At 42.7% G+C, this 144,179-nt stretch overlaps 2 protein-coding genes across 2 annotated transcripts; both read left to right on the top strand.

Annotated features, from left to right (window-relative positions):
- Positions 1 to 33,301: 33,301 nt before the first annotated feature.
- LRRC8B (leucine rich repeat containing 8 VRAC subunit B) lies at positions 33,302 to 70,212 on the top strand. Its single transcript, XM_054980706.1, has 5 exons — positions 33,302 to 33,464; positions 49,571 to 49,646; positions 59,848 to 59,950; positions 62,010 to 64,168; positions 66,461 to 70,212. Exons 4-5 carry the CDS (start codon positions 62,033 to 62,035, stop codon positions 66,731 to 66,733), a joined length of 2,409 nt encoding a protein of 802 aa, XP_054836681.1. The 5' UTR covers positions 33,302 to 33,464; positions 49,571 to 49,646; positions 59,848 to 59,950; positions 62,010 to 62,032; the 3' UTR covers positions 66,734 to 70,212.
- Positions 70,213 to 86,698: 16,486 nt separating this feature from the next.
- On the top strand, positions 86,699 to 133,013 carry LRRC8C (leucine rich repeat containing 8 VRAC subunit C). Its single transcript, XM_054979264.1, has 4 exons — positions 86,699 to 86,766; positions 116,668 to 116,764; positions 122,811 to 122,952; positions 130,642 to 133,013. Exons 3-4 carry the CDS (start codon positions 122,815 to 122,817, stop codon positions 132,910 to 132,912), a joined length of 2,409 nt encoding a protein of 802 aa, XP_054835239.1. The 5' UTR covers positions 86,699 to 86,766; positions 116,668 to 116,764; positions 122,811 to 122,814; the 3' UTR covers positions 132,913 to 133,013.
- The last annotated feature ends 11,166 nt before the right edge of the window (positions 133,014 to 144,179 follow it).

Below are 144,179 nucleotides of genomic sequence, written 5' to 3'. Positions count from 1 at the left end.
ACTTTTGTGGCTTTCACAGCCTAAAAAGATTCTCCTCTCCTTGGCTTCACGCCTGAGGAGTATTTATATCATAGAAGGGAAGTAAGGCTTGATTTGGAGCCTTCAAGGCTGAATACGTAGATTATTACGTTAAAAAGTTGAGGTCTTCTGGTGGATTCATGCTGGAGAAGATTTCCTTTTCTGAAAAAGAAAGAAGTCTATTGTGGCATCCTAAGGAGAGATCCTATCCTGTTGCTTCTTCCAGAAAAGAATCCTGTGCTGCCTTCATGGCTGACAACCTTTCAAAGCAACTAACAGAAGCAAGACTTTAGTGGCTTACACAGCCTAATAAGATTCTCCTCTCCTTGGCTTCAGGCCTGAGGAGTATTTATTTCATAGAAGGGAAGTAAGACTTGATTTGGAGCCTTCAAGGCTGGCTACATAGATTATTACGTTAAAAAGTTGTGGTCTTCTGGTGGCTTCATGCTGGAGAAGATTTCCTTTTCTTTAAAAGAAAGTCTATTGTGGCACCTAAGAAGAGATCCTATCCTGTTGCTTCTTCCAGAAAAGAAACCTGTGCAGCCTTCATGGCTGACAACATTTCAAAGCAACTAACAGAAGCAAGACTTTTCTGGCTTTCACAGCCTAAAAAGATTCTCCTCTCCTTGGCTTCACGCCTGAGGAGTATTTATTTCATAGAAGGGAAGTAAGGCTTGATTTGGAGCCTTCAAGTCTGACTACGTAGATTATTACGTTAAAAAGTTGAGGTCTTCTGGTGGCTTCATGCTGGAGAAGATTTCCTTTCCTGAAAAAGAAAGAAGTCTATTGTGGCATCCTAAGGAGAGATCCTATCCTGTTGCTTCTTCCAGAAAAGAATCCTGTGCTGCCTTCATGGCTGACAACCTTTCAAAGCAACTAACAGAAGCAAGACTTTTGTGGCTTACACAGCCTAATAAGATTCTCCTCTCCTTGGCTTCACACCTCAGGAGTATTTATTTCATAGAAGGGAAGTAAGACTTGATTTGGAGCCTTTAAGGCTGACTACATAGATTATTACGTTAAAAAGTTGTGGTCTTCTGTTGGCTTCATGCTGGAGAAGATTTCCTTTTCTGAAAAAGAAAGAAGTCTATTGTGGCACCCTAAGGAGAGATCCTATCCTGTTGGTTCTTCCAGGAAAGAATCCTGTGCAGCCTTCATGGCTGACAACCTTTCAAAGCAACTAACAGAAGAAAGACTTTTGTGGCTTACACAGCCTAATAAGATTCTCCTCTCCTTGGCTTCAGGCCTGAGGAGTATTTATTTCATAGAAGGGAACTAAGACTTGATTGGGAGCCTTCAAGGCTGACTACATAGATTATTACATAAAAAGTTGTGGTCTTCTGGTGGCTTCATGCTGTAGAAGATTTCCTTTTCTGTAAAAGAAAGTCTATTGTGGCACCTAAGAAGAGATCCTATCCTGTTGCTTCTTCCAGAAAAGAATCCTGTGCAGCCTTCATTGCTGACAACCTTTCAAAGTAACTAACAGAAGAAAGACTTTTGTGGCTTACACAGCCTAATAAGATTCTCCTCTCCTTGGCTTCAGGCCTGAGGAGTATTTATTTCATAGAAGGGAACTAAGACTTGATTGGGAGCCTTCAAGGCTGACTACATAGATTATTACATTAAAAAGTTGTGGTCTTCTGGTGGCTTCATGCTGTAGAAGATTTCCTTTTCTGTAAAAGAAAGTCTATTGTGGCACCTAAGAAGAGATCCTATCCTGTTGCTTCTTCCAGAAAAGAAACCTGTGCAGCCTTCATGGCTGACAACATTTCAAATCAACTAACAGAAGCAAGACTTTTCTGGCTTTCACAGCCTAAAAAGATTCTCCTCTCCTTGGTTTCACGCCTGAGAAGTATTTATTTCATAGAAGGGAAGTAAGGCTTCATTTGGAGCCTTCAAGGCTGACTACGTAGATTATTACGTTAAAAAGTTGAGGTCTTCTGGTGGCTTCATGCTGGAGAAGATTTCCTTTTCTGAAAAAGAAAGAAGTCTATTGTGGCATCCTAAGGAGAGATCCTATCCTGTTGCTTCTTCCAGGAAAGAATCCTGTGCAGCCTTCATGGCTGACAACATTTCAAAGCAACTAACAGAAGCAAGACTTTAGTGGCTTTCACAGCCGAAAAAGATTCTCCTCTCCTTGGCTTCAGGCCTGAGGAGCATTTATTTTATAGAAGGGAAGTAAGACTTGATTTGGAGCCTTCAAGGCTGATTACATAGATTATTACGTTAAAAAGTTGAGGTCTTCTGGTGGCTTCATGCTAGAGAAGATTTCCTTTTCTGAAAAAGAAAGAAGTCTATTGTGGCACCCTAAGGAGAGATCCTATCCTGTTGCTTCTTCCAGGAAAGAATCCTGTGCAGCCTTCATGGCTGACAACCTTTCAAAGCAACTAACAGAAGCAAGACTTTTGTGGCTTTCACAGCCTAAAAAGATTCTCCTCTCCTTGGCTTCACGCCTGAGGAGTATTTATATCATAGAAGGGAAGTAAGGCTTGATTTGGAGCCTTCAAGGCTGAATACGTAGATTATTACGTTAAAAAGTTGAGGTCTTCTGGTGGCTTCATGCTGGAGAAGATTTCCTTTTCTGAAAAAGAAAGAAGTCGATTGTGGCACCCTAAGGAGAGATCCTATCCTGTTGCTTCTTCCAGGAAAGAATCCTGTGCAGCCTTCATGGCTGACAACATTTCAAAGCAACTAGCAGAAGCAAGACTTTAGTGGCTTACACAGCCTAATAAGCTTCTCCTCTCCTTGGCTTCAGGCCTGAGGAGTATTTATTTCATAGAAGGGAAGTAAGACTTGATTTGGAGCCTTCAAGGCTGACTACATAGATTATTACGTTAAAAAGTTGTGGTCTTCTGGTGGCTTCATGCTGGAGAAGGTTTCCTTTTCTGAAAAAGGAAGAAGTCTATTGTGGCACCCTAAGGAGAGATCCTATCCTGTTGCTTCTTCCAGGAAAGAATCCTGTGCAGCCTTCATGGCTGACAATATTTCAAAGCAACTAACAGAAGCAAGACTTTAGTGGCTTTCTCAGCCTAATAAGATTCTCCTCTCCTTGGCTTCACGCCTCAGGAGTATTTATTTCATAGAAGGGAAGTAAGACTTGATTTGGAGCCTTCAAGGCTGACTACATAGATTATTACGTTAAAAAGTTGTGGTCTTCTGGTGGCTTCATGCTGGAGAAGATTTCCTTTTCTGTAAAAGAAAGAAGTCTATTGTGGCATCCTAAGGAGAGATCCTATCCTGTTGCTTCTTCCAGAAAAGAATCCTGTGCAGCCTTCATGGCTGACAACATTACAAAGCAACTAACAGAAGCAAAACTTTTGTGGCTTTCACAGCCTAATAAGATTCTCCTCTCCATGGCTTCAGGCCTGAGGAGTATTTGTTTCATAGAAGGGAAGTAAGACTTGATTTGGAGCCTTCAAGGCTGACTACATAGATTGTTACGTTAAAAAGTTGAGGTCTTCTGGTGGCTTCATGCTGGAGAAGATGTCCTTTTCTGAAAAAGAAAGAAATCTTTTGTGGCACCCTAAGGAGAGATCCTATCCTGTTGCTTCTTCCAGAAAAGAATCCTGTGCAGCCTTCATGGCTGACAATATTTCAAAGCAACTAACAGAAGCAAGACTTTAGTGGCTTACACAGCCTAATAAGATTCTCCTCTCCTTGGATTCAGTCCTCAGGAGTATTTATTTTATAGGATGGAAGTAAGACTTGATTTGGAGCCTTGGAGGCTGACTAAATAGACTGTTACGTTAAAAAGTTGTGGTCTTCTGGTGGCTTCATGCTGGAGAAGATTTCCTTTTCTGAAAAAGGAAGAAGTCTATTGTGGCATCCTAAGGAGAGATCCTATCCTGTTGCTTCTTCCAGGAAAGAATCCTGTGCAGCCTTGATGGCTGACAACCTTTCAAAGCAACTAACAGAAGCAAGACTTTAGTGGCTTACATGGCCTAATAAGATTCTCCTCTCCTTGGCTTCAGGCCTGAGGAGTATTTATTTCATAAAAGGGAAGTAAGACTTGATTTGGAGCCTTCAAGGCTGACTACATAGATTATTACGTTAAAAAGTTGTGGTCTTCTGGTGGCTTCATGCTGGAGAAGGTTTCCTTTTCTGAAAAAGGAAGAAGTCTATTGTGGCACCCTAAGGAGAGATCCTATCCTGTTGGTTCTTCCAGGAAAGAATCCTGTGCAGCCTTCATGGCTGACAACCTTTCAAAGCAACTAACAGAAGCAAGACTTTAGTGGCTTTCACAGCCTAATGAGATTCTCCTCTTTTTAGCTTCAGGCCTGAGGAATATATACTTTTCATACAGGAAAAGTAAGACTTGATTTGGAGCCTTCAAGGCTGATTACATAGATTATTACGTTAAAAAGTTGAGGTCTTCTGGTGGCTTCATGCTGGAGAAGATTTCCTTTCCTGAAAAAGAAAGAAGTCTATTGTGGCACCCTAAGGAGAGATCCTATCCTGTTGCTTCTTCCAGAAAAGAATCCTGTGCAGCCTTCATGGCTGACAACATTACAAAGCAACTAACAGAAGCAAAACCTTTGTGGCTTTCACAGCCTAATATGATTCTCCTCTCCTTGGCTTCAGGCCTGAGGAGTATTTATTTCATAGAAGGGAAGTAGGACTTGATTTGGAGCCTTCAAGGCTGACTATATAGATTATTACGTTAAAAAGTTGAGGTCTTCTGGTGGCTTCATGCTAGAGATGACTTTCTTTTCTGTAAAAGAAAGAAGTCTATTGTGGCACCCTAAGGAGAGATCCTATCCTGTTGCTTCTTCCAGGAAAGAATCCTGTGCAGCCTTGATGGCTGACAACCTTTCAAAGCAACTAACAGAAGCAAGACTTTAGTGGCTTACATGGCCTAATAAGATTCTCCTCTCCTTGGCTTCAGGCCTGAGGAGTATTTATTTCATAAAAGGGAAGTAAGACTTGATTTGGAGCCTTCAAGGCTGACTACATAGATTATTACGTTAAAAAGTTGTGGTCTTCTGGTGGCTTCATGCTGGAGAAGGTTTCCTTTTCTGAAAAAGGAAGAAGTCTATTGTGGCACCCTAAGGAGAGATCCTATCCTGTTGCTTCTTCCAGAAAAGAATCCTGTGCTGCCTTCATGGCTGACAACCTTTCAAAGCAACTAACAGAAGCAAGACTTTAGTGGCTTTCACAGCCTAATGAGATTCTCCTCTTTTTAGCTTCAGGCCTGAGGAATATATATTTTTCATACAGGAAAAGTAAGACTTGATTTGGAGTCTTCAAGGCTCACTACATAAATAATTATCTAAAAAAGTTGAGGTCTTCCAGTGGCTTCAGTCAGACTGGAGAAGATTTCCATATGTGTTCAAAAAAGAAGTCTGTTGTGGCTCCCGAAAGAAAGATCCTATATAATCAGTTCTAAAGCCAGAAAGGAGGCCTCAATCATCTTCATGGCTTACAACGTTTCTATCAGTTGAGCAGGAGTAGGAATCTTGGAGTGGCTTTCACTGCCTAACGAGGTTTTCCATTATGGAACATTGTGTCCTTCTGGCTTAAGGTCCGAAATGGTCTTACTGCATAGAATGGAAAAAGGAGTCTATTGGAGCCTATAAGGCTAGCCATTTTATGAGACCCGTTTCTGTCTACCATTGGTCCTCTCATGCTGTGTTTGGGGAAGATGTCATTGAATATAAATGACACTGGATGCTTGTACCAGCTCTAACCAGGAAAAGATGTATTCATTATTAATCCTACTGTTGCTTCATGGTGGACGCACATTTATTAAATAATGAATGAGCCAGGGTCTTCTGTGTGCTTTATGCTGAAGAAGAGTTCCTTATCGGTAAAGAACGAATGAGTCTCATTCTGGCTTAAGCCCAAAGAAGGTTTTGATGTGTAGAAGGGAAGCAGGAGTCTATTGTGGCCTTCAAGTCTACCACATTGTATGAATTTTTCTTAGTCTTTGTGTGAGTCACACGAACGGACATTGCTCTTGCTCACAGCCGTAGTTTGGAAACTTCTGGAGGAAGGTATTAGGTGGGAAAGTTTCCTCTCCTTCAGAATTTTATTTCTGCAGGCCTTGCTTTTTGTGACAGGGCAGTGCTGTGCCATAGGCCTCAACAGCCATATCAGCCACATACAAGACAGGTGCTCTTAACGGAAAGGGAGAAAGGTACCTAATAATATTTTAAATATGTAAATAAAGTAAGAAGCTTTTTCAATAAAAATAAAATAATAAATGTCTTAAGTATAATTAAGCTAAAGTTAATGAATGGTTAAATAAATAACTATAATCATCGTTAATAACTTTTTATAATTAAATAATTTACTTAATAAATGACTAATATTCTAGAAGTAACTCAGAAACCCACACCAGGGACCTTTTGAGGTTACGCTCTCCCAGCCAGCACATCTGGAGGGGAGCAGTCTTTCCCACCTGAGTTCCAGCTCCAGAAGTTTCCAAATCATGACTGAAGCAGGGGTGAAATCCATCAGGGTGACCTCTGGGAGAACAACAGCTAATAGCTGAGCGACTTGTTGTTTCCTGTAAAAATAAGCAGGTGTCTGTCCGCTGGCTGCTTGAAGCCTGCTACTCTCTGCTTTGATAGAAAGCCAGTGAGATGGTTTCTGTGCCTGACCACTTTTTTCCTAAATGAAAGAGCAGCAATAAATGCTGTGGTGGTGTAAAACCTCACATGCATTAATGAACAATAACTAGGCAGGGATTCTCTTTGGGGCTACAGTCGGGCCAGTTCCTCCCATAGTCTGCGCACGATCTCCAAAGGATTCCTCTGTTCCTGTGACCTGCTGTCAGCATTTGAACCTGGTGCAGAGTGATTCGCATTGGGAGGAACTCCATTCTAGTAGGGTAAGCTGGTCTTCTGTCCGTATTCTGCAGAGAAGGACTTCATATTTTTATTAGAATGAATGTCCAGAATATTTTAAAATCATTAAGCCACTTAAAAAAAAAAGAGGTCATTGTTAATTTTGTTCACAATAATGTATTTTCTTGCCAAACGTGGTTTGGAACTGACATTAGTAGAGGACTGCTTTTGGCCTGTCAACCCACCCTCCCACTGCAATCATCTTCGGTGGCCTTGTTTTTGGGTTTCCTGCTTTCTGAAATTAGGAGGGTGGCAACCTGGGAGAGGGCCTTCACAGTAGGGGCATCGAAACTGTAGAACTGCCTCCCCAGGGAGATTTGTCTGCCCTGTCTATTACATTCTTCCATGAACAGGTGGAGACGTTTTGCTTTGCTTTGTTTTGCTTAACATTCTTTCTGTGATCCCTCCTCTATACCCAATATTTTAATTGTTGTTTTTAGCTTGGGTATGTGTTTTAATGCATTAATATTTTTTCAGTGTTTCTGTCTAAATAGAGAATGTTGTCCTGCTTGTCTGTGAGGTTCACGGGCACCTGTGAGGGGAGGTTGGAGGCTGCATAGTTCCAGCTTCAAGGAATGTCTTGCAAAAAGGTAAGGTTATGTCTCTTGTTCTCCAGTACAAATATATCTGAATGTTTATGAAATTTGAATACTTTTTTGGCGTGCTTATGTTTGTGGATGTATAGTTTGTAATATAGTCAAAGAAGGGGAACCATCTTTCCATGAAACTTGATTGATAGTCTGGATTGTCATTTGTCTGCCCCTTCTATTACACTCTTCCACAAGCAGGTGGAGATGTCTTTGTTTTGCTTAATATTCTTTTTGTGAGGCCTCCTCCATGCCCAATGTTTTAATTGCTCTTTTTAGCTTATGTATGTAATTTAATGAATTAATATTTTTCAATGTTTCTGTCTAACTAGAGATTGTCATCCTGCTGTGTCCATGAGTTTCAGGGGCAGCTGTGAGAGGAGGTTGGAGGCTGCATAGTTCCTGTTTCAAGGAACATCTGCAAAAAGGTAAGCTTGTGTCTATTGTTGTCCAGTGTGAATATGTCAGTACGTATTTATATTTATTTTGCAGGAAGGACTTCATGGCTGAGAAATATGTTGATGGGTACTGAATAGAGAGAATGAGAATAGTATTTTTATAATGTTTCTGAGTACTCAAAATATAATTTCATGCACCATGATTGAAGTAGCAGCAGGAACTTCAGGTCCAGAAGCACCTGAAAGACCAACTCGATTTCCAGGGTATGAGCTGTCAAGAGTAAAAAATCCCTTCCTCCAAAGCTGGCCCCTTCCTCCCCTGGCCCCTTAGCATTAAAAAATGTGAATCGTGTACAAGAGGGGCACCTTAACCATAGACTGAACTAGCTAACTCACTAAGACTGAACAAGCTGAGTGGTTTTTTGTGTGTGGATAATTTTAGAGAAGATCTGGGAACAGCAACATCCCATGGCATGCGTGAAGAAGAATTTCTTGCATTTAAAGGAACCAGGAGGCTTGGACTGGCTTTAACCTTTAAAGACTTACTCCATATTAACAAAGTGGGGTTGTAGCAATGGCTTCCTGCTGGACCTATGTATATTAGATAAAGAAGTTGAGGTCTTCTGGTGGCTACATGCTGGAGAAGATTTCCTTACCTGTAAAAGAACGAAGTCTGTTGTGGCACCCTAAAGAGAGATCTTATATAATTGCATCTAAAACCAGAAAGGAGTCATGTTTAGTCCTCACGGCTGAAAACATTTTAATACACTAAGCAGGAGCAGAAATCTTGGTGAGGCTTTCACAGCCTAACAAGGTTTTCCATCATGGAAAGGAGTGTCCTTCTGGCTTAAGGCCCAAAGTGGTTTCATTGTCTAGAAGGGGGAAAGGAGTCTATTGGAGCCTACAAGGCAAACCATGTTATGAGACTTGTTTCTGTCTACCATGGGTCCTCTTGTGTTGTGCATGGAGAAAATGTCAACACATGTAAATGACACTGGATGCTTGTACTAGCTTTAACCATGAAAAGATATATTCCTTATTAATGCTACTGTGGCTTCATGCTGGTTCCACGTTTATTAAATAAAGAACAAGCCAAGGTTTTCTGTGTGCTTCATGCGAAAGAAGAGTTCCTTATGGGTAAATTAACAAATGAGTCTCCTTCTGACTTAAGACCGAAGAAGGTTTTAATGTGTAGAAGGGAAGCAGGAGTCTATTGTGGCCTGAATTTTTCATATTCTCTGTGAGGGTCACATGGACAGACGTTGCTCTTGCTCACAGCCACAGTTTGGAAACTTCTGGAGGAAGGTGTTAGGTGGGAAAAATTTCTTCTCCTTCAGAATTTTATTCCTGCTGCCTTGCTTTTTGTGATGGGGAGCAGTGCTGTGCCGTAGGCAGCCAGCCTCAACAGTCATATCAGCCACACACAAGACAGGTCCTCTTAACAGAAAGGGAGAAAGGTGCCTAATAACTTTTTAAATAGAGTTAGAAAGGTTTTCAATAAAAAATAAAAAGATGTTTTAAATAATAATTAATTTAGCTAAAATTAATGAATGGTTAAATAAATAACTATAATCATCATTAATAACTTTTTATAATTCAATAATTTGCTTAATAAATGACTAACCTAGAAGTAACTCAGAAACCCACAGAACCATGTATTGTTGTTGACTCAGTCTCTTTTTTTTCTTTTCAGGTGGTATAGTACTTTCCAAAGTGGGCAGATTCTCCAAGGTGATAACAGCAGTCTAGAAAATCATGTTGAGAATGGATTTGAAGCTGAAGAGCCTAACGGGTTTTGCCAGCATATCACACATCCCGTTTTGCAATAAACTTTTTCAAAGGCTCATATTCAACAAAGCATTCACCGTAATAAAAATATGAATATCAATAAATTCAAAAGCTTCCGTCTCTTAAAGATCCTGTTCTTATTCGTACTAAAGCCACAGTTATTTATTTACAGCCTGTAGGCACATTCTGTTGCAACATCAACTTGGTCTACAGCTGGCCAGCAAAGCCCTATGAGGAAACATTTGCAATTCTCATTTCGGCGGCCATCAGTTTGCTAACTCCTGACATTTTAAAGAAACAGACACAATCTCATAAAATACACAAATACTCAGTTTCATTATTTAGTTCATATGGGAAAAGAGAATTTAATCTTAAAATCCATTCCAACTCTGTTTGTAATAATTTTTGTTGTATATCATAATTAAGAGAAGCTTTTATAACACATAGTACTGAGATCTTAAAAGTCTCTGCAGTCCTGATGGCACTGTATAAAATGAGAAACTAGGGGGGGGGCTTCTATGTTCTTATTCTTAATTCTTGGTATGTTCTTGAATTCTAATATTTAATGGACAGGAAGTGCTTCCTACACATAACAAAAGGGCAACTACACTGTATCACATAAACCACATTGGGGGTCTTACATGTAGAGAAAGCAGAATTATATAAGGGTTTGTTTGTCTTGGGGTTTGTGATAAGTGAAACCTTAATGGAACAACTGCACATATTACAATTTCTACAAGGGAAATGTCCTTTTGGCTATTGCACTGTGTTTGGAGAATCCTGGAAATTAGAATGTACAAAGATATCCCTCCTTGTTCTCCTGTATCCAATAGTGGGTGAGCCAGCTATGTCCCTCACAATATGCCAGTGTTTGCATGTAGTTCTACTGATGCCTGACGACAATGGGGTGTAGTTGACTGCCCATCTAATTCTGCTGTCCAGTTCTCTATTTTTAGGGGTAAGCAACAAGCTCTGGGATATATGAGCTGCTTTTCTATTAGCTTCTTGAATGATCCTTATAAGGTAATCCTATGCCAAGAAAGAGCTCTCTAGAGTTTTGCTTCTGCTCACAAAATCCATGTTTCTAGATGAGTTGCTTTCTGTCTTAAGGTATTGCCTTTCAGTATATTCCTTCTCAGATGTCCTGGGTGGAAGGATGAGAAAGGGATGTACAGCTAATTTACAGTGACGTCCAAAAAACTGTTGCATTGTATGTTGCCTTCCCATGTGAAATGGATATTGGTGTCAACAGTGTTTAGCCATTCAACTAGTGCCCCAGCATGGTCTGAATTATTCATAATCAAGAAAATGTCATCTAGGTACCGTTTAAAGAAACAAATCTCTTTATAGTAAGGATTAATTCCCCATTCAATACAGGGCTCTATTTGAGATGTAACATATATCAGTTAGTTATGGAGGGAACAGCGGAACAAACTATTGCCACCCTCTTTGTCTGGTAGCAATACTGTTCACAAAAACTGAAATACTTCTTTTCCAAAACGATATCAAGGAGATCGGGGGGGGGGGGATAATTCTTCCAAGCATACAAAGCTGTTTCTATCACTCTTCTGGCTCTTTGTGTGTGTGTGGGGAGGGGGGTTCGAGGTATATAAAATTTAACATCTAGTGCAGTTTTGAGGACTTCCAATATAAGCAGGGGTTCTTTGCACAAAAAATGGGAGAAAACTGTCAAGATAACAAGCCATTAAAAATTAGAAAACAAGAACAACTATCAAGAATGAAGAATAGTAATGTAGAAGCCCCCTTATTTTCTCATTTTATACAGTGCCATCTGGACTGCAGAGACTTTGTCTGGCTTGGAAGGGGGGGAGTTCTACAGTCAGGGTGCAAATTTCAGCCTTTCCCCCGCCCCTGGCCAAGTCTATGCAAGACAGGCTGCTTATTGCTTTGGGGGGAGGGGGAAGTGTAGCTACTGTCTGTTCCTTCCTCCTGTTTCTGGATCCCTGGTTATCAGTCAATTAGTTCAAGTGAAATGTTTATCTCAGGTGAATGCTGCCTGCCTATTGCACAGTGCAAGGACTGAAACCACTGCCCCATTTCAGCCTGCCTTGCCTGGCTTTCAGTGGGTCCAGCCACTATGTTTCCCCTACCTTAGCATGTGGTCCTGGGAGCCACATTTACATTCAATCAGAAAGTTGTTGCAGAGTCAGGAAGACTGCACAGCGCTCCGCACAAATGTGCCATTCAGAATCATCCAGTATGGGGGCAAGTGGCATGCACCTGGCTGTGGGTGCGGAGTCACTCTCTGCTCCAGCCTCTCCTGCCACCCAGACAATTAAAACCTGACACTGAGTTGCCAGAAAAACAGGCTGAAATTCTTCTGCCTGGCCAAAAATATTGGAAGCCATGCTCTTAGGAGTCAGAGCACTTATATTTCAGATTGAGACGTAGTTCAGGTCAGATTGTGGCCCAGACTGAGGCTCCTGTAATTCTCCTTCTCCTGTAATTCCTTCGGTGGTGCCTCCTTTCACAAGGGGAGTGAGACCTGGACATGCAATCAAGCCTGATATGTTTAAGATTCCAGCAGGGTGTAGAAACTCATGTTAAAAGAGTTCATTTAACAGAAAAGCAAGAAGTTAAGTTCTCCAAAGAATAAATTGCTTGCTGATGCTTTGGTCAATGAAAAATATCTTCCTGGGCTAGTAGAGCAGAGGCGAGAAAAGGATCAGGGGTCCCTCATGTAGCTTTAGCTGAACTGATCCCTAGTTCACCTGTAGATTTCTTTATCCAAATCTGGGCCAATCAATAGACTTGTGCTCTTTGCCTTTGGGGACACCTTCCCATCCACAACAGCTGCCTTGCTGAACAACTACAGGAAGTGGAGAAGAATCTAATGAGTTTTCCAGAGTCCCTGCACCTTGCTGGAGGCTGGCTGCAGCCCCCCTTCCCCACCAGAATGAGTAAAAAGGGCCCATCTAGAGGCTTGAATTTCATAAGGATTAAATTCTCCCCAGAGAGTGAGAAGCTGCTTCTACCAAATCTTATTCTTCCTAAGATAAATAAATAAATCAATACAGAGCTTATTGGCATCTGAAAGACCCGTTCTCTGGCCACGACATCCAAGTGACTGGCTAGGGAAGATTGATTGGTTGGTTGGTTGGTTGGTTGGTTGGTTGGTTGGTTGGTTGGTTGGTTGGCCGGCCGGCCGGCCGGCCGGCCGGCCGGGCTTGGCTGGCTGGGCTGGGCTGGGCTGGGCTGGGCTGGGCTGGGCTGGGCTGGGCTGGCTGGCTGGCTGGCTGGCTGGCTGGCTGGCTGGCTGGCTGGCTGGCTGGCTGGCTGGCTGGCTGGCTGGCTGGCTGGCTTGTTTGTTTGTTTGTTTGTTTGTTTGTTTGTTTGTTTGTTTGTTTGTTTGTTTGTTTGTTTGTTTGTTTGTTTGTTTGTTTGTTTGTTTGTTTGTTTGTTTGTTTGTTTGTTTGTTTGTTTGTTTGTTTGTTTGTTTGTTTGTTTGTTTGTTTCTGGCCCGCCCTCCCCACAGGTAGGCTCAGGGCGGGTTTACAATCATAGATAAATTACAACTAATAAAACCAGTAAAATACAACTCAGTACCAACATGGATTTCAACATTCCAGGTAGTGCACCCTTCCCCCTTTCCCTGCCCACCATACACAAGGGAAGAAAATGATGGAGGTGTGGGTTGGTGAACCTCTAACTCCTCAAGCATGGGGAGGCAGATGGACCATATGCTCCCCCCCCCACTGGCAGGAGACCAGCAGGGAGGCTAATTAGATGGATCCAGTGCTGGCCTCAACCATATGTCTGTCAGAACATCTCTGTCTTACAGGCCTGCCAAAAAGATACAAGATCGTGGTGGGCCCGAGTGTCTTCCAACAGAGAGTTCCACGAGGTTGGGGCCAGGACAGAAAATGCCCTGGCCCTGGTCGAGGCCAGCCAAGCCTCCCTGGGGCCAGGGACCACCAGTAGGTGTTTACTTGCAGATCTAAGAGCTCTCCAAGGTACATATGGGGAGAAGTGGTTGTCAGGTATGCTGGTCCCAGTCGGTTTAGGGCTTTATAGGTCAGAACCAGAACCTTGAACCTGATCCGGAATTCCATGGGGAGCCAATGCAGCTGCTGCAAAGTTGGAGTCACATGTGCCCTGAATGAAATTCCTGTCAGGACATGAGCAGCAGAATTTTGGACCTGCTGCAGTTTCCAGGTCAGGACCAAGGGAAGCCCTGCATACAGCAAATTACAGTAATCTAATCTGGAGGTGACCGTTGCATGGATCACTGTCGTTAGGTTGTGGGTTGAGAGATAGGGATGAAACAGGCACAAGTGGTGCCCCCCTCAAAGGCCGGGAGCTGAATCCCCATATCTCTCCCCCCACGGCCCAGGTACAGGACCTCCCATTGGAAGCCCAACAAAGAGAGTGCTGGGGAAACCAGGTCTCCCTCTTCTCTGCCCCTCAACACTTGATAGAGCAGTGGGGGGGGGGATAGCCAAAAAAGGCATGATGTCACTTCTAACATATACCTGGAAGTAATGTCACATTGCCCCAACTGTATGGTTTGACCCCAACTGTATGGTTTAATGCAGCATTTTAGCAAATCCCATAGCGGCATATTGTGTGATATCACTTCTGGATACTTGCCAGCAATGACATTGCACCATTGGCATAATGTCATCACTCCTCGTCCCCACATCCTCCCTCTGCCACTGTGCCAGCTGATACACCACAGGAGGCAACCGGCATCCTTTTCTGGGCCTGCTAGGTCCCTCTCCCCACAAAGCTTTGCCTTCCAAGGCACTACTCCCAAATCTCCAGGAATTTCCCAAGCCAGAGTTGGCAACTGTAGGGCCCCTAGTACCATTGGCTGGGTCCAAGCCAAGTCCTTGTGCTGTTGCTGCAGGGGCTTGGGTTGGACTGGGTCAGTTGTAGCAAGGGCCCAGGAAAGGATGGTATACTTGGAAGCAAGTCATTTATCTCTCTACCATCTGCACGGGATCATTCTCTAGTAGTTCTATCTAGAGAATAGTAGTTCTATCTGCGCGGGAACTACTCTTATGAAACTGATACGCTTCTTGAAAAAATAAGAGTTTACTTTGTTTTTGTTATATCTGTCATTGCTAAATCCCATTCCTATCCTCAGGGCCACATAGAACCACGAAGGAGCCTGACGCTTGGGCACATTACTAAAAGGGAAATGTAAGTAAAATATTTTGGAATATAATATTCCTGGTGGCAGCAGTCTACCCAGAGGGTGTAAGGGAAAGATTAAAGGAAACATCTACCCTACAGAAAGAAAGGGTCGTAACACTTGCTAACAAAATTCAACAGAAATATTATTAAAACTAATGCCTGTTTTTGTGCCGGTGATGTGTAACGGGCATAAAAAGGAACTAATCAGGATAGCAGCAATGAACATGAGTGGAAAGGGGAAAGTAATTTCAATGACAACATATGAAAATGCAAAAGAAAAGGACATTTTTTGTGACATGGTCACTGCAAGCAGACTGACGGTGGCTGCAGAAGGCTTTCTTGTATGGGAAATAAGCAGCTCTGGACTTGGGAATAGTTTCCAGTTCTTTTCACTAGATGGCACTGAAGCACCAGGATTGTTTGGAGGGGCTGCTGTTCTTGTGCTGTGTTGGAAGAACAGCCGGATGTGCAGGTGAGCAGAGACAGGTGTGCTAGCAGGCTGGGATGATGAAGCACCCCAAGAATTACTGATAGTGATGCCTGTCCTAATTTCTGCAAGGAGCAATAAATTTGGACCTGCACTGCACCCAGTTTCCTTTTGGCCCTGGGTGCTCTTCACCTGTATCTAAACTCTTATGACCTGGAAAAGGCTTATTTAAGGATAAGAAAACTGGGAATCAAGGATGATAGAGCAGTGTGACTGGAAATGAAAAGCCATTACAAGGGTTTTTAAAATTTTTATTTATTTTTTATTTATATCCCATCTCACTCTCCAATGGGGACCCAAGGTGGCTTACATCATTCTCCTCTCCTCCTGTGAGGTAGGTTAGGCCAAGAGTGTGTGACTGGCCCAAGGTCACCCAGCGAGCTTTCATGGAAGAGTGGGGATCTGAACCTGGACCTCCCAGATCTTAGTCCAGCACTCTAACCATTACACAAACTGCCCTTTCAAGAAATGGCAAAACAGCTGACAAGCCTATTGCAAGACCTCTGTTGTAATCCCATGCCCTCTTATTCAGGAGTTAGGCCCATTATGCTAGACTTTCTTCTGAGTAAACACATCCAGATTACACTGAACAGAAAGGAATGGCAGGAGATGAACCTAGCAAGAAAAGCTGGTGCTCAGAGCTATTATGTTGTGATGGCCCCAAAGGTAGGCCTGACTTCCACAAACTTCCTGAACATGCCTATGCTTTTGTTTCCACAAGGAAAAAGCACTACAAAGCAAACCACCACCATATTGCAAAAGGAAACTAGAGTCTGAAGTCACAGACAAAAACATTTTTTAGCATTACAAGAATAACAAAGCTAAATGTGGTGCAGCTAAAAGTTTCTTAAAAGCAAATACTTCCATTAATGCAGCCTTTATAGGCAGGGCCGGTGCGGCCATGGAGGCCAGGTAGGCGGTGGCCTCGGGCGCGAGGGCACTGGAGGGGCGCCGGAGGACGTGTTGGGGGTGGAGGCACGCGCAGCGAAGCTGGCGTGACTGGGCTGCAGCTACTGCTGCAGACAGACAGCCCCGTGCCGCCGCCGCCGCCGCCGCCACACGCCCCAGCCAGGCGCAGCCTCCATGCGCTGCCCCAGCAGCGGCTCGCAGCTTCTGTGCCCAGCTGGGGCGCGTGGCGGCGGCAGCAGCGGCACAGAGCTGGCTGGATGGCTGCAGCAGCAGCTGCAGCCAGCCATGGCAGCTCCGCTGTGCGCTCCTCCACCCCCACATGCCCCGGGCGGTCGCAGAAGCCCCGAGCCGCCCAGCAGCGGCTCGCAGCTTCTGCGCCCAGCTGGGGTGTGTAGCAGCAGCGGCAGCCTGGGGCTGGCTTGCGCGCTCCTCCGCTCCCACACGCCCCGGCCGGGCGCAGAAGCTGCGAGCTGCTGCTGGGGCGGTGCGCGGAGCAGCCTCCGTGCGCTGCCCCAGCAGTGGCTCGGGGCTTCTGCGCCCAGCTGGGGCATGTGGCAGTGGCAGTGGCATGGGGCTGGCTGGCTGCAGCTACTGCTGCAGCCAGCCACGCCAGCTCTGCTGCATGCTCCTCCACCCCCACATACCCCAGCCGGGCGCAGAAGCTGCGAGCAGCTGCTGGGGCGGCGTGCAGAGCACGGAGAAGCTTCTGCGTGCCGCCCCATCCATCTTGCGCTGCGTGATGATGTTAAGTCATCACGCAGTCAGAGGTGTGCACGCACACAGTGCGCACGCTCGTGGCCGCAGGCGCCAGAGACTCTGGCGCCGGCCCTGTTTATAGGGATAGAGAAGACCCGGAAATACAGTGGGGCAACAGAGCTTTTAAGGGCTAGAATCCACTTTATTTTCTCATCCTCAAAGTTGTTCTCTGGGATTCAGCAAAAGCTTGTGGGTATCTCCTAATATCATCTATTGAAAAGCCACATTTCCTTTATATTTGTAGCTGTATGCCAAAAGCACATTTGATCCAGGCTGACCCAAAAGCATAGGCAATGCTTTTGGTAATCACCCTGTTGCTGTGGAACTCCCCCATGAAGTTCCTCTTATGCCTGTCTCCTTTCCTTGATTCTTCCTGGAGGCAGGCTGAAGTTGAGTTTTCTCACAATTTATGATGTGAAGACAATTCACTGCTGATCTTTGGGCTTTTGATGGTTGTAATAGTGTTTTGCATCCCTTCTTCTCTGTTTCTTCCTTTAAGGATTTAAAGGGGTCCTGCTCTGCCTTCATTATTCCTTGGCTTCATTTCCACTGTAACAAGAAGGCACAAATTAACTCTTGCAGGATAGCAGAGAAGCTCATTTTATTCACTTTGTTTAAAATGGTGGTATCTTTTATTCCTAGTTTTCAGGAATATAAAACTTTACTACGCTTGCAGCCAAACTTCATACTTTGCTTTGTCTTTTATGGCTCCCTCTGCAGATATTTCTTACACATAAATAAGACTACACTTGCCTAAGAAGCCACAGCCACTCAGAGCAGTTTCATTAATGAGTCTTTGCCTATGAATCTTCCTTTCATTCATATCAAGTCCTGAGATTGGCCTGGTTCTGCAGCATCCATGAAGCTTCTCAGCAGGAGAGGAGGAGGAGCAGCTCAAGAACTAACAGAGCATAGTGGCAAAGAGAAGGAATTGTGATCAGGATCCATGGTTCACCTCTTTGCCACAGCACGGGGTGATTACACATGTGACAGAAATGTCTCCAGCTCTCTTCCTGATCCAACCATCTCTCAACCCCTCTCTAGCTCTTCTAGTGCTCCTGTCATGTGCAAGAGGAACCAGCAGTTCTAAAAGATGAGCAGATTTGCTAAGAATTCTGGGAAGCCCAAATCTTGCCAGGAAACAGACCTCATGAAGAGTTTGGTGATGCCTTAAAGATGAACACATTCATTGTGGAAGAAGCTGCCATGAGCTAGTGCCCACTTACTGGGTTAGTCTTTCAGGCATCGCACACTGCAGGGTGGCTCCTCTAGAATTGATCTGGGCAGAGGGAAAGCAGCTCTGCCGCCTGCTGCTCTCCCTTGGACTTTCGTGGAATAAACTGGCTTTTCCCGATGTAACACTTCCAGAAATATAGGTCCTAAGACCAACGGGAAAACAATTATTTATCAATCATATATTACATATACATAATCATTATTTTAATATAGCATATTACAATATTGCAGCCAATTTTTATCTTCGTTTTACAAGTTTCAGCATATAATTTATATTACATATATCATTCAAGAATCCTCCCCAGGAGGATCGAGGGGTGCAGCGGCAAATTAATGACTTGTACTATATCAAAGTCCTTTCAGTAGCTGGTTAAACAAGTTCATGGTTTGTTCCAAGATGAAAAGTGGAACCTTCAATGGTGCCCGGAACTAAGGCCGGCAATTTCCAACTAGTTCTTCATCCCCACGGACTTCCTCAGGAGCAACCATTTACAACTACATAAAAATGAATAAATATTACATAAATTCATTTTAGCTCATTTATATATTCTCTAATAGTACATTGATTGATTATTTTATATATTACACATTACCAATAGTCTTGCTAAAACATCTACATGTGCTCACCCATCCAAAGTCATTTAACAGGCACACCGTCAGTTCCCCCAATGACGTGGAAAACTCCTACGTGATGCAGTTCCTAGCGTTCACATTTTTGTACAAAAAAAGATTTACAATACAGGGAGGTACCAATAACATCCATGATCTCATCACAAATCGGTGACACCTGCAAGTTACAACCTCAATTTCTCAGTATATCCTGAAATAACTTACAACCTGTAACGACAAAATGCCTATACGGGTTACTAAAGACAATGTGGATTCCATTCTACAAAGGCACTACACTCAAACCAGAAAGCTTTTCAGTGGTAATTCATTATTAAGTCCCCGTGGTGATAAGGTTTTTAGCATATGAATCCACCTCGCCTCCTTTCTCAATAGAGTTAGTTGCGAGTCAGATTCTTTGGTGGTAGTAAAGAGTCCTGCTACTTTTATCTCCTCTGCCTTATGTTTCTCATCTAAAAAATGTTGTGTTAAAGGGGCTTCCTTCACCCCATTACGTATTCTGGATACGTGTTCCAGAATACGCACTCTCAGAGGTCGGGTTGTGCTGCCCACATATAATTTTGGGCAAGGGCATATTATTAAGTACACCACTCCCACAGTTTGACACGTTATGAATTGTTTCAAATTAATTACCATCCTTTTACTTGGTAAATCCACTGTCTCCCCCTGCAGCATGAATTTACAAGCTGCACAATGAGCGCAGTTAAAAGTTCCCCGAGGGGGTGGTAGCCTACCCAACGAATAATCCTCACTTTCAATCTCCTGTAACCCAGAGTGGACCAACATATCCTTAATGTTTTTTGTACGTCTGTATCCAATGTTTGGTGTCATTTCACATCCTGGGATGTCATTAATGATGGGCCAATGTTTATTAATTATTCTCCTGATTTGCCTTGACAGCACGGGGTGATTACACATGTGACAGAAATGTCTCCAGCTCTCTTCCTGATCCAACCATCTCTCAACCCCTCTCTAGCTCTTCTAGTGCTCCTGTCATGTGCAAGAGGAACCAGCAGTTCTAAAAGATGAGCAGATTTGCTAAGAATTCTGGGAAGCCCAAATCTTGCCAGGAAACAGACCTCATGAAGAGTTTGGTGATGCCTTAAAGATGAACACATTCATTGTGGAAGAAGCTGCCATGAGCTAGTGCCCACTTACTGGGTTAGTCTTTCAGGCATCGCACACTGCAGGGTGGCTCCTCTAGAATTGATCTGGGCAGAGGGAAAGCAGCTCTGCCGCCTGCTGCTCTCCCTTGGACTTTGGCAGCCTCCCTCTCACTCCCAAGCACAGATGGTCCTTGTAGTACTGAGGAAAAGGCATTCACTATCACAAAGATCTTTATGATATGTCTTCATAAAACTGTGTCCTGGCATCAGGGAAAAGCCTGATTCAGTTCAAGTCCAGCATTAATAGGAGTCAGGGATATATAAGAGTTTAAAATCTTCCTTTATGCAATCATAACCCATGAAGGAGATAAAGCACCACTTATAGAAATAGGAAGACTGCTGGGGTTGGATCAGATCAAAACAGTCTTCCCCCGTGGTTTGTCTTCAACAGCTTGTGTTCAGAGATACACTGCCTCTGAACATGGAAGCTCCATTCAGGCATCATGGAGAATAACCACTAATAGACATGAATTTGACTAATCCTCCTTTAAAGCCAACTAAGGGAGTTTCCAGAAGGAGAGATTTGAATGGAGTTTGCTACTTCAAGATGGGGAATATAGTTTTGCAATTCTCCTCTGTCTAAAAATAAATAAATCTCCAAGTGGAAAATTAGCATAGTACAGAGAGAGTTAGGCTAGAGAGTTTCTCCCTGAAACTGAAAACGGAGGTGCCAGTTTTCTGTTTGCAGGGAGTTTTCTCATGGAAGACTACTCAAAAACATAACCGCCTCTCGACGGTCACAGACATGAGCCTAGAAAGTTTATCCGACTATTCTGAATCTACCAAGGCCAGCCTTGTCTCCCCTGACTGGCAACTGCTCTCCAGGCGGAGGCCTTTCCCATTACCTGTGACCTAATCCTTGTAACTGGAGACGCTGCAAGGGATTGACCCTAAGACCGTCTCAAGATAGGTAGCCATGTTAGTCTGTCTGTAGCAGTAGAAAACAGCAAGAATCCAGTAGTGCCTATAAGACTAACAAAATTTGTGGTAGGGTGTGAGCTTTTGTGAGTCACAGTTCACCACTTCAGATACCAAATCTGAAGAGGTGAGCAGTGACTCACGAAAGCTTATACAAGTTGTACACCTGCCCTTTTTACATAAGGCCTTGTGACACAGCCTTGCTGAAGACATTCCAACATGCTTTTGGCTTTGTTTACTGAGATGGAGTCTGGCTGCTCTCTTATCAGCATAAGATGTCTGTCCGTCAGAATCTACAGGGCTGCCTGATCACCAGATACCGTGGAGAGCTTTAGTGCAGCAGCAGTAGCCAGGAGTCTCAAGAGCTCTGAAGGTGAACGGCACATGTTTGTCTCCTAACTGCCCACTGCAAAAAAGGCAACAAGACCATCTTTGGGGTATGATGAACAGGGGAGAGTCTTGCAGTAGCTGCAGCAGACGTCATCAGAGGAATCAGAGCTAGGGTTACCAAACTCAAGGTGGGGTCTGGAGTTCTCACAGAATTAATAATAATAATAATAACCTTGTGCTTAACAAGTCAGTGTCAATATTATCCTCACAACAATCACCTTGTGAGGTGGGTGGGGCTGAGAGATCTCCTAGAAGCTGTGACTGACCCATTGTCCCCCAGCTGGCTTTAAGCGGAGGAGTGAGGAATCAAACCCGGTTCTCCAGATTAAGAGTCCCACACTCTTAACCACTACACCAAACTGGCTCTTCACTGGTCTCTAGTCTACAGAGGGCAGTTCCGCTGGAGAAAAGGCAGCTTCAGAGACCAAACTTTTGTTATATCATAAAGTCTAAGAGAAAGGCAAGTCCTAGAGTGACATCATATCCTCCCCTCCTCAGCTCCTCCTACCCGTAAGCATCCCAGAATTGCTTAAATCAGAGCTAATCAGCACAGCCTCAGCTGTGTTTAATGCTGGAGCTGAACCATGTCTTGAGGGCCTGACATTGACACCAGTCCACAGAGGATAATGGTGTTGGTGCTAAGGCAAACTTTGAATCCACTGGGAGGAATGCAAGCCAGGGCTTTTGCCAATGGAAGTGTCACCCGCATCCCTCCCTGAGGACCAGCTGTGCTTGGCCTGGCCTCTCTGGGGCAATCTCCCACTTACAGCTGGAACTGGCATCTGCAAGAGAGAGTGGGCATGGGCACTTAGGGGAGTGCCCAAGAATGGGATGGAATTTGTGCAAGATCTCTGGATGATGGATCCTTCACTGCATGCTGGGCTAGAAGGCCCACAGGTCTCATCCAGCAGAGCTTTTCTGACATCGATGGGGGGGAAGAAGCTTTTCCTCAGGCCAAAAGCATTAGCAGTCCTATCTACATAAATTGTGCCCCTCCCCAGGCATGGTGGTCCATGCTATGTTTCTGACCTATCGTAGATGCACTGCATGGTGGGATCTTGACAAAAGAAGCTTCAGCGGACCCAACATGCAGCCACTCATCCCTTGGCAGTACTGGGGAGCGTGCACAAATCCAGCCTGTCTGGAAACTACTGCACTGACTTCCCCTGTGCTTGCAGGCTCAGTTACTGGTGCTGGCAGTCTTACTTCCAAAGCCCTTCTTGAGCTGAGATTCACATCCCCTTATAGGAGCATAGGTGTGCTCTGCAGGCCTGGATAGCTTTTCCCTTTCTCTTATGAGAGGGGACATTCTCTACAATAATTTGTGCTTCTTTAAGAGGTAGCACCAATTCACTGAATGGGCTGCTGGAAGAAATCTGGAAGGCGCATTCACCACCATGGCATTTCTGCAGAGCATTCACTGATCTAGTGTGATTCATTTGTTACTGGTTATAATCTTGACATTTGAATTCTTTTGAAATATGTTGTATATTAATTGTTGCATTGTTGACTTCTTCCTTGTGGATTGTAAACCATTGTGAACTTCTGGATAAGGCAGTGTGTGTACATTTTTAAAAAAAGAAATAAAACGGGCACGGGGAGAGGGAAAGCTGGCGTGTTTTGCCTTGGCTTGTTCACATTTGTTGAAAGTTCCTGTGAGCAGTGAATCAATTATGATGGCAACCAGCTCCAATGGAACTCCAGACTTCAAGAGCAGGACTGCAAGGGCTGAGAGGGAAGGCATCTTTGCAAACAGCCTCAGTTCTGATCAGAAGCAAGCCACAAAACAGGCCTGTGAAATAAAACTTTCTAAGTGCAGGATGCTGCCACCAGGCCAAATGATCCCGCGCAGATGGTAGAGAGATAAATGATGCCATCTTTTTACTGTAGTTCTTGGGCCATAATTTGTACTAGATGCATAATTTGTACTAGATGTACTAGATGATTTATTAGATGCAGTCTTCCCTTTTTTGTGGGGCTCTGTGGCTGCAGACAACTGCAGCAGGCAAGGTAGGAAGTGGAACCCGGCATTAATAATGTGGCCGGCTCTTCAGCCTCTCTACATTTCTCTCCTCCAATTTTCTCCTGTGATAATTTATAGGTTAGTTTGATGCTTGAATAGCTGTCTCTCTCTAGTAATATGTATTATCCGTAAGTATTCTCTGCTGTGGAGTATCCTAAGAGAACTCCATCAAATAATTATCTTCTCTTTTTGTATTCACAGCCTTTTCACTCAATCTGCATCACTACAAAATATTCCAATGGTTTTTCTCTTAGCACACAGCCTTTCTGTGATTGTAAAGTGTATTTATGTACAATATTAAATACACCCAATGCAGTTCTCTATCTTGGCATTTTCCTCTTTGGACGCTCCAACCGGCATTAGCCCATCTCAGCTGCCTTCTGCCTTGGCAACAATACCCAACATCATTAATAAAGGGCAGAAATCGGCTCTGGCCACACAGAGATGGAAGCCTTGGGTTTAGAATTTTCGGAGAGGGCCCAGTGCAAATGTTTCAAATGGTCTAATTCCACTGGCCACTCCTGTGCAAGGTGAAAAGTGGGTAGAGGCCTTGGCAATGGGGCCATGGACCCAGAACTTCCGACTGGTCCAGCAGCAATGAAATCTGGTTCCATCCAGATTACAATCCACTTTGGTGGGCCTCAAAATGGATAGGAAAGGAGGTTTTCCAGAAGCCCTCCATGGATCAGGCACATGCTGCTCTATGCCTTGGTGCAGCATGGAGCAATGGCAATGGACCAATGGCACTGCACGATGCACCACCAGAGCCCTTTGTTAATCAGAAGAATCTGGACCTCAAAATCTGGGCACTTGATCATAGGCACTTTTAAAGTATTCTCACTTCACAGTGGGAGTGTTTAACTTAAAAGCAGAGATAACACACTGAACTCCAAATAACAGACATTGAATGGTACACCGAACTCTCCATAGTGTCAGAGGATTAATAAGTAGCACATGACATGTACTGCAGACAGGTATTCATGACATACTGCCCCCTCCAAAATCAATCTCCCCCCTCACATTGGCCCCAGTTTGTGAGGGTAAGCTTTATGGGATTTGTGAATCAGTTTTGGGGTGTTTACATCAGAGGCTTTCACCCACTCCCTCTGCCCCTCATCAAAATGCATCCAACGTATCAGGTAAAAGAACATTCCTTGCTTTAGCTTGGAGTCCAGAATTTCTTTGACTTTGTAGTGCTGTTGTCCATCCACGAGAAAGGGTGGGGGGACTCCGCAGTCTGGATGCCACTTTCTTCAGAAGGCTGAAATGGAACACTGGGTGGATATTTTTTAAGTTCTTTGGCAGTTTTACTTCCACTGCTACTTTGTTTATGATCCTGGTGATCTGGAAGGGGCCCAGGAATTTCCAGCATAGCTTCCTGCTGGGTTGTTCCCCCCGTAAGTGCTTAGTGGAGATATATACGTAGTCTCCCACTTGTAACTCCCAAGGAGCTGATCTCTTTTTATCAGCAGATTTTTTTTGTAGTTCTCTTTTGCCTTCTCAAGAGTCTTTTTGATTATGTCCCATTGTTTTGTCAGTGTAGTCCACCACTCCCCCAAGTCACCTAGTTGCTTTGTTTCTGGCATCTGGGTAAATGGCATCACTGTGCCTTCATATTCTTGAGCTACCATGAAGGGGGAGGCGTCCATGGATATGTGTATTGTATTATTATAACAATATTCAGCAAACACCAAAAATTCAGTCCAATTATCCTGTTGATAATTGATATAAAATCTTAAGAAATGCTCCAGCACTTGATTAACCCTTTCGGTTTGACCATCTTTCCTGGGATGATAGGCGGAGCTGAGTCCCTGCTTAATCCCACCACTTTCAATAGCTCCCGCCAGAAGTTGGCAACAAACTGTACTCCGCAATCCAAAATTACCTTACCAATGCAGCCTTACCAGGTGTTGCATGAATAGGGTGGCTAGTCTCTTCATGGAGGGGATCTTGGAGCAAGGGGCTTTTGGAAAATAAGTCCACCACCTCTAGAATCACAGTTTTCCCCTTAGAGGAGAGGAGGTCGGTAATAAAGTCCATTGAGACCACTGACCAGGGTCGAGAGGGGGGTCTCCAGGGGCCAGAGCAGTCCGGGCAGCTTTCCCCCTCTAGTTTTCCCCATTAAGCATACTTGGCAGGCAGAAACGTATTGGGAAACAGCTTTTCTCATACCCAGCTACCAGAATTGTCTCTGTACTAGGTGCAGTGTTTTTAAGCAGCCAAAATGCCCAGCTAATTTGGAGTTGTGACATTGTTTTAATACTTCCCCCCGTAAGCTGGCTGGAATGTACAATTTCCCTTGTTTGTACCAGTCTCCCGATTTGCCTTTTTTCAGCACATCTTTGGGTAAGGCATCCCCCTCCTTTTCGGTCTCCTTGGAGACTCTCTCCTCCCAACCTGTGTTTCATTGACTGGGTTTGGCTTCTAGTGATTATGGCCCCTCCCAGCTGGGTTGGTGAAAATGTAGTGTCTACTACTTCCTCCCTTTGGCTTTCATGATGGGGCATGTGTGATGAGGCATCTGCCAGGAAATTAGACTTGCTGGGGAGGTGCTTCAATGTAAAATTGAACTTGGAGAAGAACTCCGCCCACCTCAAGTGTTTGATGCCGAGCTTGCACAGTGTTTTTAATGCTTCCAGATTTTTATGATCAGTCTGTACTTCAAAAAGTACCTTGGCTCCCTCTAGCCAATGCCTCCAGGTAGACAGTGCCAATTTAATCGCGCTGGCCTCTTTGTCCCAGATTGCCCAGTTTCAGAAAACTTTTTGGACACATACGCACAGGGGTGCAGCTTCCCCCCATCATTGTCTTGCAACAAGACCCCTCCCATGGCAACGTCACTCATGTCCACCTGCACAATGAACTTACGGTTTTCATCTGGGTGCTGTAGGGCTGGTTCTGAGGTGAACAACTTTTTCAATTGCTCAAAAGCCTCTTGGCATTCTTGAGACCAGGCTAATTTTACACTTGGCTTAGCCCCTTGTGGCCCCTTGCCTTTTATTTTTAATAAGTTGGTGACGGGCAAAGATATCTGAGCAAAGTTCTTTATGAAGGGTCTGTAAAAGTTGGTGAAGCCCAGGAACAATTGTAACTGTCTCCTGGTTTGGGGGGATTCCCACCCAACCACTGCTTGTACTTTTGCAGGGTCCATTTTTAGCCCATGCCCTGAAACTCTATAGCCAAGAAAGTCCAGTTCCTCCTTGTGAAATTCACAGACAGTTTTACAGGCAGGTGGTTATCATGTAGGGCTTTCAGTACCTGCCGGATCATCTGGACATGTGACTCATAATCCTTTGAATAAATCAAGACATCATTCATATAAACAACATGGGGGGTGCATCATGCGATCATGGCAGATGCCTGAGAGCATTGTTCTGAGTCCCTAATCCCTATGCTGGCCAAAAGCAAGCAGCAGAAACAGCTTGACAGCCAAAGAATAATGGGAAAAGTCGGGGGAGGCAAGTGTAAACCTCCTGGTTTGGCTTCACAGCCCATGAAAGCTTTCCTGACATCTCCTGAGGTGAGCAAACAATCAATCACAAGGACAAAGCAGACACAGGCTAAAATGGCTGCCGATTAACCCCCTGACGACAAGGAAGGAAAACCTGCACTAGAAATCAAATGAAAAGCCTCTATAGATAAAATGGAGAAGAAAATAGAAACACTAGAAGAAAAGATTGTCTCCAGGATTGAAAGCTTACTTAAACCCAGGGCTTTTTTTCAGCAGGAACTCAGTGGAATGGAGTTCCGGAACCTCTTGAAAATGGTCACATGACTGGTGGCCCCGCCCCCTGATCTCCAGACAGAGGGGAGTTGAGATTGCTCTCTGTGCTGCAGCACGGAGGGCAATCTCAACTCCCCTCTGTCTGGAGATCAGGGGGCGGGGCCACCAGTCATGTGACCATTTTCTCCTAGGGCAACCCGCTGAGTTCCACCACCTCTTTTCCCAGAAAAAAAGCCCTGCTTAAACCTATCACTGATCAACTCAAAGACATTAATGAAACATTACACCAAGTAACACAGACAGCAGACCCAGCGTTTGAGTTGGGGAAAACACTGCAAGACGAGGTGCATACATTACAAATAAATGAAAGTGAAATTCAGGAAAAGCTTATGGAACTAGACAACAAAATGAGATATAATAATGTTAAGCTTCGTGGTTTTGAGGAATCTGATGGGGCCACGACTGACCTGGTAGTCTTTTTGGCAAGGTGGTTTGCCCATGAGCTACAATTAGAAGAGGGCATAGCCCCTATCATAGACAAAGCATACAGACTGGGCCCTATTGCAAACCCACAAACAAAGAGACACAGAGACATAGTTGTGAGATTTGCAGACAGCAGAACAAAAGAAAAAATAATGTATGAAGCAAGAAAAAAAGGCTCCCTTTCATACTAGGGAAAAAAGATCTTAGTCTTTCAGGACTTACAAGCGAAACCCTGGCCAAGCGGATAAAATGAAAACCCATCATTGAAAAACTAAATGAAGCCAACATACATTATCGTTGGGTGGCATCAGGGCTCATTTCAAGGGGGAACACACAGGAACGCAGTTCCAGCAGTTCCCCAAAGAGGTCACGTCAGGTGGCCCCACCCACCTGACCCTCAGCCATTTGGGGCCCATTTCAGCCTGGATTGGGGTTGAAACGGCCCAGATTGGGACTCTGACGGGTGGTGGATCACTCTCCTGCTCAGCAGCGGCCTGATCCTGACCGTTTTGGGCCCCTTTTCAAGCATTTTCAGCCCCTTTTTGCCATTTTGGGCCCAATTTTGGCCCTGAACGGCCAGGATTGCATCCAAAACAGCCAGGATAGGTGATGTCAGGGGGTGTGGCATATGCAAATCAGTTATGCCAATGACGCATTTCTGGTGATGTCAAGGGGCGTATCATATGCTAATGAGTTATGCTAATGAGTTCCTCCATCTCTTTTTCTACGAAATGACCCCTGGTTAGCATGTGCAAAAGTGATTATGAGATCACAAGGCAAGACCTACCAAGCTACAGATGTAGATACTGGAATTAGGCTACTGCAAGATCTGAATGTGGAACTTCAACTGGATGCCTGACACAGGTTGGACACTTGTCAGCTTCCCTCAAGTTTTGGTGGGAAATGTAGGCATCCTGGTCTTACAGCTGTAATGGAGAGCCAGGCTGTAAAACCCAGACGCCTACATTTCCCATCAAAACTTGAGGTAAGCTGACAAGTGTCCAACCTATGTAAGGCGTCACTTGTAGCTTGGCTCTGTTCAGTGTTTTCACTTCTAAAATATTTTTTTCTGCAGTGTCTGTATTGCTTCTCACTGTTTTTTGTGGTACTGGCATTTCTTTAGTGCCTGTTCTGGCCTGTTTTGTGCTGTTCTAGGAGCATTTTGGCAGGGAAAGGGTTAATAAAAGCAAGAGACTACAGTGTTATAGCTTTTCTTTAGTGCCTGTTTCAGCCCGTTCTGTAGTGTTCCAGGACCCTTTTGGCAGGGAAATGGTTAATAAAAGCATGCCAGTTCACCGTTTTCATGTCTAAAATTTTGTTCTGCTTTGTCTGTAATACTTCCCACTGTTTTTTGTGGTACTGGCATTTCTTTAGTCCCGTTCCAGCCCATTCTGTGGTGTTCCGGGAGCATTTTGGCAGGGAAAGGGCTAATAAACACGTGCCAGTTCTGAGTTTTCATTTATAAAATACTGCTCTGGAGTGTCTTTAACACATCCCACTGTTTTTTGTTGTCCTGCTATTTGTTTAATGCCCATTCCAGCCTGTTCCGGCTTTTACCCTGTCCCAGGCCCCTGAGTGGAATGACAGCCCGTGGGCATGACAGAAGGGCTCTGGGACTGGAATGACAGGCCCCTGAGTGGAATGATGGCCCCTAGGAGTATCAGAAAGGGTCTGGGGCTGGAATGATGGGCCCTTCAGTGGAATGACAGCCCCTGGGTGTGACAGAAGGGCTCTGAGACTGGGATTACTGGCTCTTGAGTGGAATGACGGCTCCTGGGTGTGAGAGAAAGGCTCTGGGACTGGAATTGCAGGCCCCTGAATGGAATGAAAGCCCCCGAGTCTGACAGAAGGGCTCTGGGACTGGAATGACAGGCCCATGAGTGTAATGAAAGCCCCTGGGTGTAGAGGAAGCATTCTGGAACTTGAATGACACATCCCTGAATGGGATGATGCTCCCTGAATATTGCAGAAGAGCTCTGTGTCTGGAATGACATGTCCCTGAGTGGAATGATGGTCCCTGGGAGTTGAGATAGTGGTCTGCAACTGGAGTCACCATGACTGGATTCAAATTCTTTACATTATAATTGATATTTCTGGGAGATGTGTCGCTATCACCATATCAGATCCACTTGTATATTTATCCTTCCTATCACTGGCTCAGTTTCATTACACTTTCATGAGGTTTATATCGGCCATGTCCTCTATTTTCAAGCATAAATCCTTCCATTGTCTCCCTTCCTGTTCTCCTGGTCTATTCCACAGCCTTCCAGACCTCCATGTTCCCCTTAAGTGTCACATCCTGCATGAGTTCCTTGCTCACTTTTGCTCACTCTGTTGACCACTGACCCAGAACATTTCTCCATAGTCTCTCTGTGAAAAATCCCATCTCATACTCTAGTTAACAAACAGTTAACAAACTAATGGTTTAATGATGGTTTAACTAATGATGGTTTAACTAATGGTTTTATCTTGTTTTATGCTATTACTGTTTTATCTCTTTATTTACTTAGTTTGTTGTTATCCACTTTTAGCCCAGTTGCAGGGATAATGAACTATAAATCCAATAAAGGAAACAAATAGTTCCGAGATCGCCAAACTTGCAACCTTTTGGAGCCTGCAGGCACGTTTGTAATTCTGACACACCAGGCTGGGTGCAGACACAAACTGACTGCTGCAGCAGGTGAGCCAGCCAGGAAACACTGGCCACAGCATTCCTTCTGTCGCATGGTGAAGATCCTTGTAATGAGGTTTCAGCTGCTGCCAAAGGAATATTTTTTAAAATCTGCACAGAGCAGCAGTAGCCTTGCTGGGCAGGTGTCACATCTGGCACCCCTCTTTCTTAAAACACTTGGTGGGCACCAGGAAAACCATGGCCTAGTCTGCATGGCACACTTTAAGCTGGCTATGCTGAGCATTCATATTGATTGGTGCTGAAATGGCTTGGGATCCCATCATTCTGCACTGCACAACCTCAAGGGTATTTGGTGTCTGCTGATGCGTTGAGATGTGTCTATTTGGAGCAGCATTTTGTGGGGGCTAGAGCTGAAATCAGTTTTTCAAAAAAAATTTCAGAGGTGTGGTAACATTGCAGTGTTGGAGCCCTTCCCCCCACAGAATTTGCTGATTGGGCTATCCCATGGCCACTGGAGAGGCAATTGGTAGCGGCATTCTGGGGAAAAACATGTACTTTTTAAGCTTGTTCAACACTCATTTATTTTGTTAGAGCCAAAGTAGGAAAGGATTAAAATGCTGGTGCCTCATTCCCTATCAGCATCTCCCTGACACTTTGTTTCGCAAACCCAACGTTTTTTTATCCATTTCTAGATCGCACAATGGCTTTCAACAAGGACATTTTACTTTTTCCTTTCAATACTGACTTATACTCCTCCGGACATCATTGAGTATTGGACATAATGATCTTTAAAACAAGGGAAATTATCATTGTCGATTCAGCAAAAGATCGGGATCGATCACAGCAACACAGAAGCATTTTGTTGTCAACTGCTGCAGTATGTCATCAAGTAGCAGGTATTCCTTTTAGGCATGCAGAGTGGAAAATAATGTTATGTGCAGACTCAGTTCAACAAAACTATACTTATGACTGTGGAGTATACACAACATTGACTGCCTATAGTGTTATTTCAAGAGAAGAGTATGGTACCTTACAAAGTGAGAATGCCAGAAACTGGATAGAAGTAAACATTGGTTTGCAGTGGGAGCTTTCTATCAGTTTACTTTCGGTTTAGCCCAGAAGGGGCCAAGTAAATGGATGGACTTTAGCCTAGCGCTTTTGCATTTCAGCAGGTCTTCTGATTCTACATTTGAGATGTAATTGGCTGTTTAGATTTTTAAAGTCATATTCATTACTTTGGCAGAAGCAGCCACCACATTACAGGAATCTTCACTGTGTGAATGAAGGTACACTGGGGCCATTCTTTCCTGGGTGGCTCACCTGCTGCAGCAGTCATTCGGGGTCTGAACTAACCATGGTGTGTCAGAATTATAAAGGGCTCTGAAGGCTCAAAAGATTGAGGACCTTTGAAGTATTTATTTGTTTATTTTGTTGTATTTATACTCCACTCTCCCTGCAAGCAAGCTCAGAACGGGTAATAACAAACCAATTGCATAAAAGGATAAAACAGTAATAGCATAAAACAAGATAAATCCTGCAAAACAATTTGTTAACTGTTTGTCAAGTAGAGTATGAGATTGGATTTTCCAAAGAGAGACTATGGAGGGGTGCTCTGGGTCAGTGGTCATCAGAGTGTGCAAAAGTGAGCAAGGAACTCAGGCAGGGTGTGACATGTTAGGGGAACATAGAAGCCTGGAAGGCTGCTGAATGGGAGAGGGGAACAAGAAGGGGGACAAAGGGAGGATTTATGCTTGAAAATAGAGGAGATGGCTGATATTAACCGCATGAAAGTAAAAGTAAACTGAGGAGCTGACAGGAAGGATAAATACACAGATGAAACTGGTGATACCTACACATTGTCAAGAAATATCAACTAAAATGTAAAGTATATTTCCTTGTATATCGTTTGAGACTCTGGTTGCAAATTAATATGTCTACGCCTAGGGGTTGTTGTTCCACTCAGGGGGCTGTCATTCAGGTAACAGAGCTTCTTCTACACCCAGGGGGTTTCATTCCCATCCCAGAAGGCTTCTACTACAACCAGAGGCTGTCATTCCACTCGGGGGCATGCCATTTCAGTCACAGAACGCTTGTGCTAGATCCAGGGGTGTCATTCCACTCTGAAGCTTGTCATTCCAGTCCCAGAGCACTGTCATTCCAGTTAGGGGCCTGTCATCCCAGCCCCAGAGCTCTTCTGATACACCCAGGGGCCATCATTCCTCTCAGAGGCTTGTCATTCCAGAGCACTTCTGCTACACCCAGGGCCTATCATTCCACTCAGGGGGCTGTCATTCCAGTCCCAGAGCGCTTCTGCTACACCCAGGGTCTGTCGTTCCCATCAGGGGGCTGTCATTTCCATCCCAGACACCTTCTGTTACACCCAGGGGCCATCATTCCACTCAGGGGCCTGTCATTCCAGTCCCTGAATAGTCTATCTGGGCCCAGAGACCTTCCTTCAAAATACACTTTCCTTTTCAACTTTTTTTTTTGCTATAATCTGTTTCTATGGAGCCCATGCAAGTAAATGGGCATTCCTGGTTCCCATTATTTCCAATGGGCATTTAAGCCTCTCCCATGATTTCCAATGGGCAATCCTGTCATTCCTTTTAGTACATCCCTCTAAATACTTCTTCCAGCCACCGACCAAGGTAATGTTTCCCCACCATCTGAACAACTGTAAGGAGTCAGGGGGCACTTGTTTGTTTAGAGGCCTGTGACGGAAAAGGTTAGGAAAGCAAGTGAAACTCCATCTTGGCCGTGAAGGCGAATTTACGGCGAGCGTTTCTGAGAACGGAATCTTTACTCGGAAGGAGTCCTATGGAATTCAATGGGTTTCCCTTCCGAGTATGGATAAGCGAAGGCTGCAAGGTATTTGTGAAACTCCGGAGGATAGAGCCTGGGAACAAATTTCTTCATATCTTTTTGAGGCAGACATAGAACCAAACGAGGTCGCCCCTCAGGTTAGACGAAATCGAAACGTCCCTTTTGTCCCCGGCTCACTCTCCCTCTCCCGTCACTGGTTCCCCCCCCCCCTTCCCTTGCGCCGTGCTCTTCGCCCAGTCAGCGGTTCCATCAGCGGGGTCGCCATTGGCGGACGCGGCTTCTGACGCGACAAAAGAGCCGGGCGGAGCCTCAGCCGGAGAAGCGCTGGTTGAAGCCGGTGCCTGCGCCGCCCCCTTAGATATTTTTTATTCTTTCTCCATCTGCGAGCCTTTCCCCTTCCTCTGGCCGCTTTGGGGGCGACGTTGCGGCTGACCCGGCGGCCGCACTCACCGGGAAGCCTGGCTGTGTTGCAGGAGACGCGACTGGAGCAGGTAAGATAGGCTGGTGTGAAGGCAGAGATGGCGGGAGGGGAGCACCTGCTAAAGCTCACCTGGATGTTAGGCGGGGCGGCGGCGGCGGTGGCTATGGCTGTGTTGGGGAAGGCGGCACTTTGCCTGTTTACGGCTGCGATCCTACCTGGACGTAAATCCCATTGAGCTCACATAGGGCTTGCTTCTGAGTAGACACGCATGTGACGGAGCAATATGTGACCTTTCTCTCTTACAAAAGCGAGAGCCTTTAGTTGTTCTTTCAAATTTCTTCTTGATACTTGATGAAATAATATCTCTCCCCCACCCCCAGCGCTCCCTAGGGTTCAGTCATGCACTCTGTTTTTAGAACCAGGAATCACTTCTGGCATGTGAAAGCTCAAAAAGCTTTCTTCACCACTGATTAAGGATAACCACCACTTGTTGGAAATTATTGGGAAGGACTTCTAAGGTTCCAGGTAGGAGTTAGCCCCAATACTCTCACTTTCCAAATGACACCAAATTAAAAAAAAATGTCCTCACAGCTATTTTGACAGGAATAGTAACCAGGATTTTAATACGTGTTTTCCCAAGTTGCTTCAATCCCCAGGTAAATCCATGAGTCAAAAATGTTCCATGTTATTCTTGGAGCATTGTCCTTGATAAAATTGGGATCAGGGACATTAATAAGATGCCCACCTCCACCAGTCTTTCAACTTCCGTGGACTTATCCTAAGAAATAATTGAGTGGATGGTTTACAATGCTTTTCCTATCTTGAACCATGAATGTGTGGCTTCCTTTTTTTTAAGCTTGCATGTTTAAAACTTCAAACTTCACCTGCATTTTACAGAAATTGCTGCTCAATCCCAAAAGAGATTTGAAAACTATTGCATGAAGATGGTAAAAATATGCTTGAAAAATGTGTCTGCACTTGTACTTTGTGTGAAACAGTTATGCACATTGATGCAATAACTGGTTCTTAAGATCTCTAGTTTAGAGCAGATGGTTGGTTGTGTTGCCAGAGGTTGCAGACTTACAAGACCAGTATTGGCACTAAGTTATCCACACCACCCTATCCCAGGCTTCAAGTTATTAAGCAATCCTTGATTGTACTTTCAGTGTAGCAGCAGGAACAGAAAGTACAGACTAAGTTTAATTGCTCTCACTAAAGAGAAGGAAACATGTCTGCTATTCCTTCTCTTTAGTGAGAGCAATTAAACTTGGTCTGTATTCCTAGGAATGGGAATAGCATGTATTCCCAGGATGGCATGTATTCCCAGGAAGAGATCATTCTCCAACTTAAATTCATCCTTGGAACCCACAAAATATTCCAATAAAGTTGATTATAGATTATGCTTGTATCCCCAAATGACCCCAGAAGTTTTGCATACTCATTTTCATCCTTTTCCAGTGAGTCCAAATTACTGAACTAAGCACACAGGGACTTCAGAGTAATCTGGTGGGAGGACAAACCTGAGCTCTAAGTTTTAAAATTAAATTAACCATATCCAATATAAAAATGCCTGTTGACAATTATAGGCTGATATTGAGGGTCTCAGGACTTTTTTATAATGGATATTAATGTCAAAATTACAGTTTAAAAATTACAGTCTTTGAAAGCAGAATAACAGCACATATGACTGCTGCCAGTCAGAAAAGTCAGATTCTGTGCAGCTTGGGACTTATATCCATTAAGAGATCCAGAGGAGTTAGCCGTGTTAGTCTGTAGTAGCAAAATCAAAAAGAGTCCAGTAGCACCTTTAAGACTAACCAACTTTACTGTAGCATAAGCTTTTGAGAATCACAGTTCTCTTCGTCAGATGCATGGAGGGTAAGAAGAAACTGGTTAGATATAGGTGGAGAGGGGAGGGGGGGAGAAGATGCAATCAGTAGCTTCTGATAATGGAATCAGTTGGCTTCTGATAATGAGATAACCATTCATAGTCTGTATTCAATTCAAGCCTGACTGAATCAAATTTACATATGAATTCCAATTCAGCAGCTTCCCATTGGATTCTGTTTTTGAAAGGTTTCTGTTGAACTACAGTGACCTTTAAGTCCTTGATGGAATGTCCTAATAGATTGAAGTGTTCCCCCACTGGTTTCTGGATGTTGCCATTTTTAATGTCAGATTTGTGTCCATTTATTCTTTTGCGCAGAGGTGGGCTGGTTTGTCCAATGTACAGAGCAGATGGACATTGTTGGCACATGAGGGCATATATCACGTTGGAGGTTGAGCAGCTGTAAGAGCCAGAGATAGTGTAGTTGACGCCATTGGGTCCTGTAATTGTATTTCCTGGGTAGATATGAGGGCAGAGCTGGCATCTGGGTCTGTTGCAGGGTCTGGTACCCGTGTTGGTGAGTGACTCTGCTAGCCGATTCATGGTTGTTAGTGAGACGTCGTTTAAGATTGGGGGGCTGTCTGTAGGCAAGGAGAGGTCTTCCACCCAGGGCTTGTGAGGGAGAGGCATCATTTTCCAGGATGGGTTGTAGATCACTGATGGTACGTTGGATGGGTTTGAGCTGGGAACTATAGGTAACAACCAGTGGTGTTCTGTTGTTAGTTCCTTTAGGTTTGTCCTGGAGCAGGCTGCTTCTGGGTACTAGTCTGGCCTTGTCAATTTGTTTCCTTACTTCATTTGGTGGGTACTGTAGCCCCAAAAATGCTTGTTGTAATTTAATCTCTTAAGTGGGAGTCCTGATCAAGAGCATTGGAGTAGATACGATTGTACTGTAAGGCTTGGCTGTAGAGAATCAACCAAGTGGTATGTTTAGGGTGGTAGCTGGAGGCATGCAGATATGAGTATTGGTCAGTGGGTTTCCAGTATAAGGTGGTATTTATCTGTCCATTATGTAGTTGTACAGTGGTGTCCAGGAAGTGTACCTGTTGTGTAGAGCGGTCCAGGCTCAGGTTGATAGTAGGGTGAAAGTTGTTGAAGTCCTGATGAAATCTCTCAAGGGCTTCCTTCCCATGGGTCCAAATGATGAAGATGTCATCCAAGAATCTTAAGTATAGGAGTGGTTTCAGTGGATGGGAGCTGAGGAAGCGTTGCTCCAAGCCCGCCATGAATATGTTAGCATATTGTGGTGCCATGCATGTGCCCATGGCTGTGCCATTAACCTGTAGATATAAGCTGTCACCAAATTTGAAGTAATTGTGAGTGAGCACGAAGTGGCAAAGTTCAGTGGCGAGGTATGCTGTGGTTATGTCCAGGATAATATTCCTGATGGCTTGCAGTCCATCTGCATGTGGGATATTGGTGTACAGAGCCTCCACATCCATGGTTGCTAGGATGGTGTCATCTGGTAGGTTGTCAATGGACTGTATTTTCCTGAGGAAGTCAGTGGTGTCCCATAAATAGCTGGGTGTGCTGGTGGCATAGGGCCTGAGGATAGAGTCCATATATCCTGAGACTCGTACTGTGATAGTGTCAATTCCTGAAACAATGGGGCATCCTGAGTTACCTGGTTTGTGGATTTTGGGTAGTAGGTAGAATGTTCCTGGGGTGTGTCCATATGGATACATTCTTGTATGTCCATGGGGAGTGTCTTTAATATTTTATTACGTTCTCTTTTGTATTGCTCTGTAGGGTCAGAGGGTAGTGTTTTATAGAATGTTGTGTTGGAGAGCTGTCTCTCTGCTTCTTGTATGTAGTTATGTTTGTTCATGATGACAACTGCGCCGCCTTTGTCGGCTTCCTTGATTACGATGCCAGAATTATTTTGGAGGCTGTTTATGGCATCTCTTTCTTCATGGCTGAGATTCTGCTTTAAGTGGTGTTGTTTGTCAGTTATCTCAGCCTGGGTATGTCGACAGAAGCATTCAATGTAAAAGTCCAATGAGGAGTTGCGGCCCTCAGGGGCTGTCCATGAGGAATTCTTTTTTCTGGAGCTTTGTAACGATGATTGTGCATTGCTGGGTTGGGAGGGTGATTGCTGCTGTGATGGCGTCTGTTCAGTGCTTTGTTCATCATTTTGTTCAGCAGAGTGGTTGAAGAATTCCTTCAGTCTTAGGTGTCTAAAATAGGCCTCCAGGTCTCCACAGAGTTGTATGGGTTGTGTGGGTCTGGCTGGGCAAAAAGATAGTCCACGTGAGAGGACAGGTTCCTCTACTGGGCTCAGTTTGTGGCTGGAGAGGTTGATATTGTTGCTCGGTGGATCCAAAGTGGTCTTGTTCCTGCCATCCCAAAATAACCCTTTTTATAAGATCTGCTAATAACTGTTTTATTCAATTTTGAATTGGTATTTGGAACTTCATACCATGCTTTTTCTGATGAGCACTGGCTTTTGTCTTTTCTGGATATATCAAAATGTTTGTTTGTCTACTTCACTTATACCCTGCCTTTTCTCCCCAAGGGTCACAGAGCGAGCTTCCATGGCAGAGGGGGGACTCAAACTGGGGTCTTCCAGATCCTAGTCTGACTCTAAACACTACACTGCACAGGGTCTCTATATATACATCACAGTTGTGGGATCTATTATATGCTTCTTGGTGTAAAATGCATCCTATTTCCTAGTTCAAAGTAGTAAATTATAACACTCAGAAGTCAATTAGCTCTTTACTTAAAAGAACACTCTAAAAAAAGTCTGTAAATTGAGATAATGTGACATTAATTGCAAGTTTACAAAGAATTGTTCTTAGAATGAAAGCTAAAGAATGCGGTTTCTACACAGCTCCATTAAACCATGCAAAGAGCCCTGATGCCATCTCAAATAATGTGTACACTGTCTGACTTAACTTTAAAAAAGATCAGTGTTTGTATACAGTGTAGCATCCTGTTTGATGTGAACCCAAAAAGACAAAACACACAACAGGAGTGCCTAATCTTAGACATCTCTACTAAAGTGTCTATTTTAGTATGTCTGAAGAAGCCTTGTATTATCTAGAAGCTTCAGAGCATATAGATTAAGAAAATTACATTGTTTACTCAATATATTTTTGCCATATTTATGTAATGTCCTCTATATAGGATTCTCCCCAAAGTCAACATCGAGACATCATTTACTGTAGAATGCTGCAGCTTGATTTTTATCAGGAGCTAGGCAGAGCATGCATATCACTCCCATTCTGCAGTCACTCCATTAGCTACCCATCAATTACTGGGTTCTGTTCAAGGTTTGGCTATTACATACAAAGTCCTTCATGGCCTTGGGCCATCATATCTACAGGGCCACTTCTTTCCCTGTCCTCTGCCACACCAGCTTCTCTAGGTCCCACTCTGCAAATGGGCAAAATAAACAGCTGCCCGAACACATGCTTTCTCTTTGGTGGCTCCACCTGGCTTTCTGCAAACTATGCAAAACCCAATTATTCAGGCAGGCTTTTTTTACACAGTTAATAAGGTTGTGCTGTAAAGAAATGGTTCAGAGAGAGATTTTGGTTAAAAGGATAAGGACTGTAGATGGTCCTACTGGGTACTGTCTATTACTGTTCTTAATTTCCACATTGTTTAATATGTCATGTTTTGTCTGTTTTGCTTCAGAATTGTATCAGCTCTGTATCAGATTTATGCTTGTTTTCAAATTTCTGCAATCTATACCCTATTGTATTGTTTATTTGAATGTCCCAACCTATTGATCATGCTGATTTATACTGTGGAATCCACCTTGAGTCTTAGTGAGAAAAACAGACTATGAATAACATTAATAATTGTTCTTATTTAATTGTTTCGTTCCTCCTTTCCCCTTTATCTGTGTTGGTTGCTGTTTGTAGATCATTGTTTCTACTGTGTGGTTAGTAATGTAACACATCCCAAATACTTTTAAGTGGGATAATCATGTATGCCACTTTAAGCTTCTTGGAAGAAGGGGTGAAATAAAAATGTGATAGTGATGGTAATGAATGAGAATATGATAACTGCACTTCAGGTTTAATTGTTTAGCAATGCTTGCTTTACCTTTAATAGCTATATGCATTTATTTAACCTAAGAAAAAGCTTCAGTGTCTTGATGAATAAATTGTAGGTTTCAAAGTCCTAATTATGACTACAGAAACTTAGTGGTTTTTCTGTCACCTTCTGTGGCAGCCTTATTTTTAAAAACGTATTCAGTTGACTATTACCTCCCTTGCTGCTATAGTGTCCTCTGTCTTTGTAACCCCCTTTCTTCACTATGGCATGCCATGCCTCAAACACTTTTTGTTATTTTCTAGTTCTGTAGTCCTTATTGGAGGGCTTTGCAGTCTGACTTGCTTGTTTTTCTTATTTTGTAATCTGCCTTGAGTCTTGGTGAGAAAGGCAAGCTATAAATGAAGGTAGTAATGACCACCAACAAATAAGTCTTCTAGGCAAATAACTATTAAAACATCATGCACCCACCTAATGAGAACCATTAAAAACATACGAAGAAACAAAAGAGAGTTAATACCAAGAGGGTATAATTTTCAATTAAGGAAATTAAACAAGTTAAGTCAGTGATGCAACCTTGTTTTTAGTAATGTGAGATACTTTTTCATCATGTAATGAAAGCACATGGGATTAAAATTATTTAAATTTTAAAAAAAAATTTAAAAGAAAAAAAAAAGAAAGCACATGGGATGGCACATTTCTTCCTGTTCCTGAGCCCCCATTTCGTGCAATATTGCAGCCTCAGCTCATGCGTGCTGTCTGTTGATGACGTTCCTTTTGCTGTATCAGTGCCGTATCTCATGTCTCCCTGCATTGCTAACACAATATATTTTTGTGACATCATGTCATACAATTATTGTTGTGCAAAGTCTTAGGGTGGGGAGAGGGGGCATAGCAGGTCCCAAGCTGGCATTCTAGTCCTATATATTTAAAAATGTCTGGCACATGCTTTCATCCCTGGTGTGAATTAAGCAACAGTAACTTGTCTTTCAAAAGGCAGTCTATTGAAAAATGAAATAACGCTGAGTGATAAAGTATGTTCTTTATCTTGAACAACAATTTGTTGCTATTAAACCAATAATCAACACACCAGATAGGCAGTCCTGTAAATCATTCTATGGATATTTTAAGTAGGGCATATTGTAATGTTTCGCTTCCACTGAAAGGGACACTTGATATAATGTGTTCTTGTATAACAGTGTTGAGTAACATGTGCTTATATAACTTTAATGCAATCAGATTTCATATATTGCATCATGCAGTTTCTGAGGTTACATATACAGAACATATTTGTGTCAAGAAATTTTCTTCATGTCAGCATGGCGCTGAAATTAATGTTACAAGCAGCTGAACATATTTGGGCCCTGAGAAAAGGCCTGGGGTGACCCAGACTGGCCATAAGGTAGTATAAAAGGCTACACATTCTGTACCATTGGAATTCTGCATAGGTTCAGCTTTCCTTTCACAGTGCTGTAGCAATAAGAAACTGAACCTGACAGAATTGCTTGACTCCCTTACAAAGTACAGGAGAAGAGCCCTCTAAAGCAGTGGTCTTTCCAGGCCCAGGACCCACTGGATTCCCAGCTCTGGATTCCCAGAGCTGCAAGCATGTGACAGAAGCCCTGTGACCTTAGTTATGTGACAGGAAGAGGGGTAGTCGGGGTTATAAGCTCACTGGTGTCAAGACCAGGTCCATGGGTAGCAGAGTTGGAGGACAGAAAGCACAAACTAAGCATTAGGCGGTATACTGTAGTGTTGAACAAGGTAAGAATTGGAGCCTTGGAAAAATCTTCACCATCGCTTGTCATGGAAAAAACATCTCCACTAAGTGACTTGGACTTGTTGTCCTGAGCTTTTTCTCAGCATGCATGCAAAAAGAGGCATGAATCATGGCACTCCTGCATTCTACATTAGCAAGTCCTTCCCACAGGCAGCAAAAATGGGAGTTCTGTAGGGGCTTACGACCCATCTGAGGGTCCTGACCCATGAGTTAATCACGTTTCACTACTCTGTGAACAGCAAGAAGTTACATTTGTGTATGTGTGAGTTGTGGATTCCCAAAAGGCTGAGAACAGGTTTTCCTTATCCTGGATTGCTCCCTGTCCTTTGCTTGGACAAGAGACAAATTATGTGCAACAAGCAAATACATGCACATTTGCATAAATTGCATAATGCATACATGTCATCCAGTTTTTCTTGGTTCAAAAAAATCTAGTTTATTGTGGCATATCATCTTGGGGTTTGTTTTGTGTTATAGACTAATATACACAAGTCTGGAAATATCTTTTTGCTCTCTTTTATATCAGGGCAGGGCAAATACTTTAGACAAACAGGTTCCTTCTGCAATGTAGATATAACCCTGATTGGAGGAGCTTTTAATCATATATAAAATGCATTAACTGCTTAGAACATGAGTTAAGGTTGATGCACAGTTCCTTATATACCATGTTCAGCAGGAATGTGTGGTAGAAATGTTAGGATCCTTACTTGCTACTAACCAATCAATTGTTTCTATTACTAATATCCCTTTTATTCTGTACAATGTTGTTTTATAGTTCAGCACATTTCTTTAACCAACTCTTAAGTTAGGGATGGGCAAACTTAAGGACCAGGTTTGTATGTTCTTTGCTAAAGTTTTGGGGTCTATCAGTCGGAGTCAGTTTGTAAAATGGTTCTTCCTAAGGAGTAGAGTTTGTTACTGTTTTGTGCTATTTTCATGCAAGTCATTTACTAGGACATCAACTTGCACATGTGAATTACTGCACAGGAGGAATTCTAGCATCAAGCCTTAAAAATGCTACTTAAAGGTGTGGTCATAGATGGCTAATTAATACTACCATTTTACAGGTGAAGAACTCTGAGGCTGGTAGAAATGGCTATTTACTGCTTTTAAAACAGCAGTGTCTATGAGCATTTTTATTTTCATTTTCCTAGAAAAATGTGGCTGCAGAATAGTTGCCTAGATTGTACAGTAAGGGCACAGTGCGGAAACAGTATTGCAGTGTGGAAACAGTATTGCAGGTGGAGTTTTCAGTATCCCAGTCCAGGATCTACCAATAGATTGCAATCTATCTCCTAGGCTGCAGAAAGCCAGTGTGGTATAAATGGTCAGTGTTGGATTGAAACTGGAAAAATCTAGGTTCAATGGCCACTTGCCATTCTCTCTCAGTCTCACCTAATTTACAGGGATTGTTGTGAGAATAAAATGGAGGTAGGGAGAAAACGTGTCATGCATCCTGCCCTGTGCTTCTTGGAGGAAGGACAGAATTAAAAAGCACTAAATGAATACTAATAGAAGAGCTAGTTAATGTCTTTTCTGTTGACTTGGGAAAGACTGATTTTTTTATTTGTCTTTTTAGTTATTTATACCCTGTTTTTCTCCTCAGTGGGGGCACCAAAGAAGCTTTCATTGTTTTCCCCACCCACTTCATCCTTGCAAAACAAATGTGAGGTAGGTTAAGCAGCCAGACAAGCTCAAGGTCACTCATTGAGCTTCTGTGGTGGAGTAGGTATTTAAACCTGGTTCCCAGATTTTACTCCGACACTCCCAACAATTAAATGATGCTGGCTTTACACTAACTAAGGAAACAGGGTTTAACTGCAGCCAAAGTCCAGACTATGTCACTTGGGTGAGATTTAGTGCTCCCTCAGCTAGGCAATGGTTGAAAGATATTTGAGAAAGAAAAATTGCCACTTACACGCAGAATGTAGTTTAACTGCTCATTTACCTTGGCTTAGTAACTTTGGTAGTTTTTTGTGAATATAGCATTTTGCCTGGAGTTATCATGCACTTCAGGTAAGTGAGATGTGAGCCATGGACCAGTACAATTTTGTATTCAAAGGTCCAATAGGGTGATGGCACCATTGACCTCTTTCATCCCTCACAAAAAGAGTTTGTTCATCAGCATGTTAGGGGGCTGTTTGAAGCTGTCTTCCATTAAACAAGGCTGTGTGTTCAAAATGTACTTTTCCCATGATATAATTCTTGGTTCTGATGTCAGCCGTTGCCATTTGAAGTGACACGTGTCTTGATTGTGAAGTGAACATGTTTATATTTCTAAAGTAAATAAATACACAAGATACAGTATAACGGTGGCCACAAAAAATCCGTAAGATTATTGCTCTGGGATGGGCACATGCTGTGCTATTATTCCTACAGTCTCCCAGGGATACACCAGCAAAATCTTTTCAGTATAAGACACCCGTGTCACCCGTGGCCTTGAGGACAGAGAACTCTGCACTGGAAGCACTTCTGTTTCATATCTGTTTCTGCAGATGAAAAGGTAAAGAATGAGATGCTTCAATGTTTTTTAAAATTACTTCAATAAAAAAACTCTCGTATTTATTAGAACTGTCTACAGAAACAGAGGTGCCATAATGACCAGGCCTTAGGGAAGAAATATGGAACGCTGCCTCCAGCATTTCAGCAGGGGATCCCGAAAGGTAGCTGTATACCACCTTTCTGGGGCTGTGAGTGCTATGTACATAAACATTAAAAATGATAATTCTTAGTATTCTTGTGTTTAAAAGAAGGATAAGGAAAACAATATTGGAGAGGGACAGAGAAAGAAACAAAGAATCACAATGTATATCAGCACCTGGAAGGATGCAAGTCAGCTTCTAACTTATTCTGTGCACACTTCCTGGAAATAATCTCCATTTGACAAAATGGAACTTTTTGCCATGCCCACCATTGTGCTGTGATGGGGGACTGAGGGTGGGAAGAGATCAAGTGAGTGAAGGAAACTACATCTTGAACACACATAGCCCTGTGATAGCCAGAAACAGTACCCAGCTAACCTAAATAACAGTACTAAGCCATGGGCAAAAATATGAAAACTCTCAGGATTTATTCTGATAACCTAATTCTCCCCTCCCCCCTTTTTAATTCACTTCCCCCCAGCTTTTAATTTGGCAAATGATTTTTATTTATATAAATTATCTTCTTTCAAGCAAGCTATTTTTTCTTTCAAGCAAGCTGTGATGACTGTGTTTCCTTCCATTTCTTTCTCCCCTTTCCCAAACAGTTAAATGAGGAAGGAGAATGTCTCTGTTACTCTTTTAAATAATAAAAGGGCAATAATCAAACTAAATTTTAGTATCTTTACTAAGCTCTGGCAATGTAAGTTCCATAAGTTCAATTGGACTTGCTCTCAAATAAGTGTGCATAGGCTTGTGGATATAATAATGTATTGAGTCATTGGCTGGACCCTGCACCAAACAGTGTATGAAGGGGTGATGGATAATATTAGGAAGTCTGGAGGCTAAAATTACCTAACTGCACCACTGTCTGTGAAGTTTCCTATCCAAAGCTTCGTTCAGATGTCCCAGGCAGGTTGCTGCTTTGCTGCATGTGCTCCAAAGGACAAACCTTATCTGACAAGCATGCCTGCTGCAAATATCCCCAAGTTCAAAATCCTAAAACTCAATTGTTTGGCTCCACATGACAAGAATGGTTTTGATTTAAAATATTTGAACAACCTGTAGAGAACATTAGAAATCTGTAGCAGCTAAGGACATTTGAGGCAGAAAAGCTACCACAGGAGCAACGGTCTCCTTTGGCTGGCTCATAAAATGGGTTCTTCATTCATGTTCCTCCCTGTGCAGCCACCATTTTCCAGATGATGGACTGTACCATGATGGTGAATTTTATGTACTCTTAATACTATCAACAGGAATGAGATTTTATTTGTTAAGTATTGTATGTAAATCCATATTGCCAGATCAACCTTACAATGTATATATTTTTGAATGAAAAGTGGTCTGTTTGGTTGAGTTAATGGGTGGCTCCACCCTTTTTAAGTATCCCCGACCCTGTGACATATACAAAGTACCTTTTACTGCTTCAGAGTTAATTAAAATGAAAACGGATCATAAATTCCATTTATCTGCCGTAAAAACTTTCAGTGCCATTGGGTTAGCAGACGCTCAGTGTGAAAGCATGAGAGTAACTTCAAAATAACTTGAAAGAGTGCTTCAGCATTTCAGTCTGAGAACTGACTTCACATATTTTCTTCATCTGTACGTACTTTTGTTTTGTTGGTTTTTGCAGTGAACAGTTTTGAACAGCTAAGACCGGCTAATCTCATTTGGCTTTTTTTTTCTGAACAACTGCTTTTTCTGAGGGCAGCACTGATACATAACCAGTGTTGCGCACGTTGAAAACCCATGAATGTCCTTCGGTTTGGCTTCAGTGCTTTTTTTTTCAAATGTCTCCTGCAAAATTGCCAAAATAGTTCTAACAATTCATCCTTTAAAAAGAAAGAAGATTGTTCTTTGTTATGGCTAGGGTAGCATGAAAAAGTCCATTTTGATGGGGTTTGGAAGAGATTTCAACACATTACATCATCCCCAAACATAAGTAATTTTTGTGTTAGGTTCTTCTAATGTGTATTTACAGCAGTGCATGATTCTAGGTATGTAGCTACAAGGCTGTAATATGCATGAGCCTGTCATTAAATTATCAATCTTAAGTATCTGATTAAAAGCTGCAATTATAACAGAGAGAGTTCAATGGTAAAGCATTTCTTTGTATGGATAATGCTTTGTTTTAATTTTTCACTATTTTTACTCTTTCCTTTCCTTTGCAAAGTGGGATCCAAGACAGTTTACAGTCAATCACTCTAAACAGACAAAGTAAATAATAAAACGGCTCCAAAATCACTTGCATAACATGTCTCAGATGAGACAGGTCTCGATGCTTTCCCCTAGGCAGTTGTTCTTATGGTGCCTCTAAGGTGGAGCATCAAAGTTTTTTCTTAGTAGGCCACATGATCCAAAATCCATACATGTGTTGGCTGCATTTTTTAAATTGATAACAATGGTAAAGTATAGCCTGTTAGCTATTCAAAAATATAGATCTTTAGTCAAAAAACAAACAGCCCAGGATCAAGTGGGCCACATGTTGGAAATGGTTGTAAGAAAGATGGGACTGAGCAGCTGGTCTTCCTCAACCCTAACAGTAACTTATCCTTAGGGCTGTACTAGATATGACATATCCAGAGGAGTTAGCCGTGTTAGTCTGTAGTAGCAAAATCAAAAAGAGTCCAGTAGCACCTTTAAGACTAACCAATTTTATTGTAGCATAAGCTTTCGAGAATCAAGTTCTCTTCGTCAGATGCATAGTACAGAAACTGGTCAAATATAGAAGAGGAGGGGAGGAGAGAGAAGATGCAGTTGGGGGGGGGAAGGAGGGTGCAACCAAAACATTCCTTTGCTAGTAAATGTACACATCTCCTTTTGGTGTCCTTTTGGTTGCACCCTCCTTTTGGTTGCACCCTCCCTTTCCCCCCCTAACTGCATCTTCTCTCTCCTCCCCTCCTCTTCTATATTTGACTAGTTTCTGTACTATGCATCTGACGAAGAGAACTTGATTCTCGAAAGCTTATGCTACAATAAAATTGGTTAGTCTTAAAGGTGCTACTGGACTCTTTTTGATTTTGCTAGATATGACAGCATCCTTGAGTCCATCACAGGGATGCCTACACCACTTTAAGGATGAAATTCCCTCTGTTTCCAAATGCCACATGTGGGGATGGCGATCCTGATTGGGATTCCCCCTGCCCTCACCACAGTACATGGGGCAGAAGCCCACCCCCCCACTGCAGTCCCAGTCAGGATCAAGCTGTCATGGCATTTGTAAACAGGGAAGTTTATTTCTAAAATGGTGGAGATTCAAGTTCAAGATTTATCACCAGTTGGCAACTATTACTCTCTGAATATTCCAGTTGGCGACTATTACACTCTCCATTGATAATGTCATCCTTTGAGTGTCATCTACCTTGCATGTTGCACCCATAACCATTTGAGGAGACAGTGCAGTTAAATCCTGCATTACCATCTTCTGTAGTCAGTCACTGGAAATCCAAGGAGTTTCATCACATATTGCAGGTTACAGATGGCTAATATACAGTGATCTGTGTGGTTCCAGGTTATCAGAATCTATTTTATCTTATATATCATATTGTAGCAACTGGAATAGGATCATGGCATGTCCATGAACCTGGCACTTATTGTCTTGATTATTCCAATTCACAGCACAGTTTACTGCCCATTTCCACCCTAAATCTTGGCATCAGATTTCCAGTGTTGTGCTGTCAGTGCAATCTCTGTTTGACAGTTATAGTGGTAATAGATTGACATGAAGCCCTGGCTTCTGGGCAAAATATACTAGGGGCACGTGATCCGAGGTCATAAAATAGCCAGGTTTGCAAAATAGCCAGATTTATGTTGATTTGGCATAATCCAGCTATGCCAGTTCACATGGAAAACCCCCGGATCCAATCTGGGCAGCCAGATTCTTCTGGGCTGGATAATTTAGTTGTAGCAGGCAGTTACAGGTAGCAACCACAGGCAGCAAATGAGAGCGGCAGTGGCACAAAGCCGAGCTGAGCTCCGCACTGCAGCAGGAGAGCAGCACGAGGTTGGCAGTGTGGGGGAGGAGGCAGCAGACAGCCACCACAAGCAGCAAGTGAGGGTTAGTGGCGTAAAACTGAGCTACGCTCTGCATGTGGCAGGAGAGCAGTGCAAGGCTGGCAGGGCAGAGGAGGAGCAGACAGCTGCCAGAAGCAGCAAGTGAAAGAGGGTAGTGGCACAAAGCTGAGCTCCGTGGCATGAAGCTGGCGGGGCAGGAGAGGAGGTAGCAGGCAGCTGCCACAGGCAGCAAGTGAGATGGGCAGTGGCATGAAACTGAGCTCTAGCATGAAGCTAGAGGGGCAGTGGAGGAGATAGCAGGCAGCGAGCAAGAGGACAGTGGCACAAATGGAGCCAAGCCAAGCTCCATACCACAGCAGAAGAGTGGGGTGAGGCTGGTGGGACACCAGGCAGAGCGGATTCCCATCCCATTTTGCCCTTCCACTCCTGTCCAAGCTCCAAAAGAGCTTTTCAAGCAACTGGTGGCTACCTTTTAAATTCTGTGGGTTATACCCCTGGCCTCGGATTCTCTGGTTTGATATTTGTTCCCTTGCTGAGTTTTGTTGGTTAATTTTGCAAGGGAGTTTGTAGAACTCAGTCCAATCCTCCTGAAATTTGGGGTGTCTTTAGAGGACAGTTGGAAGTAGGTTCCCTGCAAATTTGGTGGCGTTTGGTTAAAAAATCCCCCCCCCCCAGACATAATTTCCTTATAGGAAATTTCCCCATAATTTCCCCAAAGTTTTTTGGTATCCCTGAAACTCAGATCTAGATCACCCAGCTATTTTTTAACACCTCTAAAAAGTACATAACTGGATCTGGATTTGTAGCAGATAAAAAGATCTTAACTAAACCAGTAATCTCAAGCCTTTGCCTTGAAGATGCTGTGGATGTAATTAGGGAAGATCTTTATCAAGATTTTTTTTCCCTTTATGGTCTATCAGAGGTCACTATAATGTACATTTCATGAATAGAACAACATTTAAAGTAATCCATTACAATGTTGTTTAGCTTGAGAAATGCATATTAACCGATGAGTGTCTCTTTTCAATGACTTGTAGCTTGAGAAATGTGTATTAACCAATGAGTGTCTCTTTTTAATGACTTGTATCCTACCACTGCACTCAGCTGAGAGCAGCATGATCGGTTGGCACAAGATACATCTCACCTTGCCCAGATGCAACACATGACTCTTAGCTGAATGGAGTGGGTAAGGTGCAAGCCATTGCTTTGACCTCCTGTATTATCTGAAGCATTACAAAAACTGTGGTTGTATTCGGCAACTGAAAGAACAGGAAATGGATTTGTGTCTGTTAATAAAAGAACTAGATGTGACGGGCAGTAAAAGTACCTCTTTGTGTAGGTAAGACAAAGGTATATCCTTATAGTTATTTGGCTTCTTTCTGTATATAGTGGAACATCAAAAGCTGCATTAATTACAGTCCATGGAGTTCCATATTGTCTATTCTTAACTATGCAAGTTCTCAGGCATAGAAATCCTTCCCAGCACCCATTAACTGAAATTTAATGCCTTGGCTACAGAGCTGTTGTAATTTTTAAATGCCATGTTTAAAGTTCTTAAGTGAGCAATAATGCAAAATGCCACTATTGTAAAATACCTTTCTATATTTCTCGTATTTGCAAGTGTGCTCTCTAGGAATTAAGGTAGGTAAGCCAAGTACGAACTATTGGGTTCGCCAAAATGTTATGGTTTATCTAAAATGCAGTAATCTGTTCCTTCATTCAGGAAATAAGTGTTGTGCATAAAGCATACCACTAGATGGTACCTTAGGCTTGATTGTTTTTAAGGAATGTCCTATTTGGCACTTGAAGAAACTTATCTGATTATTGTAAACTTTTTCTTGTAATTGCAGTGACTAGTTCAGCAATGTCTCTTCAGAAACTGTCACGCTCCAGAAGCAGAAATTGCAACTGACTGGCCTTTAACAGGTAATAGTATCTTTGTGTATTTATTTTAAGCTTTTGACTTCTAAGATCATGTTTCTCTCTTGTGACTAATTTCTTTTTTTAAAAGTTCAAAGTTGTTACTTTTCTAGCTCCTGCTACTTGCATATTGTTTATAGCTTAGAAGTAAAAAAAAAGTGCCACTCCCACTGTTAAAAAGACCTTTTTTTAGATAGGTTGTATGACTGTGCATTAGACTAGTTCATTGTAGAACTAAAAAGAGAAAGTGACCCTTGGTTTAAGCAATGTCCAGGATGTGGCTTGAGATGCTGATCTGTTTGGAGCAATGACCACAACCCTATCAAATTTAACGCAGCATGATGTACGGATGGGCAGCTTTCTGCTTATAACACAATCACATTTAATTTTATTGGAGAGGATTTCGCGTTTTAATTTTATTTAAACTATTTATATCCTGCTTATACTGATTGAGCCATGGAGCATTACCAAACACTCCCCAAAGGCCAGAAAGTACCAATTTAAAACATAAAGACAATTATAGTAAAGATTCTAAAAATGAGTCAGACTCATACATACCTACTGCCTATCTGCAAAAGCCAGTTGCATGTCCTGGCTCCTAACTTAGGATCTGCACCCTTCAGAACAGATTGGAACAGAATGGTTTTGCAAGCCCTATCGGAGACTATTTGTACTGATACCTTTTGGACCAACTTCAGAAGACTGTAGCACAATGCAGAGAGAGTGATTGGAAACAGCTTGAGAAACAACAGAGGCATGAAGCAGAATGTGATCTACTGTAATTAGTGTATGGATTAGGAAAAGGAGAGGTGAGGGCTAGCTGTAAGGAAGTTTGAAGGCGACACTCAGATCTCTTGACTATGAATGGTTATCTCATTATCAGAAGTAACTGACTTCCTTAACAGAAGCAAACTGATCTCCATATCAGAAGCTACTGTTTGCATCTACTCCGCCCTCCCCTCTCCACCTATATATCTGACCAGTTTCTTCTTGCCCTCCATACATCTGACGAAGAGAACTGTGATTCTCGAAAGCTTATGCTACAATAAAGTTGGTTAGTCTTAAAGGTGCTACTGGACTCTTTTTGATTTTGCTACTACAGACTAACACGGCTAACTCCTCTGCATCTCAGATCTCTTGGAAATTGTTTAAAAATCACTATGGCCTAGGCTAGCCAGATCTCATCAGATCTTGGAAGCTAAGCAGGGTCAGGCCTGATTATTGTTTGGATGGGAGACCACTAAGGAAATCTAGGGTCATCATGAAAAGGCAAGCAATGGCAAATCACCTCTGACTGTCTCTTGCCTTAAAAGCCCTACAGGGTCACCATGACTCAGCTTCAACTTGGCAGCACTTTCTACTACCACCATAATAAAAAACACCACTCATTAGGTCTGAATATGTATGTTACTTTCCTCATCTCTGAGAAATAAAATATACAATAATAAAATTGCCATGCAGAGTCACGATGAGTATCATTTCTAGCACTGGAATTGAAAAATATGTCCTGGATAGGGTTTTTAACTTTTTAAATCCTGATTAAATTTTAAATCCTGATTAAAAAGCTGATGCTATCTAACTTTATTGGTATTTAACATTTCTTAATCTGTCTAGCTTTGTTGAAATCCCCTGAAAAGAGTTACAGTTAATGAGAGGTTTTTTTATGATTCAAGATTGTAGCAAGTAATCTAATTTATGGTAAAATTCCCAGAGATAGTGAGCAAAATGTGTGGTGTCCAAGCCCCTATTGGTATGTTTCTCAAAACCAAATTCACTTATGCAATGCTACTGACTTCTTTAACTTGAATATAATAAAGCCAAGATTTTCTGGTCCTGTGAGATACGTTGTTGAGGATACGGAGCATCTAGCGTCACCCAGATAATGGCTGCCAAAGCATTTTAAGGGCTGCATCGAGAGCACATAGCTTTTTTAAAAAGTTAATTTGGTAAATATCAGCATGAGACCTCAGTCCAAGTAATTTCACTTCTAGGAAAGTTTAGAAAGTAAGATTTTAATTACACTGTTTAGAAACACAAATATTCCCAGTAGTTTTTAATTTCTCCTCTTAGTTGCCTTAAGGATTTCAAGAGACTATAATATCATCTAATGACTGCACCGTTTATCGTTATTGCACAGATAAATGTAACTTCATGCTGTGCTAACAGCTTCACCATCCCTAGAGCTCCTTGTGCTAAGGTTTTAAAATCTGGTCTTTTTCTTGTTATACTGATGCAAGGAGTATCAGTATAACAAGTCCCCCCCCCCCCCCATTTCTTAGGTCAAGATATCAAACTCTTTCCTTATAGATGATTGGGGGACAGAGTTGCAGTCTTCTTGGCAGAAGTATAAAATCTTGTTTTCACGATGCAAGTTCACAATCTACATTTTAATGCCGTGATCAAGCTTGATTTTAGGTTTTAGGTCCTGCATTACTGAGCCTATGACACACATACTGTATGGGGTGCAGCCTCATAACTTGTAAATCTAGTTTGTTCAAATTTATAGCCTATACTATCCCAAGAGTGTACAACAGCAACTCTAACGTACCAAGTGCCTGCAAGCTCACAGTCCACATCATACAAATTTACCCATATGGCCCTGCATGAGGGGTCTGTATTCTTCCTGGTCTGCATATGGCTAACCTGCCATTCTATGCAGTTATACCCATCTGAGCCCATGGATTTAGGCTGGAGTAACTCTGCACTGTTGGAATACACACAGCAAATGTGTACTGTGTACAAAATACATGTGATTAACACTAGGAGATAGATGGGTGTGCCAAGTCTTTCAACATATTGTACCATATTGCCCTGTGCACTTGTCCATAGAGGTGAATGAAATATACATAAATGGGCAAAACTCTTAAAACAGAAGTTGAAATATGGACATGATAAATAAAAAAGGAAGTAGCTTTGTCCAAACTTAAACTATTTTGAAAAAATGATGGGTCTCTTGAGTCAGCTTTGGATCTGGCAACCATTGGTAGCTTCAGGGTTCCTACACTCAGCAGTCCATTGCTATGTGGAGAGGAGGCCATTTCATCACTGAGCCGCAGGCAATGCCTTTCCATGCAGGGCAGGCAGGGCAAGCCTTTCCTGCCACTTGTAAGAGGGGCAGTATGGAGGAAGGGCAAGACAAGACACTCAGATTTTTGGTGTAAGAAATAAAAGGCCACAAATATTATTTACTGCTAGCAGTTGTGTTTTGGCATTATAGATGCTAGCCCCACAAGTGAACACTAACAATCCCATTCGTAATGTACTTGCTAGGAATTCAGGGGGATATGCTGGTTTAAGCTAGATTTTGTGTCTGAACCTCTGAAACCTGAGAATGTAACTGATATGGTACATATCTGAGGGTGATAAGCTGCAAGAGGAAACGATTGCTTGAGGCAGTGGTGCTACCCCCTGCCATGTCTGAGTGTCTTGGTGTATTCCCTTTCCTTGAAAGTTTTGTTTTCAGATTTCTTCAGACTGCTGTGCAGGACCACTGGTTGTGTACAGATGCATCAGCCCTATTACAAACACAAATGTTGAATGGCAGCATAGCAGCTCTCTTGAAATCTGCACAGTGTGAGGATAGGATGGTGGTGGAAAGTGCTGTCAAGTTGTAGCTGAGTTAGGGATACCCCGTTGGGGTTTTCAAGGCAAAGAGACTATCAGAGGTAGTTTACCATTGTCTGTTCTTGCATAACAGCCCTTGTCTTCTTTTGAAGGTCCCCCATCCAATTATTAACCAAGGCCAACTCTCCTTAGCTTCCAAGAGCTGATGAAATCAGACTAGGTCAGGGCATAAGGACAGGGCATTGATCCACTAATATTGGGTCTCAGGTGACTCCCTGAAAATCTTGTTGGTCTCCAAGGTGACACTGGACTCAAATCCTGATGTTCTATTGCAGATCAACACTCCTATCCACCTAGTAGTAGCTTGAGATAAACCTCTCAATGTTCTTGAATATGGTACAAATCTGCTTTTGGTTAAAGTGGCCATGTTGTAGCCAACTTTTGTAAAATTTGGACACTTCCAGCTGCTTTTGAAGCCAAGAAACAAATGTGATCTTGTCCTATATCTGATTTGATTCAACATTGCTCTTTGAAAATGTATTCAGTTCTGTTTTTTCCTTGTTGCTTAGTTCCTCTAGCTTAGTTCCTCTAAAAAAATAGACTAATGACAATTCAAGGCTTCTGGTTATGAAATACATATGTGCCTTTGCTTGCTTTGTTTTCAAGTCACAGGAGGAGACAGCTGATGGTTTAATGAGCTTCTGGTTTATTTAACTATCTAAATACTATTCAAAGTGGCAGAACAAAATCTTTAAATACTCTGAGCTTTCTGGAACTGAAAGTTGGTACTTCCCATGAAGATAGAAATGACAGAATATCCTCTCCTTAAAATTCAGTGACCACTTAGGTGCAAATAGTAAATATATGAAAAATTATACATTCTGGATCACTTGAAGTACAGGTACAAAGATGTTGTACAGCTGTACTTGAGTAGATGTTTCTGAGAGTTGTAGGTCAAATGATGGAAACGGTGGTTGTTAAATTGTGCACAAATTCTGTGTAATGTACAACATCTAGTTTGCAAAGATGAAGTCATCTTTAGATAATCCTTTTAAATATATTTTCTGTAAAATATATATATTTTACAGATGGTTATGTTCCTCCTGGATATTTTGTTAGCCTAAAACATTACGAGGAGAAGCCTATTTCTTTACAAACTTACTGATGTAGGCAGTTATTCCCATACAACGTTTTTATAGTATTTCACTTTGGGTCAAATATGCAATATTCCAGATTTACATAGTTATTTTAAAAATTAATGGTTATTCCCCATGCTTTCATTTTGCTGTAATAAGCTTGTGTGCTACTATTAATCAGTACCATTTTCACAGTTGTTTTTTTTAATATACTCCTTATGTAGTTCAGTAACATTGCCTTCAGGTCTAGTGGAATACAGTAATCTTTTAGAGAGCTTCATATGATTGTAGCAAGACAGAGAGAGAGATTGTATCAAATCAATGATGCTCATTTGCCAACAAGTAGTAGTTTTACTGGATGCTCCCCCCCCCCCCGCCCCCAAATAAGAAAAACAACAGAAGAAAGCTGAGGTATATTGAGGCCATAGGTTTTGAAAATTCCACCTTTATTGGCCAAGAGAGCTGCTGCTCAGGGGACACCAGTTAATCATCCTTGACCATTAGCAAACAGCCAGTAACATAAGATGATCGCCCATCAGTTGAAAGGGGGAAAAACCCAGATGCCAGGTGCAAAAATTTATTGAGTTAATTGAGATCCCACGCATTTCGCTTTAAGGCTGCCTACAATACAGGCAAAGCTCAGCTGGATCAGGAGGTTTCCCACCACCAGGTTCATGGGCACGTCCCCGATCTTCTCTGTACATTGGGGATGGTGGTAAGTGGGTGGGGGGAAGAGTGTGGAGTCACACCACAGACCAGCCGCCTTCATACAAGCACTGTTTGTTCTATAGTAGTTTATATCTAAATATGTTGATGATTAAGCTGAAAAATACCATTCTTATATATCCCTTGCCCTTCCTGGTTGCTTAAATCGCCATGCTGGGCTGTTAGACTAGGTCTCCCTGAGAGACAGGATGGTCTCCTTTGCCTTGCAGCAGACAGTGGTGCATCTGCTCCTAGAGAAATGTATTCTGGACCCAGGAGAGTTGAATAATTATCGTCCAATCTCAAATGCCTGACAAGGTGATTGAACAATTGGTGCCTGGGCGACTTCAGGGATTCCTGAATGAAGCAGATTGTTTGGATCCATTCCAATGTGGTTTCAGGGCTGATAATGAAACTGAAAGGGCTTTGGTTCCCCATTAGATGATATGGAATGGTAGCCTGTTAATTCTCCTGGACCTTTCAGCATCTTCTGATACCAGTCTGGGCTGTCTTTTTTTATTGGGACTGGAAGCACAGTTCTGTGGTGGCTTTGGTCCTACCTCAAAAGTAAGTTTCAGAGGGGGTGCTGGGGAACTGCTTCTTGAGTCCTTGGCTTCTGGCCTATGAGATCCCTCAAAGCTCCGTCTTGTCTTCCATGCTTTTTAACATCTCCCTGAAGCCTCTGGAAGAGGTCATCCAGATAACTGGGCTGAGCTGCCACCAGTATGTTGGATGACACTCAGCTCTGTTTCACACTTCCAGCAGATTCCAGGGAAGCTGTGGAAACTGAACATGTGCCCGGAGGCAGTTTTTTGATGGATGAGGGCTAACAAGTCAAAGGAGGTTCTACTGGTGTGTGGGGAGGGAGACAGCTTGATCTGGGAAATGGGGTATCTCCTGTTCTGGGTGGGGATGTATTTCCCCCCTAAAGGAGCAGATTCATAGCTTGAGGATAAACAGGTGGCAGTGGTGATTGGAGGTACTTTTCACCAGCTTCGGCCCTTCCTGGTGGGGAAGGATCTTGCCACTGTGGTGCGCGCCATGGTATCATCTAGATTAGATTACTGCAATGCACTCTACATGGAGCTGCCCTTGAAGACTGCCTGGAAGCTACAGTATGTTCAGAGTACTGTGGCCAGAGTGTTAATTGGTGTTGGTAGTAAGAAGCATATCACTCCAGTCTTGTTCTGTCTGCGCTGGCTCCAAGTTTGCTTCCAGTCTCAATTCAAAGTGCTGATATTAACATTTAAAGCCCTATATGGCTTGGGGCCTGTATATCTTAAAGACTGGCTTCTCCCATATAGACCTACCCATTTCCTCCAGTCATCTTCAGAGGCCCTGCTTTGGGTGTCCCTGTTATCTGAGACTAGGTGGGTGGTAACCTGAGAAAGGACCTTCTCAGTCATAGCTGGCCTTCAGCTCTGTACTGGATTTCTTCTTGTTTTCACATTTCTCCTATCCATACACTATTGTATTGTATTTGAATGTCACAGCCAATGTTCATATTGACTTATACTATGTAATCTGCTTGGAGTTGTGGTGAGAAAAGCAGACTATAACTAATGTAAGTAAATAAATAAAATTATCAAAGATCAACAAAATATCCTGTCCAATTATACTGCGATCATTTTAATAGTCCAAACATTAATTTCAGTGCACAGTAACAATTGAATTAGAATACTTTGAAAAGCTCTTGCAGCTTTCATCAGCTAAAAGCCTTGTGGAAGAGATTTTGAACTATCAAACACATTACATGTTCGATTGTACTAAATCTGATTATTCACTGGCAGATTACATATAAATCCCCTAGGTCTGGCCAAAATCAGATTAATTTCTCCTGAATCAATGTTTTCTCTTGACGCGTTGTTTCTTGGCTAATAAATTAATACTGCTCTTTTAAACAAGGCTTGGACATATTTAACTGAACCATGTGACTGTTTGGCCGATGGGGCTTTGGGCTTGTTTTCTTAGCACAGCAGTCTCCTGTGAAGTGAGCAAATCACTTTTGAAGTCCATCTGTTTCCTAACCGGTTTGTGATCTGGAATGGGGGAAGGGCTCCTATTCAGAGAATAGATGCAGAGGAGTTAGCCGTGTTAGTCTGTGGTAGCAAAATCAAAAAGAGTCCAGTAGCACCTTTAAGACTAACCAATTTTATTGTAGCATAAGCTTTCGAGAATCAAGTTCTCTTCGTCAGATGCCTGATACAGAGACTGGTCAAATACAGAAGAGGAGGAGAGAGAAGAGGCAATTGCAGTTCTCATCTGACGAAGAGAACTTGATTCTCGAAAGCTTATGCTACAATAAAATTGATTAGTCTTAAAGGTGCTACTGGACTCTTTTTGATTATTCAGAGAATAACACTGGAAATTCACAAAGGGGCACAGAATTTTTTTTTGTCCTGCAAGTCTCTGGAATGTGTCCCTGGATTGTTGACCTAAGCTATTGGCCCCAGAGTATCCTGGCTCAGGTCGGTGAGAGTATTATACATGGGTGGGAAGAAAAAAAAGTTGCATTCCAGTGACACGGTTCTCATCAACTGAAATAAATATTATCTTGTTGAGTTCAGTGGAATCAGGTTTACACTGAGACGTTCCTGTCTAAATGTATTTTGGAATTAAGTCCTATTGTCTTAACAGGAACTTCCAGCACTTTGGGTTGCTGCCTAAAGGAGTGCATGTATATTAGAGCAGCTTTGGATATTCTGAACAGGCAGAGGGCGTACAAGGAAATTTATGCTTCTTCTCCCCACACTCACCCCAACTTGTTTAGCACATCCATTTGCAGTTGCTAGATTAATTTGAAAAATTTGGTAGCATTGATACTGCCACTGAAACAATAAAATAGGGGGAGAGTCCTATCTTATAGATGCTACTGCTATCTGGATGAACAAAAACCATACAGAGTCATTTGTTGAACTGCTTCTCAAGAGGTGGGATGGTTTCAGGACTGAGGGGTAAGATTTGGGGTCCCCCCTTATGTGTACAAAATTTCCTTATCTTAAGATTTTCCCCACACTTTTGGCCTTCCATGGCAGTGCAATGCTAAGAAAATCTTTTAAAAGTAATATCTCATAATCTTAGATAGAATCGCCTTTTATGTGGACATAACAAGACTATTGAGCTGTTGTGTTGTCTTTCCGAGGCCTTTTTTATCATGATCAATGTTGTAGCTTTTTCATGTTAAAAAGTTCTTCAAGAACTTTTTAACATGAAGTTAATTGATGAAGATAAATAAAATTCTGCTGCGTTCTTAAGCTTTCAGAACAAACCTATAGATATACACATCAAATTATTTAGCTGTTTGTGTGTGAGTTGAGTTTCTACATTCTTGCATTAGCTTTAAGCACATTTTTAACAGCATAAAGGCATCATTGTGTCAATATTCAAACTTAATTTGTTTGTATTTAAGTATATCCTGCCTGTCTTCATGGCCAAGGTATCTTAGAAGGCCTAATTAAAATAACAAAATAAAACCCTTATACTAACCTGTCCCTCCAAGAGATACCTGCAATTTACATTCCATCAAAATATCTGACAAATAAAATGCCCTTGCAGCACCTCCTAACAATTCTAACTGGCACCTCCTCAGGGAGCCCATTCCACAGCATGGGAGCAATAATGGAGAAGGCACAGGCTTTGCTTGATGCCCAGCAGGCTACCTGAAATGGGGGCAGCCAATAGATGGTAGCCTGAGGACTGCAGTTGGCACATGGATGAACTGTACATGTACATGTACATGTACATGTGTGTAGTGTGACCTGACCTGCTGCATTGATTTCAGTGCAGCAGATTTACTATAGAATTAGTAGCGGGGGGGGGGGGGAGTCTGTTTTATGGATGAGTATGTGTCACCGAGTTAGGTATTTCCCTATGCACCTGCAACACCAGCCCCCTCAGCAAACTCAGGAGAGGTTGAGACTCCGTCCTTCAAAGAATCTCAAGGAGCACAGGGGTGCCGGATGCAGTCGCTAATGAAGCCTGTATTCCACCATGGGTTACAGTAGCCTTCGGGATACAGGAGGTGGTTAAATTCATCTTTCCCTTCCTTCTCCAATTGTCTTTGTCAGCCAACCCAGATTGTGCCTGACCTCTGCCTTTAAGGCACTGCCTCACAAGCAGACCCACCCCAGCAGCCCACGTCTCCACCCTTGATATTTGCCTACTTGTCCCCATGTAGCCCCAAGGGCATGCCCTCACCCCTGACAGGTAAGGCAGTCGGCCACCCTGTCCAGTGGAGTGGGTGTCAGGCCACACCCGTCCCACCAGAGTAGCAATCTGGGAACTCATAGCCACATGCCTCCAGGTCAGTCTTCTTCCCAGCCCAGCTTGCACTGTTGGTCGTAACTCTCCCATTGCCCCTTCACTTGCCATCGGGCGAAGATGTGCCTGATGCCGTCCTCCCCTGCTACAACATGCTATTTTCCTTTCTCACAATATAAAACATTGACTTTATGACTACAGCTGCTTCTTTACCTCCATCTCTTCAAGAAGCAAAGGAGTACTTTCAATTTTTTTGTTTTTAATGTAAGTCAGACATTCAGGTTAGTTAATGCCTAAAATGGGTACTGGGCAACCCTATCCAGAATCCAGGCAAAAGTTAGACATTTGGACTATATATGACTTTAAGCTAATGGTTTTTAGTTGCCTATAGCTGAAATGGCTGAATATGCTTTACATTGCCAAAATGAAGATTATCTCCATAGTTTTATATGTAACTAAACAGAAAATTCTGAGGTCTGATATTGCCCATGCTTGATATACAGAGACTCCATAATTTTGAATATCTTTGTGTTCATGCTCAGGATGAAGACAGTTGTGAAGATGGCATGCCTAAGAAACTTTAAAAGGTGTAGACCACCTGATTGAAGATGGTTGTTCAGTTTTCCATCCCATTTGATTAGTAAAGTAAGTGTAAATTATTGGAGATCTGGGGAATTCAGAAGTAATGCTCTGTGACATATAAAACTGAGGATTTGTGTATGCAATTTCTCCAATACGCATTATGAAAAATTTTCTAGGGAAGTAGACATGATGGTGATCCAGAAAGCCCCTTATAGATCCATTTAAAGGTTTGTACAGTGATACTTTTCACTTTATTTTTGTAACAGCAGCTTCTTGCTCTGCAGTGGAAAGCATTTCTGAAACTTCTTTTAAAGGAAAGGAGGCAGTTGAGAAGCAAAGGAATAGCATAAGAAGTAGAGAACTTGGAATTTCCCTTTCTGTCTAATTTGAAGTAGGAGGGAGGAAATAGTGAAGTGACAATTTAAGAGCGTGTAAGACTAACATGATATGATATGTTTACTCCACTTTTTCTTTAACTTTTGTGATCAGGCACTGTGCTCCAGTAATGTATATGGAGGCAGTGCCCCCTGAGAAATATACCAGGCCCTGTCTCTGAACTACCAGCTTTCATTTTTAAAAATCTCTAGGCCTTTTCCTTTGTGGAGATATATGGGGAAATATGCAAACAGTTTTCCATAGGATTGCCTCGTAATGGGGAGAAGAAGCTGTTAGATGGCTAGAGTTGAGTGAGTTAACTTCTTTCTGAACAAATTCACCTGCCCTGTCCGATCACCTTTTCTTCAGATCCCATTTGCTTGTCTTGCTTGTTTTCTTTTTAATGTCTGCAGCAATCTGAGAACATTGAGCAGAAAACAGAAGTCAGATTTATATTATTTTTTGGTTGCCACCTCCCTATTGCAGTGGGGAATTTGGTTTAGAAGTAGATAGGTTTGTGGGAGGGGAGGTATAAGGAGAAAAATTAGTGCCCAGTTCCATTAAGCCCAGTTAACTCAGTTTCATTAATTGCAAGGCACCTTGTTGCAACCTGCTTGTGTGGGAAAGTATGCCTTTGAGCATGTGCAGAGTACTTCTTACTCACCAATGTATAACCACTGTCAGACTCCTCTACTTGCTCCTCAAAATTTAGGATTAGGGCTAAAGGACGGAAGAGGCATAATACTTAGGATGGTTTAAACCACATAACTTCTCACTACAGCATAAGAACAGCAAGTTCCCTGGGATATAAAGGCATAGGGATATCCATTCCTACTTGTATCTGACAAAGGGAGCTCTGACTCAAGCTTACACCATGAAAATGTTCCTGGTCTCTGATGTGCCACTGGACTCAAATCCTGCTGTTCTTCTGCAGACCAGCATGGCTACCCAGCTAAACTACAGCATAAGAAGTCCTTTACTACAGAGTACCAAAGAGCTGAGATGGCATAGTATTCTGGCAGTTGTAAGCCCCACTATCTTTCTCTGCAGAAAAATAAGGACTTCAGGAGGATCTAAATATATCTGAGTTGAAAATTACCTCTACTAAGGCCCTTTCCACACATCCTTAAAGGGACAGCCCACTTACTGAATGCTGGCAGTTTCCCCCCCCCCCCCCCGGACTCCAGACATCTGTGTTTTCAAAACTGTTGCAGACGTTTTGGCTTCCATTTTTTCAGCACCTTTTCTGGGAGCACATTTTCCCTCTGTCCTGGAAAGGCACCGAAAAAATGGAATCCAAACAGCTTGCAACCTTTTTTTAAAAACACAGACATCTGGAGTCAAGGGGAAAAGCTGGGGACTTGGGGACTTGGCAACCCTATTCACCCCCTCAGTGTATTTATGTTCCTTCACCATAAATGTTTAGGCTATGGGTCTGGTTGTCATGCATTCAGTTTAATCAGGTTAAACTGAGTAAACGTTACCTTTAACAGCGTTTATCAAATACCTGAGAATTTATTCTCACACTCTAGGCATATTGTAGAATATACAAATCATATGGCTTGCAACATATATATGAATTACTACTGTAGTGCCAACATTTCAAAGACTTGCTCTGGAATAAGCAAGACTTTATACATTTGAGCCCTCAACATGCTTATTGATGTTTTCATGATCTAATGCAATGGATATTCTGTATGGTTTAGAGTGCTCAGTTAAGCCTGTGTTTTTTCTCTTTCTCTTCCAGTTGTTACTTTCCATAAGCAAGTCATGATTACGTTAACTGAACTCAGATGTTTAGCAGATGCCCAATCATCGTACCACATCTTGAAACCATGGTGGGATGTCTTCTGCTATTACCTCACCATGATAATGCTGCTTGTTGCTGTCCTTGCTGGGGCTCTCCAGCTCACTCAAACTAGATTATTATGTTGTCTTCCGTGCAAGCTTGAGTTTGACAATCATTGTGCGGTGCCTTGGGATTTGGTTAAAAGCAACCTTAGTATATCCTCTAGCTCTGCCGTGCCAGTAATCCGCCCACTTAGAATCCAGAATTATCTTCATCGACAACAGTATTCCTACATTGATGCTGTGTGTTACGAAAGAGAGCTACATTGGTTTGCCAAATTTTTTCCATACCTAGTACTTCTTCATACTTTCATTTTTGCGGCTTGCAGTAATTTTTGGCTTTACTATCCCAGCACAAGTTCGAGGCTAGAGCACTTCGTAGCCATACTTCACAAATGTTTTGATTCTCCCTGGACAACACGCGCCCTGTCAGAAACAGTTACTGAACAGTCTGTGAGGACTTTGTCGTTTTCCAAATCTAAAACATTTTTCTCGTCCCGTACCAATTTGACGGAATCAGAGAGCAAGCGGCAATCTATATCTTTCTCACAGTCAGGATTAGAAGCTGCTGGGAAAGAGAGCTCTTCAAGTGTTCTAGACAGAAAAGAAGGGGAGCAAGCAAAAGCAATATTTGAAAAAGTGAAAAGATTCAGGATGCATGTAGAAGAAAAAGATGTTATTTACAGAGTGTACCTAAAACAGATCGTAGTCAAAGTCATTGTGTTTATATTAATCATGATTTATGTTCCCTATTATTTAACCTTTATTACCCTTGAAATTGACTGTATAGTTGATATTCAGGTTTTTACTGGGTACAAGAGATACCAGTGTGTTTATTCTTTAGCTGAAATCTTTAAGGTGTTAGCTTCATTTTATGTTATCCTGGTGATCTTGTACGGCCTGACCTGCACTTACAGTTTGTTATGGATGCTGAGAAGTTCGCTCAAAGAGTATTCTTTTGAGAAGCTGAGGGAGCAGAGCAATTACAGCGATATCCCTGATGTGAAAAATGACTTTGCATTTATGCTTCATGTAGCAGACCAGTACGATCCCCTCTATTCAAAACGGTTCTCAATATTTCTCTCTGAAGTGAGTGAAAACAAGTTGAAGCAAATCAGTCTGAATAATGAATGGCCTTTAGACAGGTTGAAAAGCAAGCTGGTACGGAATTCCCAGGACAAGATGGCACTTCACCTTTTCATGCTTAGTGGTCTTCCAGATGATGTCTTCGAACTAACAGAGATAGAAGTTCTAAGCCTGGAGCTTATTCCTGAAGTTAAGCTTCCTCCATCTGTAAGCCAGCTAGTCAGTCTCAAAGAACTAAATGTTTATTATTCATCTTTAACTGTGGAGTTCCCAGCACTCCACTTCTTAGAAGAAAATTTAAAAGTGCTACGTCTAAAATCAGCTGACCTGGGAAAGATTCCACGCTGGATCTTTTATCTAAAAAGTTTGCAGGAATTGTATTTGACTGGATGCTACGTGCTAGAACCCCAGAATCTCTTCTACAATGAGAGTTTTGAGGATCTTGAGAGTCTAAAAGCAATTTACTTAAAGATTAGCCTTTCCCGCATACCTCAGGTGGTTACGGACCAGTTAGCTTCACTACAAAAGTTATCCATTGACAATGAGGGGAAAAAACTGCTAGTGTTGACCAACTTGAAGAAATTGGTAAACCTGAGAACTCTGGAATTGATCAACTGTGATCTGGAGCGCATTCCACATTCCATCTTCAGCCTGAACAACTTGCATGAAATAGACTTGAAAGAAAATAATCTCCGAACAGTAGAGGAAATTATTAGTTTTCAACACCTTGAGAACCTTTCTTGCCTGAAATTGTGGCACAATAACATTTCCTACATCCCAGCGCAGATTGGAACCTTAGCAAATCTGGAGCAGCTCTACTTAGACCATAACAACATTAAAAAAATACCACTGCAGCTGTTTCTTTGCACGAAGCTCAATTATTTAGACCTTAGTTATAACAAATTAACCAGTATTCCTGCAGAAATCCAGTATTTAACAAATCTGCAGTACCTTGGTGTGACAAAAAACCATGTAAGTATATGCAGAACATTTGGGTTTAAAAAAAAATCGAGAAAGATTCTGTAGCTTCTGCCTTTTCTTGTAGGAGTTGGGAGCAGGGGCAGGGTTTCCTGCTGGCCTACAGGGGAAGGAGCCTATATGTGGCCTCTTTTGAATGGGCCAATCAGGAGGGGGGTGGAGGCAGTTGAAATGGGGCTGTAGCCCCAGCTCCAGCCTCTTCCTTGCATGCTTAGCAGTTCCCTTTTCCAGCTTCCCTCCTCTGCCGGAGCTGGCTGTGAATTTGCAAATGCAGCTACCTTATCAGGTTGGTCTTAGTTTTAGTTAATTGGTTTCATTTTTGTCTAGTGACTTGCATTCAGTTATTAATTGAAGGGCCCATCACATGCTGTACATGAAACACTACTGATGCTGCATAAGACATGGGAGTGCATAGTTCAAAGATTTGTTCTAAGTATTGGTGCATATTTATCATAATTGACAGACTGTCATAGTCCCATGCTATTAAAGTATATTTAGTACTGATCTAACACTGCCTGGTATGGTAATCTAGCAGAGGATTTGGTCTTAAGAGCTCTTGCCTTGGCATTTGCTCTTTTCCAGTATTCCTTAGCAGCCTTTAGACCAAACAACAAGTTATTTTCCATATGTACTCACCATGGGGACTTGCAGCCATACAGCAGGTGTGAGTTTCCCATTGGAACTCATTTCTAAAGTGCTGCAAGGGCCCTACTTGGACCATGGCACAGAGGGAAGAGGTGCTTTGTCCTCCCCCCCAGCACCTTTTTCCTGTCTTGAAACAACCCCAGGGTGTTATTTGTCCCCTCGGGAGGTTGTATGTGCACTGAATGCTTGCGCATACCACTCCACCACAGGGCAAATAACTCCCCTCCAGAGTTGTTTCAGGTTCAGAAAATGGCACTGGGGAGGGGGAGGCTACAGTCCCAATCGGAATCGGGCTCCTGGGTGCTTTGGAATTGAATTCCCATGAGGAACTACCAGCTGGTGTCCTGCTTCAAGTCCTTGGGGAAGTCACATATTAAATATAAATGTAGATTGGCTCCAAGTCACACCGTTTCAAAGCAGCCTCGTACTTTACATGGCATATGTGGATATAGCAATGGTGGACTGTAAGTGAATTGCCACCCCCGGATTTGTTCTGAGTCAGTAGCATTAAAAGAGTAGTAACCCACCTCTAGTGGTGGCTGTAAAAATATAACAAGGATTGTACACAAAGATATACTTGTGAAATACTATCCCTTGATCAGACTTTTCAGAGAAATTGGAACAAGCTGCTGTTCTGTTTCCCTCTCCAAGATTTAGTAACCACATTCAAGTACAAAAGATGCAAGTGGTCATGATGTCCATTAAGAAAAAAAATCTAAGAAAGAGTATTGTAATAATACCTTTTATTTAGAGTGCTGTCTGGAGTAGGCAAACCCTCTAGCCCTGGTACTGAGTGCTGCAAACAGCCACTCAGAGTCCCAGCAGCCTTCTTAGAGGGATATACCCCACTTATTTGTATGAGACTCACTGGTCTCTGGGTTCTTTATCTGGGGGACCTTGCACACAGCAAGTCAAGCACTTGAGACACAGGCATGAAATGGAAACAGTTATTAAGTTGAGAAAGTGCTTGGAATATAGCAGTAGGCACTCTCAATGCAGAAGCAATGGCAAACAAAACAAAGACAACTTCACTCTAATCTAAGCTAAAACTGACTAACTAGACAGATGACTAACTTGCATACTCCAGTAGTGCAAGTGCTCATACGGCCTACCCGTGGGCCAGGCTGTGTCAGGAGAAGAAGGAAAAAAAACACATAGGGAGCTAGCTTTTAAAACATAATCGACCAATCAGAGCTCAGTGTGATATCAAGGTAGCTGGCCAGAGCGCTGAGACAGAAGACGTGCAGAAAGCAAAGCTTTCTGTCTCTCAAGGCCACCTAGTCAGAGCACAAGCACCAGGTGCACTTAATTAGCTGGGCTATTCTAGACAAGTGCTGGTGTCCATTCAGAAAAAAAATCTAAGAATAACTTTATTGGGGTTCAGATGTATGCATGTTGACAGAAGTCACCTGAGTAGCGATGCAACTCCATGAAGAATTGTTTCATTGGCTTGTAGCAAATTATACAGCTTACTGGTTTGATATGAGTACCGACTCAATTACCAAAAAATAGTCAGTGTTGGGCCAAAGCAAGCGTAAAATAGGTTGCACGAATTAGCCATTAGCAGTTAGATCCTGTATCTTGCAATTTGCAAAACATAGTGACAAGCCTTTAACTGAATTTCCTATTGTATTTTTTTAGATTGATGAACTTCCAGATGAATTGTTTCAGTGCAGAAAACTGCAACATCTCCTTCTGGGATATAACAGCCTGACAAATTTGTCCCCTTGTATTGGTGGACTCTTGAACCTTGTTCAGCTGGAACTCATAGGAAACCACTTGGAGTCACTTCCTGCTGAGCTAGAAGAATGTAACTCACTGAAGCGGAGCTGTTTAATTGTAGAAGAACGTTTATTAATGACTCTTCCTGTCCGTGTGGCGGAGCATTTGCAAGTATGCTTGGACAGAGTCTGAGAGAACGGCCCGAGTGTACAATCAAAATGCTCTTAAGCATTACATTATTAATGTTGGACCTCTACAGAAATTATAGATGAGAAGGCAAGAAATTCAAGAAGTTGTAACTTCCGGCCTGCAGCTGTATGCATTGATCCATGTCACTCTTGATAAGTTCACGCGTTAAGTCATAAACAAAAATATCAACTTGGCAAGTAATTTGAAATTAATGATTCGAAAGCAAAATGAAGCAGATAGTATATACATCGATTCTGAGTGTTGAGGTAGAAGAATATTGTCTGGGTCTAGTGAAGCTTCGTCTTTCAGAAAGTAAATCATAAATACTGTAAGGACCAAAAAAAAGCAAATTGGCGTTTCACATGCGTTCACTATGTTAGTGATGGCCATCCCTATATAAAACACCAGTATTTATTGCACTGGAAATGTTATTTTCTGCCTATTTTTAGAGCTTAGGGTATTTCAGAGGCAAGTTATTAGACAGAATATACTGTTCACTTCTGTTTATAACTGACTTGTGGCTCAAATTGCCAGGAGCTTCTCCTATACAAGCTCAACTGAAATTCCACTGAGAAGTTCCCTAGCGAATTGTTAGCAGACTGTTTCGGTACACAATTTGGTTTTTGTGCTTAATTCCATTACCAGTTAGGGTTGCCATATCCCCATAACCTCTGGGTAGGATGTGGGAGACCTGGCACTTACCTTTTCAGAAGTCTTTGCCGCTCCCAGGGCTCACGATCGCACAGGCCACGTGCTGCCCCTGGGGGCACTCCTGCTTCAGAGCGCAAAAGTGCTGCTGGGGCAGTGTGACAGGCCCTGAGTGCTCCTGCGCTCTGCAGCAGGCTGATTTCAATCCCAAACAGGCCTCATTTAGCCTACTGCAGAGCACAGGAGCACTGCCGGGAGGGCCCTGGTGAGATCCTGTGCTTCACAGCAGGCCAGTTTAGGTCCCAAACGGGCCCAATTTGGTGTGTTCTCCTGCCAGCCAGGTAGACAGGGGCAGGGGGTGGGAGCAGGGGACCCCCCCACCCCCAGCAGGGGACTGGCAATCCTATTGCCACTATTTCAGAGCAATGTAAAACTAACTATGTAGATAAGATAATGAAATACAACTGGACCTGGATTAAAGGCTGAATCCTACTGGAGGTCTACACAAGTAGTTTTGACGTAACATTGCCTATTCTGTGTATACTTCCATGCTTGCCAAAAAAAATCTAGTTGCTTGCCTTTTACTTTGAGACGACGGGAATACATGGCATCAAGGTCTCAGAATAGTTCTCCTCTTCAGTACCTATTTTTGTTTTTCCTGATTTCCTGCCCTTTCCCAATTGCTGTACTCGTGCTAGTAATTATACCAATACATCAGATAAAATAGGGTTAGCCCTTAAGAAATGTGTGGAGATTTTGTAAGAAATGTTTGAGTTGATTAAAACTCAACTTGCCTCATTCCTTAGCACACGGGTTTTGGAGAATTAAGTGGAGTGTTTATATTACGCTAGTCTTTACTCAGTAGTCACTAAAATAGGTAAAAGACTTTGTGCAGATGTAACTGTATTTTGTATCCGAGTCATCATCCTTGTGTTTTTCCTGCTCCTAATTATATCTACTTGTAAAATGTAAAGATTTGCTAGCATGCATTCAGACAAGGTGTACCTTACACCTGTATGATGTATTTGGGTGTTTCACTTAACTTCAATTTAATGCCTGTTCACTGAGATTGGGTTGAGTGAGAAATGTGTGCTCTTTTGTAATGATTTTATATTGATTTTTTTTTACTTAGCTCCTTAAGAAAAAGCTCACTCATCTCTGTATTTGTTCCCATTAATAATGCCACAAAACTAAGATGAAAGAAAAAAACCTTCAATAATATCTCAGCATGTTAATGTTAATGTTTATCCATCACAATAATTGCATTCCAAAGACCTCTTTTAAATAGTTCTCAGGGAACAGAAGATGTGGAGCTTTTTTTTTTTTCCTGTGGATCTGATGCAGCTCTAAGTATCCCAGGTGTGTGTAAGATAAAATATACGTTTGGGGTGCGGATCACACAACTAGTTGCCAAGCAATATCCTCAATTACCACCTTTTAGTTATTCAGATCAAGCTTCCTTACACAAGGTATAACATTTAATGAATATGACTAAATTTGGCAAGGACAGACCATATATGTTAGCCTTCATCCTAGGTTAGTGCAGCAAGACACCCCCTGAGGCTGTTTTTTATACCGTATAAAACTAGAACCACTAAAAATGGTAATTATCTGACTGGTCTCTAATATTCTCTTTTCAATGTGATTTGCACTAGAGAAAGACCTCTGATCAGTAGTTTTAATCTCTACAACTTCTTACGCACATCAACTATGTAAGCTACATTGTCCTCAACTTTGCCACTTTGTCTTTTAAAAATACATATATTTTCTTGGTTACTCCTCAACTTCTGATTCATGCTTGTGAACATCTGATCCTGGTGTAAAATGGCATCAAACTCAAAAATTCATGTTATTGTAATCAGAAGTCTTTGAATATAGAACATGCACAGAATAAGAATTAAAGACATTTAGAGTTAACTTGCTTTATTCTTCAGAAAATTAATGGGACAGCTTGATTTTGATAACTCTTGGAGTTTTAAAATGGAAGAAAAGCTGTGGTTTTTGTGTTAGTAGCCTGCCCGCGTGTTCTATGCATTACCCATTCTGCATCTTAAAAGAACTTTAATTTTCTCATTGAGTGTGAATTAATTTGTGAGTAGTGAATTGGTCTCTTGACCAATTCTTTTATCCTGATTTTTCTTCCTTATGGTTTGGAAATCTGGAGTAGCCAAAAATAAAATATTGTTAAACAGAATTCCTAAAGCAGCTGTCAGAATAAGAAAGCATTATTAAAGAAAAAATAGACTCTACTCTTGACACCATCTTTAAAAGCGCATGACCATGATCCAGACACTTGAGTGGATGATACCATGCTTGATCACAGCCTCTTAATTGATTAAACTGGGCGTACAAATTCCCTTTTCAAAATGCGGCAGGAATCAAATTAGCATTCAACCTTGACTTTATTGCAAAGCAGTCTCAACTCTCAATAAAAAATGAGAAGTCGTAAAGGCTGGTATTTCTGGCCTTAACACATGCCACAGTGTGCCTTTTTGGTTCCCCTTCTTTATCTTGACCTCATATTTTTTATGGCAGAGCTGAATCATAGGTATTGAAAACTATTATTTCACTTCCCATCTTCACACTTAAGATTTTGTACTGGAATGAAGAGAACCTCAGCAAGTCAGTTGCTATATATCCACCTTTATAATATAGGATAAGCTATGGTAACCTCTGACCATGTTTGTATATAACACTTATTTTGTACACAATGGCTTTTTGGTTTGTTTCAGTAAAACTGTGGGGGAGGGGCTGTGTTTAGACACAATCTTGCATATATTGGTGACTTTTGTTGAAGAAATTATTTGAATTAAAATTATATTAACTTGTCCATATGTCTTATGCATGTGTCAACTGCATTTTTTTGTATTAACTTTTCCTAGCTTATAAATGACCAGATCTTGCGCACTTCTTAACCAAAAACATTATGGGCATGATCCAGCAACAGTTAAGTGCTTTCATGTCCCAGTTATTTTAATAGAGGAGAGTTAGGTGCATGTTTATCCATATTTCATTAAAGTGCTAGATCGTGCACTTAGTTCAGGATTTAGTCTCTTTGACTGTCTTCTGATTGGGACACTATTAAATGTTTGAATAGTCATCGTTTATTATGAATCATGCTTTATAATTTTAATGTGAACAAAACCAAATTTGATAGTAGCTCTTTTTGATAGTGTCCCCCCACCCCCTTGGTTGCATGTTTGAATTTCTGAGGTAGACTAGACTGAGTATGTGTGACTGGCCCATGGTCACCCAATAATTTCCATGGCAGAATGGGGATTCAAACCTGGGATTCCCAGATCCTCATCTGACACTCTAACCACTACACCACTCTGGATCTCATTGACATTGCAATTGTCACTTTGGTCTTTGTAACCTCAAGCACCAGTCTGGTGAACTGGAAGAGTCATAATGCAAAGTACCATATCTCATTGGAAATGCTACAAGTAGCAGGGCCCTAGGATCTTCATTACCCTTCTGTTTTTCATGTGAGAGTTACATTTTACATGGTGGCTTTGACCACTTGCACTGTGCTTTACTCATTGAACCTTTATATGAGACTGTTTGCTCTCCTTTCTTGTAGGTATTTAAGAAGAGGCTAGATGGTCACCTGAAAGCTATGATAATTCTCTGACTTAATATGAATGTACACAGATCAGGAGAGGGAGTGCATGAAGGGATGAGCCAGTACTAGGCTCTCATGGCCTTCTTTTATATGTCCAGGGTAGTACTGATTGCCACTTTGGGGTCAGGAAGGAATTCTCCTTACTGGCAAAATTGACCAGGCATCCTGGAGGGTTTTTTTTGCCTTCCTCTGGGCATAGAGTGTTATTAGGGTTGCCAGCCTCCAGGTGATAGCTGGAGATCTCCCAGAATTACGACGGATCTCCAGGCAACAGAGATCAGTTCCCCTGGAGAAAATGGCTGTTTTGAAGGGTGAACTCTATGGAATTATACCCCACTGAAGCCCCTCCCCAAACTCCACCCTCTTCAGGCTCCACCTCCAAAATCTCCCGGAATTTCCCAACCTGGACCTGGCAACCCTAAGTGTTATACTTAACACTCTTGTGGCTCCTCTTGTTATCCCAGTGCATACCAAGAGGGGTACATTCATGAGACAATATGGGAAGTGCTGGAAAATCAAAGCCACAACAAACATTCTTGAGACCATCTCCTGCTGTCAATCATAGTTTCCTGGAACATCCCCATCTACTATCAGCAGCTAAACTGCTAATTCGTAAGACTGTTGTATGTAGGTGAAGAGGAAAACAAAGGAGGGAGGCAGCCACGACTCATCCATGCCTTTCAAGAAAACCAAAGTATGATCAAACTTATTGCAAAGAAAACTGCTAAAGAGCTATATATCTAAAGGAAAGTTTCCCTTAACAATATACCGCCACACCCCCCAGGTTCAGGTGCACAGAGACAGACAAAAAGCCAGACAGAAATATTCCCATCTCTTCCATTTCCTTTTCTCTAAAGCAAGTTCCAGGATATCAAAATCAACTTCCACCATTTGAGCCACAAATCTCTGTCCTCCACCCCTAGCAACTCACAACTTCCACTGTTTAGGCAACACACCAAACACACCAGGCTAAATATAAAATGAAGATGGAAATATTTGTTTAAGGGAAGGTCTAGGTAGTTAAGTAACCTTGTCACTTTTGGGGAGCCAGTTTTCCTCCTCCGCCTCTGATAGCTAAAGATAAAATGGAGATGGGACCATTTTTTGTGTGTAAGGCAGGGCCCAGTAGGACACAGTAATACTGCAATTATTACTGTCCTATAAGAGAAAGCAAACCATAATTCTCTTGATCCGTTACTTACATCAGAGTTTGAGTAGCAGGCTACAGGAAATACCTGCTTCAGTCCAACCACTGAGGCCTGATTGCTTGATGGCTCATCAGTTGTGTTAATATTTCTCTTTCCTCCCCTCCAGGCTCCTTCTCTCTGTCTTTGTTTTTTCTCACAATGTTATCTACTGAAGGTCCCCTCCCCCTCTTATCTTTAAACAAACAATGTTACCTTTAAACAAACAGACAATGTGAGACACAATGTTATCTGTGTCTCACATGAACTTGCTAAGTTTCTACAAAGACAAACAGGACTGACTGAATTTGACAGAGTAGCTTCAAGATGCTACCTGGCAGTTTTTGGGTGGGCCTGTAGGTAGAGCAAACTATAAATGTAAATAAATAGCCTAAAGTTTATACTTCCGACATTTGGGTTGCCACCTACTACTGCCTACAAGCAACTTAACCCTGAGTTAAAGCCATGCCTAAACAACTTGGTCTTGTAAAACTTAAGGAAGCCCAACCAAGTGAATGCCCCTCTCAACATTGTCAGAAAGGCTATTTTCCGTTATAGGCACTGTTGCTTCATGTTATTTGTGTGGCCCTTCCTTTGCTGTCTCTTATTTTCATAACCCATTTCTTTGTACCAAGATCCATAATCCCTTTCTCTCTTAGGACTTCTCTTGAACCTGAGGTACAGTCTGTTTTCCTGCCTCCCTCAGTACTAACAAGTATCATTCCATATCCTGTCATTTAAACCCTTATTTTCAGTAACAATGACCAACTAGTTAGTGTGAGTGTTACCCCTGAAAATATTAATCTTAGGTGAACAACTGTTGAGGACATAATATTTTAAGTAATAAAATGAGTAACAGCAAACTTTATTTTAGAGCTCTTGTAGAGTTCAAGATATTCAATCACTTCTATCAACCAGACACATTTCCCCCCTTCCCAGCCAACCTTCCTGCCCTTTAAACCTTGTCAAGAACTACATGCACAATTCACAACATTTCAGGGCATTATTTACAGATATTAAATGCATTACATTACAGGCACCACTACCTAAAAAGCCCATGCATGGTTTGAGACTGATTTCAATAAACCTTTCAAAAGTTTCATTTGAACTTTCTCCCGTCTTTCCAATTATTTTGGATTACTGAATTCCTGAAACTTTAATACATTTTGAAAGATTGTATCAAGATAAATTACTAAGCCATCCTGAGTATTTTAGGTCCAGAGGCTTCTAAACTGAAATGCCATCAACTTCACTGTGCGTTTGTTTCAAACTGGAGTTATTTCAGGGCTTGTGTGGAAAATATTGCTCTTTGAGTCCACCTAGTGGAACACAAGTAGAAATAGAAACAGTCCTGCTCTCATATTTTGCTTGGTTTTAACACATTCCATGGTTTTATGGCTCTTGGGGACAACATGTTGCTTTCTCATTTCAAAATCATCTGTTACACTGAAGCATACAAAAAGTTTAATTTATTAATTAATACCCTGTCTTTCTCCGCAATGTGGACCCAAAGTGGCTTACATCAGTTTTCTCGCCTCTATTTTATCCTCACAATAACCCTATGAGGTGAAAGCATGTGACTGGCCCAAAGTCACCCAGCGAGCTTGCAAGGCTGAGTGGGGCTTTGAAGCTGGGTTTGCCAGATCCTAGTCTAACACTCTAATCACTATACTACTCTGCCCATGTGAATAACAATTTCACTTCTGTCTTAAATTTGACTCTGAAGGGTCAGTTTATTACTGAAAAATAACCATACATCTGTATTTCTTCTTCAGTTTTCCTCCTCACACCTGTCAGTTCCAAGAGGTCAGACAAGCCTAACAGATCTGCATGTGAAACTGAAACTGAAGCCATAAATGTGCCCAGGAGAGATGTATGCCATGCAGTATTCCTTTTCTTCCTTTGGTTTATCAATGAAAAGAAGCCAAGAGCAAAACCAGATTTTTACAAAGTGCTGCCATCCTGTAGACCATCCCATCCTGCCTTGTGGCTGACCTGTTTTGCATCCAGCAGTCTTAGAGTTAAAGGTATGTAGCCATTCCTGCACAATGCTGTTCTACCACAATTAACTTTTCGCGTGTAGAAGACTTTGCTGCTATATCACAATCACAAGAACCATCTTGCAGCCTGGCTGTGATTTATTTAATCCAAGCTCCACCTGTGTTTCAACAGAGAAATTTGGAAAAGCTCAGTTCTGAGAATCTTCCAGAACAAGTATTGGGCCTAGTGGACTGAGGCTGCATCCACATAGCACTGGATATTGCAGTATGTAAATAATTCACAACTGGATTTTATTGTGTGGACAAGTCAGCCCAGGAGACAGATGGCTGCTGTATCCAACAATATGTGAATGCAACCTGTCTGCTTCATAAAAAATACTGTTTTCTGAGAATAGGGTTACCAATTGTGGCTTGGGAAATTCTTAGAGATTTGGGGGGTTAAGTCTGGGGAGGATGAGGTTTGGAGACTGGAAGAAGTTCAGTGGGGATGTGATGCCGTAGAATCCATCATCCACAGGTGACATTTCCTCCAGGGGAACTGATCTCCACAGTCTGGTGATCAGTTTTATTTCCAAAATTCCAGGCCCCATCTGGAGGTTGGCAACCCTACCTGAGGGCCATGTGTTTGTAAGAATATTATATTGAGCTAATATGGGGCATCAGATAGAATGCTGGACTGGGAAACCTGGGGCTTGGCGCACTGGATAAGTCTGAGCCAGTCACACTATTTCAGGCTTCTTCTGTTACAACAGTGTTGCATGTGCAAAATGGGGTATCTCTGTGTATGCCACTTGAATGCAACACATGCTTTTTGAGAAAGGCTGCACAACAATTGAATGTGCGGAATTTATTTGTGAGACTTGGGCTTCAGAAAAAAATACCCCACCTCTCTTTCTATTAATTTGTATTTTTTAAGTACAGCAATATTGTTATTGGTATAAAAAAGACCTCCCTCCCATGGTGAACTTTCATATCTTGTATGAAATGTAGCCTTATCCTGGAAGTTCACTCTATTAATGTAATTTGAAGAAAGAATATCATCTTTCTTAGTTTTAAATCAACTGTCGTTATGTTCCACAGCTGTTTTGATTTAGTTTCTCGTATCCACTGTCTCAGGCTCTTTTATCGCAATAGAGTAGGTCAAACAAAATATAAAATGCATTGCCACTCCAATCAAGTAATCCTGATGAGAAAATACTTGCTTGTCTGGCTGATATATTCAAAATCTGTGAAAGCAATGTCAGTTTTCCATTCCCGTTAAAATCCTGTCAAGGCTAAACATAGTACAGCACATCATTATTTTCCCCTTTTTTGTTTGTCCTCAAAGGGGAAAAATACCATCAACAACAGCAACATAAAGTCCGCTTTCTATTGTGTATACAAGCTGCTAGCAGTGGATTTACTGGAGCAAACACATGTAGTATAGTCATTTGGGCTATACCAGCTTGGTAAACAGATTTTGTGTCTATACTGCCAGGCACATTGTTAGTGCTTTGTAAATGTGCATGTGTATAAATTTAGACACACATACATAATAATTCCACAAGATGTCTGCTTTATTGTTATTCTCCTCCACTTAAGCAAGTTAAAATATTTGCATAGTTTACAAACATTTGTTCTTGTTTACATGAGAAAACTCACTGGTTTCAAATAGCATAAGAACTAGGGAAATGAATCCCCCCAATAGTCAAATGAGTAATTCTAGAGTTGTTATTAGGAATACACCGTTAACATCCAAGCTGCTGAATTTTTAATCTAGACTTATTGGCAATGAAGAAAATGGTTTGGCACGGAGAAAGAGGCTGGGTGATTTAATACTAAGTTTATTATAAATATTATGTGCCTTATCCACCCACCATTCTACAGTTGTGGCCAAGTGAGTTTATGATCCATAGACACACAACATTTTGCAAATGGTCTCAATATTGGTTCCTGGGCATGTAAGTCACTCCCATGTGTGGTTTGTGGAAGTGAGAAGAGTAACATTTTTACACAATACACTTCCAATGGGTGGAGGCAAGTAGATGGGAGGATACTGGATTCAAACTATCTTAACAAATTTGTAGGCTTTTTTGTGTACTTATCAGAGATTCCTCAAGAGCCAGACTACACATGATGATGCCTTGTTCTGTTCAGAACTCCAGTAATATTAGCTACCCTAAAAAGAAGCTGCAAGGGTCCTATTATGCATCAGGTCCATAGTGCTGACGAAGGGGCGTTTAATTCTCCCTCCACCACATACTATGTGCCCAATCAAGATACCTTTCCCTGGACATGTTTTAGGACCTGAGATGGTGCAGTCCCTTCTACTACTTTATTCTACTGCATGATGGACTTGGCCATGGAGAGTTTGTCTCCGAGGATAATCAACTGAGTAAGATGGAATCCTTATGAACCACAGTAACAAAATGATTGGTACCCATATTGCAATCGTCTACAGTGAAGGAATTAGCAGCAATTATCAGCAACCAGTTGGATGCCCTGTGCCAAAGTATCCACAGAGAAACTTGTAAAGTTGGGTAATTAATTCCTGCGGGGAATCCTGGAAATCTTTTGAATCAAGTATCCTTTGAAGGCAAACAGCAGCATTTGAGACCAGGAGCACCTTAGAGACCAACAAGATTTTCCGGATGTAAGCTTTTGAGAGTCAGAGCTCTCCTCTTCAGAGAATCTTGTTGGTCTCCAAGGTGCCTATGAACTCAAATCCTGCTGTTCTACTGCACAAACATGGTTGCCCACCTGAAACTTTGAGGGCAAAGTCATTTTGATAAGTTCCTCGCCCCTGCAGGGGTGAAGAGTGCTGATAAGTCCAAACTTCATCAGACAGACTGTCCATAAAAACCAAGTAAGTTCTGACTCCCTCACCCACAGGTCCTGTTCTATTACAGAAGCCAATATCAAATCAAGAATATGAAATGTGTGAGGTCAGATATGCACTCAGACAGCACCACAGTTGTGTTGCATCTATGAACTCCTGGATGCCTCCTGATGAAAAAAAAGCCTCAAAGCAAAATCTAGAAGTACAAGGCTCAAGGCACAACACTATATCTGAGTTGAATCCGCTAGGCAAATAGTGGGCAGTACACAAGTACAATCTCCAACTGTTTACTTAGCATCCAACATGGTCCATCCACTCAGTATACAGTATCTTCTCATACAGCAAAACAAGGTAGTAGAATACTGAGGTGGAATAGGAGGATATACCAGTTCAAGGTGTAGGTAAGAGATAACATTTTTGAATATTGCCCTGCACCTTTAAAAAAAAAGACTAGTATATCAGGAACAAAAGGTGTAATCCAGCTTCCTTCCTGATGTGCTTATTTTCTACAGGCAGAGCATTTTTTGTAAATGTAGGGTACATTTTTAAGAAGTGTGATCCCCACTTGAAGTGCTGTAGTCCCTTCAGCCACTTCATTCTACGGCACTATGGACTTGGCCACAGAGAGTTTGTCTCTGAGGTTATCAGCTGAGTAAGATGGAATCCTCATGAACCACACTCACTTATTCCTGTGCTGATTCTGGACTGAAGAAGTTATGTCAACGAAGAGACCACTTCCTCACCCAACAAGGTCTCAGTTATAAACACTGGGCCAACTCTTTCAGCCAGGATTACATCCAGCATATGTTCTTTGAGCGACCAACTTTGCATTAGCAAGAATCAGTTGCAAGGAGAATGATAAAGTAATAAAACACTACAGTTCTTGCTGTCACGAGTAGGACCAAGAGAAGGGGGACCTGGCCATTGCCTCATTGCCTTCCCCTGACTTAGTATATCTTACCCCAGATGCCATAACTCCCTTTCCTATTTACATACCCAAGTGCCCCAACCGCTTCCCCAGGTGCATTCTCCCAGTCTGACCAATACATCTCCTAGTCAGCAGAACAAGATCAACCCTGCTTAATGGTACATTTAGCCCAGTACTCTTCACCCACTTACTGCAAGGAAGCAGAGTAAGGCACAGACCATCTGCAGGTCTCTTGCTCTCAACAGTCCCTCTAACCATGATAGCTAAAAAAAAGGAATCCCATGCTCATTCTCTACAACCAGGGGGTCTATCCCTCACCCATGACCTCCCATGTCAATGTCCTTGAGCAATGCTCTTGAGCATCAGCTACTGCTGATGCTTGATAGCAATGCCATTGGCACTGGGGCATGCCCCCCCAAGTCCTCTTCTGGAAGTTTTTCCCTCTAAGAGATGCTGGAATTTCAATATTGGGGAGAACGAAGATTCTTAGCAAAGAGTTAGTATGCTGAGGGATGCTTACCCCTCTTCTCAAATGAAAAGGGGTTGTTTTGGAAGGTAGGGCAGCTGTCAGTGGGGTTCTTACTCCCTCAGCACCAGTCAGGCGATGAAGGCATAGGAGAGAATTTCACAATCTATTGGTGTTGTCCAAGAGGAAGGCTCAAATTAATCTCCGGTGTCACTCCAGTGGAATCAATGCAATCATGTAAAACAAGCATATGGGCCAATTGCTTACATGTAAAGAGTAATGTGGTGGCCTTTAAATACTCTGTCCTGTCCAACTGTGAGGAGTCTTGTGAATACATTATTTTAAAATAGATTCCCATTTCCTAACTTTAGTTGAACTGACCTCCTCACTCATCAAAATACAGCACAAAGTTCTTCTATTTATCATGGGAATCATGTGTTTTCAGTCAAACAGCTGAGTAAATATAGTGGTTTTGATTGTACAATGAAAAGACAGCTTGAGAGATCAAAGAAGCTTACAAACTCTCACAGTGTAATCTTAAGCACAGTCTATACTTCTCTAAGTGGACTTTGAAGGGTGTGATTCTGCTTAGTACAGTACTGTTTAAGCACACATTTACTCAGGATAACCACTCAAACACTGAGTTAGATTTTGCTTTAATAATTACTTTCATTTATTTATTTTATTTATTATTTATTAAAACATTTTTACCCTGCCTTTCCTCATGGTTCAAGGCAGTTTACAATGATAGATTAAAAACATCATCTTAGATACCAATAGCCATGTGGTCTGATCTATGGATACTTAAATCTGGACATAAGAGACATAAACAGGTAAGACAGAGTTTCCTACACAGCTGGAAAATGCCCAATATTTGAAGGAAAAAATGAAATCTAAAAAAATGGGGGTGTGATTTAAAAAACCCCAAACGATAAAAGGAGCACCTGTAGCTTTGAGCAAATGCTCTCAGTGTCTGCAACACAATCATAATAGTTCAGCCAGTATCCCAGGCTTGGTTTCTGTCAGTAAAAGGTAGGGGTAGGGGACAGGGCCCTTTCTAGGGCCATTTTGGCCTTTGAAGGAGGACACATTGCGGGCAGGCCCAGAAGCAACTGCCAGACGACGTTATACCACATGATTTGCCTAACTCACCCAGGTCCAGTTGCTTGCTACTGTTCAACAGCAGCACACACACACCCAACCCAAGCCTGTGGACTGTAGTGGTTAGAGTTTTAGAGTAGGGTCTGGGAGACCTAGGTTGAAATCATCACTTTGTAATTGAAGCTCACTGGTTAACTTTGATCCAGTCATACACTCTCAGCCTAGGTTGTTGTGAGGATAATATGGAGGCAAGGAGAATGGTGTAAACTACTTTGCGTCCCCATTGTGGAAAAAAGCAGTATATAAATGAAGTAAATAAATAATAAATATAGGTGAAGATGAGGGACAGATAAAAGGTAAATTGTTTAGTTTAGTGGGTTTGAAGAAGTAATGAAAATGTGAGTATATGGGGGCTACCAGGAGGAGAGAAAGAGGAAATTGTGTGGCAAAGGGGATATGAGGAAAGTGAAGCGCCCCCCAAAAGTCCTTGCAGGGTCCCCATCATGCAACTGGGCCAGTTTGGTGTAGTGGTTAAGAGTGGCAGGACTCTAATGTGGAGAACTGGATTTGATTCCCCACTCCTCTGCATGAAGCCAGCTGGGTGACCTTGGGTCAGTCACAGCTTCTAGGAGCTCACTCAGCCCCACCCACCTCACAGGGTGTTTTGTTGTGGGGATAATAACAACATACTTTGGAAACCGCTCTAAGTGGGTGTCAAGTTGTCCTGAAGAGCAGTATATAAATCAAGTGTTGTTATTATTATTACTACAGGCTCAGCTGGCACCACACAACTGGGCCATAGGGGAGAGGCTGCTTGGGGAGGGGGAAAGGTGAAGACAAGGCAGACAAAGGTGGGTGGGAAGGAGAGAAGGAAGCAGAAAGAGGGAGAAGCTATGGGGTGACAAAGAATGAAAAGAGGACATGGTGAGGGAAGGGGATAATGAGATACCCCCTGCAAGTCCTTGAGGGCCCCCACTTGTTTACAATTAAAATCAAATCCCTCCCTTCCCCCCTTAAAATATGCCTGTTGTTTAAACTCCCTCAAGAGCCCTGGCAGACAGGCCTTGCAGCACCTTGCAAAGATCTCCAAGGTGGGAGTTCCCCTCAACTTTTCAGGGAGCCCATTCCAGAGCAGTGGCCATAACAGAAAAGCCTCACACTCTGGTTGATGCCAGACAGGTCAGCCTGAGAGGTGGGATCGCCAGCAGATGGCTCCCTAAAGATTGCAGCTGGCACACATGGACATATGGAAGGAGACAGTCCTTCAAATATGTGGGCCCCAGATTGTGACGATGTTTAAAGTTTCTAGTTGGCATCTTGAATTGAGCTTGAAAACAGACTGGCAACCAACATAGTTGTTTTAAAACAGGAAACATACTTTCCCAGCAACTAGCCCCTGACAATAGTCGGACTGCTACATTCTGACCCCTCTGACAGTGGTTCTTTACAAATAAATTTTCTTGACAATAATTTAGCAATAACTGATTTGTCTTCTTTGCCATCAACTTTTTCTGACCAGTACAAGTTCTTATAGGTAAGGGTTCTTTGGGATTTGAAAAATTAATTTAGGGGTTCCGCATGGAAAAAAGGTAGGGAAACACTTCCTATCATTCAATTTCCTGGTTTTCTTTGTACATGACACACTCTCTCAAATCTGTTTTATGACAGTATATTTCTGAAATAATGCAGCCCAAGAGTGTCTGCACACCATCTGATGGGAAAGTGCACATTTTTGAAGATCCTGCCTGCACTGGCACCATTTTTTTGTCCCTCAAGGCCACCATTTTTCCTGCCGCACCAGAATAACAACAATAACAATAACAGCAACAGCATTCGATATATATACCGCCCTTCAGGACAACTTAACACCCACTCAGAACAGTTTACAAAGTATATCATTATTATCCCCACAACAACCAACACCCTGTGAGGTGGGTGGAGATGAGAGAGCTCCTAGGAGCTATGACTGACCCAAGGTTACTCAGCAGGCTTCAAGTGGAGGAGTGAGGAATCAAACCTGGTTCTCCAGATTAGAGTCCCGCGCTCTACCTGGTTCTCCAGATTAGAATCTCGTGCTCTTAACCACTACACCAAACTGGGGCTTTCTTTTTTTAAAAGCTTTCCAGTGACATGGGCCGAATCCACACTCACCTATTTTCCGTTTTTTTAACGGAAAAAATTCGTGTTTCCAACCCGCAAATTTCACCTGTCTGTTCACATTCATGCTGAAACTGTGTATTCCTTGCGCGATCTACTGTTCACATATCCGTTGGCAAAGCCGTCTTAGTGGGCGGGGATCAATCTTCCTGCCCATTTAAAAAAAATTTTTTTTAAACAGATTTCCGTTATTTCGAAATCACCATATACTGAAACATCAGCAAAGTGATATATCACGTGCCACTTTTTGTAGCAATTGGTTCACATTTCTGGCGGGGTACTTAAAAATCCTATAAAAAGGAAGCGCGCAGGAAAGATCTCTTTGTGGGTGGTAGTGGCTGGTAGGATTCATTATCATGGATCCCGTAATAGCTTTGATGCTGCAAGTAGTTTTGATCATGATGCAGTGCACCTCGCAGATTTTGGTTGCCTACAGGCGCTACTCTATGCGAAGGCGTTGTGCTGCTGCCCGACTCCCTTTTTTTCGATCTGGAACGACTGATGCCAGGTTGCGTCTAAGAAGACAGAGGTGCAAGATGGTTCAACAGTGGTTCCTGCTTGCAGAGATGGAGGAGCCGAGGGAACACTGGGTTTACCCACGCAGCACCGACTGGTGGGAAAACATTGTCATGGTTCACTGGGATGATCGTCGCTAGATGTGCCGCTTCCGCATGTCCAAACAGACGTTTCTCGAACTGGTGGAGGCTCTTCGTCCGCGGCTGCAACGACAAACAACGTCTCTGCGTTCCCCAGTATCGGTAGAGCAAAGAGTTGCTGTGGTAGTTTGGTGGCTGGTAAGCAGAAGAAGCTACCAATCTTTTCGGGATCAGTCGCTCAACTGTCGCATCAGCGGTAGTGGAGTTCTGCCTCGTGGTAGAGTTGGAGCTCATCTTCAAGACTGTCACCTTTGGAGGCGAGATCGGAGAGGTATATGTCCTTTTTATTTTTTGCCATTACATAATATCGCTATTACAAAGCATTGTTATAACAATATATGGATAAATATGTTCTTAAAAAAAAGCCTATGTGTTCTGTTATATTCTGAATTGCGCAAGAATATTTAGCGGAATTTCGATATTACATTAATCAGATTAAAAATTTAAAAAAAGGAAAAAAACATGTGGTGGTCCGCATCACGACACTGAGGACTGAATTCTCCAGACCGCTTTCCCCAGCAATGAGATTTTATTCTGCCAACATCAAAATAATGTTTTCAATAGAACAAAGCAAACTATGAAATCACAGCGTTCATGGAGTACGGAGCATTTGCGGGGACAATAAGCCAATCGACGCATTAGGAACGGGTTTCCTATTCAGGGTAGAGAAACGGAAGTGGGGGTGGTTTCAAGAAAAGGCGCTTCTAGGCATTCACGTCCACCGTGCAACTCCCGCAATAGACCAGTAACTGGCAATGAAAACCAAACCGAAAGAGAAGCGAGAGAACTGTGGAATGGAAAACAGGTAGTGTGAACAGCACTGAGATTTGCACAAAAAAAGTTGCAAAACTGCGGGAAAATTTATGTAGTGTGGATTCGGCCATGGTGGGAGAAATTGCAAGGAAAATGGTGGTTTACAGAAAAAAGTGCACAAAAATTACCATATGCTTCATTTCCACTGTCAGATACTCTGCATTTGTAGTGGTGATCAAGGCAAAACAGAGAGCCCCTGCCATGGAGAAGAAGTCATATTCATAGAAAAGAGTCCTGCTTCGATTCTGTTGAAATGGTATCAGTTAAGGTCCTATTCAAATGAATGAAATATAAGTGTTGCTTGTTCACTCCAGACTGTACCATTAGACTGTATATTCAATAACAACATGTGATAAAGTGGATTGTTACCGTGAATAGAAATGTTGACTTCTTATAATATTTTACTGCCTTATGAGTACAAGCTTTACGTTATCTATTATAACTGAACAATAAATGTGGTAAAATTATTGAACAATAATGCTGACTTGGCTTTTTAACTCCTGTGTGGGCTCAATGACAAATTCTAGAATTAAAATAACTGGAATGAGACTTGGCAAATAACAAAATAATGTGACTTAGAGGTCCAAGTTGCTGACACTATGATATTTTCCTTCCTTTTAGTACTAATCTGCAACGTGCAGAACATGCATAGTGTAATGGAGAACAAAAAGAGAACTGATCATTTTAGCCAAACTCTCAAATAACTAGAAAATGGTAGACACACTGAAAGCTTTGAAGCATGTTGTACTCCTAAGACAGTGTTTACATATGAGTAAAATATGGGATTCACTCTCCAAAAGGAGATTACTTCTTTCTAAACTCAAAATCTGAATAAGATTATAAGGATTAATTTGTTTCTGTTTAGTGTTGAAACTTCCACATTTATCAAATTGCAAAAATCATCTTTTGGATGATGAATTACAGAAGGCACTCTTTAATGAGATGGCCATAAATGAAGGGTTTGTATAGATGATAAACGCTTTCAAAGCAATGACAATGCTACATAGTACAGTTAATGTCGATCCTACAACTTTACCATAACTGCACAAAAAGGGGTCTCACAATCTTGCTATGTGTGTAGGCTTTTCTTTGAAGTGTTGGAGCAGGGGGATGCACAGCCAGCAAAGTAAACAAATTAAAACAGGTATGTGAAACTCTGTGTCACTGATATATAGGGGAAAGATAGGATTTAATTTTTCCCCTTTAAAAAGAGCTATATCCGGGGCTGTCTGTATGCCATGATTCAGGAGGAGAAATAGTTCAGACGGTTATACTAAAAATTCAGAGTCCCAAAAGAGGAACAATGCAATGGTAATCAGAGTTACTCCCTTCTAAGCCTAATAGGTTTAGAATTGAACTACTAGTTTCCAGCCCTTATGATTGCAAAGATACCTGTAACAGAATGAGTAAGAGATACTTACTGAAATTTACAAAGCCAGAAAAGTCACTGCTGTTGTTTTGCCCACAATATAACTGGGGAGCTGGGGCTTAGAGGAGGGCCTTACCCAAGGTCACCTCCTGAGCTCGCAGCAGTAGTGAAATTCAAACCAGCAAAGTGCTGTATCGCAGAAGGTGGTCACTTCTCAGAGGAAGGAAATCATGTCATATACAATTGCTGCAGCTGAATAACTCACATTATTCCTGGTACAGAAAATGGGTGATTCCAGCAACTGGAACAAAGTTGACTCCTAAAGATACTATATACATTTAAATTTGTATTATTACATGTTCCTCTGAAGGACAAGAACTTTCAAGGAAAGCACTTTTTGTAACATCAGCCTTATTTACAAATATTACAGAGGCACTCTCACAGAGTAGCTCTACTGTTCCATCAAATCCCTTATGAAAGAGATTCTGAGGCTGTAATGAATGTGTAGCTACTTGTCTCTGTCTCAGCCTCTGTGCCTAACTATAGCCCTCATTAGACACTATGTCTATGTGAAATGGCAGCCTACTGACTATATTGGGAGCATACAGTCCTTGGTCTGAGCAATCGCAGTTCTGTGTGAACTGAGCAAAGCATGGATTTTCCATGTTCCTACACCTTTCATACACATGAACCAGAATTGGGGTGGAGGGGCTCTTCTTCATGCACATCATACTGCCAATCTGAATCCAGCTCCCAATTATCTGGAAACCAAGTTCCAAGCAAAGAACTTGCAAGATACAATTCAGTGGACTACCACAAAGACTTTTAGGGGAAGATTTGATGATAATGCAATGTACAGTTAGGCCTTTTGTCTCTGTCCAAACTGAAAGTGCTAAGTTGGAGCGACCAACTCTTCCAAACTCTGACAGGCACTGAAACAGAGCTATCGAGAACCCTGTACATGACGACCCATATTGAAGTATAGGGCCAATGTGCATAGAGGTAGACTGCACTGGCTCTGCCTTTCCTGTCATGAAGTCTCCTGATCATTTGGAGCCAATGGGTGTCACCTAGGGTTGCCAGCCTCCAAGTGGCAGCTGGAGATCTCCCGGATTTACAACTTATCTCCAGATGACAGAGCTCAGTTGCCCTGGAGAAAATGGCTGCCTTGGAATGTGGACTCCATGGCATTATGCCCAGCTGAGGTTCCTCCCTATCCCATCCTCTCCCAGCTCCACCCCCAAATTTCCAGGAATTTCCCAACCTGGAGCTGGCAACCCTATGCACATGGCTCTTATGCATGTCCTGAACAACAGAGAACGTTCCTAACCTCTATTTAGGAAACACCACAGTTCTTTTGTCATAGGCCCTAGCTTCTTCCAGGTATGTGTCACTTTAGTCCATGGTGCCAGAGCACCAACAGGTAGGGTTCCCAACCTCAACGTAGGACCTGGAGGTTTTCAGGAATTACAAGTGATCTCCAGACTACAGAGATCAGTTCTTCTGAAGGAAATAGTAGCTTTGGAGGCAGACTCTATAGCATCACCTCTCTGCTGAGATCCCTCCCAAAATAGTGCCCCCAAATCTGCAGGTATTTCCCAAGCTGGAGTTGGCATCCAACAGTAGGGCGTGCTCCCCCAGCTCATCTTGGCAGCAGAGAGACTGAGCTCCCTGCTTGTTCAAGAAGCATCTAATCATCTCCAATGGGCGGGAGGTGGCGTGCAGGGACCTCCGCCCCTCCCGTTCTGGGAGCACCTCCTAATTACAATCCAGTGACCCTTGGACGAAGCGCCATTAGCGGCTTACTGTCGAGTAAACGTGTAACAAAACAGGTTGTTGTGAGTCCTCTTCGGGGTTCGCTTCATACCAATGAAGTGGCCATTTCCAGCCTGCGGCTCCAACCTCCTGAGGAGAAACGCCTCTTCTCTGCTACCCAGCCATGTCCTGGCAAGTGCGAAGGGAAGCTCGGCGGAAACCTCGCCTGCTTGCTTCCCTCCGCGGCTGCTGTGGGGGACCACGTGCGCATCACCGCCGAGCAGGGAGTGGCCCGGAGGTGGCGGGAGGAGCAGAGAGGCGGCTGGAAGGGGCGGGCGGGGGACAGCGGCCTCGGCACTCTCCGCGCCGAGCATCGGCCGCCCCGCCGCCAATCGCCGCTATGGAGGACGCCGGCGCCAGCCGTCGCTCCGCGCCTCGCCGTTGCCGGAGCCCGTGACCCTGCCGTCGGCGCCGCCGCTGCTGCTTGTGCAGCCTGAGCCCAGCACCACCGCAGAGGTGAGCGCCCTCCGGGGAGCGGCGAGGAGGGAAGGAACAGCCGCTTTTCTCCCAGTCGGCAGCGTCCCTTGGCTCCCGCCCTCAGCCCAAATGGGTCCCGCTGTTTTCCTCAGGAAAGGAGATGGGGAGGGTTCACATTCAGCCCACGCTGGCAAGAGAGTCGGTGGTCCCCGAGTGGCGAGGATCTCTCTCGAGGCCCCCTCCTTCCAGCCCGCTACGTCCTGAGAGATGCTCATTCTCCCCCCCCCCCGGATGTTTGGGCGAGGGCAGCCTCATTCCCTACCCTGAGAAGAAGGGAGGGAGGCCCAGACTTGCCTCCTTCAAGTTGGCTTTGCCAAATCTTGCTTTCCGGCCCCCCGCATCACCCTGGATACAGGCAGCCGATGAACACAAAGCGGGGAAGGGAGAGCGATTCGTGTGCCTTTTTGTCTACTCTTGACGCCATGTAACGATTAGTGAACCGTTAGCTTTTCCGACAAATGCCTTCCTGCTTAGTTGTGCCCTGTTCTGGCAGGCTCCTTGTCTGTATCGGTGGTGGTGGTGGTGGTGGGGGAGTTTTTTAAAAAAATCCATGCACTTAACTTTATCTGGACAATTTCATACTCTGTCAGCCGGCTGAGAAGGAATGTGTTGAAAAGTGGCTGTGAAAATCAGCACAGATAACTAAGAAACATCCCTTTTTCGAGAATTTGGGAAGAGCCCAGCTTGTGTGGGTAACTCCCAAGACAGAAACCTTGACTTACCACTACAGACAGCCCCTCGAGGAGACACTGCTAAAGCAAAACAAGTAGCAGTTTCATTGCTGACTTTATGCCTCAATGTAGGTGCTTAGATTGAAAGTAAAGGGGACAGTTGTCAATGGGATAAAGATATAGCTATAAATAATGTTCTGTATTGCTATAAATAAAGATTTGGTTACTGGAACTTTTTCATACTGTTAAGGTTTTCTGAGCTGCTAAGGACATAAATAGGTCTGGTTTGTAGGCCCAAAGTGCCTGTTAATTTGTGAGATGTTTGAGAAACACTGACCCACATTTTCCTTTGTCATTCAAAAACAAAATCCAGCGGGAATGATCTCCGTATCAGAAGCTACTGTTTGCATCTACTCCGCCCTCCCCTCTCCACCTATACATCTGACCAGTTTCTTCTTGCCCTCCATGCATCTGACAAAGAGAACTGTGATTCTCGAAAGCTTATGCTACAATAAAGTTGGTTAGTCTTAAAGGTGCTACTGGACTCTTTTTGATTTTGCTACTACAGACTAACACGGCTAACTCCTCTGCATCTAGAACAGGATTATAAATGATCATGGTGGCAACCTGGTTAGTAGCCACAAATTTGCCTCAGGAGACCAGGCAGAGGAGCTTTTGTAGACCAGAAGAGTGGTGATCTCTTTGAAGGCTTCAGAGAGAAAAAAGAACCACTACTCTTCCCATTTGCTACTGTCTATGGAAAATCATTAGCCACTGATCTTATGGCTAATACGGAGTAAGACTACACCTGTCTGTAAAGCCAAAATGTACACATTTCAGGAGATTTGCGGACCTCACCAACTCATCTTTCCTCTTGCATCCCTTTGGTAGTTATTATTTTGAATAATGACTAACATAGATTATGTATGCAACAGAAGGATAGTTTTTGTGGGCAAGCAGTTTTTATAGACATATTTGCAAAGCTGTTTTGAAGGTCTTACTGTAACTAAAGAAAGAAAGAAAAATACTTGGAAAGTGAATTTCATTTGTAGTCTTGAAACTCTTGATTATATCCTGCAATATCTTTTCTTGTAATGGAGTGATTTGTTTATGCGGCTGCCCAATTATTGAGAAAATACAACCACATTGAATCACAGATGATTGAATGTGATCATAGGCCTTGAAACACACAGCTCTGATTTTCACAGTTGAAATCAATTTCCATTTATATATTAGTTTGTTGGACTGTGTAATGAATTCCCCCCTCCCCAGTCACTTGAGAGGTTTTAGTAAAGGCTGCCAAATTTTCTTTATCAGCTGGCAGTTCTATTAAGAGGGAATTTGAGAGCATGGTACTTTACAATCTCCCATTTAAACAGTAAAATTGTGGCCTTGAGTGACAGCAAACTTATTAAAGGCAGAAGTGTGTGAATATTGAGGTTAAATCTGTTTGCACATTTTTATACAACTCTTAACAGTTTATCATGCCTTTTAAAATGAGCTTACAACCAATAAGAAATATAAGAGGTTTGTTTGCGAGAAGTGGTGTATATGTGATGTATCAGCTGCTGCCCATTGTGAGTTCTAGTAGTTTCATGTCATGCTTATTATAGATAATGTAGGCTGTCAGCCATGTGCAGCTGTAACCCTGCCTATGCCATACTGAGATGCCATTGGGTTAATGAATGTGTGAATGGTTTATCATGGAAGAGGGCACAGCGTTATGTCAATGGGTTATGGGTTAAATAGGTTTCTGTTTTCTAGTTTATATACTATCTTCCACACAAAATGAGTTTGACCAAACTGTCCAGTTCTAGACAAATATTGTTTTGTGCCAGGGACACTTCACTAGCTTATATAGAACTGAAGATGACTAAATGTTCCCTTGAAATGAGACGTAAAGACCCCCTTACAAACACCGGTGGTTTCTGAATCATTTCCTTTTTTCTTTTGTTGTTTTTAAACTGTTGAAGCATGCTGCTATTTCTGCACAGCATTTCCTGCAAGTCTTTCCATAGCTGTCTCTTGTCGAGTTCTAGGTTTCACAGTATTTCCCTGATGGCCATGACTTTGCTGCTGCTCTACAGTGTGTGTATTTTGTGCGTATGCTATGCTGTGTTTGATGTCATCCTAGTTCTCTAAAACAAAATACACTTTTTGTGTTCATTCACACAGTAAAGAAGGGCAACTTTTTATTGGGCAGTTTAATATCATGTGGCATACAGATCTGATGCTGATGCAAGAACCGCCAATGGAAAATTTACTACTTGTTGTCCCATGCATGCATATTTGTCGGAAAGTTAGAAAGGACATGGCATTTCTGGAGGCAGTTATGTCAGTATGATCATAAATCACCGCTAGATCCTTCTCATAAGGTCAAGTGAAGAACCTATTCTAATACAAATTTCTGACCATGACCAATCACAGAATCACTTTTTAAAAGTGGTTTTTGTGAGCATGAAATGTTATATCAAATCATCCCACTAACTGATCAGCAGTTTTTATAGATGTAGGTTTTTGATCGTCGTCGTCCTTCTGTGCAGCCCCACATTGGGACTGCGCAGGCGCAGGCCAGCCGCGGAGAAGATTCTTTTAGCTTCTAGAAATGTGACGGGGACGTTCGGGCCCACCGCGCATGCGCGCCGGTGTTCCCGCCAATTTTGAAGTACAAGTACCCGAACGTCCCCGGCATTCCCTCAGTTCCTTTTTCGCCGCCGTTCGAAAAGGTTCTTTAGCTGTCGCTCGTGTCTTCGGACTGTTCGTCGCTTGTGAGTTATTGCTTCATCTTCTGGGACACGTCTCCACCATGTCCCATTCCTCTCTATTTAAAAAATGCCAGCAATGTGGCACTAAAATGACCCACTCGGACGGTCATGACCTGTGCCTTATCTGTTTGGGCGAGGGGCACGTCGTGGAGCGCTGTAAGTTCTGCATGGCCTTCACCCCGAAGGCGCGGAACGACCGCAAGGCCAGGCTCCGAGCCTTCCTTTGGGACGCCAACCTTTTGCCGCCCAAACCGTCTGGTTCGTCCGAGAGCAAGCCCGGCTCTGTCGCTCCCTCGCCGGCTCCGCGTAAGTCGCCGGAACCGCTCCCCTCGGATCCGAAGGGCCCGCCCGTTCCGGAGAGCTCGACCGCCTCCGGTTCCGTGAGTGTTCCGTCCAGTCGGAAGGCGAAGAAACGCGCTTCGTCGAAGCCTTCTTCCAAGCCTTTGGCCACTGCGGCTTCTTCGGAGCCCCCGCCAAAAAAGGCAAAGGCCAAGTCGAAAGCCAAGGGCCGTGCTTCATCGCCGGCCCCGACATCGTTGGCTGGTTCGCCTCCCAGATCGGCCCCTCCTGCTGAGGACGTCAGGAGTCTCCTGCACACCCCTTCGCCTCCTCGTACGCCTCCTCCGGTGGTTCCGGACGACTATGAATCGTTCCCCTGTTTTTCGGAACCGTTCCAGGAGTTTGAACGCTCCCTGCCATCTGCTCCGGTCCCGTCGGAGGCCTCCGTTCCGGCGCAGCCACTCTTGTCGGTTCCGACGCCGTTTCACCGATCCGTTCCAGTGCCTGCTACTCTACCTCCGTGGCAGCCTGTCCCGGGCTTTGGGAACGTGGCCTCCTGGCAAGATTTCGTGGCTTGGATCCAGCAGTCCGCCCCCTTCCTGCCTGGCCCATCGGCGCCCTTGACCTCGGTTCCGGCGCCGTCGACTCTGCCACTTGCTCCGCCTGCTGCCCGGCCGCATCGCCATCTTTCGGCTCCCGAGCCTCGTACAACGGTTCCGACGGAGCACCCTTCGGTTCCGACGCACACCCCGGCGGTTTTCTCTGACTCCGAGGATGAAGAGGGCCTGGTGTCTCCATCAGAGTACTCCTCGGACGCAGCTTCCGACCCTTCCCCTGATGATGCTGTGGGGGAGCTCCGTTCGTCGTCTCCTAATGACGACTACAGAGTGTTCGCGGAGCAGCTAGTCCGGATGGCCGCGGCACTGGAGCTGGATGTCGCCTCTTCCACCTCGAAGCCAAAGAGCAAGCTGCTGGAGCCGCTGTACTCTGGCTCTCCTGCCTCGGTGGCGTTCCCCCCTGTCGAGGATCTCGTCGACAATGCCCTCGCGCTCTGGCAGACCCCTGCTTCCGTTCCGCCTACGGCCAAGAAGGTCGAGAAATATTATCGGCTCAAGCAGGAGGATTGCCCTTACCTCTTCACCCATCCGAAACCCTCTTCCATCGTGGCCGAGGAGGGTCAAGCTCGGTTCCGACGCGGTTCCTCGTCGGCTCCGTCGGATCGGGAGGGCAGAAAGCTAGATGGCATTGGTCGGAAGGTGTATTCTTCGGCTTCCCTGGGGTTCCGTATCGCCAATTTCCAAGTGATAATGGGCTCCTACAATCTCTTCTTGTGGAAGCGTCTATCCTCCTACCTCTCTGACCTTCCCGACGATCGCCGTGCCTTGGTCAAGGCTCTCCAGGCTGAGGCTTTCCGTTTGTCGAAGCAACAGATGACGGCTGGCAAGGACGCTGCCGACTCCGCAGCGCGTGCGATGGCATCCTCAGTGCTCTTGCGTCGGCACGCCTGGCTTCGATCTACTGCCCTGCCCCCCGAGAAGAAGGCCAAGGTCGAGGATTTTCCGTTTGAAGGTCCTCAGCTCTTCTCAGAGAAAACGGATGAGTCCCTTTCTCTTATGAAGAAGAACCAGCAGACGGCCAAGTCGCTCGGGGTTGCGCCTTCGGTTCCGCAGACGGGTCCGAGATATCGGTACGGCAGGTTCCGGTCCTATCAGTCACCCTACCAGCAGTTCCAACAGCGCCAAGGAAGGTTCTCCTCTGGTCAATCCTATGGCCACCGTTCCTACTCTGGCCAGCAGCGCCACTCTTCGAGACGCTCCGGCCGGTCCAAGGGACGACATCAGCCTCCCTCGCCCAAGCCCTCGACTTCGGCGCAAAAGCCCACGGTCTTTTGACTAGACCAGGACGCTTCCCAGTTGGCCTGCAAGGACACTGTTAATATCTTGTTCTTGGACAGGCTACGGCCTTTCTTGCCCCATTGGCGACTCGTTACTACTGATAACTGGGTCCTCTCTATTGTGGCCCGTGGTTATAAATTATCGTTTACCACTACACCCCCTCTTTCGCACCCCCCTCGTTGTGCTTCTTGTTGTAATGTTGTGTTACAAAATAATGTTTTGGAGTTGGTTAACAAAGGTGCTGTCCGGGTGGTCGATGTCTCTGCTTCCCCTTGGGGATTTTATTCGAGATACTTTCTTGTGGATAAGAAAGATGGGGGGTCTCGTCCCATTTTGGACCTTCGGGCCCTTAATACTTACTTGAGGGTGGAAAAGTTTAGGATGCTTACTCTGTCACGAGTATTGGAACTCTTGGAGTCAGGCGTCTGGATGGCCATTTTGGATCTCAAAGACGCCTACTTCCACATTTCCATCTTTGAGGGCCACAGAAAATACCTCCGTTTTACCTGTGGAGGCACTGTCTATGAGTACACAGCCTTGCCCTTTGGCCTGGCCTCGGCGCCCAGGGTGTTCACTAAATGTATGGCCACCGTGGTGGCACATTTACGGTCTAGTGGCTGTTTTGTCTATCCATATTTGGATGATTGGCTCCTGGTGGGTCCCTCCTCTGATTCCCTCCGGGCCTCTATCGCCCTCACCTTGTCCGTGCTAGACGGCCTGGGGCTAGTGGTCAATTTGGGGAAGTCTGTGTTGTCCCCAGGTACGAGCATTAGGTTCATCGGGGTCCACTTTGACTCTCTGCTGGGCCGGGCTTATCTACCCCCGGACCGCTTGAGCAGGCTGTCCTGCCTGGCCCGCCACTTCGTGCATAACCGGTTCCAAACTGCCCTCCTGATTCAAACCTTGTTGGGCCTCATGGCCTCCTCCACAGGGGTGGTGTGTTTTGCACGCCTGCACATGCGGCCTCTGCAAAACTGGTTTGTTCGGGTTTTCAACCCCCTCGTTATGAGTCAACACCGTGGGTTTTCCATCCCGAGGGTGATACAGCGGTCCTTGGTGTGGTGGACTGTCCCTGAGAATTTGTCCAAGGGTTGTCCTTTTGGTCCCTTTCTGCCGGAGGTCACCGTCTTTACGGACGCTTCCACTCTAGGCTGGGGAGGGCGTTGTGGGCGCCTGTCTGCTCAGGGTGTTTGGTCCTCCCTTGAGGTGAACATGCACATTAACCTCTTAGAGCTTAGAGCGATCCGTTACTCCCTTGCTTCTTTTGCAGATGTCATTCGGAACAAGAGGGTGCAGGTCCTGTCGGACAATACCACAGCCTGTTACTATCTCAACAAGCAGGGAGGAACGGTCTCGCTCAAGCTCTGCAGGGAAGCGACTACGCTCTGGAACTGGGCCATTACCAACAACGTCCTGCCCAAGGCCGTTCATATTGCGGGGGAGAGCAACACAGCGGCAGATGCGCTGAGCAGAGTGTTTTTGCCCCAACACGAGTGGTCCCTCAACAGGGCTTACCTCCATGTGGTTTTCCGCATGTGGGGCACCCCGCTCATCGACCTCTTCGCCACAGCCCACAACGCACAGGTTCCCCTGTTCTGCTCCCGGGCCGGGATTGGCCATCGTTCACTGGGGGATGCCTTCCAGATACCCTGGTCTCCAGGGCTCTTTTATGCCTTCCCGCCCTTCCCACTCCTTCACAAGGTCCTGTCCAGGATCAGAGCCTTCCGGACCCATTGTATCCTGATTGCCCCTCGGTGGCCTCGCCAGGATTGGTTCCCCCTTTTACTCTCCCTGTCACAGGGGCGGTGTCTCCCGCTTCCACACGCCCCAGACCTGCTACTCAGGGACGGGGTGTGGCATCACGATGTGGCAGTGCTAAATCTGACTGCCTGGCTCCTCTGCGCCCCAGACTAGGCCTCTCTGCTAGGGTGCTTAACGTGATCTTGAATGCCCGAAAACCGTCTACCAGGTTGTCCTACCAGAGGAAGTGGTCACGTTTCTCTAGGTGGTTAGCCCCCAAAGGGGTTTCCCCTTTCACTTGCCCGCTGCCTGTCATTCTGGACTACCTCCTGGACCTGTGCTCCCAAGGCCTGGCGTTCTCCAGTGTTAAGGTGCACATGGCTGCTATCTCTGCCTTCCATGAGCAGATTGATGGGAGGACTGTGTTTGCACATTGGCTGTCCAAACAGTTCCTGAAGGGCCTACTGAAGTCCTTTCCTCCTAGGGCCCGTCCTATTCCTCAGTGGAGCCTGACCCTGGTGCTCTCCCGTCTGATGCTCTCCCCTTTTGAGCCCCTGTCTACCTGTCCCTTGCCTCTGCTCACGCAGAAGGTGGCCTTTTTGGTTGCAGTCACTTCCTCCAGGCGGGTTGGGGAGTTGTCTGCTCTAAGGTGTGACCCCCCCTTCCTGCAGTTCTTCCCCGGTACGGTCATGCTCCACACTAGTATGCAGTTCCTGCCCAAGGTGGTTTCCAAATTTCACCTGCGTCAAAAGGTGGTCCTTCCTTCCTTTTTTCCTACACCCTCTTCCCCAGAGGAACGTACTCTACACACATTGGATGTGCAACGTGCTTTATTGTTTTATTTACATCGCACCAAGTGTTTCAGGAAGTCTCCTGCTCTGTTCTTGTGTTACTCTGGCCCTTGCAAGGGCTCGCCAGCTTCTGCCCAGTCCATCTCTCGCTGGATTGTGTCTGCAATTAAACTTTGTTATCAGCAAGCTGGAGTCCGGTGCCCGTTGTTGATTACTGCTCATTCTACTCGAGCACAAGCTGCCTCTGCTGCCTTCCTGCGAGGAGTGCCACTCCAGGACGTCTGCCAAGCTGCAACGTGGTCTACCGCTGACACTTTCATTAAACATTATTCTGTAGACGTGAATGCACGCCGTGAATCCGCTGTTGGCACGGCTGTTCTGCATTCTTTGTTCACATAGACACTCACACCCGCCCCCATTGGTGAGATGCTAGCTATTCTCCCAATGTGGGGCTGCACAGAAGGACGACGACGATAAACAGGGTTTCTCACCTGTAACTGTTGATCGTCGAGTCTCTTCTGTGCAGACACACATTCCCTCCTGCCTGCCCCGCTGTGAGTGCTTGGTTTACTCCATTGTTTCTCCGGCGGCTCAGGTGAACTGAGGGAATGCCGGGGACGTTCGGGTACTTGTACTTCAAAATTGGCGGGAACACCGGCGCGCATGCGCGGTGGGCCCGAACGTCCCCGTCACATTTCTAGAAGCTAAAAGAATCTTCTCCGCGGCTGGCCTGCGCCTGCGCAGTCCCAATGTGTGTCTGCACAGAAGAGACTCGACGATCAACAGTTACAGGTGAGAAACCCTGTTTTTACTAGATGTCTTTTTGGAGTATGCATGTGTCATTTGAGAGGCTAATAGCTCTGACAACTACATCCCAACTCTTTCTGGAGACACAATCAAATATAAGAAATAAAATGTGCCTTGGCACAACCCTGGACACAGCCTTATTTCCCAGTGGCTATTCCTGCAAATGTTGCATCCTTTAAAACACTGCTGTGATCAATGAAAAGTGCCACTGGGAAGCTGGGCTGTGTATGAAGGCAAGGCAGTCACAAACTATGGCTCAATTCAGGCCTAATGCCAAATCATGTTCAGTGAATAAGCATAGCACAAGCCTTGGACCGCCATCTTTCTTCTCCCCTTATGTATTGTGATTTCATCCCTCCTTTCCTGTCTGCTGTTACATCTGAACCAGCAAAGTATTATTTATATCTGCCATTCAAATTAGAATTGCAAATTATGGTTTGACATACCTTAGAATCCTGGGAGTGGTCAAGCATGAAACATGGCTTGCTAATAAACTATGATTTACCTTAAAACAAAAAGGAAGAAGGGAAATCACACCACAGAAGGGGAGTAGGTAGTACACGTTGCCTGAGTTTCCATTCTCATCCATGTAATGCCAAATCATGGTTTGCTGTCTACTTTTATTTATTTAGTTCCTTTATATTTACCTACTTCATTTATACCCCACCTTTCTCCCACTGGGAACCCAAAGTTGCTTACATCATTCTCCTCTATTTTATCCTCACAACAACCCCTGTGAGGTAGGTTAGGCTGAGAGAGAGCAAGTAGCCCCAAGGTCACCCAGCAAGCTTCCTTGGCAGAGCAGGGATTCGAACCTGGGATTCGTAGATCCTAATCTTACACTTTAACCACTATACCACACTGGCTTTCATACCACATTGGTTCTCAAGCCTATCATATGCCAGACCGCCCCTTTCATAGCACGCATGGCAAGCTATGCATGCTCTATAGAAGCTTCCATCCTCTTTCATCCATTAGCTTATTATAGTCCATGAATGCTAAACAATGTCTCTTTATTTTTATGCTGAAATCCTCTGTATTAGAAAATAGAATGAAAACCCTTTCAGTTTTATACTAGGAGCAACTACAGGAGCCATCCTAAGAAGGTTTACTCAGAAATAAGTCTCATTGGTTGATTGAGGGAAGATGGCTGCTTTTAGGTTGATTAGTTGAGACTAACCAACCTTTAGTTGAGCCTAATCAACCTTTAAACTGTGATATAAATTGAGCCCTGTGTGTGTATTCTTATAATTGTTGTTTTCCTTTCATTATGGCCTTGAGTGCCATAAGGAAGAAAGGCAGCTAATAAATGTTGGTTGGTTGATTTTAGTCAGTGGGACTTATTCCTAGGAAGGTGTTTTAAAATTACAGTCTATGATGACTTCATTAGAACTGTACTTCCTTGGTAGCACTCAACCAATTAAAGCAACCTACATTTTCTGTCTGGTGCTTTGAGGTGATTTGGAAGTTTGATGACAGTGCCCAGTGGCAGCTTTATGAGCTCTTTGAAAGAAGGGGAGCTGATTGTGACCCATTCTCCTTTGGTTGGGATTCCTGCCCACATTCCCAGGAACCTGAAAGGACCCCATTTTTACGTTAGCCATATGGCAGAATGAAATCTTGCCCTCTGTCCTTTCTAATGTCTCAAAGACCCCCTGGAAATCCCCAAGAGGTCCCAGACCCCATCTTGAGAAATGCTGGTTTAAGAACTTGATGTAAGAGTCAGAAGTCTGTTTTGCTTATATGGGGCACATACATACACCGTTTATTTAGTGAATTTATTTTTATTATCATTATTATTACTCAGACAGCATTTCAGCTACTTGGTGCTCAGGCAGTTTAAACAGCTCAGGAAGCAAATCTTAAAACAGTCTTTTTTGGAAATATATATTTTAATTAAATTGTTTTTTTCCAGTAGTATTTTCATTGTCATTGTGTGTCTGATTTTACTTTGCATTTAATCCTGGAAGGTGTATGTAATAATTCTTGCTTGATCTGAAAAGAGATGTTTCAAAAAGAATTTAAACTGCCCAAAGGAGATACTTTAATTCAGGATGAAAGGGAAAACTTGACCCCCTGCCGCCAATGGTATTTTGCAGGAGTATGGCTCTGTTTGAATTATGTGTTATACTTCCTTCACTTTTTACATCTTTGAATTGTAACGCAAACATTGTGGCTATTTAGAGTGCCACCACTATGCTTCCGTAATCTTTAACTCCAGTAAGAAAACTGTTTCTTTTTCCTTTCTTTTTCCTTTCCTGGTACAGCTCTTTTGGCCACAGCCTTAAGCCTGATCCCGTGTTAACTATCAAAGACCAAAATACTAAAACTACTATTGCCAGTAATACTGATAAAAGAATCTCACTCCAGTCACAAAAATTTCTTAATTTTAAGCTGGATTACTAAAAAGTAGGATGCCAGTGACCTGGTTATATATAGGTCCTTATCTTGTGAAAGAAAGAAAGAAAGAAAGAAAGAAAGAAAGAAAGAAAGAAAGAAAGAAAGAAAGAAAGAAAGAAAGAAAGAAAGAAAGAAAGAAAGAAAGAAAGAAAGAAAGAAAGAAAGAGGCTCTGGTTAATATTTGGGAGCTCATTCTTCTCAAGTATCAAAGTAATCCATCTTTGTCTCTCCTCACTGAAATTTGGGCATTCAATTACTAGATGAGCCAAGGTGCGTCTCATCCCTGTATTACAGAAACACCTATGTTCTGAAAAGGGAATTCTCAAAAAGCAACCTTTCATTTCTGGAGTTAATACAGCGTTCAGTCTAGCAGCCAAGAAAATATCTCAATAGTGAGGTATTATCACGGACTTTAAATATGCTGGTAAAGTATCTGGAGGTTCAAGTCCATTATAGGCAAGGGAACAGATCCTTCTTGCTTGCTGATTTGTGCTTCTGAAATCTAGCAGCAAAAACTGCTTTTTGACCCTTTGGAATGTAATATTCTCACTTCAGAAAGTAGTAAAATTGGAATAAAGCCTAATTGTTCCAGTCTCTGGTCAACCAGCCTCTTCCATTTACTCTGGAAAGGATCTTCTCTTAACCTAAAAAGGAGTTTAGATCTGTAATTAAAAAGGATCTTGATTCAAAGTCTAAATGCATCCAGCCAAGCTAGTGATTCTAATGAAGAGATTGGAAATTCTTGACGGATAGCTATACTGGATACGCACTTTGGTAACCTGGTTATTTTTCTCAGAAATTTTAATAAAAAGGAATCAATACCTTTGACCCACACACCGGCACCATAAAGTATCATTTGATTAATTTTCCCCAAAAGGTCTTTATAGCTGCTGGGTAATATTTCCCTCCTTCTCTGTGAAAGAAACGTGTCAAGGCATTTAAATATGGTCTTATCTTGTAGGAGATGGGTAGGAACTGATTTTTCCAAGATAGGTCTTGGGAGAATGTAATGCTTAAATATCTAAAAGTTGTTACTTGTTTTGTGTTGGTATCTGCCATCCTCCAATCCTTTTTTTTTCAGGCGGCATCCTCTTGCGAAGACAACTACTTTGGATTTCTCAGCATTTATAGTTAAGCCTTCATCAGTACAGTAGGAGTTAAAGCTAGCCAGCATGCGTTTCAATCCTATCGATGTGCAAGATAGTAGAGCAGTATCATCAGCATAAATTAGGATTGAGAGATCTTGATTGTTGAGGGTAGGTGCAGGTGGGCAGGTCCTGAAACTGCTTTAACAATATAATTAATGTAAAGATTGAATAAATAGGGCGATAAAAGAGAACCTTATTGGACACCTTTAGAGGTTGGAATGGGATCTGTAGTCTGGCCTTCAGGGCTACATCTGATTTTCACTTCTGTGTCAAGGTATAATCTAGTCAATAGCCATAGCAAGCGCCTGCTGATCGTAGTTTCCTTTAGCTTCTGCCATAGTCTAGTTCTAGATATGCTATTGAATGCAGAGCGTAAGTCCATGAAGGCTACATATAAATGATTATTTACTGTAGTGGTATTCTTTTAAATCATATGAGCCAAGACCAAGCAGTGATCAACTGCAGAGCATCCTTGGCAGAACCCACCTTGTTCTTCACTCAAAATTTCTGACTCCTCCATCCATTCCTTCAATCTTATGCTTAAATAAGCTTCATATAGTTTCCCAATTACTGAGAGGAGGGTAATTGGGTGATAATTCTGTGAGTCCTGCCTTTTCCCTTTATTCTTGAAGATCAATACCACCAGAGCTTTCTTCCAGATGGGTGGAATACTTCCCGAATCATTTATCATAGAAAAGAGGGGAGTTAAAACTTCTGCTCACCAGATTTGATTGTAATAGATCTATTGGTCCATCCATTTCTTGTGCTTTTCCCAATTTCCTGTTCTTTATTAGGTGTTCAGTGGTCTCAACTGACACTGGTGGCCAGGATTCCAGTTCCCTGATCTCAACCAAATTTTCTTCTTCTCTATTACTGGTTGTATCCCCTTCATATAGATGACTAAAGAAAATAAATCTGAGGAGCTGCAAAAGGGGATATATGAAACATTCTTAGCACTGTTGTTTAAAGTACACCAAAACTGCCTGTTGTTTCCATCATGAGTAGCAGATATCAAAGCTCTCCATTGTTTCATCAAAGTTAAGTTTTTCTTGTAGATTACTAGTCATTTCCATCCCTCCTTAGCTGTCTTAAATCTAGTAAAAGTATATTCTGATCTCTTCAGTCTAAACTCTTTGTGATAGGCTCTCACTTTTCTTAGGAGGGTCTGGTATTCATAATCATACCAATCATTCTTCCTTTGCTTTGATCGATTAAAGCAAGGTAGCTGGTATACAGAGTTACAGAGATCTATTATCTGACTCAAAGGATCATAATAAGATGTCACATTTACCGCTGAGGCACATTTATTGTGCAAAAGGCGACACTCCTGCGAATGGAGTATTGAACCAATTTCTTGTGATATCAGTAGTGTCCATTTCCTTATTTTTATATTCTGGTTGGTGTGCTCTACGTACGCAGTTGGAGATGGTAGCTTAACTACTTGTTTATCTACAGTTAGAGTTAGCAGAAGGGGGAGATGGTCACCCCCAAGAAAGTAACCCACTTTAAAATCACAGATCCTAGTTAGCACCTCTTCTGGTGCCAGGCAGTAATCTACTATACTGGCACCTTTATGGGTAAAACAAGTAAGCACCCCTTCAGGATCCACCAATTTATTTCCATTTACTATCACAAGGTTGTGGGAGAGTACTAGATTTATTAATTGTTAGCAGCTGTATTTATCCCTTGGTCCTTTCCTATTCTGTTTAAAAGGAGGTCACTATATGAGAAATCATTCTTGTTTGTGTCAAACATCTCTAAAATTATATTAGATCCATTTGCACCCATTCGGGCATTAAAGTCCCCTGTTATTATTAAATAATGTTTTGGTAGCCCTTCTCTTGCTTCTGAGATGAATTCATCCAAGTTGTCCCAGTTTCTTACTAGTTCTTCTTTCCTTAGGACAGAGGGTAAATATGCTGTTATCAATAATAAGGAGATTATTGGGAGGACCAAAAAGACCGCAGTTGCTAGAGAGGTAGAGCCACTGTTCTCACCTCCTTTATATCCAAGGAGTTTGCAATTAGACATGCTAATCCTCCACAAAAGCACCCCTTTTTGTTATATCTTTCAGCACTAACTGAGAAGGTAACATACCCTTCTACGAAGATTTCTTCTGGGACCCATGTTTCAGAAGAAATCTTTTTAATAAGGCCATAAGGAAAAAATATTTAAGGTTGTAACATATCAAAGTTTTTTGAAACCCAGTTCTGAACATTTACATTGGTGTCCTCTTGCTGTGCATTTGTAATATCACAGGCCACAGATTCAGAGAACTGCATGGCTAGCTCCACATATCCACTGGGATTTTGCATCTCCAGTTTTCAAACAGCAGTCCTGTCCCCTTGCACAGAAAGGTGATTTTGAAATGCAGAAAAACTCAAAAACAGATTTAATACATTATAGGGGCCTGAATAGGCTAGACAGGACCTTGGTAATTGTGTTCTTAGGAAGAGGGACAGGACAGCCTAAGAAATGGAAGAGTTCCATCCAGACTAATTACCAGATAGTTTGCCTTTTTTCCATCCAGCTATCCACTTCACCCTTAGAAAACAGCACTGCAGAGGCTGACTGTGAAATCTCTTTGATTATTAGTAGTAGACTCCATAAAAAACTGCCCCAATGATGCTTTCTTGGGAGATCTGGATTAGAGAGACCTTGACAAGTGATGCTTTTCAATATATTGTTCCTTTATCTTGCTTTCTATCTAACAAGCTCTGAATTCAGTCTGAAGGCTTGGTGTACTTTGAAGAAGGAAAGTAGACGAGAAGCATTTGGGGCTGAGTTTATGCTAATCCAGACGCCTGAAGGTTGCTGTTTGCTAAGAAATGCTGCAGGTAGTAAAAGGCCTCCTTGTTTGACACACAAGTGAGGCAGAATGAATCCGTTGTGTACAGAAGCCATAACTTATGAAAGCAACCTCTTCTGTGACTTGCTTTAACTCCACCATGCTATGATCCTAAACTAACATTTCTGATGAGGCAACTGCCTGAAATTCAGAACGAACACTTTTATAGATGTTCAAGAGTTGAAATGCACCAGTAACATTTTTGTGGAGAAGCCATGTGTGGAGTTCTGCTTGATATCCAGTTTAGAGAAAAAGCAACAATGGTATCAGTGTGAAGTGCCAGTTAATTTTTTTGTCCATTCTTTGTGTGTGTGAATGCAGTACAGTGGTTGGCTGTATTTGATATGCTTTGAAACATGTGGTGTTTACAAATTTTAATCATTCATCAATAAAAAGAGTCTTTACCTAAATAATGAGGCGCTTCTCCCATTGATTAGAGGGAAATCTGATTGATGGTGTGAGCAGATGGTGAAATCTGACAGAAGCAACAGACGAACTATGTCAGCTCCATCTAAAACCGCTTCCATACTGGATACTAATGCAGAACGTCCAGACCTGTGTTGCAGAATTGGGTAGAGTCATGGGTGAAGGGAGACTGCATATATATATGGTACAACAAAAAGTTTTCTACTGAATTATGATTAAATGTTACGGTTAAAAAATGGGTTGTGTATTTCCTTAGGAGGAGGTGCTGTGTCCACACCCAGGGCTTTTTTTCAGCTTGAACGTGGGGAACGGAGTTCCAGAACCTCTTGAAAATGGTCACATGGCTGGTGGCCCCGCCCTCTGATCTCCAGACAGAGGGGAGTTTAGATTGCCCTCCGCGCCGTGGCGTGGAGGGCAATCTAAACTCCCCTCTGTCTGGAGATCAGGGGGCAGGGCCACCAGCCATGTGACCATTTTCTCCGAGGGTCAAACCACTGAGTTCCACCACCTCTTTTCCCAGAAAAAAAGCCCTGTCCACACCTATTGACTTGGCAATGGCTACCATCAGTGAGACATGACTTTGAGGTTCAGGGCAGGATTTGGATACAGAATGTGGAAATGACCATAGAGACAGAAATGCTAGATGGAGACAAAACCCTTGGCCTAGTCCAGCTCCTAGTAGCTTAAAAAAGGTATGGTGGCAAAGTATGGTGGGTGTGACCAGCCATGATTGGTGGTACAAAAGTTCTGCTATGCACTATTGATACTATGCTTGTGGGTGGAATTACAGCTTGTAGTGAAATCTCATCCATACTGGAAATCTTTTTTTTGCCCCTTTATCTCCATTATGAACAGGAAGAAATTTTGGCATAAACAGTGCTATCCTAAGCTGCACTGCATCCTTCTGAGTCCATTGAATTAAATGGCCTTAGAAGTGTGTAATTTTTCTTGTAGGAACCCAGGAGGTTGTCAGTGTAATTTCGCGCACACACACACACTCAATCTCATGCCGTTGAGATCTGCAAGCTCTATATTCACATCCAGCTGGATTTTCTTACATGCACAAACTCCCATCTACATAGCATCAGTGCAGGTAACAGAAGCGCAAGCCCGTGGCACTTCCAAGGGGCATACACGCTATAATCTTTGAAGCCACATATTTAATTGGATAGCATGGAAGACAGTTCTCTCTATAGTCTGTCTGTGTAGTGCTTGCTAATGTCTATATGGAGAAGCCACTTATACAGAGTGAATGGGAAGGAGAACCACATCATCTGGCTCATTTTGTAGTTCCTATATGTAGCAGTGAAATGGGACCAAACCACAGAGAAGTTGTCCTCATCCAAATTCTTTTTTGATATCTGTTTCCCCACAACATTTCTGAAACTCTCACAAGCTCACCATTTCCATACTTTAATCCTCCACCACTTCAACTTTCATACTCATTGATGAAACTCAGTTCTCTTCCCTCACCAGTGTCCTTCTCATCTAACATAGAGCAGAACCACAAGTGACAAAAGGCACAGATTGGACACTTGTCTGCTTCCCTCAAGTTTTGATGGGAAATGTAGGCATCCTGGTCTCGCAGCTTCGCTCTCTGACTGCTGTCCAATGGACTTTTCAACTGTCATTTGTCCAACATTCCGCCAAGCTGCCTACATTTCCCATCAAAACTTGAGGGAAGCAGACAAGTATCCAATCTGTGCCTTTTGTCACTTGTGGTTCTGCTCATAGGCTGCATCCATACAGGAGTGAGAAAAGGCTCCCTTCATTGCAGAAGCAACCGCAAGTAGTGAGGAAGCAGGTAGGAAGGGCATCCATGTGGCCTTTGCCCGTGCTGGTCACTGCTGTCACTGCCCCCACTCCTCCCTTCCCCTTCTGCGTCTTTCGCATCAGTGACAATGTGATGATAGTCCAGCCTAGTGATCCTCCTTTTCCCCCCACCCCAAGCTGAGGTGCAATATAAAGTTACACCACATCTAAGCTGGAAAAAGGAAAAAAAGCCTTTTATGGGGCTAAAAAGTAAGGGAGGAGTGCAGAATTTAGCTCCACCCTTGTTTGTGTAGTCTGCAGATAGAGCATCCACATGGTTGCTCTGTCGCTGCAAGCCCGCAGAACCACCTGAACTGAAGGAGGTATTTCTTTGATCCTTCTTGAAGGGGAAAGTACTGGGAGGCCCATGAATCATACTCTCGGTGAGCACAACACTATGTGGAAGATCCTTTTAAATACATGGGCATACAGTTCTCTATTTGGGGAGGAAACCTCAAGTGGAAGCCGTTTTAGTCTGGAAACAGACAATAGTTTTTTCAGAGAAGTCAAGATGGTTTGGCAGAGAGAAGCGTTGCTCATAGAACATCCCACTTTCAAAACAAAAGGCAACAGTGGGGCAAGTGACATACTGGGGGAAGCAAAGCCTCTTGCATGACTTTTCCATCTTTGTTATTGTTTGTCTACAGCCTTAGAAAGAAAGTCTTATAGGATGAGATCCTGTGTTGCTTTTATGATTTATATCAAGAGCAGAGTTGGCATGAAACGACATGAAGTAACCAGAACAGTTGGGAACCCATAAAAATGCACCCCCTTACATATACTAACATTACACCCACCCACTCCTAGAGAAAGCCCAAATAGCTAGCGTTTAAAAATTGTGTTGCCATCACAGTGTGCTTTAAGAGGATTTATATCAAAGAATTTTAAAACAAAGTGAAATTGTCTCGCAATGTTTTGCAGAATCTTAATGCCAGATTGAGATGTTGGTATAAAAATGGTTCATTTGGGTTATTAAACTAATACATTCTTGAAAACTTTCCATTACCTTAAAACCACTGGTCTAACTTCAAAGTTTAGATTTCATGTCCCTTAATGTTGATTTTTTGAACTGTGACATTTGTAGTTATGATCAACAAAATGAGGTACAGCTTGCCAAAGATATGAACAGTTGGCAAAAAGTAGGACTTGTAAAAGGAGATTCATTCATCAGCGTTTCCCATCCACTTTCTCAAAAGAAAGAGCTCACAAAACTGAACAAAGGGCGTTTCATTTTGGCCTGCGTTCATCTCCCCACCCAGGAACTCAAATATCCTGCATTCCTATTAGGAGAAGTATTATTGATTTCTGCTATAGAAGGAATCCAATATTCTAATGGCTTGAGAACCAATAACGTGCTTGCCAAAATGAATACTTTCAGAAGGACAGTTTTGATAGATTAGTGCTGACAAAAAGTGGCGAGCAGGGGCAGGAGGGTGAAGCAAGATCAGTTCTAACTGCCACAATACGAAGTGTGGTACAGAGCTACAGTCAACTGCCCAATTCTACAAATGGAATAGAAGCAGCCGAGCCTGTCCGTTTGCCTTTGAAATTGTTTACTACCAAGGAACAGCAATGCAGAATTCTATTTATTTATTTAAAACATTTAAACCTTTCCACCCAAATGGGGTCACCAAGGAAGACCCCAAATAGGGCCCCCAACAGAATTTTACTGATGTTGGGGTGTCCATCTCCTCCTCTGTTCCTAATATGTTGCTCCATCTCTAAAAAAAACCCTGTTACAATAATGCTGTGTCACACAGAGACTAGCAAAGAGCTCTTATGTGACAATACAGCTTGTTGTTACGGCGCTGGAAATTGACTTGAAGTTAGAGATGTCCTTTTGTACTGGCATTGGGACCTTGATGCCTCACCCCACAAACTGCTCTCTCAGATCCAGATTGGACATGATGTACAGGCACATCTTGTATTTTTCCCATGATTTTATTTTTTAACTTAAAGTAGCCTCAGAAACAAAAGAACAACATGGATAGGAGGGTCCACTTAGTCCTTTTCTCTCCAGCCATCTTTCCAGTCCCAATCGTTCCCCCCTCGAAGCAGTTTTTCTCTATATGGTAGTTCTTTGTGTACATAGATCCAGAGGAGTTAGCCATGTTAGTTTGTAGCAAAATAGTATAGAGTCCAGTAGCACTTTTAAGACTAACCAATTTTATTGTAGCATAAGCTTTCGAGAACCACAGCTCTCTTCTTCATCTTGAAAGCTTATGCTATAATAAAGTTGGTTAGTCTTAAAGGTGCTTTGTGTACATGATTTTTCTATCCAAGCCAGCCATGTGAGTTTTCACATGCAATAGGATATCTAACAAGACACCTGAAGTTCACAGAATGGTGGCAAATGCAATTTATAGCACATCCTGTGTCAGTCAGTATCCCTGGGATTCCCAAACACTGGCATAAAAATAATGTAGTCAACACAGTAGAAGAAGTCAGCTAATACTTATATGGGGAAACATCTGATATGACAGGTGCAAGGCAAAAGTTGCAAGCCAGTAGTTCAAAAAAAGATAGAAGAATGGGGAAAAGGACAAGGGGTATAATGATAAATACAATATCAACTGTGCAAATATCCTTGTCGATATCCCTCCTCCACTAGTCATCCATAACAGTCAGAATGTTCTGTGTGCCTCATTATTGTGAGTTCCTTCTTAGTGTACCAGGCCTGGTTATGACCTCAGCTCTGCTGTCCACATTTGAACCTGTCTCAGGAAGGATGCTAGGGTCTTTCCACCTGCCTCTTTATACTTGGTCCAGACTAGAGGCGGGCACAAACCGAAATATGAGCCAAAGTTTGACATGAACTGGGCTGGTTGATGGTTCGCAAACCAGTGGTTCGTGGGAGCTCATTTCTCATGAACCATGACAGATTTTAGCCTGGTTCGTTTGGTTCGTATTTCAGTTTGTCACTGCAGACAGCCTGACACCAATCAATCAGTTTCCTAGGCAGTGGGGGGGATGGGCTCTCTCCAGACCTTCTGCTGGTGACGTTTTCATGAACCGAACAAACCAGTTTGCTAACTGGAGGCAAGTTCGTGAGCTGCTGACACATATTCAGCTTCAATGGTGGATGTGGCAATAAAAGTTTGTTTCTGGCTTGTCCAGTTTCCATAGAAGAAAAGGTATCCGCTGGTTGATTTGTAGTCTATCTCCTCAGCAAAGTTAGCGTCCATGTATCCAACTAGAATTGGGTTGTCACAGGGTGAAAACCCTAGCTTCAGGTTTGCTGTTCCATTCAGGTATCTGGCTACTCTTTTGACTGCTTCCCAGTCAGTTTGGTTGTGTGCACTTGTTTTTCTGGTCAGGATCCCAACTATTGCGCATATATCTGGTCTTGACACCTTACTCAGGTAGAGAAACTTTCCAATTATTTCTCTCTATTTGACATTGTCCTTTAGTGGTACTCCATCATGGCATTTGATGTAAACTTGCTCTAGTGGTGTTCCCACTGGTCTGGCATCTTGCATTCCTAGTGATTCCAAGAGTTCCAGGATCTTTTGTTTCTGGCCTAGGAGAAAACTTCCATTCTGGGTTCTTTCAATCTGTATCCCCAAGTAACTGCAGGGTTCACCCAACTGCTTTATCTCAATGTCCTTATTTAGTTGAGTAACAATTTCTTTGGCTTGTTCACTGCTGTCACAACAGAGGATCAGGTCATCCACAAAAGAAAGCAGGTACTGATATTGTCCATTTATCATCCTTGTAAATAGGCAGGGTTCAGCTTATTTAAAATTCAGCTGTGACAGTCGCTTTCTTAATTTCTCATTCCATGCTCTTGCAGATTGACGTAGTCCATAGATGCTTTTGTTGAGTTTGCAAACTAGAGTCTCTTTGCCTTTTTCTTTAAATCCCTCTGGTTGAGTCATGTAGATTTCTTCGTTCAGTTCTCCATTGAGAAAGGCTGTTTTAATATCAAGGTGTTCAATATGTAATCCTCTGGAAGCTGCTATGCTAAGTCGTATTCTTATTGTTGAATGCTTTGTAACTGGAGCGAAAGTTTCAGAAAAGTCGATTCCAGGTTTCTGTGTATATCCTTTAGCTATGAGGCGGGCCTTGTACTTGCCGATGCTCCCATCTGCATTGTGTTTCACTTTGAATACCCATTTGCACTCAATGGGTTTCCTCCCAGCTGGCAGTTTTGTAAGAGTCCATGTTTGGTTTCTGTGAAGTGGGTTGAACTCCTCTTTTGCAGCATTAATCCATTTGCCCTTTTCATGTTCATGCAATTCAGGCATCTCAGTCCAGTCTGCTGGTTTATATGCAGTTTGCACTCTTGCACAGGATTCATATCTCTGTGGTGGCACACCTTTGTTTTCCCTTGCTGAGTGCGTCACCTTGTTCTCTGTGTCTGTGTCATCTGGCTAGGCTTCACCTGTTTCCCCTTCTTGTCCCAGGATCCCTGCCTCTGCCCCTTCTGAAGGCGAGGCCTCTTTGAGTTCCTCCTGGAGATTGGCATCAGCATCAGCATCAAGCAGCCTCGAAACCAGATCACAAAAGTATGGATCATTAGCTTCATGGTTAGGTGGCACTGCTGGGTCAGGTTCTTTGTTCTCTGAGAACACATATCTCTTGTTAAAGTAGACATTAGAAACTTTCACTTCAAAGGTTCTTTGATTTAAAATTCTGTACCCTCTTGGAGCATACCTCACAAGAATGCCCAGCTTGCCCCTTCTCTTCTTAGGGATGCGGGCGTAAGCTTTAGCACCAAATGATTTAATATGCTTTAATCCTGGGTTTTTCCCATACCAGCGATAAAATGCAGTTTGCCCTTTGGCTCTGCAGGGTTCTGTTGTAGAGGTAAGCTGCTTCTGGCCAGCAAAAGTCAGGGAGCTGTGCTTGAAACAAAAGGCATCTGCCCATTTCCTGTAAAGTTCTGTTAAATCTTTCTATTGCCCCATTTTGATTTGGGCTATATATTACAGTTCTTTCATGTTTTATTCCCTTATTATCAAGAAATGCCTGGAATTCACTGCCACAATATTCAGTCCCATTATCTGTAAACAGGATTTCTGGGGCTCTCTCAAACTGATTTCTCATGGTAGCCACAAAGTTCTTAAATTTATCTATTGTCTGATCTTTCATTTTCAACAGGTAAACACTTGCAAAACGACTGTAATTGTCCAGAAAAGATAAGATATATTTATGCCCAGCCACTGAGATGCAAAAAAGACCAATTAAATTAAAGAGCCAGTTTGGTGTAGTGGTTAAGAGCGCGGGTCTCTAATCTGGAGAGCCGGGTTTGATTCCCCACTCCTCCACTTGAAGCCAGCTGGGTGACTTTGGGCTAGTCACAGCTCTCTGGAGCTCTCTCAGCCCCACCCACCTCAGAGGGTGTTTGTGGTGGGGATAATAACGGCATACTTTGTAAACCGCTCTGAGTGGGCATTAAGTTGTCCTGAAGGGCAGTATATAAATCGAATGTTATCATCATCATCATCATCATCATCATCATCAAATCAGAATCAACTCTCTGCAGGGGTCTGGTAGCCTCAACTCTGATGCAGTTTGCACCTTGGTGCAGTCGCTTTTCCCCTCAGGCAAATTTCGCAGACTTTCTCAACAGCTTTGCAATAATCAAATGCAATTCTACTGCTCTCTAATAATTTTTGAATAGAGTTAACATTCTTATGATCGAGATGGGCATGCCAACTATAGAGACAGTTCTTATGGGCACAGTCCTGTTCTCTTAGGCTTGCAACTCTATTAATTTCTGTTCTCAAGTACAAACAATTTTTCAATTTCACAATTGGGATCTCTGCATCAAGTCCCTTCAAAATAATCTTTGAGCTTCCAGTCCCGCTCATTTACATCCTAATTCCAGAATTCAGCATCTTTCCAAGAGAAATAATTCTTTCTGTAGCCTGAGGCCCATACAGGAAGTCTTTAAGAGTAAGAAAATTAACATAGCTATTAAGATGAATTAGTCTCAAAATCACAGTTCTTGTCCCGAAAACCTTAAGTGGAGTCCCATCAACTTGAAAGAGATTAGCTTTAGGTTGATTATTAAATTCAATAAAACATTCACGATCAGGGCATAGATGCTGGGCGGAGCCACTATCCAGTAACCATAGATCCCTCAAATCACCATCAAATTCATCATTAATCATACAAACGTTTTGTCTGGAATTCCATCTCTCATTCCTCCCAGAAAAACTTTTTCTATTTGTCCCTGTGGGACATGGCTCTCGTATGATGGTGGCAAACTCCCCATTATAGCGGCAATTACTTCAGTATTTGGCACAGTGCTGCTGGCTGATTTAAGTTGAGAGACAATGTGCAGCATCTTTTTCAAATGAATCTCCACGTCATCACCTTCCCTAAATCGGGTTGTGTACAAGCTCGTCCTTAAGTCTCCGATCTGGTCATCTGTTTTGTCAAGATTTCTCTCTTGGATAGCTTTGTACAACTCATTAGCTGTTTCACACTGATCAATTAATGGATTATAAGTCTCATTTAGAGATTTGACCATTAAGAACATCATCCTTTCATTTTTCTCTTTATAGCGATCACATTCAGGGTCTTCACTAGAGGGAGGCTGTTTTGTTAGAATATCTAGGATCTTATTTGCCTCGAGGGCAAACTTTAGACTATGATTCCAAATTGTAAATTTCTTTTGATTAAGCTCAGGGATCTTAAAGGAGGTGACCTCACCCATTTGTTTGCTGGCAGTCGAAGTCGAAGCTCTGGTAGTCCTCTTTCCTTTGATATTGGTAGTTTAGATGTCCTTCCTTTCAGATGCACCTTTCTTTTTTTCCCCTTAACTGAAGTTGTTCAGGGTGATTCCTTAGGCTGTCTCCAAAAACTCCACAGCAGGTGAGTGAGCGCAAAATGAGAGGAGACCTTCAAATTTACAAAAGCCGAAAAGGGAATGGAATTTTCTTTCCTTTAGCTAAAACATGGAGTTGTTCTCATTATTGCTTCTGGAGCCCAATTACCTTTGTTGGAAATTAGCAGAGTTAATGCAAATATTGCACATTGGAATTAATGAGAACAGACACACACTCCAGTGTAGCTCTGTATGAATACTTTACTAAAGGTTAAAAATATAGGGTTACATTGGAGAAAAATATTAAATTGCTAAACTGACTACATCTTGCTAGAAAAGTGACTGAGAGAGACTAAGAAAGCAAATGAGAAAGGCAAGTGAGACAAGGACAATAAAACTTCAGTATATAGCATCACTTAATGCCCTCCCCCCGCAATAGATTGCCCAATAGAAAATCCTAATTCTGCTTCATTATGCTTAGAGACTCTCCTTTCTATGGCGAGAATCCAAATTCGAGGCCTAAGTGGTTAAATGCAAATAAGTTGACTAACTTAGTAACACAAATAGTTTAACTCTTTCATGACTGAAATGAAAACACTTGCTAAAATCTCAACACCTCCTCATTTGCCAGTTGCACAAATGTGTCATGTCAGTCTTTTCAATAGGGTTGTCTATTCTTTTCAGCAGGAGTCCTCCTCTCTCCATATTGTCATCTAACCCAGTCACACACACAAATACACTGTCTTCCCCCAGCTGGTTACCAGCTTGTTCTCTGGGATGCCTTGATTACTGGCTGATGACCTCCTACTGTCCTTGTCTGGACATAGTTCATTATTTTATTTTTATTTATGTTATTTATAGTCTGCCTTTCTTACTGAGATTCAAGGTGGATTACACAGTGTGAGTCATTACAATCAACAGTTGATCATTATGATCCTTGAACTACAAGCTTGTTTTTCTAATTGATCAAGGGCACATCTTATACCTGGGTGTTAAACAAAAGCACCATTTCTACAGCACAGAGAAAAATCCCATGAAATAACAGCTTGTTTTAAAAAAGCTTCAATTAGATCTTTTTGCACTCTATTCTTGGATCTTCTAGGAAATGCACAAGCTACTCTGCAGCTGCTGGGTCTTCCTCCATCAGGGAGGCAAGGCAAGGACAGGGCACTCTGTTCCAGCGCTGTCTTGGCTTCCTAGTCTACCCCTGCCTAGGTCTTACCCCCCCCCTCACACACACACACACACACACACACACACACACACACGAAAAAACTTTGCATGCGTTACACAAATACCAGCCTCTGACCATATTCTCCATGAAGATTCTGAAAGTGCCTCAGATTGGTAAAAATAATTGAATCAGAAAAGTTAGGAGTCTTGGTACACTACTGTTGATTAAGTCATGGGAATTTTTTGGGAGGGGATTTGATGCAATCATGGGAATTTTCTTCAAGAGAATACAAAATAATGTGTTTCCCAACCATATTTCTAGCATTGGAGTTTCAAATCTGTGAACAAATTGTACAGAGGATCTGGAATTGTGCTTATTGTAGATGACCTGTGTGTGGGCTAAGTTTCTGCCAAATGTGCATGCTGTATACATTTTCCTGTGCATGGAGTAAACAGACTGATGCTACAGTTGTAAACACACCTACCCAAAAGTAAGTCTCATTGAAATCAATGGGATTTTATTCCAAGTAAATATGGTTATATGTTAACTTCCTAACATGTCAAGATTGCCCTATATGTTCATAGTTTCTCTGTCCCTTCCCTCTTTATATTTAGCCTCCTATATGTTAGGGCAAATATAAAAAATATTATTCTACAGTGCTGCTCAGAGGAGCACATGTTACAATGCAAAGATTTATGTATGTCTGTTGAGCTGTCAGCTACTCTGCTGCATTTGAATAGAAGTGATTTAAATGCATTTGGGACATTTAAATCCTAAGCGATCAGGCATCAGGTTTATTGCAGGTCAGGCCCATAAATTAAGAATGAAAGTTCTCTGATTCTTTAATGAAGATGAATGCTCTTTGAGATTAATATGGGAACCAACCCCAAGTGCTGCTCTTAGTGACTTTTCCAAATGACACTATAAATTATACATTAACACATGCAGTGTGTTTCAGATGGCTAAGGGAACTGCCTTTTTCATTGCCAAAAGGCAGCAGAACTACTGTGAAGACTTAGCAGGATACTGTTGGTTGTATGATTTTTGGGGATTTCCTTTTTTGTTTCCAGGTGTCTTTATACTAACTTTCTGGAAGCAAAAGCTTGCATGTGATATGGCACTTCTGTATCCTGTGAGAAATGGATCATAGCTTAAGATAAAAGGCCAAACCACATGCAATGCTGAAGTCCCATGCCTGGAACTCTTCAACAAGATTTTTGGCCCTAAACAGAAGTTGTAGGCCTGATATGAATTCGGCCATGGTGCTGGAAAGAGAAGTTTCCTTTGCTCTCTCTTTCTCTTTCAGACTGACCTACCATGCAGGGCTGATGTGAGGTCAAAGTGGAGAAGGAGAAACCATGCTTCCTGCCCTGAGCTTCTTGGAGGGAGGCGGGATAAAATGTAATAAAATATATTTTCAGGGCCAAATAACATAATTTTATTTATTTATTTATTTTTACTGTGTTAATCCACCTCTCTCACTGAGATTCAAGGTAGATTACAGAGAGTATATTGATACAGTTGCAGAATGCTAGCATCACGTGTAGTTTGACTCTGAGGATTTTTTTTCATGTATGAATGTTTTCTCATGTGAGCCCCCACCTGTGGATTAAGTGATACAATCCAGGTAAGATCCTTATGATCCTTGGAGCTTTTTGCGCTCCGCTAGTATGAGCCGGGCCACTTCTCCTGGACCCTTTCAGCTCACCGGTACAGTCGTCTTCTGACGTTATATGCTTGCTGCATTGCCGAACTCCCGACCTCAAGCGATCCGCCGGCCTCAGCCTCCCGTGCTTAGACTGGGATTACAGGCGCGCGCCTGTAATCCCAGTCTGAGCACGGGAGGCTGAGGCCGGCGGATCGCTTGAGGTCGGGAGTTCGGCAACGCAGCAAGCATATAAAATCCAGGTAAGAAAACATAAGAGAAGCCATGTTGGATCAGGCCAGTGGCCCATCCAGTCCAACACTCTGTGTCACACAGTGGCCAAAAAAACCAGGTGTCATCAGGAGGTCTGCCAGTGGGGAAGGGACAGTAGAAGCCCTCCCACTGTTGCCCCTTCAAACACCAAGAATACAGGGCATCACTGCCCTAGACAGAGAGTTCCATCTATACCTTGTGGCTAACAGCCACTGGTGGACCTCTGCTCCATATGTTTATCCAATCCTCTCTTGAAGCTGTCTATGCTTGAAGCTGCCACCACCTCCTGTGGCAGTGAATTACATATGTTAATCACTCTTTGGGTGAAGAAGTACTTCCTTTTATGCATTCTAACCCAACTGCTCAGCAATTTCATTTAGTGCCCACGAGTTCTTGTATTGTGAGAAAGGGACAAAAACACTTCTTTCTCTACCTTTTCTATTCCATGCATAATCTTGTAAACCTCTATCATGTCACCCCTCAGTCATCGTTTGTACAAATTTAGTACCTCAGATGCTGTTTGTGGGAACTAGGCTTCACTCCTTCCATATTGTATCTCATCCTGACTTTTTGTTTGGACAGTGTTTGACCCTCTGTCGATTGAGTTCAAGAGCAAAATTTTCCACTCAACTTCAGTGAGTCAGGATCAGTTCCCAAGTGGCCACTTTGAAGTCATTTCAGGCCTCAGGCCAAGCCTTGGTGAGATGATGGCATTACAAATTGTCAGAAAGAGCTTGCAATTGAGCCATTTGCCAGGACAGGAAAGTGCATTTGAAAGAATGGTTAATGTTTGAACAACAGAAGAATTTGGGAAGCTACCAATTTTATCCACTTCTTAAATTCCATCTTGGATTTTTTTATTCTGATGCCTTGCTTCTTCCCAGAAGAATTCTGGCCGCTTTTGAGGAACTGGCTTTCAACAACCTCTTATAGTCCTGTAGTCTCAGACAAGTATAAATGTAGGTTGTGAATAGGGATGCCAGATCCCCCGCCCCCACACCCCACCCCCACTTACCTGGCCAGCAGGGGGTGTGCACCTTCCATGTGCGCATCCCTGCAGTGCTGCGTGCTCCTGTGCACAGCAGCCACTTGGATCAGGCCCGTTTTGGCCCGGATCGGGGCCACTGCGGTGTGCGGGAGAACTCCTGTGCTCCGCAGCAGCCTAAAATGGGCCCGTTTCAGCCCCAAATGGGCTTGTTTTGGGCCCCTTTTGGCATGGATCGGGGCCGCTGCAGAGAGCGAGAGCACTCCTGCACTCTACAACAGCCCAAAACGGGCCCATTTTGGCCTCAAATGGGCTTGTTTCGGGGCCTGTTTTGGCACGAATTGGGCCCATTTTGGGCCTCTGCGGAGCGCAGAAGCACTCCCGTACTCTGCAGCGGCCCCAATCCGAGCCCCTGCAGATTGTGGGAGCGCTTCCGGGGGGAGGGCACATGATGACGTCACTTCCCAGAAGTGACATCATCACACTTGTGGGGGGCGCACCCCCCTACCACAAAAGGTAAGTACAAGGAGCCAGTCCCTCCACGGGAAGATTTAGAGGGACTGGCAACCCCAGTTGTGAATGATGAAGCTAATTAATTAATTAATTTCCCTCATATCCTGGAATGCAGGCCATCTGGAGTTCCTGATGTCTGGTATATACTTTCACCTCATGGGGCAGAAACCTGTAATACGTGAAGCTGAAGTTGGTTCCCAGTTCCTTATTCACAGTTCCTAGTTCCTTATTCACAAAGCCAAAGACAAATATTGTGGGGAAATTGAAAAGCTCTGCCCCCTAAAATGAAGTTTATAGGGGCACATACCTTACACTTTCAGATCCAGTAGACTCAGCCCTCTAAGTGGACCTATACTGGGTCATCCTACAAAGCCCAGTTCTTGAATTAACTGCTTCAAAGTAAAGTGCTCCCAGAACAAATCAATAAGCAGAAAGGGGGGCAGCTGCAGTGGAAAAACAACTTTGGTTCACCCAAATCACACAGCCTTGAACTCCAGAGACTGTCCCCTACAGGAGAGCATGTGCTGGTGCTGATCCAGTCTCTGGTTCTGGTGCTGCAGCACAGTGGTTAATTTGTTCAGCTGCGAATCAGCACTCTAATGGTTCAAATCCCACTACTGCCATGAGCTCAGTAGGAGGCCTTGGGTAAGCCACTTCTGAGCCCCAGCTCCCCAGCTGTATTGTGGGGATAATAACAACACTAACTTGTTCACCACTCTGGGTGAGGCACTAATCTGTCTAGAAGAACGGTATATAAGCACAGTTGTTGTTGTTATTGTATGGAGCTAAGGCTAAGGGTATGGATCAGCACCAGCACATGACATCTTGTAGGGGACAGTCTCTGGAGTTCAAGGCTTTGGGATTTCAAGAGATCCAAAGATAGTTTTGGGGTGCAGAAGGCTTAAATCTTTCCCATTTCCTTATTCACAGATGTTTCCAGTACAAGCTTCTGGGAGTCAACCCAAATAGGAGGTCATAGCTCCAGAACCAGTGTTTGAATCAACACCAGCACGTGTCATCTTGCAGGGTACAGTCTCTGGAGTTCAGGGATGTGTGATGTGGGGTGATCCAAAGATTGTTTTGGGGTGCAGAGGGCTTTTATTTTCCCCAGTTCCTTATTCGCAGCAATGTCTAATACAAAATCATGGGAGGCAGGCCAAACAGGAGGCCTTAGCTCCTGATAAGAGACTGGATCAGCACCAGCACATGTCCTCTTGTAGGGGACAGTCTCTGGAGTTCAAGGCTGTGTGATTTGGGGTGATCCAAAGTTGTTTTTCTGCTGCAGCTGCTCCCCTTTCTGTTTTGGGGGCACCCTACTTTGAAACTGTTAACTCAAGAACTGGGCTTTGTAGGATGACCCAGTATAGGTCCACTTAGAGGGCTGAGTCTGCTGAATCTGGAGGTGTATAATATGTGCCCCTACAAAGTTCATTTTGGGGTGCAGAGCTTTTCAATTTCCCCACAATATTTGCCTTTAGCTTTGTGAATAAAGAACTAGGAACTGCAAATAAGGAACTGGGAACTGGCAATCAGCTTCAGCTTCGTCTGTAATACTTCCTTGCTGTCCATACTGCCTTTCATTATTTCTCCTGATGGCAAACTACCCAGGAAACACAAAATTCATGGAGGGTGCCATTGCAGAATTATGGTTTAATTGAATCTCTTTGTTTTGGCCGTGTCCACCTCACTAGCCTGGTCCGCCTGGAGCTCATCATATTCATTCTACTTAATTTATTCAGGCAATGTTAGATTGGGGGGGGCTGCTTCTGTCTTTTCAGTGTAGTCCAGATGCTCTTTTTGTGTAAATTCATGCAAGTTCATGGAAGCAGCAGGAAAACGTCTGTGCCAAGGAAGAAAACTGCTGTTATTCGTATTGCCCACCCAGAAGTAAAAAGTAATCTAGACAAATGTCTAGACAAAAAGTAATCTAGACAAAATGTTATTCATTCATTTGATTTTTAGCCTGACCTGTGTCAGGGTTGCCAACCTCCAGGTGAGGTCTGAACATCTCCTGGAATTACAGCTAATCTCCAGGCTACAGAGATCAATTTCCCTGGGGAAAACAATTGCTCTGGAGAGTGACTGTATGGAATTATACCCTCCCCAAACCCCACCCCTGAGACTCCACCTCACATATCTCCAGAAATTTCCCAGCCTGGAACTGGCAACCCTACTCAAAGGCTCTGGGCAAGTAGTTTTCTAAATAGTACTTTGAGATGCGCTGTGGAGAGTTGGGAAGAGCAGGGAGAGGTACTGTTCCAAAATTATTTTTTAAAAAAACTGTTTCTGCATCCATGCATTCTCCTGTGCTGGGGCTAAAGGTTTTATATTTCTTCATATCTGAAGGGCTAGCTCTCCCTGTATGAACCTTTGTGCCAGTTACATTCCTTTAACTGGCTTTTTGCTTATGATTTTCTCACACACTAACTTGGAAGAATATGATCCTCCTCTCCCTAATCTGCAATTTCTTGGTTTCAGTGCCCCTGTTGTGAAATGGTCTGTTGGAGGAAATAAGGAAAGAGACCTTATTCTTCATTGCTCCCCTTTCAAATGAGGGGTAAGGCATTGTTATTTAACAGGATTTCATTTCATTTATTAGGCCGTTCCCATAAGCGTGCTCAGGCCGGGTTACAACAATTACAAATACATTTTATCCAGAGGAGTTAGCCGTGTTAGTCTGTAGTAGCAAAATCAAAAAGAGTCCAGTAGCACCTTTAAGACTAACCAATTTTATTGTAGCATAAGCTTTCGAGAATCAAGTTCTCTTCATCAGATGTTCGGATCATGCATCTGATGAAGAGAACTTGATTCTCGAAAGCTTATGCTACAATAAAATTGGTTAGTCTTAAAGGTGCTACTGGACTCTTTTTGATTTTAAATACATTTTAAAATCACAGTAAAAACCACATCAATTTTCCTAAAAACACAGTTTCCAAGACAGTGACTAATGCAGCCCACCCCTGCCAACAGTGCACAGAGGAAGAGGGAAAGGGAGGGAGCAGTTACTACTCACTCAACTCGTGTGAGGGCCAGATGACTGTACAGCCCCCTATCGAGACCGGTAGGGAGGCTCACCGAGATGGATACAGAACTGGCCTCAAGCATATTGCCTGGTGGAACGTCTCAGTTCCTGTCAAAAGGATAAAAGATCTTGGCAGGCCCATGGCTCTACTGATAGAGAGTTCCATCAGGTTAGAGCCAGGACCGAAGAGGCCCTGGCTGTGGTCAAGGCTAGTCTAGTCTCCCTGGGGCCAGGGGCCACCAGTAGGTGTTTATCAGCTGATCTAGTAAAGAGTCCAGTAGTACCTTTAAGACTAACCAACTTTATTGTAGCATAAGCTTTTGAGAACCACAGCTCTCATTGTTAGATGCAAAAGCTGCATCTGATGATAAGTGCTGTGGTTCCTCAAAACCTTATGCTACAATAAAGTTGGTTAGTCTTAAAGGTACTACTGGACTCTTTACTATTTTGCTACTACAGACTAACAGTGCTAACTCCTCAGGATCTCTGGGGTACATACAATGAGAGGTGGTCCACTAAGGGCTTTATAGGTCAAAACCTTGAAACTGATCCGGAACTACACAGGAAGCCAGTGTAGCTGCTGCAAGATGTGAATTATATGCACCCTATACAGAATATATGTAAGGATGAGTGCAGCTGCATTCTGGACCTGTTGTAATTTCTGGATCAGACTCAAGGGAAGCCCTACATAGAGCGAGTTACAGTAGTCCAACTTGGAGGTGACCATTGTATGGATCACTGTCGTTAGGTCATGGGTTGAAAGTTAGGGGGCCAGCTGCCTGACCTGCTGAAGATGAAAAAAGCAGACCAGGCAACTGCCATGACCTGGACCTCCATTGATAAGGAGATATCCAACATCACTCTGAGACTCTTGACTGCCGGAATGGGCACCAGTGGTACCCCATCGAAGGCTGGATCCCCTGGATCCCTGACCCCCGTGGCGATCTAAGTATAGAACCTCCGACTTCATGGGATTCAGCTTCAGTCAGCTCTGCTTCACCAATCCAGACATGGCCTCTAAAGATATTTCAGTAATTATTTTGGAAGGTGGCTCAAAAATAGAGGAGGTGGGATCTTTTTTTTTTTAGGCTGGATTAAGCAGTATGTTTTGATATTGGGTCTTTTGGATTCCTTTCTCTATCTTAACTCCTGCTGCAGCTGATCACATATTTGTAATTCACTTTTTATAACCTACCCCTGAAACATCTCTCACTTCCTATCCATGTTACTAGATAGTTGTTGTCATACACACACAATTGCAAATACACTGGCATTCATTGGACAGGATCAGCTTGTTAAAACTAATTAAAATTGGCTTCATTGCTTCTGCTATTGCACTGGAAATCTGGGGTTGTATAGGCTACAGAAATGGGAGTAGTGATGTTATGACAGAGAGCCACAAGTAAAGCCCTCACATGCTCAGGTATGCTTCAGGTTGCCACACAGCTGTGGAATGTGTGTGCGTATTTAAAATATTCATAAAGATCTTTAAGCTAATAAATAAGTTGAGGACTGAACTTACATTAGATTATTTTGATTTTTTTTGGTCCAGTACAGTAACCAGCTGCTGAGAATAACTTGCTTTGTGCAAAAGATAAATATGCAGCCTGGTTTTTTTTCCTTTGCCATAAGTTCACTGATTTTTGGAGCAATTTTAAGTAATGAAACCTCAGGATATCATGTGAGTAAAAAAGCTAGTTAGAGTCCTTTTAAAAAAATAACTGTTAGTAAAGTGATTAGAAAAATTATGAGGTGACTATCATATTTAGAAGCAGCTTTTCTGTTGTTATTTAATATACCACAGTTTTCCATTTCCTGCTAACGTTCAGTTGGAAGATCAGAATTTGAAAACAAGAAACTGAGTCACTTCAGAGAGAAAAGCAGGGTATAAATATCTAATAACTTAAATAAATAATTTGAAAGGAATCATGGAACTGGAACTAATGAAAAGCCTGGGTCCAGGGCCATCTAGCTACAAGACCCTCCCTCCTACAAGACCAATCACATAACCCTGACTACAGTGCATTACAAACAAACAGCAGGTGCACTGCAAAAAGGTGCTTAAATTATGAGAGAATCATACATAGATAAAAGTGCAGAGGCCAGGTAGCTCCACATATACTAGTGTACAAAATGCTATATCCACTAATGAATTCATTTTGTTGTCCCAGGGGAGTATGGGAGCTGCTTCAGCAAAGTACCTCCTGCTTGCCCTCAGTGTCGAGGATCTGGTAAACTGTTCGTCAAAAAGAAAAACACTATCCTTGGATTTTGGTGTGGTTTATGGTCTTAATGGCACAAAACAGGAACCTTAACCTTTGAAACAGTTAGGTGCCTCTTTATGTTTCAGTTTTGTGTTGGAGTTTCACCTCAGCTGGACATTATGTTGTGACCTTTCTGATCACCATCTTTTGCTTACATGAACAGTCAGCACAAATTTTTGCACATGATGATTATAAACTGGCACAACTGCACTTTACAGTAATGTCCTTGATGAGCAATCGGAGTCTCTGGCCTGGGTTTCAATTGCTAGCCCTAGAATCATCAGATTTTAAAATAACTTTTCAATTATAAATATGAATATGCTGGATGTGTCATCAACATGGTTACAATTCCACAAGTGAATGCAATGTTGCTGTTTAAAAAGTGTTCTTTATACAAGTCAAGGTTAGTCCTTGGAAAACAAAGCTGTAATTTTCATTTAGCCTCCTGATTGGGCTGTTGAATATAACAATATCTTGCCCAGCAGTGTCTGTACTGCAGGAAGGCCTGATAAATGGTGCTGTGCTTCAGGAGGAGGGGGGCGGGGGAAGAGGGAGAAAGAATTTCCTCACTGACCACAATTTACAGCTGGTTTATATGTTACTTCCTCATGCATCCTGGATTTTGATGTTGCCAGAGCAATAGACACGTGGTTCTTAAACAGAAATTGACCCTGAGATGATGCTTCAGAACTGACAGAGGCATTCCCAGAGGGAGCTGGAAGCTTGGTTGAGGGGGCAGAGGTTATAACCATGTTTAGTCCGTTTTACAGTGAAGTCCTATTCCAACTGTCCAGACTAGTGTAAGCAGAGTTTGAATTCTGAGGACCAGTTAGGTGGGAAGGAAAAGAGACAGGCAAGGAAGAGGGAAGCTAACAGCAGGGGAGGACTGCTGTTGCTGAGAGTTCAACAAAAGGAGCTCCCAGAATTTTTTATTTCCTATAGGGAAATGACCATAGGGATGTGGGCTAAGCCTTCTCGCTTGTGCTGTTTTCCTGAATTGACTTGTCAATAGAAGCTACTATTTACCCTATTGGGGAAACATGCAGGTACACTTATCAGTTTACTTCTGATAATGAGATCAGTTTGCTTCTGTTAATGAAATCAGTTACTTCTGATAATGAGATAACCATTCATAGTCTCTTGGACTCCAGTCAGACTTGGATTGAATAGAGACTATGAATGGTTATCTCATTATCAGAAGTAACTGATTTCATTATCAGAAGCCAACTGATCCCATTATCAGAAGCTACTGATTGCATTTTCTCCCCCCTCCCCTCTCCACCTATATATCTGACCAGTTTCTTCTTGCCCGCCATGCATCTGACAAAGAGAACTGTGGTTCTCAAAAGCTTATGCTACAGTAAAGTTGGTTAGTCTTAAAGGTGCTACTGGACTCTTTACTATTTTACTGGATGCTCTGTTTACTGACCTTCCAATGTCAAGTTAATCGAGCCTTGAGTTTGGTATGAATACAAGAGGAAAACATTTTTTTAAAAAACCTTTTCCACTAGGATATTTTCAGGTGAGTAGTCGTATTGGTCTTCAGTAGAACAACAGGACTTTAGTACAGTAGCACCTTAGAGACCAACAAGTTTTTCAAGATATAAGCTTTCAAGAGTCAAAGCTTCTTTTGGTATCTGGAGAAGGGAGCTTTGACTCTCAAAAGCTTTGACTCTCAAAAGCTTATACCCTGATATCCTACTGGATTCAAAATCTGCTTTTTCACTAAGTCATGGTGAATAAGATATAAAAGATTAAACCATTCATTCTCCCTTATTGTCTTTCAGAACAATGATTCCCGTCACTGAATTCCGCCAGTTTTCAGAGCAGCAGCCAGCATTCCGTGTGTTGAAGCCATGGTGGGATGTATTTACAGATTATCTTTCTGTTGCCATGCTGATGATTGGAGTGTTCGGCTGCACGTTACAGGTAAATAAACAGCGCAAAATTGACACAGCAGGGAAATGTGTCAGCTTCCTAGCATAACATTTCTTTTTTTAAGTAAAGATTTTATTTTAAAAGATATAACAATAGAAAGTGCATAGAAACTTATACAAGCACTACATTTGAATTTAATTTAAGCTAATAGAAAGATATATTCAGAATATATAACAGCACAACTGAATTGTCTAATAATATAACATTTCTTGACATACTACATCCAAAGGAGAAATTTTCCCTCATCAGCAATCATAGTATAGATATAAAAGCAAGAAGTTGCCTAAAATATTTTTTAATACTGTGAACATACAAAAATCCATTCATTCAGACCTCATGTAATCACAACTGATTTCAGAATCAATATACAAAGACATTACTGAATATTTTGCTGATATAAATGTTTTAACGCTTCTAAAGGAACCAGTGTTGGTGCCCTAAAATACTGAAGTGGGTTCCAGTTAGCCAGTTCTGAAATATAAATGTTATGTACATTTTTCTAAAAGACATATCTAACACTTAGAGTAGAACCAGCATGAATCTAAAATATTGAGAATGAGGATTAAAGTGTCACAGAGATCTTCAGCAGCTTGAAAAGGATTACTAATCTCTTCCAAATATGTAAAATGGATCAGATTTTGGATGAAAGAGGCAAACACATACATAGTTCCTTAGATGACAACTTTCTTGTAAAACAAGATGCTGGATTTTTAGGCAAGCAGATGTTTGGAATTTTTTTATCACTTCCTTTAGGTGACAAATATAAAACAGATCTTCCTTAATAGAACATATTTTATATCGGTGGTAACTAACCTTTTTAGCTAGTGTACCACAACTCAAGTCCAGAGAATGTCTTGAGATGCTTCCACATGGAGGATTCTCCATTTTGCTCTCATTGCAGCAGCAAATTCAAAGGCATTCACAGTGGCAATGGTGCCTCCGCATGGGCATTTTCTCCTTGCTTTTCACTGTACCCACCCCCCATCCTCCACTCCCCACTGGCAGGTTTTTAACAGAATTTTTAAAAATCAGTTGTAGGACTATCATGTAGTGTTTTAACGCTATAGTGATACTATCACTATAGAAATCTGTACCTTACTGTCCACATGGATTTAAAACCTGCATTGTTGTATGCCATTAAAGGTATTTGAATTGAATTTGAATTGAATTGAACCTGCTTTGAGTGCAGCTTTTCCAGAAAGACTGTACCAAAACAGGTTTTGGAAACCATGCAGCAAAGACAGGGAAAACCCAGAAGGCAAGAACTGCACAACAATGTTGTGCGGAGGCCCAGAAAAAAAGTTGTAGCGTGAGTGGGTGCATAGCATTCCATTTGGAATCAATCAGAGTATCAATCCAGAGTCCGGTCTTGAAAAAGAGACTCGGAAACAAGGAAGCAAGCCAGGCTTCTCGTTGGGTGGCGCTGCAACATATCCTCTCTTGTGAGAAAAAGAAGAATATGAAAGAAATTACAACAATTTAAAGCATTCAGCAAGGAAATTATTAATAGACTTACCTGTTGACAGCTTAAATGGAGACATGACCATTTGGACAATTGGTTATAGATTGATTTGACTTATATTTATTTATTTATGTATTTATTAACACTTTGCACTTTATATTGGACACTTTGCTTTAAAGCATTTGTGGAAATTTTACAGCTTTTAGCTGTGACTAAACTGTAACCGGTTTCAGGGTATGATTCCTAAGTGCTATATTTACTGCATTTTGGATTTAACTTTTTAGTAGTTAGATAGTCACAGTGGATTTTTGCTTGCTATACTTGTGTACTACCGTGATTCTCCTTTTCGTTGTAACTTGTAGTAGTTATGCTGCAGATTGTCCACCTGGCTAATGGAGAATTCAAGCAGAAGCATATTTCTGTGAAATTTCAAGTCACTGTAGTTGAGATTTTTTAGCAGTTTGTGTGCATTAGATCAATCATTTATTTATTATTTAACGATCTGGGTGGAGAAAGGGTTAATATAATGTTCCTGTTTGTGAGATACTAATAAAAATGTAAAATGCTAAAAAAAAGAAAAGAAAGAAACATGTCCTCAGTTGTTTTCCCTCAGCTGCTAAAAATACACCCCACTTAAAATTCTTCTGAAAGAGGGACAGTTTCTTTATGTCAGAAACGTATTTGTTGTATTTAATAGCCTTTTAATTTCTATATGGTTCAAACAAGGCCAGCAGAGTAAAACTATGAGAGTATCTGTTGACTAATAATTTATATTAGCTCCGCAGGGTATTCGAGAGAAGCTTTTATAGCAACAGAGTGCCAAGGCTTGTTTGTGGTGAATGCTATAAAGAGGAGGATGTGAGGAATATTTTGTTGAACGAGAAGTCTACCCCTTTTGAAACAGGAGAACTTGTCACTATGCTGCATCTGAGGGGAGTGGGTCACTTTGCATCTAATGTCAATCCCTGGTGGGCTGCTGCCTTGATACACCTTGTGCTTGCATGCCTCCCTCCTGCCCCCCTCTCATAGCTTCTTCCCGTTTAGGACATATTAGTGGCCCTCTAAACCAGGGCTGCAAATAAGAACATAATTAGAGCCTGTTGGATCAGACCTGTGGTCCATCTTGATTTGTAGAGCAAACTATATTTTGCTGGTTTAGGTGTCATGACAAATGATTTGTTGTTGTTGAACAATAAGTAACCAATCAGAGCAAGTGAGAACAAGGGGACAGGAGAACAAGGCTTGATCCTGTACTGCCATTCTGTCAAAATGCACTGGGCATTGCATCTGAACCAGTGCATTCACCCAGAGGCACTAATTTGAGGTTGATGCTGCATTTTGCTTTTCTAAGGTGTTACAGAACCTGTCCCTATTATAGGGAATTAGTTTGCCGAACAAGATTAATTTTCTGCCATTGAAGATTCATTTAAAACTGATGAAATCTGAAACAGATACTGCATTGATGCATTTCCTTGAGTTTTAACATGTAGAATAGTGTCCTGAAAGATTATATGGTAGAGATGGTTCATGTTACCATATATCTATATTATTGGCTCTTGTGCATGCATGGGTACATGCAGAAGTACAGTCTTAAGTAGTAAGGCTGTCAGCCATTTATTTTTGCAGACTCTGATTGATGGCTTTTCCCTGTGCCTATGGGAAGAAAGATAGTTCTCCACATATTAAGGATCCTCTACCTTAAAAACTGGCTTCTGTAAGGGGAAATGGGGAAGCTGAAAGACCTGGGACATAATAATTTGAACCTTAATAACATAGATGTTACTGAACTGGTCCTGTTCTAAACGTATATAAGCTGCATTCAAAGAAAGGGGAGGATCTCTCAGTCTTCCTCGTAATTGGTAATCAGCAGTGACTGCAAGGGTGAAATTCTTGACTATATAAGCCTATATTCGTTGCCATTGGCCCACTGCTTGTAATTCCATCCTGGACTCACTGCTCACATTTCCACCTGTCTAGTGTGTGCACTTCTGTCTCATCTCAGCCAACCAATACGTTCGATGATCTCATCCGATTTATGTACGTCTTCCACTGTGTCTCCCCCCCCCACCATAGAGTCTTGGAAGTGGAGATTCTAGCAGCTGGTCCTCTTTATCATCAGGGCAACTTTTCAGGGAAAGGATATGTCACCAGATTACTTTCCCTTACTCTCGTCTTCTCCTTAAGTGTTACTGTTTCATGCAAGAGAAAAGAATCTCCAAGACTAGAACTACAATTATATGATGTATTAGGAATAGCGTAATTGCACTGTTCTGTATTATATGTCAAAAATTATAAAACTGTGGAGACATGGACATGAAGAGTTGGTGCCAGACACACCCACACACCCCTATGGGGTGCTGAACACAGTCACCACTCGTCAGCCTGCAACAGAAAAGTGGAACAGGTTAGGTTTTGTATTGTCATAAGTTATAACTGCAGAACAGTTCTACAATTTTGCCCCACCCACCCCACCCAATCAGTCCTCAGTTGCATAGGGGGCTACAATGACATCAGCAAATAAATGGCAGCGGGGAATGGGTCCACTATGAAAATGCACAGGAGAGAAGTGTTCCTTTTCGTTAAAGCGCAAGGTGTGCCTTTCCTTCCAGACTAATGTAAAGCAACGACTCAACAATAATCCAAACAAGATAGCTGGCATGGCTTAGCGAATAGAGCATCAGACCAGCATCTGGGAAACCTGCATTCTAATCCCCACTTCTACCACGGAAGCTCTCTGGGTTACCTTGGGCCCATCACAATCTCTCATCGTCGTATACGCAAATCCAGATACCATGCTGGGAAAGATCAGTCTTCTTTTAAAAATAATTAGTGTCCTAAGGAAAAATCAGTGGAAGATAGTGTTGTGTGTCAACAAAGTAAAACAAAAACGCACACAATTCTGGGTTATTTATTTATACTGTTTATTTATGTCATTTATAGTCTGCCTTTCTCGCTGAGACTCAAGGCAGATTACACAGTGTGAGATTAGTACAGTCAATTTCAAGGACATTTCCATAAACAACGCCATAGGATAAATAAGCACAATTTTACAAAGACATAGCATTAGTAAGAATCCAATACAGAGTTGAAGAAATGCTGAAACAGAACATAAGTAATTCTAGGGCAGACATTAGAAGCACAAGTAGCTCATAGTAGCACATATTTAAGACAACAGGTAGTACATAAGGCAACATAGTGGTAAAGTCTATGATCATTAGCATAGCATCTGAGAGTCCCTCCCTACAATACAAAAGCCTTTTTGAATAATTTAGTTTTGCATCATTTGTGGAAAACTAGGAGAGTGGGGGCTCTCCTGACCTCCTCAGGCAGGCTGTTCCACAGGGTAGAAGCCACCACAGAGAAAGCCCTTGTACAGGCTGCTGTTGATTTCAACCATGTGCAGGGTGGCACTTGCAGGAGACCCTGTTAAGATGAGCGAAGCTGCCGTGGAGGGACATAGGGATGGAAGCCGGTCCTGTAGGTATGCCGGGCCAAGGCTGTGAAGAGCTTTGTATGTGGTAACCAATAGCTTGAACAGAGCATGGTAGCTGATAGGTAGCCAATGGAGTGACCACAGAATGGAGGTGAAGTTCATGCTCCTGCTCGTTCCTGATGGCAGTCGCACTGTAGCTTTTTGCACCAATTGGAATCTCCTGATTAATTTGGATGGGAGACCTATGTATAGTGCATAGTGTGGCTGAAATGGGGAAGAATCTTCATGTGGAAACACCCCAGGCTTGCTTCCTTCCTTCCCTACTTACTTGTTTCTTGCCTTGGTTACCAACTCACCTACAGACCATCAGTTCTGACAAGTTCCGTCAATTCTTTGTTCCTCAAAAGGCCCAAAAAGTAAATGGCAGCACAGAAGAGAGGCATGCCATTATACTATTGATATCCATTATGTATTTACTGTGTGGTTGTGTTGGTAATTGATTGAAGGCTGGAACTTTTTAAATTTCATTTTGCTGAAGTGAGTATATCTGAAGTGCACAAATGAGTGAAACTCTGGGAAATAGCATGTGAAAATCAAATATTTGCATTACTGCATATTGCATTTTTATGCATCTGCTTTGTTGTTAGAAAGAAGAGTGCATTTCCCATCAGAGTGAATTAGGGTTGCTCTGTTGGCAGAAATTTGGGATCAGTCCAGACAATCCAGTAGCTAAGACCTATACATCTTATGAGGTGTCATTGTTAATAAGGGCACTAAATATTTAATTTAGGAGCAGAATCCTGCAGAGTATTTGGTTTCCTAGTAGATATATGAGCAAGGAAAGCATTCTGGTAGTCTCAAACTCTCTGTAATTGTATGCATGATAGATACATTTTGCTTTGCACATTGCTTAGAAACAACAAAGGACTATATGCGCCAGAAATTGCACTTGAGTCAGAAACCCTTTTAATTCATGGAACTAGCCCAATTTAAGCACAGACAAGGGAGAGCTTGCTTCTTCTATATCTCAGGGGCAAACTAGATGTGATGATGTCGTCATATCTAGTTTGGCCTATGGCTATGTTTTGAAGGGAAGTAGCTTCTTGCCCCCTTTTGTGTCAAGACTGCCCTTCTCATTGTACAGGCACAGCATATAAGTAAAATAAATAACTCTGACAACTGTGATGGTTTTGCCACTTAAAGCTCCATGACTGCCTGTCTTGTCTGTGCCTGTGTGGCCATTTTGAACAATCTGTGGTGTCTGCAACTGTACAACATACTTGCCCTGCTGCGTCCCCCACCCCACCCCCAGCATGAGCAGATGACCAGTGCAACAGAATTATAACAGGTGGCTGGAAGGTAGATCAAAATGACAGTGGAAAAGGGCTAGAGCTGGGGTTCTTTCTAAAGTGCCTAGCCAGCTACATCCCATCCCTATCCCCTTGCATGCATGTCTTCTTTGAATGTATACCGCATGCATCTAATGAAGCTGATGTCTAGTTCACAAAAGCCAATGATGAAATAAATTGTGCTAGTCTTTTTTGACTTCTTTCACACATGTTGGATAACGCACTTTGAGTACACTTCCAATGCACTTTCACTGCATTTCAGTGATGTTTGTAACTGGATTATCCTGATGGAACAGGAAAATCCACTTGCAAACAATGACTAAAGTGTACTGAATGTGCACCGTCTGAAGTGCGTAAAAACAGCCTTTACCACACCACTGGACTTCTGTTTGATTTTGCTGCAACAGAAGATAGCTGCCCTTCTGAAATGATTCCCCCAAGAATAAACTCCAGGTGCCATTGGCAATGCTCTTTTTCATGCATTTAGTCATGAGGGCTCTCATTTCTAACACTTTCCCTATGCCAGATTTAGGGAATGAAAGGTCAACACAATTATGGATGAGCATTGAAATATCAGTCATTTACCCTTCTCCCTAAATTTAATTCTAGCATTCCAAAATAATGACATAATGGAAAATATCCCTACTTGTGTAGAAAAGACAAATACAGCAGGATACTGTTTTATCTTGTTTTCCCATCTCCATCCCATATCTGAAGACCCAAAATCATGATTTGCCTGTGAATGCTGGGGTTGTTGGATTGGGGGTTTTTGTGTGTGTGCATAATGACATTCTTCTTCCAGGATATGAGGTCACTGTACACGTGCCCCTTCTTTTTCACAGTATATGATGAAGCAGAACTCTGCTGTACATGTTTAACTTTCATCTGAACCTTTTTGAGCTTGTGGGCACATTTGGAATTCTGACACAGTGTGGTGGGTGCAGCAACAATATGGCCACCACAAAATGACTGCTACAGCTTATCTTCAGTTACACAAGGAAGTTCCTTGTGCTGTGGCAGTAGTTTCTGTTAAAGCAATGTTTTTAAAAATCTGCACAACTGATCAATAGTCCAGTGGCCAGTCAGAAGCCATGCATTGCAAATGTCCCACTTGGCCTCACCCACTTCTTAAAAATACTTGGCAGGCACCAGAAAAGGTGCCAACAGGCACAATTGTGCCCATCAGTACCACGTTGGGGACACCTGATCTAGGGCAAAAAGCTGTAATCTGCTCTAAGCTCTTGAGGTGGCACAGATTGCACATACATTTCTTTTAAAAACAATTCATAAAGTACAGATTGGGTTCCTCTGCAGGTTGCTGTGCCATCCTGGAAACATGTCAGTTGCTGTACAACATAGCAGTATCCTTTTCTCTGCAGAACCCGTTGTTTACAGACTACATATTATAACATGGGTTTTGTTTGCGTTTGTTTCAGGTAATGCAGGACAAGATCATATGCCTTCCAAAAAGAGTACAGCCGTCACAGAACTATTCTAACCTTCCGAATGTGTCAAATTTAGTCTCCAATGCAACCCCATTTCTTCCACCTAAGCCATCCACTCCTCCTGCTACGGTTGAAATGAAGGGACTAAAGACTGACTTAGACCTCCAACAGTATAGCTTCATCAACCAAATGTGTTATGAACGTGCCCTCCATTGGTATGCAAAGTACTTCCCTTACCTTGTCCTTATACACACTTTGATCTTCATGCTGTGTAGCAACTTCTGGTTCAAATTCCCTGGGTCAAGCTCAAAAATTGAACATTTTATCTCCATTCTGGGGAAGTGCTTTGATTCTCCTTGGACAACAAGGGCTTTATCTGAGGTGTCCGGTGAAGACTCTGAGGAGAAGGATAACAGGAAGAACAACATCAGCAGATCAAACACTATTCAACCCAGCACAGAAGGAACTCTAGTCAAAACTCAGTCTTTGAGATCTATACCTGAAAAGTTCATTGTGGATAAGGGAACACCAGGAGCCCTAGATAAAAAAGAGGGAGAACAAGCCAAAGCATTGTTTGAGAAGGTGAAGAAGTTCCGAATGCATGTTGAGGAAGGTGATCTGCTGTATGCTATGTATGTTCGGCAAACAGTGCTGAAAGTGATTAAATTTCTCATCATTATCGTATATAATAGCGCACTTGTTTCAGAAGTTCAGTTTACAGTGGATTGCAATGTCGATATACAGGACATGACAGGATATAAGAATTTTTCATGCAATCATACTATGGCCCATCTGTTTTCTAAACTTTCCTTCTGCTATCTATGCTTTGTGAGTATCTATGGATTCACGTGCCTTTATACTTTGTACTGGTTGTTCTACCGCTCACTTAAAGAATATTCTTTTGAGTATGTCCGTCAAGAGACTGGGATTGATGATATCCCAGATGTCAAAAATGACTTTGCTTTTATGCTTCACATGATAGACCAATATGATCCTCTGTATTCCAAAAGATTTGCTGTCTTCCTCTCAGAGGTCAGTGAAAACAAACTGAAGCAGCTGAATCTAAATAATGAGTGGACTGCAGATAAATTAAGACAGAGGCTGCAGATGAATGCTCATAACCGTTTGGAGCTGCAGTTGTTTATGCTGTCTGGACTTCCTGATACAGTTTTTGAAATTACTGAGCTGCAGTCATTGAAACTTGAAATAATTAATAATGTCATGATACCAGCCACTATTGCACAACTGGATAATCTTCAGGAGCTCTCATTGTATCAGTGCTCTGCAAAGATCCACAGTGCAGCTCTGGTGTTTTTGAAAGAAAATCTGAAAGTTCTGAATGTCAAATTTGATGACTTCAGAGAGCTACCACCATGGATGTATGGACTGAGAAATTTGGAAGAACTTTATTTAACTGGTTCTTTGAGTCATGACATTTCTAAAAACATCACTTTGGAGTCTTTTCGAGAACTTAAGAGCCTTAAAGTTCTGTACATTAAAAGCAATCTGTCCAAAGTCCCACAGTCAGTGGGTGACGTTTCAAGTCACCTTCAAAAAATGTGTCTTCACAATGATGGCACTAAATTAGTGATGCTCAACAACTTAAAGAAAATGGTCAACTTGACTGAATTAGAGTTAGTGCACTGTGACTTGGAGCGCATTCCCCATGCCGTTTTCAGCCTTATCAGCCTCCAGGAATTGGACTTAAAGGAAAACAATCTCAAATCAATAGAGGAGATAGTTAGCTTTCAGCACCTTAGAAAACTTACAACCCTCAAGCTATGGCACAACAGTATAACCTATATTCCAGAGCACATAAAGAGACTGACAAGTCTGGAGCGGCTTTCTTTTAGTCACAACAAGATAGAAGTACTCCCATCCCACCTCTTTCTCTGCAACAAAATCAGATACTTAGACTTGTCTTATAACGACATCCGATTCATTCCCCCAGAAATAGGAGTCCTACAAAGTTTACAGTATTTTTCTATCTGTTGCAACAAAGTGGAGAGCGTGCCAGACGAGCTGTACTTTTGCAAAAAACTCAAGACACTGAAGATTGGGAAGAACAACTTGTCCATTCTGTCACCTAAAATTGGAAATCTGGTATTTCTGTCTTACTTAGATATTAAAGGCAACCATCTGGAATTCCTCCCCCCAGAACTTGGTGAATGCAAAGCTCTGAAAAAGAGTGGTCTGGTGGTTGAGGACACCTTGTTTGAAACCTTGCCTTCAGATGTCCGGGAGCAGATGAAGGCAGAGTGACTTTCCCCCACTTTTACAGAAACATGCCTCTACCAAATGCCTTGAACATAATTAGCTAGTCTGCTAATTGGGATGGCAGGAGGCATCTTTTCGAAGCAAACTTTCCGATATAAACACTTTTGGACTGAGAAATGTATATTTAATATATATTTTATATACAAATTTTCCATTTCTCCTGTATTATTGTAAATTTGTTTTTACATTTTATTTGCTCTGATAACTGTAGAACTCTTAATTTTATTTTGTACAAGTGAAACTGTTTATGTCTTCCTTTTTAAAAAGAAACATGGGTAGTTCAAATAGAGGCAATGTGTTTTAAGATTTATAACACAGGTAACACATACAGAGTAGATGAATATATGGTTGCTATAGCAATTTTAATCCATTCCATCTTTTAAGGTGGTAAGTACCCCCTCTGTCTTGTTTTTATCCGTTAGAATTGCAGGCTATTGTAGTCTCAGTAGGTCAGAATGCCCCATTCTTCACGCTTGGCAATCCAGGAAGACAGTCCCTTGTATATAAGAGGTTCTTTCTGATTTCTGGTTCTAGACTGAGAAAGAACCGTCTGTGGTCCTAGAGCTTTCACTGTCTTTGTTGGCAACAGAAGCCTTGTTCTCTTGAAGATGCTAAATTTGAAAAAATTAAAATTGTGCTTTTGGCTAGGATTCAGCTTGCTTTTGAGCTGTCATGTCTGTGAGTCACTGCCTCCACGCCTGGCATTCCCAGCCATATCAGAGCTTTTGTTACATTTTCAGTTCCGGTGAAAAACTATCAATGTGACTTGCTTTTTAAAAAAATGGTGTATGTATCGGTGCTCTCTCATGGGCATCAGTGAGTCTTTTCAAGTTGAAGCTATGTGGTTGCAATTCCCGATAAATACCGAGAAGTGATCTTTTGGTCTTCCTGTAGTCTGAGTCTCAGAAAGCATTTCTGCACTATAAATTAGTATCAGTTTTTATAATCATTTAACTGTCATGGCTTCCTCCAATTATTCCTGGGAATTGTAGTTTGATTAGAGTGTTGAGAATTATGTCTCCAGCCTCTCTAACAGACCTATAATTCCCAAGATTTCTTGGAGACAAGGAATCAAAGTGGTGCAGTCAAAATAAATCCCTCCTGCATTCACCTCTAGAGTAATCCTATAAGAGTTTTGTTGTGAGGAGATGGCATTGATGTTAAAATTGCTCCACCACCCTACCCCTCTAAGCAAATGAGCTTGTTAAAACATGAGCACAGTTACATCTGCAATGATAACTGCTGATATTCAGCTTGCTCCATAGTGGTGCATTATGCAGCTGTATCAGGCTGTGTGAAGGGGTCCAGTAAAGGCAGACAAGCAACTCTTCTCTCTTTCGCCATCAGCTTTGACCCTGATGTAATTGTGTTATGCATTGCTTTGGCTAAACGATTAGCAGGGTTGCTAAGGAGTGATTTTGGCTACAATAATGATTAGACAACCCTATTCACCTGCCAAGCCCTGCTTTACACCTAAGACCAAATTTCTGCTTACAGTATTTGAAAAACTCACTATGAATAGTGAGGTGTTATTTTGACTCTGAAAACAGTTACGTTGAAGGACTGCTGGATGATTCAACTCAGTGCTGAGGTTTGTCTGCAGTGCCAGCTTCCTTGATTTAGCAAGTACCCGCATTGCAATCTGCATCTGCAGGAACAAGGAATACCAGGGTGATTAACCAATGTTTTCTTGCTTAGAGGTTTGGCCTGTTCAGAGGTCACTGTGGGTGCATCTACATTGGAAATGTTTACAGCTTTGTGCTGACTTAACTACCATGGGTCTACCAACAATTCCTAGGAATCGTAGTTGGGTGAGGATGGTGAGAATTTTCTGGTTTAGATTCCTTTTCTCTCTCAACAGAAATGGAATGCCTATTAAATCGGTTTAAGTTCACAGCCTAGATCAGCCCTGCATTGCAATATGAAACTGCAATCTCCATCAGAGATAATCTTTTTACTCTTTAGATGATCAGCAAAGCAAGAGCCCCAGTCCTGCCAGCTATCTCTGTCCTGCTCTCTGCCTTTGAATGTCTTTCAACTCACTTCAACCTCACCTTGAATGTGCAAACAAGTCTGTCGTTGAAATGAGATATCTCAGTCAAAACTAATCAAGATTCATGACAGAGGTCATTTTCTATGTTTTTGTTTCGTGGGATATGAGTTCAGGAGATGATCTCTTTTCTCATATAAAACTAGCTATGTAGACCAAAGTGCTGTTGTTGTGGATGACTGTAAATATTTCAACATGTCAGTGACTAAGTGTAGTTACCCATCATAGATAAGAAATTGGAGATGACAATCGCAGTTATAGCAGAGAACAACACAGTCCTAAACTGTGGTGTGTTCTGCTTTTGCCATGTGTGTTTACTCTAGATGGCTGCTTAACAGGTGAAATCCGCTCATGTACTGGTGCTGCTGAGATTGTGTCTTATATCAGAACAAAATGAGGTTGCACCATCATGAATGGTGCATCAAAAGTCCACTGTGTTTATGTATGGCTAAGGGCCAGTTAGCACAATTGCTGGCTGGAAATCCTGTATACATGGGGGAGGAGAATATCTGGACCACATATTAAGGTGCAGGGTAATACGCAACCCAGGGCACACATCCATGTATCTGTAGATACCAAAGTGCAATTTTTGCAGTGGGTCCACTTCTTTGTGTGTTTTGTTTTGAAAAAGAGGACTTGGCTGTATATCTGTGTGTGCTGGGTCACATGTCACTTTGTGCACTTGGTAGGGAGGTGAATGCATGGTGCTATTGCGTGTACAGATTTGTCAGTTGGTGATTTGTGTAAACCAAGCCTCAGACCTATTGCAGTTGGTGAAAGAGTTCGCTACAGTTTTCCAGCCACTTACTCTGGAGAAGTCCCATTAAACTCTCTAGAGCTTGTTCAGAATAAGTGGATTAAGGATGCAAGCTGTCTTTTAAATATCTGTTATTCATTTATGTATATATAAAATATCTTCTTATTTTGACTAATATTGTATTGCATGTATTTTGTGACACCGTTTCTAAACAGAAATTGCAGATATTCTTTATTTGCTATACTTTTTAATGTTTTATAATAATTTTAAATTATAGTTTTAAAAAAATTGTTATGTTCCATTATGAAGTAAGCTCAGGTAAATGGACTATTGAACTTCCTTTTTATTTATATTACTCTCATTGGTGTATTTGCAAATTAATATAATCACAGTGCATTTGAAATGCTCTTGCTGAGAAAAGGCAGTTTTCTTAATTCTACCCAAGTGCAGGAAATCATGTCAGTGAAGAAGTGCCATATCTACCAAGTAATTTAGTTACTGTGATACACGCATATTGCATATACTATAATTACAGGAACTTACGGCCATCTAGTCCAAATCAATTTTTATTCATAGTTGAATAGTCATAGTAATGAGTATTTTATTCTTTTAAAAATGCAGTGGTTTTGAAAACTGGTGCAATATAATGAACATCAGGGTATGTTTAATCTTAATGTCTAATTCCAGCATAGGTTGGAATGTGGTAGTGATCACAAGGTTGCAATTCCCAACAGTAATCTTGCATGGAGGAGCTCTCTCTATAATATATAGTTAAAGAAACATATGACCTCGCCACATGCATTTCCTTATCCTATCCCTAAAAGGCAGCCAATAATACTGGAGTGCAATTGGGGAATCCCATCTTGTCCTGACATCATACTATGTGTTTTCTTAGAGTTTCTCTACATGAGACATCTGGGCGCATGTTCATCAAGTGTCGGGCAATACAATGTTAGCCGGGGAGTGTAGTTTTGAAAGACAGATGGCGGAGATCACTCCAGAGGGGACGGATTCTCTCACAGCCCTCCACTGCCTCTGACATGCTGGACTGTCTTCCCTTACACAGCTTTTACCCTGCCACCCTTACTGCTTAACATTTTGGATTAACCCAACCTCAAAAGGGCAAAGACTTTGGAAAGAGAGACGCCAGAGGCAGTGGAGGGCTGTGAAAGAATATGCCCCTCCAGAGTGATCTCTGCTGGCTCTGGCTCTCAAAACTGTTCTTCCCAGCTAACATTGTATCTCCTGACACTTGAAGAACAGGCATCTCATGGAGAGAGTCTTTATTTAGCTATATGTCACAATGAGAAAATTATGAATTTGCTGTTTTAGCAGCAACCCTATAAACAGGCAGTGACTCTATGCAGAGAGGACAGAAAAGCCCTTCCATTGTGGAGAGGGAGAGGTGATTTTGGTTGTTCCCCCTACCACTGCAGCTCTCCTCACTTTGTCCCCGATTTTGCTATTCACTGAGGTCCAGAGATCCCAAGAAACAAAATTGGGGAGGGGGGGCACAATGGGCTGCATTGGGAGGAGGTATCCGATCCTGGGAATTTCAGGTGCTTGGTGGACTGCAGGAGAGTATACAAGTTCCACTTTTTTTGGTGGATTTTATTGGATACAAGCCAGTGCCTCTTTCCAGCCTCCGTGTTCTTTTAAATTAGTCCATTTGGATTTTGCATACAGTTTTCTAGGGAAATGTGTTTATTTATATTTTATGTTGAACATTACCCTTCTAGCATTTTTACCTGTGTGGTCTCAGGTTGTGTCAAACTGTAGCAAATCTACCTAACTGACCAAAAAAAAAGGGGTTTGAAATGTGATGTTATATGAACAGACACCTGAATTCTGTAGCAAGAAACTTCTGTGAATGACAGTAGGCCAGTCTTGTGTTCTGTTGTGGTACAGAATACACAATGGGGAACAGAGACTAAATAAAGTTTGTTCTGTCAAATGCAAAATGCCAGAGGAAAAAATTGTGTTTGCTATTTTCTCTGCTTCTTGTGCCCCTTTGTTTCTTGCAGAAAGAAGGATGACAATCACACACCCATATTCTAAACTGCATCAGCCTCAATCCTGTTAATTTTAGCTATGACCCAGAGCCAAATTAGTTATGTTTATTCATGCAACCACCATGTTTACTTATGAAGTAAGGGGTAAGAGTCCTAGGTAGGATTGGAATAGGGTTCTCATGTCCCCTGACCCCTGGGTGGGAAGTAAGAGGCCCAGCATTTACCTTTTAAGTCCCCTCTTTCGTATGTGCAGAGCACGCGCATGCACGCTCCCAGCCCGCACAATGGTGTCACTTTCAGGAAGTGATGTCATCGCACAGGTCATGTGCCACCCTGGGAGTGCTCCCACACATCACAGTGACCCAATTCAGCCTGATTTGGGCCATTACAGTGCACGGGAGCGCTCCCACACTCCAATGTGGCCCAAATCACGCCAAATCAAGAATCAGCCCGAATCCAGCCGCTGTGGAGGGTGGGAGCACTGCTGCACTCCGCAGCTGCCCAATTTGTGCCAAATTGGGCCTGAATCTAGCCACTGCAGTGCACGGGAGCACTTCTGTGTGCCACGGCAGCCTGAATTGGGCTGCTGCAGCATGCGACAGCATGCTGCACCACCCGCAAGCGCATCCTGGGAGGCACATTTCTCCCTCCCCCGCCAGCCTGGTAAGCCAGGGATGGAGGGTAGGAGCGGGGATCCCCCGTCCCCAGCGGGGGACTGGGATCCCTAGATTGGAAAGTCCTTTATACAGCAAGTGGCTGAAGGGAACAGATTCTGTATCTGGTCAGTGCTTGGAAAAGTGACTTTCTGAGGTTCCTGTGTGAGTTGCCTTGAGTTATTTGATGCAATAAAGTCAGGATATAAGTAAAACAACTTCAGAAGGAGTGCATGAGAATGGAGCATTGTACTCATCTCTACTTTACCTGTCCTCATTCTATCATTCCAGAAACTTCCCTCTCAGCCCAACTCAGACAATTGGAGGCAAGATGGAGAAAGGGGCATTTGGGTGATAGACTGCTGGATGGAATGGTGGAAGGAAGAGCAATTCAGCTCTCCTCGTCTGCATATCCGCTTTTAGCTGGATTGGTACCAATTTTAAAACAATCTAAAAACCTAAAAAAACCCCATCTGGGAACATCTTAAGACTGGAAGATGCTCTTTACAACACAATAAACGGGAGACAAAAAAACCCTATGCTAAAAAAATCCACATGCCCTCTCAACAAAGGGAAATAGAGAAGGGGGAGGAAGCAGAAGATACAAGGGATGGATGAGTTAAGGGGATGTGGGGAGGGCTTGCAACATTGAGTCGAGTCTGTCCAGCCCCTTGCTATTCATGTATCCCAGTGTATTTTCACAAAATTTTAAAAGACATATTTAAGATATGAAGTCTCTTAAATGTATTCTTTAAAAACCTAGTCCTACAAATTCTCTCCTGTTTCTGGAGTATATCTAGATTTTGTGTGTGACAGCTCATTTCCTTTTTTTATACTTGAATGTGTATTCAATGCTTTGGAAGGCCCAGTTAGTCGGAATATACTTTGTTAATAATTATAAGATGTAGTATAAGATGATTCTAAAAAAAACAGCATTTTAAAAATGCTTCCCAGGTGATATGAAAATTAAAATGACCCGTTCTCTAGAACCTTATAAATTAACCTGGAATAAAATGGGGTGGATCCCACGGTAGGTTTCCAGTCACACAATATCCCTAGTGGAAGCACTAAAATTACTTCTCAGCTTATAGTAAGTGAAACTAATTGCATCCCCGCTTTCTCTTCCATGTTTGCAAGCCATAGTACAAATAAGTCCTGCTGATACAATTTCAAAACCAAATTTAACAAAAGCACCTGATTCATCTGTAGTACATTCCACTGCTCCACATGCACATTGTTATTTCATCAAAAATGATACTAAAAGTGCCACAACTTGGGTCCTAAGGTCCCATTCCATGGGCACAGCAGCAGCTTCTCTGAGGAAATGGATTTTCTGCAAGAGAGGAGGGCAATTTTTGTCAAATCCCCTCATGCCATAAACTCCCAGTTTGCCAACCACAGTGTTTCTTCGAAGAAGCATAGGGCAAAAAAAACTGCAGTAAGCAAGGGAAGCAGGGAAGTTGCCTTCTAGTGTGGCTCCACTCATGCTGCTTAAGTTAGGATCCAGGCATCTGCGTTGCTGCATCTATTAATGCACTACAGCTTGCACAAGTGGAACTGCACTATGTACATTTTCCTTTCTTATGCACCACTGGTTCCAACCCAGTGCTATTTAATACAGGATTTATAGTTGGCTCTTCAGATCTTCTAAACAAGACCCATAACACTCCTGCATTCAGCTTTCTGTGCATTGTAATAAAACAATGTCCAGACAGGATTTGTTCCATAGTGACATTTCCAGGTTCTCTTTGCTATTGTCTTGCCAAGACTAGCCCTTAAGTGCTTAAACACGCTTCCTGGATAGTTTGCATAGTTTTGTACATTGTCCTACAAAGCATTTATAATGAAAAGCATCTTCAGTTTTTCAGACATCCCCTTCTCCTAATCTGTTAAATGTGCTCCAGAAAGCTACTCAACTTTTATCCAGTTTGTCTCTTCTTTTTTTATTTTGAAACAGGAGTGACCAGTTCATAAGTCTGAAAGCCAGTTCATATATTTGCATTTTAGTGATGCATTACAGAGAAAGAAGCTCCTCAGTGACTGTAATGGCCCTCTGTCTCCAAAGCAGCAACAGGCATCCATGCTTCCAATCTATACCTAGCCCAGATTCGCCTCACTTAGGGTCATGCTAGATGTGCAGGTTTTTCCCCAACTCTTGTTCCCTGCAGCCGCACAACAGCTTTGGGGAATGGCTATTAAAAAATAAAGGGCAGCCCAAATGGCCTCAGGATATCTCCGGGGGGGGGACACTCCCCCTCAAGCCATTTCCCCATGTCAAAGTAGCACAGGAGGGAGGTTTCCCCCCTGCTTTGTTTTGCTTCACGTGGAGTTTTCTGTGCACAGGGAGCAGTAAAAATGGGGGGGAAACTCCCCTTGGGATGTTGTGACATGGGAAAACAGCTTGAGTGGGGAGGGAGGAGCCCCTCCCTCTGCAGAGGCATTCTGAGGCCATTTGGGCTATTTTTTAATAGCCATTCCTTTAAAAACCTGCATGTCTAGCTTGATCCTCAGAAAAAGGAAACTGACCTGAGGCAATGGGCTGGATCCAGACTAGTATGCATCCATTCCCCTTTCCCACGGCAGACCCTTGATTCCTTAGGCTCTCCTGCCTCCAGATGCAGCATTTAATGGAGATCAGTGGAATGTGGAAGGCAAGTTCTATACTGTGCAGAAAAATTATACTGGATCCAATTCAGCATTTCTTTGCCAAAAAAAAAAAATGTACTCCCCCTGAAAAAGGAAGCTCACAATCTGGGTGTGCTCGATATCTTGCTGACCCCAGATGGTTCTGAGCACCTTTAGCAAAAATAAAGAAAAGCCAGAAACTGTGTGCCCTTTCCAGTCTGGGACCACATACTTGAAAGACTAATGGTCCTTCTATAATCTGTTCATCAGATCTGATCAGCATACAGACCTCGTCTGCTTGGGTCTTCTATCCACCAAATGCAGTTGGTGTCCATGAGTGAGCATTCCTTTTCTGTCATGGCTCCGACACTGCAATAGTCTTCCATACGAGATTCAGCATGCTATCTCTTTGCAATCAAAGCACGTGGTTTTTTAAAAGGGCATTGAGGTAGTTACTGACTTCCTTAAATTTGGATATTGGGCTGAATACTTTAATTTGCTTTTATTTTCTTTTTATACCATTCTACTTAAAACAAATACACAAGACTACTTACAGTAATATGCACAAAACAGCAGTGTTTAACTACTTACAAACAGAGGAATGCTTTAACGCAAAAAAGGCCTTCTAGAGCAATATTTTTAGCTGATTCCAGAAGAGATCTAGAAAATGAAACGGTCTAGAGCAAGGAAAGTGAGTTCCAAAAGGCATGCACAACCGATGAGAAAACCCTTAGGTAGGTTCCCACCAGTCTGATTTCTTGATGGAGGGTCTCATAATAAGGTTTCCTTGTCTGAACTCAGTGCAAGCCAGTCTGTATGGTTAGAGGTGGTCCATTAAATACCTTGGTCGCAAGACCTTCAAGGTTAACTCCCTCACTTTGCCAGAAGTGCACTGGCAGCCAATGTAGTTCAGACAAATTAATTCTTGTTGCAGCCAGTCCCTGTAACCATCCTGGGCACCACCTTCTGAACCAGCTGAAGCTTCCAAACAGTCTTCAAAGGCAGCCCCACATATAGTGCATTACACCAGCCCAGCCTATATGTCACCAAGGCATGAGGGACTGTAACCATGCCTGCCTTTCCAGGAAAGGCCACTGCTGGAAAAAAAAAACAAGTAGGAAAAAACCGCATTCCTATCTACTCCTGTTAGCCTAGCTATCCAAAATCAATAAGGTATTCAGGAACAAAGTGTGAGCTTGTTCCTTCAGGGTGAGAATACTTCTGTCCGGGGCAAATTGAACACCTATTCCCATATCTGCTTTATCTTCAATGCAGAGCACTTTTGTTTTATTTAGATTTAATTTCATTGTGTTCACTTCCATCTAGGAATGCTCGAACGCTTGCTGGTTAGGCTGACCTATTTGCCAGTCACAAAGGGAGCTGTTTTTTCACTGATCAGATCGACTGTTAATTTACTCATTCATTACTCTTCAGCACGTTGCTTCACTATATTCCTTAACTATGCATAAAAGACAGCTTTTCACATGTGTGTTCTCACACAGCTGAGTTGAATTTTGCTGTCTCCCTTTCCTTGCTGCATAATTGATCCATTCAGCCAGCAATGAAATTGAAAAATCAGTCACAAACAGTATAAATCAGTCATAACTTCTGTATTTTAATACCCTTCAGTGTTAATTTAAGCAGTCTCTGGTGATGCTAATGGCTGCTGATAGGTTTGAATCAGAATCGTCTTTGCACATGTGCAGCTTTACAAAAACTTGACGCAAACCTGCCCGGCAGAACTGAACAAGTTGGGTAATTGGCTCATGTCTGGCCGACATCTTCAAACAGTAAATTTTACTATCAAGCACATTTGTGACCATATTCACAGCATCCCTATTCTCCTCCAGTCCCTTACAACTTCCAGTTAAGCTTATCCACAGATTCTCTGGAGCCCTATTCACGTGTTACAGTGAACAGCAAACATACATGCTGCATGTACATGCATACATCTGTTTGTAAGAAAGAGCCAGTGTAAGTTCACTTTAAAAATGAAACTGTGGATCAGTATCTGGATAAATGCAGTTTCTATCACATGTTCAGTTGTACATGCATTGAATGTAATGTAAGAATTACTCAATGCACGTACAAAGAAAACTTAAGTGTATGCTCTACAAAGATTGTAAGAGTATTCTTTTTCACTTTTGAACAGGGCTTGGATCCTGATAGACATGAGGAATAGAGGTGACTGTAGTCTTCATACTGGTGATAACCTCAAATACCCTGGGGGATTTCTTCCAGAGTTTCATGTTATTGCAGGTTGCATTTTGCTTACACTAATTTTAACTGGTTTGTTGTACGTCTGTGCAAACTTTTCTACTAGAAAGAAGATATAAAATTTTCAATAAATAAAAAGGGTACTTTGGAGTGCAGAGCAAAGCAAGGGTTGGACAGGATCGTGAGAATTGGCTTCCTGAATTTGTATTGAATATCAAGCAGCCACTGGAAAGCTTATTTCAATATGAGGCCTTTTTTATTTATTTACATCATTTACAGTCTGCCTTTCTCACTGAGACTCAAGGCAGATTACACAGTGTAAGTCAATAAAGTCAGTATCAAAGACATCTCAATAAACGTAATGGGTATACATATGCAAATTTTCAAAGATTTTAAAACTAGTAGAAATCTAATATAGACCTGAAGAAATGTTGAAACAGAGCATAAGCAATTATACAACTGCCATATTAAACAACATAGGAGCTACCCAGTGGGATCATACTTACAGCAATAGTAGTGGAATTTATGGTCCCTCAATATTTACAGCAATACTAGTAACGTCTGTGGTTCCTCCTGATCTCTTTACTGATGGATCTCTCTGAGACCACTTCTTCACAGTACAGTCGTCCTATCTGAGTAAAAAGCCCTCTTGAATAATTCAGTTTTGCATCATTTGTGGAAGGCCGGGAGAGTGGGAGCTTTCTTAACCTCCTCAGGTAGACCATTCCATAAAGTGGGGACCACCACATAGAATTAAAAGGCAATCATGTCTATCTGTCTTTTGATTGATAAATTGGTCTATAAATACAGTCCTTTAATAAGGCTTCTGTCACAAACCCTCGTCTAACTCAGGCTTGGGATGACCTTCTACCCTAAGGTAAAACTTCTGCTCTCTAAGCCTATGAAGCTGTATACTGGGCTGGGAAGCCTTTAGTAGT

The sequence above is a fragment of the Eublepharis macularius genome, chromosome 5, assembly GCF_028583425.1.
Source record: "Eublepharis macularius isolate TG4126 chromosome 5, MPM_Emac_v1.0, whole genome shotgun sequence".
Taxonomy (NCBI): domain Eukaryota; kingdom Metazoa; phylum Chordata; class Lepidosauria; order Squamata; family Eublepharidae; genus Eublepharis; species Eublepharis macularius.
Note: the sequence above shows the minus strand (reverse complement) of the source record. Positions and strands in the feature narration are given on the sequence as shown.

Bases quoted from the DNA above. Each gene is read 5' to 3' on its own strand.
- LRRC8B (XM_054980706.1), top strand. From the start codon at position 62,033: ATGATTACGTTAACTGAACTCAGATGTTTAGCAGATGCCCAATCATCG. The intron at 64,169-66,460 runs GTAAGTATATGC...GTATTTTTTTAG, and splicing joins TTGGTGTGACAAAAAACCAT to ATTGATGAACTTCCAGATGA.
- LRRC8C (XM_054979264.1), top strand. From the start codon at position 122,815: ATGATTCCCGTCACTGAATTCCGCCAGTTTTCAGAGCAGCAGCCAGCA. The intron at 122,953-130,641 runs GTAAATAAACAG...CGTTTGTTTCAG, and splicing joins TGTTCGGCTGCACGTTACAG to GTAATGCAGGACAAGATCAT.